The sequence below is a fragment of the Dipodomys merriami genome, unplaced genomic scaffold (genome assembly GCF_024711535.1).
Source record: "Dipodomys merriami isolate MVZ:Mamm:240054 unplaced genomic scaffold, mDipMer1.0.p SCAF_2, whole genome shotgun sequence".
Taxonomy (NCBI): Eukaryota; Metazoa; Chordata; class Mammalia; order Rodentia; family Heteromyidae; genus Dipodomys; species Dipodomys merriami.
Genome location: NW_027203381.1, coordinates 62,870,912 through 63,015,090, shown reverse-complemented (window position 1 = coordinate 63,015,090; position 144,179 = coordinate 62,870,912). Strand labels below are relative to the sequence as shown.

General features: G+C 38.6%; 1 protein-coding gene across 1 annotated transcript; it reads right to left on the bottom strand.

The window, feature by feature from the left end:
- Positions 1-33,243: 33,243 nt before the first annotated feature.
- On the bottom strand, positions 33,244-135,562 carry Tprg1 (tumor protein p63 regulated 1). Its single transcript, XM_070028689.1, has 5 exons — positions 135,338-135,562; positions 122,230-122,321; positions 100,210-100,386; positions 46,233-46,386; positions 33,244-33,637 (listed from the first exon to the last, which is right to left on the bottom strand). The coding sequence occupies exons 1-5, from the start codon at positions 135,560-135,562 to the stop codon at positions 33,443-33,445; spliced, it is 843 nt and encodes a 280-aa protein (XP_069884790.1). The 3' UTR covers positions 33,244-33,442.
- Positions 135,563-144,179: the final 8,617 nt, after the last annotated feature.

The following is a 144,179-nucleotide window of genomic DNA, read 5'->3' as shown; positions in this document are numbered from 1 at the left end:
TTTGCTAAGGGTCTGTCAATTTTGTTAAGTTTTTCGAAGAACCAACTCTTTGTTTTGTTGATTCTTTCTATAGTTTTTTTGGATTCTAATTCATTTAATTCTGATTTAATTTTGATTATTTCTTTCCGTCTACTGGATTGGGGTTTATCTTGCTGCTCTTTTTCAAGGAGGTTTAGATGTGTGATTAAATTGTTAGTTTCCGATCTCTCCAATTTGTTGATGTAGGAGCTCAGAGCTATAAACTTGCCTCTGAGTACTGCCTTTGCTGTGTCCCAGAGGAGCTGGTAATTTGTGTGTTCATTTTTGTTGAATAGCATGAACATTTGAATTTCCTTTCTAATCTCTTCCATGACCCACTCATGATTCAGCAGTGTGTTGTTCAGCCTCCATGTGATACCGGACTTTCTTTGGTGGCTTTTGGTGTTGAGATCTAATTTTATTCCCTTGTGGTCAGAGAGAATGCAAGGTATAACTTCAATGTTTCTGAATTTAGACAAGTTTGCTTTGTGGCCTAAAATGTGGTCTATTTTAGAAAACGTTCCATGTGCTGCTGAGAAGAACGTGTATTCTGTTGCTGCTGGGTGAAATGTTCGGTAAATGTCTGTTAAGTCTAGTTGATCTATGCAGCTGTTTAGATCTGCGGTTTCTCTGTTGAGTTTTTGCCGAGTTGATCTATCTAGTGGGGAGAGTGGTGTGTTAAAATCCCCAACAATTAATGTCTTTGGATCTATATGGGATTTGAGGGAAAGTAGTGTTTCTTTGATAAATTTGGGTGCTCCATTGTTTGGCGAATAGATATTTAGAATTGTAATATCCTCCTGAAGGAGAGATCCTTTAATTAGTATGTAGCGACCTTCTTTATCTCTTCTCACCAATTTTAGTTTGAAGTCTATTTTATCTGATATTAGGATTGCAACTCCCGCCTGTTTATGAGGGCCATTTGCTTGGTAGATTTTGTTCCAGCCTTTAACTTTGAAAATATGTTTGTTTTTACGGGTAAGATGTGACTCCTGCAGGCAGCAGATAGAGGGGTCTTGTTTTTTAATCCAACTAGACAGTCTATGTCGCTTAATTGGAGAGTTCAGTCCGTTAACGTTAAGAGATAGGACTGAGAGATATTTGGGGGTTCCTGCCATGTTATCCACCTTCTTGGGGGCTGTGAAAACTGGGTTCTTCCTAAGGTTCTTGAATTCTCAGTTTGGGTGCAGTTTCTTGGCCTTTGTTGTGTTCTTGTTGGTTTTCTATGTGTAGGACATCTTTAAGAATCTTTTGCAGGGCTGGTTTGGTGGAGATGTATTGTTTCAATTTTTCTTTGCTATGGAAGGTTTTTATTTGGCCTTCAGTTATGAAGGAGAGTTTAGCTGGGTACAGTATTCTTGGTTGATAGTTGTTTGTTTTTAGGGCATGGCATACGTCATTCCAGGCTCTTCTTGCTTTGATTGTCTCTGCTGAGAAATCTGAGGTAATTCTAATTGGTTTCCCTTTATAGGTGATTAACCTTTTCTCCTTGACAGTTTTAAGGATCTTTTCCTTGGTCTGGGTTGATCCTGTGTGGATTATAATGTGACGGTGGGATGTCCTATTCTGGTCTGGTCTATTTGGGGTTCTAAAAGCTTCTTGTATCTGAATAGGCCTATCTTTTTGTATGTTTGGGAAGTTCTCTGCTAGGATCCTGTTAAACAAATTTCCTAGACCATTAACTTCTGTTTCTAGGTGCTCCTCTACACCCATTATCCTTAGATTGGGCCTTCTGATGGTGTCTTCCAGGTGTTGGATAGACCTATCATATTTCTTGGACTTGTCTTGGATGGTTGTATGTTCTTTCTCTATAATATCTAGGCTGTCTTCAATCCCTGAGATTCGATCTTCTGCATGGTCTAACCTGCTGTCAAGACTCTCTACTTTGTTTTTTATCTCTTTTCCTTCTAATTGGTCAGCTTTGATGGCTTCAAGTTCTTTGTTGAAGCTCTGTTTTAGGTCTTGTATGATTTTCTTTACTTCCTTAATTTGGTGTTCAGTGTTTGTTCTCAAATCACTTAGTTGATTGGTTATGGTTTCTTTGGACTCCCATTCCTTCTGTTGGGTTCCATTCAGCATTCCCTTTGTGGTCTCCCTGACTTCCTTCAGCTCTTTGTTAATGGATTCCATGAATGACTTTAGTGATCTTTGTGTATTCTCTACCTGGTCTCTTAATTCGTGAATTACTCTTTGATTAGTTTCCTCCCTTCTGTGGGATTCCTGCAGTTCTCTTTGAGTGTTCTCTGCCTGCTCACGCCATTCCTCCCTTTCTCTTTGAGTATTCTCAAGTTGTTCACGCAAATCCTGTATCAGTTTTTGAGAAGCTTCCTCACGCTTATGATATTCCTGTATAAACTTCTGGGATGCCTCCTCTCTCTCCCTATCACGCTCATACAGAGTCCTTTGTACATTGTCAAACTTCTCATTTATCATGTTTGCTATTAGTGTTTGTAGAGCTATTTGGGAACTCTCCTCTGGATTATTCTTTATCTGTTCTAATCCCTGATTATCAAGGTTGGGAATTGAGATACCCGAATTTGCCATTTTTCTTGTGTTTTTCCGGCTTACTCGGCCCATTTGAGATAAAGATTGCACCAGTTTTGTGCTAGAACACTATCTTAAGGCAACCATCAACCAAAGTTTGCATTTGTACAGTCAATAGTCTACAGATACAATCTAGTTCAACAGATACATCTATTCAACATCAAACGACTATATGTTAAAGGACTTCGAACCGCAGAAAAGAATTTGGAAAACCAGAAATTATTAGGATTAGGGAGAGATGTGGGTAAAAAATAGGAATAGATTGGTGTGGGGAGGCACAGGGAGAGTTAACTATGTCCTAATCACAGTGCAGGAAATGAGTTGGGTAGGATGCAAGTAGAGAGAGAGAGAAAAAGAAGAGACGGAAAGGGGAATAAAGAGAGACCAGAAAAAGAATAGAAACGTAAAAATTAATGTTATTATAGAGGTTAAAAGACCGTCTATTTAGAGAGGAATGTGAATATGTTCAGAGAAGGGGAGGGACATAGAGGAGATGTGAAAAGCTTTAAGGATGGGAACGGGAGAAGAAAAGATCAGAAGTTCAGTAGAGCTAGATAAAAAACAAAAAGATAATTAAGAAAGAAAGAAAAAGAGAAAGAAGACAAGAAAAGAAAGGAAAACTCTTATTCACGTATTCCTAAAATAAAAATTATAAGATGAGAAAAAAAAAAGGTTACTGGAAAACAATTATTTTTTCAGAAGAGGCAAAAATTAAAGATTAATAAAAGTTTTAGAAGGGAAAAAAATTTATATATATATATATGGTAACAAAAAACAAAAAACAAGCAAAAAAAAAGAAAAGAAGAAGAAGAAGAAAAAAAGAAAAAAAAAGAAAAAGAAAAAGAAAAAAAAAAAAGAAAAAAAAGTCTTTTGATTTTTTTTTTTTTTGGGGGGGGAGGAGTGGGAAGAATCCTGTATCTCCCTTTTGTCTGCAACCAGTCTCTTGTTGGAGTCTCTGGTCAGCTTGAGGTCCTGTGGCTTGATTGGTTTCTTAAGTCGGTTGGTTGGAAGAGGCAGAAAAATGCTCTGCTTTACCCAAGATTTTGAGATCCCCCTCCCAGGTTAGTTTTCTGGGAGGGTGGTCTGCTTTGAGAGTCACAAAAGAGGGGGATGTGGTGATGAGGCTAGGTTCTGGGTAGAGTTGAGGCCTTTCAATAAACAGTAGCTTTTCCCTGGGGCTATTTTGTGATAAAGCTCACAGCGCCCAGCCTGGAGCCATTCTCAGGGTTTCTGTTTTTCAATTGATTGTCGAGGCTGCTAGAGGGAGGGGCAGCCTCTGGCTCTGGTTACCCAGTGAAGCAAGGCACTCCGATGGCTGGCGCCTGAGCTGGGTGACTTTTCCCTGGATGGAGCTGAGTCTGGCAGGTCACTTCGCCGTTAAGTTCTTGTGACCTGCTAAATGACTCATTTTATTCCAAGGCCTGAGCTGGAGCTAGCAGCTCCTCCGAACTTTGTCGGTATCCAAGATGGAGATCACCGGTGCTGGGGGGGGAGGGGTGGCCTTCCCTCCTCTGCTCCCTGAGGAGTGAGGATGTCGGGCTTGTACTCACGCCGAGTCTTGGATCCTGGGTCGTCTCTGGTCTGCAAACAGCAGGATGAAGATGTTTGCTCCTTGTCGGTTCTTGTTGGTGTTGAGTAGAATCCGCTCGTCCGCTGCGTCTGGCTCCTTCGTCCCCGACTCTCTGTGTCTCAGGTATGTCTCCGCGGCGGTGGTCGCCGCCGCCGCGGCCCCGCCGCCGGAGCGGCAGCTGCTGCGTTTCCTTGGCTTCCCCTCTCTTGTCTAACTCTCTGTCCTGTGATGACTCACTTGGTGTGATTCTCTGGCTTAGGACTGTTCACTGGAACTCTAAAACTCCTTTCTATGCAAGAGCTTGTTCAGATTCCAGCTTCTCCTCCGCCATCTTCCCGGAACTCTCCTATGTATATTTCTTATTGCCAAAACTTTTTTATTACTTACTTTTCACTTCTTGGGTTTCAAAGATCTGAAATCTGATTTATCATTTGTATGTTTTAAAGCCATAGAATGACTCCTATGACTTTCAGAATAAAATTCTAAATCTTTGGGTCCTTTATGAACCCCCTTCTGAAACCACTTAAAAGACCAAATTACTCAATCTTGACACCATCCACTCATTTAACTGATCCTTCACCCAAGTTAAAATAGTTGGTTCTTCTAGACCTTAATACATGTCTTTCTGCCAGACACAATCATCTATCTTTACCTTCCTTGCTAAACATTTCATTACCTCTACTATCTTGACTTTATCAGCCCTCTGAAATCTACAACTACCACCATCTCCTATTACAATTTTAGTGTAGCATATAACTTAGTTTCCTTCAAACTAGTTTACTGATATGAGAGCTTCTATAGGAGTTCACTAAAGGCAGAACATTGCTCTAATTAATTCCTTAACTCAGGTGACTAACATAGTACCTGATAGTACTTAAAAAGCATTGGCTAAATAAATAGATATACAATGTTAATTCCTGGGAAAAGAACAAATAGGTGATGGCCTAACTTCTAAACTCTAAGTTGCAAACTCAAAGGAGCATGGTGTTCAACCTAGGTATTATTCTGAGACTAAATTTTATATATGCCTTGGGGGGGCATTACTGTGGTCTTATTGTTTGTTTAAAAGTGGCCAACCAAACAATATTGACTTATAATTTTACTGTGTCAATCTCAGCTGAAACCATGGTACATTTGCAAGAGACAGTAGTCACTTAACCACCTTTCTGCTAAGAGAGCTAATATTTCATCCCTTTAAGACAGACTCTACAATGTAATGAAAGGAAAATGATGCAGGGTTCTTCCTGTATAGTTTCCTGGAAAAAGAAATGGCTAGGATTTCCTGTTTTAACATTCCCTGCATGGGGACCTCATTACCCTTCAGGAACAGTGAAGTCTCATTATTGAACAGCACAGTCTAGCTCATCTGAAGAGGCAGCACATTAGTCTGAATCTGAATATCAGGATCACAGAGCAAAAGAAGAATCTCTCCCTCATTGTGGCTCTTCAGATAGAAGAAGATGGTAAGACAGTTCCATTTATTCCCTCATAGGAAGTGATTTGAGTCAAGATCCACTGAAGAAGCTTCTTTCTAATTGTCAGTGTCTCTGAAAAGCCTGGTATCTGGATCCAAGAGTTGCCATCCAGATGTATTCTGAACTAAAAAAAGGAAAGAAAAGAAAAGAAAAGCAGGATCATTGAATATCACCCTCATCCATTGATGAAAGCTCATATCGCTTTCACTTTTCTTCTGTTTTGAACATATTTTTGAGCTTACTGTTCTACTAAGGTCATGCATTGATTGTACTCTCTTTAAAAATTTAGCACATGTGATATTGCTAGTCCACCCAGCACAGACATGCTAAGAAATCTGAACAACATACCATACATCTTTCTTCAAGCCCCTGATCAATCTAGTGACAAAAAAAAATGATATTTGCAATTCTTGCTAGTCTTACTTTAAATTTTAGCTCTACCAGCTAGATGTTAATGGATCAGACCTGTAGTCATAGCTACTTAGGAGATTGTGAATGGAAAGTTCAAGGCCAGTCAAGGCAGAAAAGTTCAAAAGACTTTGTTCTCAATCCTTAGCTTGGCACAATGGTACTTACCTATTATCCTAAGCTAATGGGGAAACTCAAATTGAGAGAACTGCAGTTACTGGCTAGCCCAGGAAGAAATGTCCATAAAACTCCATCTCAACAGGGGGAAGCTGGATGTGGTAATGTACACCTGTCATCCCAGTGACTTCTAGAAAGTGAAAAAAAAATGTGTTTGTAGCCTATAAAGTCCCAGGCAGAAAATAAGAGCCTATTTCAAAAAATAACCAGTAAAATTTAAGGCTCTAAGTGTGGCTCAGCAGTAGAGTACCTTACCAGCATGTATGAGATCCTGGGTTTAATCTTAAGTACCAACAAGTAAGACAAACATTTATTAATTCTGGCCGCCGGGTGCCAGTGGCTTATGTCTATAATTCTAGCTACTCAGGATGTTGAGATCTGAGGATGGCAATTCAAAGCCAGCCCAGGCAGAAAAGTCTGGGAGACTCATCTCCAATTAACCACCAGAAAACTGAAAGTGGTGCTGTGGCTCAAATGATAGGGTACCCACCTTGAGCTGAAGAGTTTAGGGCAACACTTATGCCCACAATTCAAGCCCCACAATCAACAACAATAAAAATTATGTCAATTTATGAATTCCCTTGTGCACTTTTTGCAAGGGTATGTCTAATCTACGAGAGACTTGGGGGGAAACATCTGGCCTTATCTGTATCTGTATCTGCATCTGTATCACCTTATCTGTATATAAGGTGATATTAGCTAAGATGTATACATTTCTATTTACCAACACCTGTGTTCATATTTCCACTTCCTCATCGCTCACCAACCCTGCAACCTCTATTCATATACTTGATGTAACTCCTCATGAAAGAGAAAAAGACATTCCACCTATAACATGTCCCAGATCAATTTCTTCTATTTTATAACCCCAAACCTCTTTCTAAATTAGAAACTCCATCTTGATAGCCATTTGGGGGTAAAACTTTGAAGTTATCTTTTAATTTTTTTCTTTTTCATATAATCTCCATTTATTCTTATAAAATGATATTGTTTCTTATCTCCCCATAATTCCCAGATATTAATCACTTACATGAATCTACAGTATAACTCCCTCATCAAAGCTACATTAGATCTCATCTGGATGATTAGAACATTAGCCTCCTTAGTACTATCTCTGATTCTCTCTTGACCCTTAAAAACTGTTTAAATCAGAGCATCTCAAGAGGTCCTACTAGTGCTCAGACTATGTCATGTAGCCCTAGTGCTCAAAAGAGCAAAAAACTTCCCATCTCAGTATGACAATTCCCATGAGACAATACCTACAAGGGATGACCTACATGGCTGCCCATCATCTGAATGCATATGATTTCTCTGACCTTGATCCCCCATGCTACTTCACTACAATGGCTATATCAGCTTCCCTGGCCCCTCTAATACATTAAACATACTCCTAATTCAGGAACTCATTACTGCAGTAGTACTTATCTGCTTTCCTTGTGAGTGGAGAACACATGTCTAAGTCACAAGAACTGCTTTTTGATTCTAAGATCTCAAATACTATTTACTGCCACTCGGGAACATGAAAAGTCCCAATACTGAGGGTAGGAAGAATGGACAGAGTAAAAAGGAAAGCACAGTGGCTCCAGTGGTTGGGGAGAAGGGAGATGGAATCAAGGGACATCAAGGAGGAAGATTTAACCTGGGGCATCACTTTTATTGCATTTCCAACACATCTGCCCTCTACAGTCCAATTCTTCCATAATCCAGTATGAGCTTAGGTTATGCAAACTCATTTTCATATCAGCAAAAAAAGGATTAGGAAAGTAAATCTTCAGAGGAAGGAAATATGATGCAGTTTGAAGTTGATGTGGTATAAATGATTTTTGTAATACACTCCATTGTATTAGTCATGCACTGGCTGCCTCTCACAGCCATGAATAAGTGAAATTTAGCAAATGTTGCTTGGTCCGTGGTCGCCTAAAAATCACTCAAGAAAGCAGAGATCAGCTATAATACAGTCCTGGGTTTCATAAACAGAGAACATGAAGACCTTCAAGATACTCAAAATAAAAAAAAAAATCCTCAGTCCCTTAACAATTCCCTTTGATAAACAGGATTTCACATACTCACATGTAATTGCATTTGAAATTCAAAGTAAATCAAATATTGTGATGCCAAATCAGATCAATAGGAAAAAGCATATTGCTATATATTTATACTGCCCATGACCTTCTGAAACTTTTGTAAACCCTCCTTTGAGAACACTGTTAAAATGTGTCCTACCACCAAATTTCACATGGCTCTGGCCTGTGAACTAAAAATAGTTTTTACATGTAAAAATCAATGGGGAAAACCTGAGCAAATGATAACTATATGGCTCATAGTATGTAGATGGAATTCCAAATTTGAGTGTCCTGAAAACTTCTCTAAAACAGAGCCATATTCACCCACATTTTCTGTGGCTGCTACAAAGAAAGAATAGGTTCACCAGGCCTACAAAGCCTGAAATATTTATTATTGAGCCTTTTTCAATAAAATTGGCTCATCTCTAGTGAAAGAGTAGTACCATCTTTTACTAATAAGCAAACCCATGGGAATGTAATATCTTAGGGTCCCAAAGCTGGTACATGTCAGAGATTTTAGAATTCAGTCAGCTTAAATCCATCCAGGGTCTTTCTCATTGTACTGCAGAGAGTCCCAGAGAATGTAAGTTAGCACCTATTCTATAAGAATCAGAGCACTCTAAAGTTTTAGGATGACAAGGCACTGGTGGCTCACTCCTGTAATTCTGGAAACTTGGGAGACTAAGACCTGAGGATCATGGTTTGAAGCCAGCTCAGGCAGATAAACCCATGAGACTCTTATTTCCAATTTATTAGTAAAAGGCTGAAAGTAGTGGCATAGTTCAAGTGGTAAAGGGGAAAAGCCAAGTGAGAACAAAGGGCCCTATTTTCAAGCCACAGTATACACACACACAAACACACACACACACACACACTTGCACACACATGCACATATACACATACACACACAAATTGGATCATTAAAACTTAAAAGACATGGGAATAGAAGAAAGACACTGATGCTAATTAGGAAGCTGTGTGGCAAACTTCTTTGCTCTAGCACAGCCCTATTTTGTGATAGGGCATTGTAACCTGTTAGTTTGTGGTGGGCTCTTCTGCTCAGAGAACCCAATGTGCTGTTTGCATTTATTCTCGTCTGGTCACAGGCAATTTGAAAGGTCATAGACTCAGGGATGTGGAGCATTTCCTGTGATAGAAAGCATAACAAAAACCTGGGCGCTGGGCGCTGATGGCTCACACCTGTAATCCTGCTACTCAGGAGGCTGAGATTTTAAGATCATGGTTCAAAGCCAGCCCAGGCAAGAAAGTCCCCTTATCTCTAACCACCAGAAAAGGATAATGCTCAGGCTGTGAGTTCAAGCTCCACAACAAAGGAAGGAAGGAAGGAAGGAAGGAAGGAAGGAAGAAAGAAAGAAAGAAAGGAAGGAAGGAAGGAAGGAAAGAAAGGAAAAAAAGAAAGAAAGAAAGGAAAAAAAGAAAGAAAGGACCATAGAGGAAGAGAGAAGGGAGAGAAGGAGACAGAGAAAGAGAGAGAAAAAGGGAGAGAGAGAAAGAGAGAGGAGAGAGAGAGAGAATCTGGTGTGAGACTTGAGCTCAGCTTTCTGCTGCAGGCCACATTTTTATTTTTATTTTATTTTGAAGGGGCCAGCACACTTCTCCTTTGTTTGGAATAATGGAGGTAATTATGCATTCAAGGGATCATATTCTAAGCCTCTGAACATTTAAGAACCTTATTTCAGGCAATCATGAGAAAATATACAGGAGGATTACCCAGAGAGATGATGAAAATCATACTTCTTCCAGTCCCTTGCTTAGTATGGAGACCTAATCACCATTCTAATCTGTTTCCCATAGCCTAATGGTTGGTATTCCAGGGCTCTCAGGCCAACCAATATTCTCTCCTAAAGCCTGACAGTATATGAACACAGGTCTGGAGGAAATCCTCTTGGGAAATGGCTGTTCCTTTAAGACTTGTCGCCACAGCTTTGGGTAAGACATCTCCATGTGCCAGCGACCCTGAGTCTCATTGAAGCTTTCTTTCTCTTCAAGCTGTGAGCTTCTTTGTGTAGGGAGAAAAGTATCCTGTGGATCATACACTCAATGTGACAAAAGTTTGTTGAGCAGCTACTCCATAGAAGATACTAGTTTAGAAACTAGTTTAGAAACGAGGAATCGATCAGTGGCCAGACCAAGATCCCTAAATCATAAGACCTGTGACTAGTCAAGCCAGGAAGATAAACAAGAAAACTAGAAATTCAAATTTGTGGCTTATTAGATATGAAAGATCTAAGTATGGATTTTCCTCAGGTTACTTAGATTTTTCTAGAGCTAAATGATTCAAAGAATAAATAGAACTGACCAGGATAGGAGGTCACAGAAAACATTCGTGCAATAGAAAGCAAGCTTGAAGGCCTGCTAATGAGGAAGAACATGAGTTCTTCAGAAAGCCAAGGGAAGGTTAATCAAACCCTTGGGGAAAGGAACAAAAGTCAGGCTGATCAGGTGTGAGAATAGATAACTGAGGTGGAGAAGATGATTTGCATCCTCTAGCAAGGCTACTGAACCACGTCCCAAGCATTATGAATACAACCTTGAGGATAATACAGAGCTTCAAAAGAGGTTATTTATTTATTTATTTATTTACTTATTTATTTATTTTTGCCAGTCCTAGGGCCTGGGCACTGTCCCTGAGCCTCTTGTGTTAGTTCTCTACCACCTGATCTATAATGACACTTCTGGTTTTTTTTGTTGATGTGGGATGTGGTACTGAGGAATTGAGCCCAGGGCTTCATGCATGCTAGGCAAGCACACTACCACTAAACCACATTCCTAGACCCCAAAAGGTTCTTGTGTTACGGGGAAAAGACTCAGAGACAGCCTCATGTAAAAAGATGATACCTGACCAGCCAGGGATGCAGCAGAAACTCAGGAGCTGAAGCTGCGACCCGGAGCAGCCCACAAACTAGGGTTTTTAAAGGCAAAATCTATGCAGTCAAGCCTGGCCACACTCAGATTGCCAGTGGGTTTGAAACACACACAAAAGACTGCATAGTCATGTCAGGCCACACGTAGGTGGCCAATGGAGTTACAGTCTACCTTAAAGTAGCTGTTTAAACTAATCTATCATTTTGATTTGAATTGGCAAGTGAATTTGGTGGGCAAAAGGCGGGGTTTACATTTAGGCAGGCAAAAGCATATTTCCTGACCCTGAGATATTTGTGGGAAACCAGTACTGTAAATCTCAGGGTCGAGGGAGCTATTAAAGATGGGGTCAGTTTGACTTCCCCTTAAGACTTGATCAGGGCAGTTCCATACATAATAGGATCCAATTTGCCTCTTTTTCTTTTTTTCATATTTTTTATTGTAAAGATACTGTAGACAGGGATTACAGTTACTTGAGTAAGGTAATGAGTACATTTCCTATGGAGCATTGTTACCCCCTCTTTTGTTTTTCCCCTACCATCCCTTCCCTACCCACCTCCCCAACTCCTCCCTCCCCCACACCTCAAAGTTGTAAAGTTTGTTTTCAACATAGTGTTTTGCACATCTCATTGTTACAATGGGTCAACCTGTATCCTTAGTTCAGGATTTTGTTATTTCCTTCCCCCTCCCCAAATTAGAAAAATATATAAACAAGATGCAGGGTACTGGAATCAAATACAGTGAAAACAGGTTATACCATGGGGGAAGAACATACAAAAGAAACCAAAAAATTACATTGTACATTAAAAACAACAGACACAAAGATAAAAACTCTGTGTCCCTATCTTGTGGTTCATTTCACTTAGCATCATCTTATATTGTCATATGTACATAGCTTTTGATCTTTTCTGCTTGTCCGGTAAGATTATCCTAGATGAATACTAGTTATTGCAAATAAGGGAAGCCTCAAGAAATCTAATAACAACAGATGCTGGAGGGGAGGTGACCAAAAGGGAACCCTATTGCATTGTTGGTGGGAGTGTAAATTTGTTCAACCACTTTGGAAAGCAGTATGGAGGTTCCTGAAAAAACTCCACATAGAGCTCCTCTACAACCCAGCAATCCCACTTCTGGGCATTTACCCAATGATCACAAACAAGACCATACTAAAGCTACCAGCACAACTATGTTTATGGCAGCATTATTCACCATAGCTACGATATGAAACCAACCCAGATGCCCCTCAGTAGATGAATGGATCAAGAAAATGTGATGTGTATGCCGGGTGCCAGTAGCTCATGCCTGTAATCCTAGCTACTCAGGAGGCTGAGATCTGAGGATCATGGTTCAAAGCCAGCCCCGGCAGGAAAGTCTGTGAAACTCTTATCTCCAATAAACCACTAGAAAACTGGAAGTGGCGCTGTGGCTCAAGTGGTAGAGCACTCACCTTGAGCTGAAGAGTACAAGGACAGCGCCCAAGCCCAGAGTTCAAGCCCCATGACCAAAAAAAAGTGATGTGTGTGTGAGTGCGTGTGATTTCTATGCCTCCATCAGAAAGAATGACATTGCCCCATTTGTTAGGAAATGGAAAGACTTGGGAAAATTTATATTAAGTGAAGTAAGCCAGACCCTCTTTCATTTTACCAGGAGATGATACTTTCCTCCCTAGAGACTATACATTTTGACCATGATGTAATTCATTGCAGATATAACAGGTAATACTGCCACTACACTACAATTATAATATTAATAGTATCATTTTAACATGTATACAGCACTATGTTAAGCATATTACTATTTCATTTAATTCTTTTTTGTTGTTGTTTGTTTTGTTTTGTGCTGGTCCTGGGGCTTGAATGCAGGGCCTGAGTGCTATTCATGCTTTTGTTCTCAAGGCTAGTACTCTACCACTTGAGACATAGCTTCACTTCTGTCCGTTTTGGGTAGCTAATTGGAGATAAGAGTCTCATGGACTTTCTGCCTAAACTGGCTTTGAACTGTGATCCTCAGATATCAGCTTCCTTAGTCGTGAACTACCAGTGCCTGGCTATGTCATGTAATTCTTAACACTCTTTTATAAGACAGACATTATTATCTGTAACTACTAGATGAGGAAACTGAAGTATAGAGGTTAAGTACCATGCCAAAAATTGTCCAAGTCTTAAACAGAGGAGTTAGAATGCAGAGCTGAACCTGGGCATAGGTTTAAGAGTGAAAAAAAAAAAAACCAATTTTAACTTCCAGCCAAAATTCTCAGTGAGTGTGATCACAGCCTTGCTTCTGACTTAATGTTTCCTTATATTTATACGAAAGGAAGGGCTACATAAATCCAAAATCAAGACATTTTCTAAACCTAATGTCAAGATATTTTTCATTGTTGTCAGCAGAAAACTAGGAATTCAATGACTTTTGGTCCCTTACCACTTGAAAGGGAAGAAATTTAGTTAATGTATAAAATGAAGTCTCTCTAGAAGACATGATTTCTATCAGGTATAATTCCACTCCCCTTCTTTTCTTCCCTCACCCATCTCAGTCTTCATTCCCGGAGTCTGAGGTGGAAGCAAACTGCAGAGTCCAATTTCCATAAACACGTGTTGACTGTCAGTGGATCAGAAAAGACAAAAGCACTAGAACCTGTCCTTCTCCTTATCACTGTCAGCAGGCTTTGTCTTCTTTATGGTCCATCAGCAGTGACAATAATCCAACCTGTTTTCTCTCTGCCATTTACCCTTGAAGGTGGTCAGGATGAGACAGCTCATTAAGGAAAAATCAACACCAGGGAAAGGGTAGTAGGTGTTAAAAAACTAGCCAAAGAATTCAGTGTGGAAAAAGTATTTTAAAAATGTGTTTTTCTGGGTTGAAGTACATAAGTGTTTTTCCCTGAATCTCACATCTCTCTGTTCATAGCACAGAAGAAAAGCTATGATTGGGGGAAAAAAAATAGCTGAAGAAGAGAAGAGAACCTTCTCACTTCACTGTGCTCAGGTTGCCAGGGTGGTATTAACGTTCGTTGTTGGCTTTAGGTACTGGAGACATAATTCAGTGGTCTCAGCTTCAGAATTCTTAGACTTCCTGGAACCACAGGTTTAAAGTCTTGGCAAGCTTGAGTCATGGCTTTAGTCTATGTCTCTTTAGCAAAAGACATGAAGAGTAAGTGATTTATGGTATGTTCTTCTTGAAATGCTCTCTAACCTCTGGCCACTCAGTGGACTTTGAAATATGCCCCCAGGGATCCTTTATCCAAAGACAATCTCTGGGTACTTATTATTCACTTTACTAGTGTGGAAGCTCTTTAATCATTGTCTCTATATTTGCTTTAATCTAGAAACTGTCAATTTATTAGCTCATAATATGCCTGAAGCTTCTCAGCATCTTACAGCAGGGAAAATCTAGTATAAATTCAGAAGATGATGATTCTAAAAAAACCAAATTGATGTGAGAGGAAGATATGCTGAGACAAAATAAGATAATTATAGTACAGAATTAAAGTTTATTTTAAAAAAGAAGTGCTCCATAGTTTAAGTATAGTAAGATTTTTTAATTGCAGGCTATAATAACAATGAGTGAGTGAGTAAAAGGATTATTATTTATTGTATACCTGAAATGATTCATTCCAAAGGATTTTTTAATGTCAGAGTTTTTGAAGTTACCCTGAAAGATTCCCTAGAGAAGAAAGACAGCTAGACAACAAGAAAGAAAGAAAGAAAGAAAGAAAGAAAGAAAGAAAGAAAGAAAGAAAGAAAGAAAGAAAGAAAGAAAGAAAGAAAGAAAGAAAGAAAGAAAGAAAGGAAAGAAAGCAGGAAGGCAGGAAGAAAGGGATGAAGGCAAGGAGGGAAGGAGGGAGGAAGAGAGGGAGGGAGGGAGAGGGAGGGAGGGAGCCAAGGGAGGGAGAGAAGAAAGGAAGGGAGGGAAGGAAGGAAAGAGGAAATGAGAAAAGTGGAGAAGGAAAAGGAAGGAAGGAAGGCAAGCAGAATGAAAGGAAGGAAGGAGAGAGAGAAGAGGTGGAGAAAGAGAGTAAGGAAGAAAACAAGAGAAGAAAGGGAGGGAGATAGGAAAAAACAAGAAAATAATAATCCATTTAGGGGGTTAGCTCTGGTAACAACACAGACCAGAGTTATAGACTGGACATGATAAATAGAAGATAAAACTGTTATAATAGAAAAGATAGAAAGGATAATTTCACCTTCAAAGTATACTGCTATGTCCTTGTCTACTGGTTATCCTAAAGACTGGCAAACTAGCTGTAATCTAGCTATAGTTTAGTTCCTATAATAAATAAGAAGCCCTACTTGTCATGGTCTTAATCTCTGGATGTTTATCTCAGGCCATCTCCCAGAGTTGTTTTATTGTCAAGTAAAACATTTAGGATTTTGTTGTTGTTTGTTTTGATTTAATTTTAGATTTTTTTTAACTTAGGAGACTGTAAAGTTCACCTAGGTCAAAGAGTTAACACCCTGTAAATGAGGAAATTAATATTTGGATTTCTTACACTTGAACCCCCAGGTGGCATATGACAGACAGGAATAAAATCCTGATCATCTACTTCCCAAAAGACACTTTATTCCCAGAACTTATTTCTCCCAAATAAACATCACTTGCCTCTTAATCAAAGTGAAAGTATCTGTGAAGGCAGAGAAATATTAGACTTTAAAGCCAATTTTGAAAACAATGTATCCGTGTATTGTAAAAGCATTGCAGTGGTTTTTGAGGGTCTTAGCACAACCTTCCAAATAGCTGGTAGAACAATGATAGGTTCTGCCTGGCCTTCCAATTAGCCAACTTCATCACTGTTATCTTACCAAAAATAAGATTGGGGGATCCAACAAAGCTTCAATGTCATGTAAACATTTTCTTATGGACAAAAACACCAGAAGCTTAAAGAAAGTACTTTATATAATCGTCAAGATTTTAGACTTTGAAGAGGCCCTAACATTGTGTCTACCTTATTTCCAAATTTAGATAAATAGAAGTATAAAACATGCTTAATTATTATAAACTGTGTTTCCCATCATTCATAAGTAATAACTGTTCATATCAGTTGTATATATTTCAAACATTTTTATAGGCAACAAAATTAGATAGCTACAGTTGCAATGCTTTTCCCAATATACACTTTGCTCCTATTATTAAACCGGTAACAACTAGTGTTACACATATATTTATGAATGCTTAAAATTGATGTCTAGAACTGTATTATGTTATTGTTTGACAATTGTATTATATCATTAAATATAGTATATTATATGAAGGACTTGCCTCTCCTCTCTTGGCCTGATCATTTTATGTATCTAAAGATGTACTATGAAGGATTGACCCCCTACCCTGTTGTCCCAGACCCACACAGACCCCAGGCAGAATTCAGGTATGTGTGAACTTGTTTGAAGTGCAGGCAGGGGAATCCACCTAAGCCCAGCTGTAAGCATCCCATTGTGGGCCCAACTGAAAGGCCCCCACTAGTGGCTTTTCCATTAACCTCTACCTCCTTGCTCAGACCTCCTATAAAAACCCAGCTCCTGTCCCAACTCTTTGGGACAACCTCCAAGCCACGGGAAGGTCTGTTCCTCAATACACAGTCCTCTCCTGTTGATGATCAAGTCCAGTCTATTCCTTTTCCTTTCTCCTCTATTTTCTTAACATGATATATTATATACTATATACTGTTATATATACTGTATACCACAATAGTAATATGCATAATGATATACATCATTATTAATAGATATTCTCTACTAGTTCTGAGAATTAAAGGACTTTTCATTCAACAGCATTAGTGAAAACAGATGAATGGAAGAGAAAGGGTGGGAGAATACAGTCATAATAATCAATATATATGTGTATATATATATATATATATATATATATATGAAAAGGGATCCAAGTAATTTTAGGGCATGAGTGGGGCTAGAAGAATTGGGGAAGAATGATACAAAGGGTGATATTAATAAGGTACATTGCATTCATGAATTGACAGGGTGACCTGAAACTCCCTTGTACAGCTTCCTAGAAATGATTTTTAAAATAGCCAAATATTCAAACCGTGTTTTTACGGTCTGTGATTGAATATTATATTATCATTCTTAGAGATTGTAGAAGAAGCCCCTGTAGAACAATAAAATTCTAAACAATTTCAGTGGCAGGCAGACATTGAACAGATGAGTCCAAAAGGTTAAGTGGTACATCTCAAGTAATGTACTGTTAATGCCCTCTCTTTTGACAGTTCAGATATTCTTCCCCCAAATCCACATGAGTTTTTTTCTAAAAAAAACCCCACCTGATTATCTTTTCTCCTCCTATTTATAAAGTGCTTCAGATTTCCACCCCATTTCTCCCTGATGACTCCATTCTGGAGCTGAGAAATTTCATACCAGGAACAATATACTCTTTGACTTTACAATTTGCTCTGAACAGCGGGGACAGCAAGGCAGACACCAGGCATCACACACCATTATGAATCTGTCAGCAATTAGAATTCTAAACCCCACTCGGTTTTTACTTGCTTCAATCAACTTGTCACTGCAGCAAGGATTATCTACTTTCTCAACATAAACATCAACAGAGTGAGTGCAATGGCTTGCCTCCTTCAGGGAAGGCATTGCCAGTGAGAATGTTAAATAGCACATTCTGCAGACAAGAGGATCTGGGGCTTTAATGGGCCATAATTAGAGGGAGCACGGCCCAAACTACCCTTTGTGTGAAACTTCAGAATGTTGTGCTTTAGGTTTGGGAGGCAGTTTAGAAGATACAAGAAAGACTGTGTCTCTTTCCCCTCTATATCCTGAGCTAGAGAGAAAGACACAGAAAAGAAGGAAATGCACCCAGTGCAATGTTTCCACCCAGACAGAATCAAAGGCTTTGGAAATCAAGTTACCCACCCCCCCAACCTCATTTAAAGGATTAGGAAACAGAGATCAAGGGAATTAAAGGGGGGGCCAGGGTCAAGCCTGAGACAGCCCAATGCCTCCTATCCAGCCTCCTTCACTCCCAACCTTCCAACCTTCCTTCCTGCAAGAGTAAAGAGGACTGAAATAATGCGTCACATTCTCTCACCTGATTTGATTGCTGATTTATTTACATTACATTCAAAAGCCCAACTAATATAGAACAGCAAGTATAAGTGCAGAGCAAGCCCACTGGGGTACCTGGAAGGGTACCCTTGTGAAGACAGTTTAAGTAGAAATCAATTTCATTGTTTCTCACAAGTCATTAGTTTTTAAAAATTGGTGGAGGAAGACAGAGGTAAAGTACAAAGAGGCTGGTATCTTCTACTATCTCTAATAACTAGAAGTATGTGTATAAACATATTTAATCTTCACAATGATTTCACAAATCACTGTTATTATTACTGTTTTTGATTTACAGCCAACTGAGGTACAGTGTAACTGTGTAAGGTTATGGCAATGACAAAACTAGGGTTCAAACTCAGAAGTTTTGGTTCAGAACTTCCACTTTTAGCACACAAGGAAGGTGGCCAACTGACCTAATTCACCTGGGGTTGTCTCCGTTTAAGAACCATGTCCCAGGGAACTCTACAGTTGTGGACAAAGCTGAACAGCTGATCCCCTATACAGACTCCTAACTGTCAACAATTAAGCCCAAGCCTCAAGATGAATATAGCTAGATACGAAGTTATGCCTGTTTTTGAGCCCTTGAGATGCTAGAGCTGTGGAGGAGGATTTAAATATTATAATGTGACATGGACAATCACCAAGAAAAGTTTAATGTTTATAATATTATAATGTGACATGGACTATCACCAAGAAATGTTTATCTTTATATTATTATAACTTTCATATGTATTTTAAATAAGGTAAGTAGATAAGACAATAGAAACGACCAGAGGGTCAGGTCAGTTCACTAAAGTCCCAGGATCTGAATCTCAGCAGATAGGAAGATAGCAACACTTTCTATATCAAAGTAGCTAAAGTGTAGAAATCTCAGAATCTGAAAAAATCTACCTGCTTAGAGATTTCCCTTGAAATGGAAATCCACACTAAGAAATTCAGGTATAGCTGAGAATTCTTCTCTGACTAGTTTTGCTTTCCTCCTTTATACCCAGCCATGCTTTTTGGCATCCTTGGGCCATAAACTGGAGTCAATATTCACAATACCCTCTTCTCTTTCACTGCTGTATCAATACTGTTCCTTCTATTTTGACGATCAAGGAAGTGGCGTGTGGCTCAAGTGGTAGAGTGCTTGCCTTGAGCTGAAGAGCACAGGGACAGTGCCCAAGACCAGAGTTCAGGCCCCACGACAGACAAAAAAAAAGAAAGAAGGAAAAGAAGTTGCTATTTTGACAATCGTTTATTTTCCTTCCATTCCACTAAGACCAGTTCAATTTCGACCTCCCTCTAAAGTCTTGCATGGACATCTGGTTTGATGCTACCCATCCTCTCCTCTTCCTTCCCTCTACAATCTTAAAACCTTTTAAAATGTGTGACCTAATCTGCTCTACTTTAGAGGCTCAGCAAACTACAATGTGAAGAGGGGTTATTTTGCTCTTTTCCTGTGCTGGAACCACACCTACGTAGAGTTCTTGTTCTGTTTCTCTTCTCAATACCTACTATGCCACAGCATCTGCACATGCGTTCATATATCACTGTAACTAGTTATGAATTGTCATGTTTTGTCAGGGGAAGTTTTTTTTTAGACTTCTGGACCAGCATCTTCTCAAAATGAAAGCAAACAGTAAGACAACTAGCTAGACGATTGCATTAAGTGCCCACTTCTACAATACCTAAATACCTTCACAAAGTTATTTGGTGTGGCAAATAAATGGGTTTTAAAACATTTTAGCAGAAATAAATATAGAGAAAATAGCTTTCTTTATATGGCTATGACTCAGATCATTGTGTGACCTTTGTTCCTACTTTTTTTTTTTACCAAAGTTGAGGATGATGTTCACAGATTTCTATGAATTCTAGATTTCCTCCTTCTTCTCTACAGACCTATAATTCAGTAATTCTAACAATCAGAGAAATCTTCCCTCCATGGAGATATTCTGTTCCTTACTATTGTAACTTTGGTATTCAGAAAATTCTGGATGAAGAGTGAAACATCAATAACAAACTGGTAAAGAACCAATAAAGCCACCATAGAAGAAAATGGCATTCTGTTCAAAGGAAGGAAGCCAGAGAGTCTGGAGGGACGTGATGTGTGAAATGAAGGCTGCGGGTTTAATGAGTTTGAGGCGTGAAAAACCCAAGCTTCAGGGTTACATTCCCTGGCAGTGTTGATCCCGGCAGGTTTCCACGTCCTCTGTGGCCAAGTTCTATTTTAGAATGTACCCTGCACCTCAATCATCTCACACAGCTGTGGCTGTCTATTAATGTTTATGTATGGCCTTCCATTCAAGGAAAGAGATGTTGTTTATACTGATCTGGGGAAAAGGCAGTGAGAGAAAGCAGGTGAAAACAGACAGAGATAGAGCAAACAACCCAGTGGAGCAGGCAAGAGAGCGGATGACTCAATAAAGATTAACAGTAAAAATCATGGGGAGATAACTCTGAACAGTTCACTCTCTGAGAAATATTTTATTCTGTATCCAAGAGCCCCTGAAAATTCATTTGCTATCAACGTTCCTTTCTAGCTCAGGTATATCTCTCTTAAAATCTTAACCCATGGAAGAAAAAAAAGAGTCAGGATGAGTGGTTTCACCATGCTCTCAACCTTTTCCCTTCTGGAATCCCTTCCAAAGTGCAGAGCTGTCAAGTCCTGCCCTGAATGCTTGGGCTAATTGGGCTAAGTCCAGCCCAATTGAGGAAGCTGTGTCAGGGTTGGGTTAGGCTCTCCAGCTGCTAGGCACCACAAGCACAGTCACCATGACAACAAGCTCTGCATCAATCATTTAGTAACGCTCAAGAAGATCACTGGGATGCAAAGGGGACTTATGTCTCTAGGAAAATGATTCCTTTTCTCCTTAAAAAGAGCTTATTATAGCCAGGAGCTGGTGGCTCAAGCCTGTAATCTTAGCTACTCAGCAGGTTGAGATCTGAGGATCACGGTTTGAAGCCAGCCTGGGCAAGAAAGTCCATGAAACTCTTATTTACAATAAACTATTCAGAAAAAGCTGGAAGTCATGCTGTGGCTCAGTTGGTAGAGTGCTAGCCTTGAGCCAAAGAAGCTCGGGGACAATGCCCAGGCCCAGAGTTCAAGCCCCTGCACACACTTTAGTCTGTTACAACTCAATGTCAGAGGTAGAAGACCCCTCCCCCTTCATTTTATTTAATAACTGAAGATCATGGGGTGAATATCTTGCCTGTAGCCTACACAGCAAGTTACTAGTAGAGCAAGTGACTTGGCCCTCAAGTCAGTGTGTTTTGATAAATGTATGTCAGTCCTTCCACTAGTCTGACTGGATTTTAGTATGAAACTAACAAAGCTATCAGAATACTTCTCTTGAATGGTTTCTTCTGAGACCCTAAGACAGGCCTTCACAATGTGCCCCCATGTGTTTGTTCCTTTTCTAATTTTCAAAAGTTAAATATTTTAATAGCAATTGGTTAGGAATGCTGCTCCTTTCCAATATGCTTTCCCCTGCATCATTCTCCTTCTCCTGTCAGGCATTGATGTGGTTGTCAGCATGCGTGAGATCTGGTATAGAGATAGTTGGTACAGAAATGTAGTAGTCCTTCCACAGTTTTCCACAGTGGCTCACTGAGGTTGATTGGATAAAATTACCCGGTTCTAGCCAGGTGCTTATGGCTCACATCGGTAATACTAGTTACTCAGGAAGCTGAGACCTGAGGATCCTGGTTCAAAGCCAACTTAGACCCTCAGTTCAATCCCAAGTACTGGTATACACACAAAAAAGAATACTAAAATTATGATTAAAAAAACATTAAAAAAAGAAGAAGAATGTGGTTCTGAGTCACTTTGGGGAAAGGTTGAGATATTGCTTACCTGATGTAGGACTGGACTCCAGCAATACTTTTACAACCAACTAGTAGAATTCAAAGGAAGGACAGGACCAAATTTCATCCTTGTGGAGAAATGAGCATGCCCTAAGGCATTGCAGCACAGAGAGCCAAAGAATAGTGGAGATAAAGTGGAAATGCATCAAGCCAGGTGGTAGTCTCTTCAAATTCTTTCATAACTCATGTATCTTGTGTCAAAGAAACTTCCTAAATATTTACCCAAAATTTGAAAGTGATGTTAGAAGTTTATAAAAACCATTACCAATAATGAATTATGAGTGGAGTGAAACCTACTTAAACTATGCATCCTTTAATGAAAATTCATTTAATCATCTGAGAAAAGAGTCTTATCATTACAGAAAATGCTAACTTTTAAGTTGTCATAAAAAGGTTATATGTGAGTGTTTACCAATGTGTTCACCAAAATAGGGTATTTGCAGGGAAGAATTCAAACGGTGTGATTCCCTAGAAAAAGTAACTCACAGTCCAACAAAATGAATACCAAGAAACTGCTACTTGAAAGGTGAGGGCTCAAAGAGTGAGAGGCAGATGAATGAAGGGGTGGGGGAGAATGCAGATAAAATTCAATGCATATACTACAAAATTAAGAAAAGTGGGTGGAGGGGTTGGACTGGGAGTGATGAGAGATAATGATGAATGGACTGACATCAATCAAAATTCATTGCATTCATAAACTGATTTGTTGAATGGGAACTTGTAAGCTTAAATAAGATCAATTAGACTTTGCCAGAGAACCATGCAGACATCCAGGTACAGAGAACAAAGAAAGGTTTATTACCGGGAAAGGGGGCCAGCAAGACTCTTTCTCACAGGGAGAAGTGAGAAGAAGGATAGGGTATATAGGATATACAGGTCACCTAGGGGGTTTAAGAGGGGCTAGGAGGGGCTAGGAGGCGAAGACCCTGGTGTGGACGTGTGGGCCAGGGGCTTCATCATGGCAGACTAGGATGTATGGCTGCCATCCAAATAGTAGATAAGGGGTCCTGCAGCTGCCCAGACCTGAGGATCACTCTAAGGAGCTCTTGCTGCCTTATATGGTGGTAGCTTCTCCAGAGAAGTGGCATCCCAAGGTAAAGGGGGTTGGAAGTTGATTATTTACTGCCTTTACTACATGGGCCTAGTACTGCCTAGGAAGGGAGCATGCTAAGCTGTGGAGAAGGAAAGGAGTGGACTAAGCTATGGGAAGGGAGCTCATTTCACTAACAGAACTCCTTGGGGAAACCATTTAAAGACACTAAAAATACAATTAAAAAGAAACTACCAAATCTGATAACAAAAAAAATTGTCATATGAAAAAGTTATCAAATCATATGCAATCAGTAATGAGAACATAAAATGATAATAGTAGTATATTAATACTGGTATTGCTATTTTCTGGACTTTTTTAAAAATCATTTTTGAGTTTTTTGTGTTTTAAAAATATACCTTTTATTTTAAGTGATTGTTTTATAATTAATTTTTGCCAACTAAGGACTATTAATTATGTATTTATAATATTGTACACTTTTTTCTGAAGGAAGCCTTCTCTTAATTCATATTTAGCTTCTAGCTTCATGAAATTTAGATCCAAAATACCTCTATAATGAGTTTACATTAATCACAGGATTACTGAGAATGTCAGGAACCTTCCTGGGTGGGTTTTGTAGACTAGGAACCCAATTTTGTACAATCACTCTAGTGCTATCTTCATTGGAATTTAGTAGTTTGAAGGAGTATTAGAATCATACATGAATTTTATGCATGGGTAGAGATCCACAATGGCATTCGATCTGGGTTAATTCCATTGCTGATTAGAGTAGCAAAGCCTTTTAATATTTCACTATTACTCATCAGTGTCCTGTTTGTATACTGCCTATCTCCAAAGCAACCAAACTATGTACTATCATTTGATTTTTTTACCAAATGTTGTTTATCTTTGTCTGAAACATAGATTAGTCTATCTCACTGTATAGAGAGAGGGAACCCAATCTCAGTGTTAGCATAATTCTATCTCTGATGTATTTTCTGCTTGGGTAGCTGCTGTGAGGATACAATAAAATAGTGAATATGAAATATCTTAGTTCAGATGCCAACATGTAAGTGCTTGGTAAATTCTGTGCCCATAGGTGAGCATTTGTCAACTTGGGTTCACGAAGCACCCTGATGCCTGGAGGCATTTTACAGTTCCTTGAAAGAAACTGTGGTCACAGCACACAAGCTTCAAATTTCTTTGTTCCAACATGCACTATGGATTGTAAATATGAAGCAAGCAACCCAACCCATAGCATTTGTGCAAACATGAGTGGTTAAGAAACCTTACTGAAAACAGATTTTTGAGGCATTTGTCATCAGAACATCTAACCGACTCAACTTTCCAACTCCCAATGATAGGACCTTGGTCAAGTCATTCTATTTCTCTCCATGTTGACTCTCAGATTGCAAAAGAAGGATAATAATAACTTGCAGGCCTATAAAAATCATAATAAAATAAAAACATGATAGATCTTTATCATCTGAAGATAAACAGGCAAGAAGAAAGCATTACTTTTGCACTAGCAAAATAAGGTAAATCATCCAGAATATTAAGTCTCATATGCCTCTCCACATCACTTCTATTGTCTCCTGATACTTTCTCCTTCAGAATCATCAGCAAAAGACAAGCATGAAACACTGTGACAGAGCTGAATATAAATGTTCACAACCCACATAATGTAGAAGTAAGCACATATGTAAGAAAAGGCAAAAAAAAAAGTTGTTGGATAAAATCAGTCAGTCACACTACTATATTTTCACTGAGGAGAAAAAAAAAAGAGACTAAAATGGGTAGAGAAATACCAGTGAGAACATATTATTTAAGTAACCAATATAATGAAAAGATAATTGAAAACAATAATTTTAAAGAAGGAGGTGTGAAAGAGTGTCAGTGAATCTCATTATTTCAGGATGCCAGTCAATATTTATAAACATAATTTAGACTTAATAGCAGAGCCAGAAAAAAATGTTTGTTAAAATGTTACCACTAAGTTGGAAATGGAGGTGGTTAGTTTCAACACAAGCTTTTCTATAATGTTTTATTTTCTTAAATATTTGATAAAATATAAAAGACAGTACAAACAAATCACCAAGATTTGTGTGTATTTACATATGCTTGGGACCACCAAGATATTATTCAGTGTTACTATTCTAAAGATTCCACTCTCAGTCACCCCTTTCTTCATTCTATAGCTATGTTGGCAATAGGCTAGCCCCTGGGTACATGTACTTACACGTTCAAAAGAATCAATAAAAATAAAAATAAAATGGGCACTGATGGCTCATGCCTGCAATCTTCACCAGGATTATGATTCATGAGGCCCTTATTTTTCATTAACAAGTAAAAAAGAAGAAAGAAAGAAAGAAATAGAGAGAGAGAGAAAGAGAGAGAGAGAGAGGGAGAGAAAGGACAGAGAGAAAGAAAGAAAGAAAGAAAGAAAGAAAGAAAGAAAGAAAGAAAGAAAGAAAGAAAGAAAGAAAGAGAGAGAAAGAAAGAAAGAAAGAAAGAGAGAAAGAGAGAGAAAGAAAGAAAGAAAGAAAAAGAAAGAAAGAAAGAAAGAAAGAAAGAAAGAAAGAAAGAAAGAGAGAGAGAGAAAGAAAGAGAGAAAGAAAGGGAGAGAGACAAAGAAAGAAAGAAAGAAAGAAAGAAGAAAGAAAGAAAGAAAGAAAGAAAGAAAGAAAGAGAAAGAAGGAAAGAGAAAGAAAGAAAGGAAGGAAGGAAGGAAGAAGGAAGGAGTCAGAAGTTGATATAGTACAGTGGTTTAGTGCCAGCCAGGGGGCAAAAGCTAAGGGAGAGTAGGAGGTACTGAGTTCAAGCACCAGTACTGGCAATAAATAAATAAATGAATTAATTAATTAATGTCAGCTTATTACTCTTACCCAGTAGCCACTGTGATGGATAGTATCAAATAAAGGTTTACAGAATTTTCAAACCATCAGTACTATTGTATAATACTCATCTATAAGCTTACTCTAAGCAATCTCATCCATTTCTTTTCAAGTCTTAACCAGGACTCATTTAAGTTTTAACTAATATTCATTCATAGATAATTCCATGACCTCTGTTTCTAAGCTAAGACCATGTCTATTGAGCAACGTGCATATACCAATTAGACAGGAACATTTTCACTTGATGACCTACAAATTTAACTTACCTTACAAGATAAACATATTGTATTTCTAGTCATGTATTTTTTTTTTTCTAAATTCCTGCCTCTACTATTGAACCATTGCCTGGAAAACCTGGGAGTTGGATGGCTGGTCACTGCTTGTTGCTCACTCCCGCAAATAGTTGGCTGAAAGCTTATCTTCTTTTCCTGACACACCTCTTCTGACCAGAGCCTCTGTCAGGTCATCATGTTCTACTTACTCTAGGTGTGACCTATGCTTCCGCTAACTGAACTCTATTCTGAAACCGACAAGCTACTACTGGCGCTCTGCATTTCACTCAGATGGCCATCCATGTGATTTCTTTCTTTGTAAAATGCCATTCCTCATTTGTTTTAGCTTAGGAATATTTGGACTGTCTGCTATACATTTTTTGATGTAACCACAATAAAGCATCTGGGAATAGAAAAATCTTTGGTAAAATCAGGCCACTGTTCTTTTTACAGCCAGGGAGACGGCCTACTGAGTGTATTGCTTTCTAAAACTATGCCACAAAAAGGCAATGATTTCACAGAAGCTCAAGCACAGACTATTGCATCAATATCATAAAGCACATTTACTGAATGTCTATTATAAGTAAAAGGCTATCCTAGAGGAGAAATTGAGATGCCACCAATGAGTTCTTAATCAATCAAGGGAGATAGAGTTTAATGTTAACCTTTCACATTGGTCAAGTTGTGGATCTTCTAGAATGATCAGCTCAACATCTATTTTAATGTTTTTCTAGTAAGTCACTAGTATCACAGAGGACACAGAGCTATTACAATTACAGATTTTGTAGCTAGATTTTTGGATCTGATTAAGTAGTAGTTTATCCAACCTCTACTACTAATGAGTACACAAACTTGATTGTGCTTATCAACCTCATTAAACTTTACATTCTCCATCAATGTTAAAAGTAACATCCTATTCTTATTCTATGCCAGTACTGGGCTTGAATTCAGGGACTGGTGTTTTCACTTGGTTTTTTATTTTATTTTATTTTATTTGCTTAAAGCTGGCGCTCTACCACTGGAGCAATAGCTCCACTTCAAACACAGCTCAAGCAGAAAAGTCTGGGAGATTCTAATCTCCAACTAATCAGCAAAAAATACTGGAGTCATGACTCAAGTGTAGACCACCAGTTGTGAGAGGACAAAACCCAGTGAAAGCAAACCCCAGGTGTACACACACACACACACACACACACACACACACACACACACACACACACACACACACACACACAGAATCAGTATAATGACAGGGGCTGGGAAGGTGGCTCAGTGGTAGAGCATTTGCCTTGCATGCCTGAGGCCCTGGGTTAGATTCCTCAGCACCACATAAGCAAAAAGAAAAACACCAGAAGTGGCGCTGTGGCTCAAGTGGTAGAGCGCTAGCCTTGAGCTGAAGAGCTGAGGGACAGTGGCCAGGCCCAGAGTTCAGGCCCCACGACTGGACCCAAAAATAAAAAATAAGAATCAGTATAATGACAAAGAAAACGCTTTATAATTTACATTTGTCAGATTACGATAGTAAACTAGACATTTGAACTCTCATGCCAATGATTGAATCCACTATTTTAAAAAGAACTATTCATAAGGTAGCATAGTCCACAGCAAAGGGAATGTTCGATAAGGTCCCTGGATAGTGTATCACATAAAGAGTGTGTGATAAATGGAAATTTCATGTCAAAATGAAAAAGAAAATTACCATCTTTACTTATTGGATGCCATCAGTTAGCCGCCTTTATTGGAAATATGACCACATGAAACAGGAAAGTAATTTATCTGGGGTAAACACTAAGGAAAAACTAGGACCAAACCAAAGGAGAAGTTTGTTTTGTTTTGTTGTTGTTATTTCTTTTTCTACTCCTGCGGCTTGAACTCAGAGCCTGGGCACTGTCCCTAAGTTTGTTTGCTCAAGGCTAGCACTCGATCACTTGAGCCACAGTGCTACTTCTGGCTTTTTCTGTTTATGTGGTACTGAGGAATCGAACCCAGGGCTTCATGAATGCAAGGCAAGCACTCTACCACTGAGTCACATTCCCAGCCCAGGAGATGTTGTTCTTTTTTTTCTTTTTTGTTTTGTTTTTCCCAAAGGAAAATTTAAATAAAATTTGTAGAACCCTTGATGCAAGTGCTTTAAAGTGGAATTAACAACTTTCTAAAACTAATGACTGTGCACACTGCAGAAGCTGATTCTTCATCTATGCCTTTTTAGCTGAAAGTACCTTTGCAATAAAAGACCCCTCTACTCCCAGATTCAATTCCTCCATAAAGAATGAGCAAGAAATGTAAAAGGAGGAAAATAAATTTCTGACATGCTCGGGATAAGCATTATCTGAAAGACACATGTTGGTGGTTGGGGAACTTCATTCCAAGGCAGTCATTCTGCATCCAAAATATGACCTACATTGAAAATACAAGAATTTGTTAAACTGGCATGCACATTCCACATGGATTTACTAAAAAGGGGCCATCTTATTTGCTTGCTAAGAATTTTTTTAAACAATTTTTTTCGGTTGAAAAGCATCCTCATAGCTTTATTATATTTCACATTGACCCTGAAATAAAAGATGACTCACATTATTTTGTCTTGGATTTTGATGCTTCTAAGAGAGTTTAGCAGAGCCTATCATAATTCCTCTGTATGAGACCAAAACCATCCAGATCAGCTGCCATGATCAGGTGAAATGAGGTTAAGTATTGATCAGTCCTCAATCATTCTGAAGGCCTCAAATGAAGTTAGTTCTTCCTTAGCCTCTGGGGCACGGTATCTGCAAGGAAATCAAGAGGGCCAGTCCCCTAACTGCATTCAGGGCACATTGTGGGAGGTGCAGAGCAAAGGTGAGTTTACACACCAGTGACTAAAATTTCCTGTCACTAAGCATAAGAAGTCACTCATGAGCAGCGTCCCCAAACCACAGTTACAGGATGTGGGCACAAGCCCTTGTATAATTGTTGGCCAAGAGCCAGTAAGCATTCACCTTGTGCAAATACTTTTTTTTTTTTTTTTTGGTTGTTGTTATTAACCTTTGGAAACCACAGGCATTAGCTTCTCTCTTTCTTCCCCTTTGGCACAAATCATCTTCTTTTCTCCAACTTGGTCTTATGTGTATAAAGAATTTTGGAGGAGCTTTTAAGGCTAAATTTAATACTTTTGCCCTCCCTCTCCTGCCTCACTAAATGCCAGGCAGAGGTAAAACTGCCTCACAAAGTATCTGCTGGCTCTTCTGGCTTCCGCAGCTTTGTTTGGGCCTTTTGATCAGATAGGAAATCAGAGAGCTCTATGAGTGACCTTAGACTTTAACAAAATAAAAGTAATTTCTGGAAATTCCCCCTAAACAATTGTAACCTATTGTTTTCCCACTACAGAATTCAACTAGCAGCTAGTACATAGTGACTCAAATGGCATGCTTTTCTTTGGGAATAGAGATCTTGGATTGAAAACAGCATTAGGTTCAAGAAAAGAATGAGGAGATATTGTCTAATCTTATTATTGCCAAGAATGTACTGTCTCCTTTTTGAGCAATGTATCTCTAGTTTCTAGATCATTGCTTCATTGTCTGTGAAATGAAAGCATTGGATTAGAAGGTTTTCATGCTTCCCTGGCCCCAGGGCTCTGTGAATTGGCTCTTAGTAAAGCTTCTACAAAAGGACAATGAAAGTGGGCATCAAGGCAAAAGATCCAAAAGCAGCCAAGGCATAAATTAGCTTCTCTTTCCTACCTTAAGAGATGAAGAAAAGTCGAGATTCCAAAGAGGCCTAACTGACAAGTAGAAGGTTGGACATAGTGGATTTTTATATCTCTACCACCCAGAAATAGGAGAGAAGCCATCAACCTTGTCTCTCCCTGGTACCACCACCCCCTCCCCCCTGGCCTCTCTACAACATCCTACATCTTGGCATCAAAACCCAACCTGACCTTACGCTAGTCATGCATTATTTCTTTTCAATAAAAGCTATGCCATTCAGACTTAACTGCATATAAGATAAGGACAGTTTTGTAACCTTCAAAACTGTAAGATATACCAGAAGACTAAGGAAACGCTCAATGAATATATTCAAGCTGTATAGGAAAGAATGCTTAGTAGAAATATTTTAGTGAAAATACCTGCATAAGGAAATTATCAGATAAAGAAGACCACCAACCAAGACATATTGTGGTGATATGTGTGATGTTTAATGTCTCATGCATCTGTTCCAATTTCCCTAATTCATTCCCTTTTGGGAAACATTCAAAGGGTAATTTAATGGAAAAATCCAGATATTCTATTGGTCTCCTGGTTTGTGGCTACTGGGTAAGCTTAAGGACTAATACTTCAAATGAGAGCACCAAGTGTCCAGTGAAAAAGTCAGTAGGTCCCTGGTGATGGAAAAACAATTCCCGGGAAGAAATGGATGTAGGTACCTTAAATATTGATTGCCCCATGTTTTGCTTCAAAAGTCCCTCTAGGTCTACAGGTAAGTATCCAGTCCTTTACTTGAGCCCTCAGAAGATCTTCATGATAGTGGTAGAATCAGTATCATTATCTCCATTTCGGATGTTAGCAAAATCAATGACAGGAAAGCTAAGTCAATTTTTCAAGATCTCACGTAACATATTCAGCCTTTTCAAAAGGAAACAGACATCTAATTAGCTGAACATTTATCCACAAGTATTGGAGACTTCTAAGGTTACTGGCACTAAAATATTATATCAGCTCTTCTTCTGTTATAGAACAATAGTGACTTTCACAATATCTATTTAGTTCTTCTTGAACATTTCAGTTGAATGAGAGCTCTGTATTTCAAAAAGCAACTCCTTCCATCATTGCATATTTATAAGTATAGACATTCTTATCTTGAACTACTGCCTAAGTTCTAGAATCTTTTGGTCATAATCCTGCTTTCTTGAATCTATTTATCAGTTAATGAGCTATTTTACCCAACAATCAACAATTACTATGAAAAGTAAAGACAGTTTTGTTGTTGTTTTTTTAAGTAAAAAATCTTCTTTCAAGCTGAATATGAAAGCCATTGGAACACTGATATGTGAATCTCTAACACAAATGAAAACTGAATTTTGGAATTTATATTAAGAGATATGAAACATTTTTGGTTCTAGTAAGTATTTCATAGTGCTATCAATATAGATGGGATCTCTAGACTAAGTCATGTGCTCCCCTCTACTGGTCCTTTCCAAGTAGTATCCACTGATGAGATTATACAGTGCCCTTTAGAAGATTGTGAACAATCTGGCCTAGTTTACAAGAGGGACAAATATGTACAGAAATCAATTGTCAGGATGATCCTGACTCAAGAGAATGTGCTGGACACTAAGGGGTGTCTGCCAACAAACGCCACTATTTTGAGGTATATGGGGAATTTTTGGCAACAATGTTATAAAAATTTGCCAATTAAGACTGTGTCAGAACCACTGCCAAAACAATTCAATGACTTTTCATTCCACTACTGTTGACAGGAGAGCTAAAGATTTCAACATTTCCTCTCACAGTCTGAATAGAAATTCCTTGCCTTGGGGACTGTAACAATATTTGCCATCAGGGGAGTGTGGGAGTAGACGCTGTAAAGCGAGAAGACGGGGGGGGGGGAGAAATATTAATGCCAGTAAACAAGGGCAAAATAAAATAAAAATTTAAGTTTTGGTTCTGAATGTGTGAATCGACTTAATCTCTATGAATGAATCAGAGACAAAGCTTTGAAATTGGAGGAAGTATTCTAACAAAAAGACTTTAAGCTTCACACAGCTAAAATGTCCTGGAATATTCCATTTTAATGTCCATCGTGATATCTCAATTTGAAAAGGCAAAAGTGATCACTTCAATAATTACAACAGATGTCATTTAATACTTTATTTTAAAATAAATTGAATTAAAGTAAGATTAAAAATTTTAAAAAAAAACTTGAAGGGATGAATATTCCCCTGGTTGTTCAAAACTTGATCTAAGTTAGGGAAGTACAAAGAAGAAACAAGAAGAAAAAGACAATGGGAACAAAGCAAATTAGGGAAATGGTTTTGAAAATTGGGTTCTCAAGACCTTCTGTGTTCAATGGCTATAATATATAGCGATCCTTGAGAGCCTAAAAGGAGGAACAGGTGTACTCCCATCTCTACTTCACCCACAGTGGTCTTTATTTCTGTTTTATATATTGGCCTTCTGAAAAAAAGATTTAATCAAAAGGAAAGGCTTTGCTATTAAAAAAATATTTTAACAAAACTGAGCCACTGAAAACTCTTGATATGATCAAATTGTGCTTTAAGAAGCTTTTAGGCAAGTACATTACATATTGGAAAAGAAAAAGTAAAAAACCTTGGAAGAGAGATTTCAGTTAAAAGGTCATATGAGTAATCATTGGAGCTAAATTGAAAATTTGATCTAATATTGTCACTATGAGAATAGAAAGGAGAAGGAATATATGAATGTGAGAAAGATGAATGAGTAGGTTTTCTTTTTCAAGTGTTGGGGATCAAAACTAGGGTCTTGACTGTGCTAGATCAGCACAATAACACAGAGTTATACTTCTAGTTCTAAGAGAACATATTTTAATTCAAAATAGCTGGGTGTGTGATAAAATGCTAAGCCACATACATATATGGTACTATTATGTGGGGTGTATTTAACAAAGGATTTAGACAAAAATTGATGGATTTCAGAGATAAATGAATTAGATCATAATATCTCTCAGAGAAATCCAGGAATTTGGAAGAAACTGAATATCATGTCATTGAAACACTGATATGTGAATCTGAAACAGAAATGCAAACTGAATATATATATTAGGAAATATCCATTTGGAAGTCATTTTTATAAAAATCCTAGCTAAAATAATACATGTAACCTAATGATAGAGTAAATCAAAATCAGAAGACTGACCACCAATTCCTACATTAAAAAGGAGAAACAAGAATCCAAAGAATCTACTTGGAGTTCATAATCAGGCACTCATTAGATAGCAGCATTATTTGATGGATGTAATGGATTTTACAGTATTTATTTTCCAGTTTCAAGGAACTCTTACATTAGTTTTCATATGTGAGTACTTAAATAGGCATCTATCATTCCAATCAAGCTTTCAGATTTCCTAAATTACAGAGTATTCAAAGTCATCTAGGAAAGTAATTCATTGTTCTGGTTCAAAAATGTCATGAAATATTCATCAATGGCACATCTAAAGACGATACACAAAACTGAAAAATAAGAAAAATTTAAAAACCAATACTCCCACGGGCAAGGGAGTAGCCAAGTTTGTTACGGTTTCCAATGAATGACATGAGGCCCATATAAGTCTCAATCAGAATGGGTTGAGTTAACACCATCAGTTCCTTTCCTCGTTCAGATCCAGTGGAAGTCTTATAGGCATTCTGAATCGCTGGAATAAGCTTAGATGTGAACCCAGACAACTGAGGAACAAAAGAAGAAGCACAGAGTTAGTAAATTCAGAGTAGCACCTGCAACACCCCCCCATCCCCTCTTCCCTCCCCCAAACTAGTCCTCATGAAGTTGATGGCTCCCCTGGGGCCACACTTCTCCTACCTGCTTAAACACAAATGGTTTCTCAGAGGAGTCAGCATAGCTTCTGTTTGTCTCTTAATAAATGAGTCCGTTAATATATTATGTACATAATAGAATTATCTGTCTTGTCTTGTGTATGTTTCATTATGTACCACTTGTATAGCATTAAGAAGACAATTTTAATAAATATTTGCAAATATTCTGTCATGAGTCAGATACTTGCTGGGTACAGTTGGAAAGTTAAAGACAGGTAAGACACACTCTACCATCAAAGAAGACTGGCTATACTCCAGAATCTAAGAAATGAACTTGTAGCCTGACACCATTAGCTCACGCCTATTATCCTAGCTACTCAGGAGGCTGAGATCTGAGGATCACAGTTCAAAGCCAGCCCAGGCAGGAAAGTCTGTGAGACTCTTATCTCCAATAAGCCACCAGAAAACCAGAAGTGGCTCAAATGGTAGAGCGCTCGCCTTGAGTTGAAGAGTGCAGGGACAGCTCCCAAGCCCAGAGTTCAAGCCCCATGACTGACAAAAAAAAAAAAAAAAAGGAAAAAGCAAGAAAGAAAAGAAAACAAAGAGAAGAAAAGAAAGAAATGAATTTGTAATTACAGCACAAAGAAATAGGAAAACATAAACACTTTATTTATTAAAATAGGAAATATACAAGGTAAACAAGTTACCACAGTCAGTCCACAAAAAAAGAGAAATAAAATGTTAAAGGAATCCAAAAGAGATGTCACATATAGTTAAAGATTGGGAATGACTTCAGGAGGATTAGAATATAGGAATGTAATCTTCCAGTTCTATAATCCTTGTAGGATTATAGTCCTTATAGGACTGGGAGACTCTATCCAATAGAAATAAAGTTCAACAGATTAGGAAGGATATAGGAAATAGATGCTGCCCTTTACAGTTTAGCATTCTTTTCACCATGTCAAATTCTTCTTCTGATAGGTATTTCCATTTTTCTTTGAAGGACCACTATCTTTCCCTTGGTTTATATTATGAGCTAAAGTAGAATTAGCATTAACGTTTGCTTAGGACAAACCAATAAGAGTAACCCATGCTTTTGGTTAGTTCTGGTCCAGTTATGAGCAAAGAAGACCAATATGCTAGTCAAACATGGAAGGCATCCATGGTCAATTGACCACACATAGTGAACCTGACTATGCACAAAAGCTATAGAGATGGGGCTAGGAAGGTGGCTTGGTGGTAGAGTGCTTGCCTTGCATGCAAAAGGCCCTGGTTCGATTCCTCAGCACCACATAAGCAGAAAACGCTGGAAGTGGTGCTGTGGCTCAAGTGGTAGAGCGCTAGTCTTGACCTGAATTGCTCAAGGACAGAGCCCAGGCCCGGAGTTCAGGCTCCACAATGGACAGAAAAAAAAAAGAATCTACAGAGTTATGGATAGAGCTAATGTCTTGACAAAGTCATATGAATGAATAGATCACTTTAACACTGAACAAGTCAAATGAGCCAAGATTTTTTTTCTTTCCTCTAGTTACATCAGGTTGCATTGGATTTTTTAGTAATCAAGAGAAAGATAATTCATTCAGAGAGCATTATAAGCAGAGATATAAATTAGCATGTAAGTGAGGAAAGTTTGTATCTTCACATTTCTAAAACTTTTATATGCAGCATTTCATTCTAAAAAAACCTCTGATAAGGTGAAACACATGTATTAGAAATATAGAAACTACGAGAGTTGCCACAGTCAGTCTACTTTTATTCATCATGGGAAGAAAAGAGCAATTAGTGAAATTTAAACCTATTTCCTAGGTCACTGGTTTACTAATCTAAATCAGGACTCTCAGAGTTCATTCCAAGTTCTACCCAAATTATTAAGCATCTTCTATAAAGGGATTATTGTTTTTGTCTTCTCCATATGGAAGTCAGTTTTTTATTTAAGAGAACAACCCAAGAGTATCCCCTTGTGAAATTTCAATTAATACCAGAAAAAGAAAATGAGGCTTTCATAAGAATTCAAATGTTTTATACTGGTTCTATCTTGAATTGTCTTTGGGAAAGCCACTTTCCCCCAGTTCATCCTTAGTTTCCATTTGTGTAATACATAAATAAAATTTAGAATGTGTCTGTCATTACTAGCTGACTTATACCTCAAGGAAAACCAAAAGTCACATGTGTGAAAATTATGATTTGTGCTAGTTTTCTGTTCACTTCTCCTGATAGTCTCAGTTTGCCTACTAAAGTCAGACATTTCAACGTATGGCTATTTGGATAAGAGTTTAAAAATTAGTTAATGTATATTTTTGTATAAAACTTCTGTAATAAAATTTATTTTTTATTTCAAATTTAGCCATTGCAGACTCTCTTCTAGGACTATTTTTAATCATTTTAATATTATTTTTAATATTTTAATAGTCTCTGGATGGATAGAGAGACCATTATTGAATTAGTACAGCATAGAAAATACAGAGAATGGCCAGGTGCCAGTGGCTCATGCCTGTAATCCTAGCTGAGATCTGAGGATCTTGGTTGGAAGCAGGAAAGTCTTTGAGACTCTTATCTCCAATAAACTAATCAGAGAAAGCGGGAAGTGGCGCTGTGGCTCAAATAGTACAGCATTAGTCTTGGGCACAAATTGGTTCAGGGACAGTGCCCAGACCCTGAATTCAAGCCCCAGGACTGGAAAAAAAAAAAAAAGAAAGAAAAAAAGAAAAGAAAAAAAGAGAAAAGGAAGAAAAGAAAATATAGAGATTAGAAATGGTGAGGTACTGGGATCACAATCCCATTTAGATATATTATTTGAGTTTTCTAACAAGTAAGCATCTTACAGGTTTCCTATAGGCAAACTGTATATGTGAGCTCCGTCATGAAGAACCATGGCAAAGTATTCACAGATCCAAAAGTCGAGGACAGTTTTGGCAAACTGAAGTTAAAAACTTCACAAAAATGGGGCTGGGAAGGTGGCTCAGTGGTAGAGCGCTTGCCTTGCATGCTCGAGGCCCTGGGTTCGATTCCTCAGCACCACATAAGCAAAAAGAAAAAAGCCGGAAGTGGCACTGTGGCTCAAGTGGTAGAGCGCTAGCCTTGAGCTGAAGAGCTGAGGGACAGTGCCCAGGCCCAGAGTTCAGGCCCCACGACCGGACCCAAAAAAAAAAAAAAACTTCACAAACTAAGATATAGGATATAGTGTAGAAATCCACAAATTCAGAAATCTCTTGTTGAATAAGGTGCTACATCCTTGGAGCAGTTTAGAGGGGATTAAATAGGTAAACAGAGGGTCCATTGGTTTCAGACATTGGTCCAATGCCTAAAATATAGCAAATAGCTAAACCATCATGTCTCCTGAATTAACCCCTAAATCCTTTTCTTTCTTCCTTTCTTCCTTTCCTTCCTTCCTTCCTTCCTTTCTTTCTTTCCTTCTTTCTTTCTTTCTTTCTGTTTCTTTCTTTCTTTCTTTCTCTTCCTTCCTTCCTTCCTTCCTTCCTTCCTTCCTTCCTTCCTTCCTTTCTTTCTTTCTTTCTTTCTTTCTTTCTTTCTTTCTTTCTTTCTTTCTTTCTTTCTTTCTTTCTTTCTTTCTTTCTTTCTTTCTTCTTTCTTTTTTGTCAATTGTGAGGCTTGAACTCTGGGCCTGGGCCTGGGCCTGGGCCTGGGCACTGTCCCTCAGCTCTTCAGCTCAAGGCTAACACACTACCACTTGAGGCACAGCACTACTTCTGGTTTTCTGAGTGGTTTATTGGAGTCTCATAGCCTTTTCTGCCTGGGTTGGCTTGAACTGTGATCTGCAGATCTCAGCCTCCTGCGTACCTAGGATTACAGGCATGAGCCACCATGCCCAGCCCATAGATCCTTTTCTTCTATGTAAAAATGCTGATGTAAAAAGTATTTTAAAATTTTAATATATAGAGAAGTTGATGTAGAATTATTTAGAAAAAGATAAATAACTTTTTAAAATTTGCAACACAGATGGGAAGGGGAAACAAAGGAGGAGGCAACAATGCTTGATAAGAAATGTATTCATGGGCTGGGAAGGTGGCTTAGTGGTAGAGCGCTTGCCTTGCATGCCTGAGGCCCTGGGTTCGATTCCTCAGTACCACATAAGCAAAAAGAAAAAAGCCGGAAGTGGCGCTGTGGCTCAAGTGGTAGAGCGCTAGCCTTGAGCTGAAGAGCTGAGGGACAGCGTCCAGGCCCAGAGTTCAGACCAGGCCCACAACCGGACCAAAAAAGAAAAAGAAAAAGAAAAAGAAATTTACTCATTACCTTGCCCATGTAACTGTAACCCCTTTGTATGGTATTTTCACAATAAAAAAATTTTAAAAAATTTGAAACACAAAAGGATAGAGAAAATGTTATATCCTTTAATGTTGAAACCATAGTCCTTTGAACAATATATTTGCCTTACACTGTATGACCACTTACCATCCAAAATGGATTCTTTTGAAAAGAAATAAGGTTACTAACAGTAGAACAATAAGTCAATGAGGAATTAGACAGAGGATGTGGAAGACAGGGCAAAAGCCAATCAAGTAACTTGCTTCCATATCTTCTGTCACACCAATTACAGATGCAGTATTTTATCCATTCTACATATTTAGGTTCTAAGTAACATTTCTGTTTTAAAAGTTTCTATTTAGACAGAAATCACTGCCTGGGAACCTCAAGCATGGACAGACTCAATACACAAAAGACCTACACAGCCTATTCTCCTAATTATCAAGCTCAAAGCCTATGTTTCCAGAATACCTTTCCATATACCCAAACTAAAAATTATTTTTTAGTATGAGGCTGGTGGCATGTAATTCTAGCTAATCAGGAGGGTTGAAATCTGAGGATTGATATTCTAAGCTAGCTGAGAAAGGAAAGCCTCTTAACTCCAATTAATTACCAAAATGCTGGAAATGGAGCTGTGGCTCAAGTGGTAGATTGCTAGCCTTAGGGAAAGAAAAATTCAGAGACAGCACTATGGCCACATTAAATCCCCAGGACCAACACTACAATATTAATATTATCAATATTATTAGTAATAATAACAATAATTACATTTTCTATTGTATTTCACTTGTATCCTCACTCAAATATAGCACCCGGTTGTTTTTTTTTTAAGTAGAGTCACATCATGGCTATCAATCTAATTAAAACAAGGTTTCTCTACTATAGAACTATGCTATTTGAGGCCAAATATCTTTTTGTGATCAGGTAGAAGTTCTTCTGCATTTTAAGGTGTACGATAGCATTTATAGCATCTATCCACTAATACCCATAGCATTTCTTCCCTAGATAAAATAACTGAAATTATATTCTGGCTTTGTCATGTGTCTCCTGAGAACAAAAATCACTTATCTTGAGAGGCACTGAACTTCAGGACATATAGTATGATGAAAGACAAGTACTGGGATCAGACAGTACTAAAGTTTCTCTCACTAGCTGAGTAGTTGTTCTCACTTTGAGCAAATTATCCACCCTTCCTGAATTTGGTGCCTTTCCATAAAATAAAAAATATTAATAGTATCAATTTATAGACTTCTATGCAAAGATTAAATAAAATAAGGTTTATATATGACCCACACATGTATGTTTGTGCATATGTTCATGCATTAAAGGAAGGGTTAAGAAAGAAGAATGAGAAAAGGCTAGAGTTTATGTTCATTGCATAGGCCATAAAGGAATATTGGTGGCCTATAACCAATAAATATTAACTATTTTTTATCAACATTGACATCATCATCAAGTCATTGTCTCTCAAAAGCCAAAGTACAATTAATCTCAACATTTCTCTGGATTATTAAGAATAACAGTATTTGTTAAATGGGTTACTAAATATTTTCCTTAATCCTCTTCATGAGCTTCATTTCTTTTTCTGTTTTTTTGAACTCTGGGCCTGGGCACTGTTCCTCAGCTCCCTCAGCTCTTCAGCTCAAGGCTAGTGCTCTACCACTTGAGCCACAGTGCCACTTCTGATTTTCTAAGTGGTCTATTGGAGTCTCATGGAGTTTCCTGCCTGGGCTGGCTTTGAACCACAATCTTCAGATCTCAGCCTCCTGAGTAACTAGGATTACGAGCATAAGTAACCAATGCCCTGCTATACACTTATTTCTAAGAGTCCTTTGTGGCCTCAAAATCTAAGTGCTAGGGAAAAAAAAAAAAACAAAAATGTGACACTATTTCATACTCAATAAACTTAGCATTTCACTGAAGTCAGATGCACTTCACCAGCCATTTCTGTGGGCCTTCTGAAAGGAGGAAGGCATGCTTGCAGAGAAACAAGCAGTGGAAGGAAAGGCAGACAAAAGGCCATGTACCCAAGCTAGCTCTTAAGCATTTCAAGCACCTGAATTCAATCTGTGTGACAGGAACGCTGTGTCATCTGATATGAATGCCACCACCACATAGTTTTCTCTGAAAGCTTTTATACACCCACCTAGACTGGCTCCCTCCTTTATTCCAATCTTAAAAACAAAGGGTCAAGTTTTAACAACTCCAGTTACACAGGGGCTGGGGGTTGGTTAGGGTGAAGTACAGCAGTATTCATGGGGGTGGGGAAGGAGGAGTAATCTTGACTTTATAGCAATTATTTACCAGCTGAGTGCCTGGGCCCCTGGTTGCTTCAGGAGATGTCTGCCAGCAGTTCCCTGCCTAGAGTCTCAGTTTTCTTTATTACAACCATCACTGGCTTCCTGTTTACACTGGGCAAAGAGACCAGGTTTCATGCCTGCAGGCTCACATTCCTTCACTGAGCAGGTTTTCCAAGCCTTCAGGCCACAGGTTTTAACCTCCCAGTGTAGAAAGGAAGGCAGCCTAGGGTAAGAACCAGTCCACCCAATACTGAATGCTTGAAATCACTCATGGAGTTACATTGCTTGTCAAAATGTACATAGAGTATCCATGCATATTTTACCTGGAATTGTCTCTACAGAGGCACAAAGACTACAGTGTATATCGAAATAATATGGGTCAGTAGTTTATTTTCTATACAGTAGGTTTCTACATTCAATTTCTATTCTCCTACCAGTCCAGTTCCTCAACTTTCCTCTGTACATGCATGAACAGGTGTCCACATGCACACACACACACACACACACACACACACACACACACACACACACACTTTAAACTCCTTAAACTGAGTTTTCTTTATCTAAGAACATTTCATATGACTGTAATTTGCAGCTTTTAACCATGTTTCCTTTACTTAAACATCTTTTCTCACCTCCTTTGATGTTTAAATCACTCATGCCTTGATTTTTCACATCAAATGTCATCACAGCTGTAACTTTTGGACTTATTTGTTCCTCTTCTGGGCTCCCATAATACCTTGTGGACCCCTCTATTAACAGTCTCAGCACATTAAATAATAATTTGTTAATTACCTTTCTGCCTCCTCCATTTACACCACAAGTACCTGGAGGGAAAAATCGACTTACATTTCTTGGTTTCCTAGGTTACTAGCACTGCTTCAGGTAGCACTCAATGCTAGGGAGATATCCAGAGAGTATTTGTTAAATTAATGTGAAGAGAAAAAAAGGGCTAAGAATATAAAATCATAGTTAATTACTAAAACATCTATACACTTTCAGGATGGGAAATAACGTTAGGAAAAAGTATATGTTGTTGTTCTATGGATGACTTTGGTTGGCTGGTATCTTTTCTTTTAATCTTTTCTTTGCTGGGTTTTCAGGAATAGGTGTACTACACTGCTGCAAAGAAGATACAGCCCAAATTCGTGAATAACTGAATGGATACCAGGGGCTGGTGGTATACATCTGTCACACTAGCTACTTAGAAGGCTGAAATTATTAGCTGGACATGGTAGTACACGTCTGTCATACTAACTACAATGGCAAATAGACAGATCATGGTACAGGCCACTCTAGGTATATAGATCAGATCCTATTTATCCTATTTCACAAAGACAGAAATGTCTGGGGGGGGGGGATAGAAGCAGAGCATCTGCATAACAAACAGGCTCTGAGTTCAACCTTGAGAGAGAAAGAAAGATACACAGAGACATAGAGAAAGAGACACAGAGAAACAGAAAGAGACAGAGACAGAGAGGGGAAGGGAGAAAGATGGTGGGAGAGGAAAAAGTAAAGCTAAAAGTTTCAAATTCAAAGTGAATGAATGACTGAAGTAACAAAACCAGATATATATTGTAATATATAGTATCATATCATCATATCAAAGAATACAAATACACATAAGTCTCTATCACTTTCTCTTTCATATATGCATATACACACAGGCTTACACAAACACACAAAATAGAAATGAATTTATACCCGATGTAGAATTATTATTATAGTCAGTTTATTTATTCTGTTTCATTAAGTATATTTATAAAATAGAGATATTTACCTAAATTTGATGTTTTTACTAATTGATTTACATAAATAAGGTATATTATGTAAATAATATTTATATAAATAAGGTATAATTACATAATACTATATAAGACTATTTTTATATATTATCAAGTATTATGTACATTATTGATTGATACAAATAATGTTAAAAATACCTAACGTTTTCCACTTTCATGATGGTTTAATATGAGTAAAGCAAGGCAGGTGTAACTCAGGTTGAAAACTTTTGGTTGAGTGAGGTGATAAGTAAGATTGTATGAACAGAGCCTTTTGACCACTATATTTGATCAGGTTGAAGTCATTTGTAGTTATTCATGTTAATGATTGATAAAAGGAGAAGTGATACTGTTAAATCAACATTAAGAAACTTAATTTTAACATAATGTAATTGGGTCTGTTAATATGTCCTCCTGACAAACCTGTTCTATAACTCAGCTTTGACCAAATGTCATATGCTTGGAACCCCATATCACCACCTCAACATTATCTACTGAGTTTAAGACACAGGTTCTCTCTGCCTGAAAATCAACTCAATCTGAAATTGAGTGATGTTTCAAACCTAACATACATGACTTAAACTAAACTAAGTTAAACCTCCAAGCCTATTCTTACTCCATTTATCTTCATTCAAATTAAGGGAGCCCTTACCTACCCAACCAGAAGCTACATATCATCCTCTCCCGTATCCTGTCAATTATGTATTTTCATTAATTTTTATGCTGAATAATTTAACATGTCCTCATCTTCTTTCCGTCTCTGTAAAAATACACATATTTTCATGTACTTCTCTTACTTTTCACTGGATCCAAACTTCTGTTTTAATCAATTAGTGTGCATTTTCAAACCTAAACCTTCTTATCTACCTTCTACACTAAGCATTGTCTTGCACAAAGACAAGAATTTTGTTTCAATGTTCATAACCGTAGCAACAATCAGTATACCTGCATTTTGTACAGGTGTCATAAAACTTTTTGTTAAATAAGAGATTCTAGGTGCTATGAAGAAGACTGGGCAAGAATAAATCTGCATATTTCTAATATTGTTATTTAATTATATTGTAAATCATTTGAAAATGTTGTGTCTAACTCACCTCACATTATTCCCTATGCTGTGCCACAACAAATTTGTTAAATTACAATTATTGCCAGAATTTGACATCGTTTAAATAAATATATATATATATATATATCCCATAGTATGCTCTTTTATTCTATTCCATTCATAATAGAAATGGGAAAAACAACTTACAACACTTTTTAAATTATGTAAAAAATTAATATTAAAGGGTTTCTAGATATCCTAACATCATTTTTCATATTTATTATTTTATATTAATATAACTAAGTCTTAATCAAAGCCAAATCTTGGTGAAGGTCCTGAACACAAATAACATGGTGACAAAAAAAAACAGGATCAAAGTATTCATCACCTCACACTCCTCATGGAGATCGTTTGTTTATCTACTGAGCTAGGACTTGGGGTGGCCTTTGAATAAGAATTAACTTGGCATATAAAAATGTCAGACTGTTGCCAGAATGGGAAAACAAATACCCTTAGATTAAGAAAAAAATCCTTACAGGAAACATACTTAAGAGATCTATATAGTACTATAATTGACTAAAACCAACCCAACAATCTGTTGTATTTATGTATGTAATATTCATGTGCCTCTATGCATACATATACTCACATATACTCACAAACATATACACACATATTTGCCATTCTACTCTTATTTACATTTCAAAAGAACTACACTGGTTTTCTTTTCAACTTTGCTGATGTGAAATCTAGGAATAAGTACAACACTCTAATCTACCAACTACATTTGTGGATACCTGGGAAGTACTATCCTTATACCCTTTTAACCTCTCATTTTCTTTTGAAATGGATTGTATTTGAATGTGGAGAATTCAACAAAGCACCATTGTATATTACAATGAGACAGTGAGATTTCTTCTCTGCAATTCATAGCATCCATTCTATATTATTTTACCCCGAACTTCCAGGAAAGGACATTCAGAAAAAAGTAACTAATGTACTAGATATGAGGACTAAAAGAAGATTTGGCTAAGGAGGTAAGAAATGTAATACCCAAAGCATTTAGTATGCATTTTTAGCTATAAGAAAGTTCAACTGTTCAAAAATATGTTATTTTTTAATTTATTATTTTAATGGCTAGCGCTAGATTTCTTTTAAAGAGACATTATTAAGCCTTTTACTTGGAGTAATGAATATTCAAAAAGAAATTTAAACTGAGTGTTAATGATCATAATATGAATATTCAAAAAGAAATTTAAACTGTGTTAATAATCATAATAAAAAATAAGTTTAGAAGAGGAAAGCAGTAGAAGAGACACTGGATAATACAACAATGTCTCAGAGACTTATTATTAATAAGGAACTTTAAAACAATGGGGAAGTATGACATTGCATTTAAAATTAGGGGCATAGTGTGATGTATGTTTCTCTCTCTGACAATCTGAGCAAGTTTGTTCTTACACAGTTGTCTTTGTGCAAATGTTGTGTTCTTGGTTTTTATCTTGTCTTGTTTAGTTAGCTTTGGGTGGTAGAGTCAGGCTGCAAGCTGATGTTGATGCTTTGGCTGAGGAATTGTGAAACTTGAAGTTTAGCAACATTGTCCATACACTGGACTAAGTTAAGGCCTACAATAGCTTGGAGCCAGAGGTAAACCATGATGCCACAAGCCCCTGGAGACATCTGAATGTCTTAAGAGGACCATTTCTCTGGAGTAGAATGGATTCAGTCCAACTTTGCCTGTATACTAAAATGGAGTTAAATGACACTTTACCTCTAATTATTCACATAGTTCCCTTCTTATTGAAATAGGAGCTTCCTAACTTTAAATTATTTATGCACAGATGTACAAGTTTGCATAAATAGACATATCTTAAATAATAAGAGAAATGTAACATGTTCTATCCAGTCACCAAATGAATTTAGATGCATTTGGTCAAGTTTTGAATGTATAGCAAATGTGATAACATTCTGAAGTGAATAATAGAATTTCAAGGGAAATATACAAAGGATAGAAAAGATAAGAATTTCTAGGCCTGTAAGCACACATTTAGGTTTTTTTTCCTGAAAAGGAAATTATATCTTTCTCTGAATCTTTAGCTCCAGAGGGTTTTACTTTCTGACTCCTTATGATGTCCCAGCACTTATAAGACATGGAGGAGAGGAAAGAATGGTACAAAGAACTTTCCCCACCACTTACGGAGACAAGATTTGAAGACATACAATCAATCACAATTGCTTTATAGTCTATGAAGCATTTATACACGTATATATTTTTTCATTTGACTTCACAATGGACTAATAAGTTTGGGGGCAAAAGTTGCATTCGCTACATCTATTTTAGAGAAATTATCAAAACTCGGAATAAGAAGAAACATAATCAAAACTCAGAATAAGAAGAAACATAAGCAAACATGGCCACAGAACCATTCCTGACTAAGCATATTTGAGACTATTCCATACTTCTCAGAATAACACAATCATGATTCAATTAGATAGAGAAAAATTGTATTCACCTGTTGGCAACAACTGCAGAGAAACATAACTATTACAAGTTGGTTTTTTTTTTTTTTTTTTTTTTTTTTTGGTCATTCGTGGGGCTTGAACTCTGGGCTTGGGTGCTATCCCTCAGCTCTTCAGCTCAAGGTGAGTGCTCTACCGCTTGAGCCACAGTGCCACATTGGAGATGAGTCTCACAGACTTTCCTTGCCCAGGCTGGCTTCGAACCATGATCCTCAGATCTCAGCCTCTTCCGTAGCTAGGATTACAGGTGTGAGCCACCCGTGCCCGGCAACTATTACAATTTTTAACAACACAATATTACATTAAAAGAAATTAGCAAGGTTATGGTTATATGCTAGATAGATAGATAGATAGATAGATAGATAGATAGATAGATAGATAGATAGATAGATAGATAGATAGATAGATAGATAGATAGATAAAAATGCCTCTACTCTTTACTTACAAAGTTCTATAAACCTATTTCATATCTATAAAGGTTTTCTGGTGTGTCTTACCTCAGTTTTTTTTTTTTTTTTTAACCAATGTATCTTCTAGAAGCAAATAATTTCACAAACACAGCTAATCCAAAGGTGATGCTCAAGCTGCTCACCTACCTTGCAAATTTCAAGGAACTTCTCACTGGTGTACTTCATAGGATGCTCAGTGAAGGTGGCGTAAGGGACCTCAGTGGACCATGGGTTCCAACGGGACAACAGGGACTGCTCATCCGGGCTTCCCCAGGAGATCCTAAGGCCTTCTCCTGGTCTTCTAATGGAAAGAGTTATTCATAAGATTAGCCACTTCCATCAGATCAAGATAAAGGAAAAGTGTGAGAAGGGAATGTAATGCTTCCCATAGCCATTATACTGCATCTGACACAGGTGGCTTGCCTCTCATTGGGTTAAATTATTCTGATAAATTTAGGAAGTGAGAAGAAAAGAATGAACCATTTCAAAGATGTAAGTTCAAAGGGTTTCTGAGAATTCCATATGGAAATGTAAGTCTGGGGTTTAGGCCAGCAGCTGGTGCTCGAAAGTTGGATGCTGACCTCACAGTAACATAATGATGTGGGGAATTAAGAAAGAGAAAGAGAAAGAGAAGGAGATAGGAAAAAGGCGGCCACTGAGGGAAACAGTGTCAGGGGTCTGGAGAAGACAATAGAAACCATTTCCACAGTAAAACACACACAAGTGACTGAGAAAAGACCATGGAACATCTAACATGTCAGGACCTATATGATCTTTAGAAGGATGATGACCAATTCAAGATGCCCAGCTTCTCGATTCAATGACGTAAGCTTCTACCTTTGCTGGTGTCCTGTTCATTTTATACATTTCTCCCAGTACAGCTGAGGCAATGGAGATTTTAATATTTGTGGAGACTGTGCCTGCCTCTTCTGCCTAAATCCCAGTCCTAAACCCCAACATGCAGAAGGAAGACAGTTACGGCAGAGGCCTATGTATCTGATCAATTTAAGTGTAGAACAAGAGAAGGTGAGGTGGGAAAATGGCAAGGGAAATCATGGCAGAGGAGTGTGGCCACCAAAATTAATAAAATTAATAACACTGTCATTTCTGTGGCCTGTTTGTTGAGATGCATCAATCATAATTTAGTGTTTTCAGATACCACTAAATGCCAAGAAATGCCTGGGTGCTTTGATTTCAACAAGCTGTAAAGTGGCTTGTAATTCTAAGCAGCCCATGAAGCATCGCAGAGGTCTCATTTCTTCTAGAAATGAAACCCTAGGATTTCTAGCACAAGGGAGGAAAAAAGGGGAGCTTAATTGTGGTGTTTTTACAATGCTGTCACTTCCTGTATTAAGGAAGGATTCCTTTGGGAGTGCAATTGTGGTTTCTGAGTATTTATCCATGCAGAGATGTGTATAAACACAATCTCACACATATGCATTCACCCCTGCTTTCAACTGGCTGATGGCAGACCTGCATCTTACAAAAAGACAAAAAGAAAAGATCCTAACACAATCTGCTTCCCAGTACTCAAATTCTCAATGATTGTGTTTGAAAGTTGACACTCAGTATTTTTTTGTATTTAGTCTGTTCCTCACCACCACTAACAACCACAATAGGAAAGAAAGAACAGAGAAACAGGGAAGAAAAAGCCAGACTAAAAGAAATGTGCATGTCTCTGAAGTTTGCTTTCTAAGCCCTTAGCTTCTTAGCATCTATACTGACATTGGTCACCCCCACCCTCCTATACTTTCCTGCCCAATAGTTTTTCCTGGCATGTCAATAAATCATAAGCTCTATGAACATTATGTGCATGCTGGTTAATGGACCATTTTTGAGTCCCTTAGAACAACTGGTACAAAAGAACTATTTACTACTTCATATATCATGTGCTTCATATGCTTTATATGGTGGGTACAGTTTTGATTTTAGCAAAAGAAGATGAAAATCTGACAAGATAACTTCCCTAATAAGTATGCATTATATCTTCTACTTAAGGGAACTCCAAATGAAGTTCAATCATAAAATTCAAGTAGAATCTTATTTCTAAAAACCTGATCAATTTGACCATGGAAATGGCCTTTTTTTTAAAGAGATGTAGTCTAATCATAAATATGCAGTTTAATGAACTTTTTTCCATATCTGGGGAAATGCACCTAAAATGAAGTAATTTCTCCAAAAGTAAAACTTAAGATACACCTTACCCAGCCCTGTGGAATTATGTTACCATGACAGTCTACCATCATCTTTACTTTGATAAATAAGCAATTTGTAAAGACTGCCAGTGTCTTTATGACCAGAAATGCTTCATGTGATAGTAAGCTGTGCACATTCATGTGAAATAACAGAATACAATACACCAAGGTACAAAAAACAGGATGGCCAAATTGTTGTTCCCTTCTGAATCTCAATCTAAATTTAATCTAAAACATCTCTCTTTCTAAATCTTCTGAATAGAGTTTCCCATTCTGAAAAGCAACATGACTTCTGCATCTGTTCTAGAGAACCTTTCAAGTATTCTGGTATTTGGTGGCCTCAGTAACTGAGTATGTGGTCACAATAGCACCAGCATTCACTAGGCTAGGACATAGATCATGCAGAACCAGTCTCTGGCTAATGGTTTCTTTAGTGTGGAGGAATAAAATAAGTCTAATACAACATACTTTTATTTTTGGTTGGTTGTGGAGCTTGAACTCAGGGCCTGGGTGTTGTTCCTGAGTCTTATCACTCAAGGCTGGTCTTTTATCACTTTGTAAACACAGCTCTACTTTCAATTTTCTGGTGATTCACTAGAGATAAGTCTCACAGACTTTCCTGCCTAGGCCAGCTTCAAACCACGATCCTTGGACCTCAACCTCCTAAGTAGCTAGGATTACAAGAATGAGCCACCAGCACCGAGCAGAACATATCTGAAAATGACAAAGCCAAACCAAATATTGTCTCTTCTCTTTCAGGAAATTTTAAGACTTAGCAAAATGCTTTACAAACATGTAAAGGAACAAATTACCTATTATTTTGTGGAATAAAAGTTTAAACTTTATAAACTATAAGAGATCTTTTTTTAAGGCTTTTGAATGTATAGCTAATGCCTTCTATAAGGATGGGGAAACTGAGATCTCAGAAGTACCAGGGCTTTCCCACAGCATCTTCATAGTACAGGTAGAGGTCAGAGAGATCCCCAGATACCTCAGACCTCACTCGAGATGGCAGGGTAGGGAGCCAGTATTTTCACCATCTGATCTATACCTACAAAGTAGATTAGAGTTAATTTGATATAATTACATATCACAACCATATTTCCAATGTTAAGATGAATTTTTCTATGAATCATATTACCATATATGGTTAAAAACCTTGCTCAGAGTTTTTAATTCAATTGAGCATAAAAAGAAAGACTATCTCAAAACAAACCACTAAATATTCATAATTGTGAAATTACTAATATTATGACATTATAGAAAATAAGGTAGCACTGGGAGTGAAGGGGAGAATTACAAAGAACCCAGATTATCAGTGTAAGAACCTTGAGTCTGTCTCACTGAGCTTTGTGTAGGTTATTGAAAGCAGGGTACAGTCTCAAATCAAGAATGACAAACCCAAATTTTTAAGCAACGATACTTTAGGAGCTCTCTTCCTAAAATTCTACACTGGATAGCAACCATGGATTTCAATAGTTCTGTTATCTTTAGGCATTAACATGACCTTCCTGATACTTAGAAAACAGTAATTTTGTGAGAAACAAGAAGATGGAAACTATTGCTTTGTATATTTAAGGTACAGTCCAACTAACAAATATTAAATGTTTACCATAAAAAATAGCATATACTGTTAGGAATTTTACTTTTTATGTTTGATCCAACCTAGACAGTAATGTTGATGAGCTAATTTGGTATACATAAATATAGCTACAGGAAATAAGATAGAGACTATTACCATAAATAATCAGATCACCAAATCAAGAACTGCTAGTGAAATGGAATAAAATGCAGGAAGAAAAACAACCATGATCACTGGACATAGATAAGATCAGAGAAGAGAAGAAAATCTCTAGCACAGAGGAAGTATCATAATGTTCTGCCCTGTTCTACACTTTAGATCACTATCTTCCACCTGATTCTGAGTCCAAGATTTATTCTCTCTTTCTCTCTCTCTCTGTCTCTCTCTCTCTCTCTGTCTGTCTCTGTCTCTCTCTCTCTCTGTCTTTCTCACTTTCATTCTTTTCTTTCATTCATTAATAATATTTTTGTAGCATTTTAACTTGGTAAGCGCTCCATCATTAGAGCCATGGCCCTAGCTTTTTATATGTTAGTATTTTTTAGCTAAGTTCTCATATTTTTTTGTTTTGTTTTGTTTTTATTTTTCTGGACTGGCCTTTGACCACAATTCTCTTAACTTTGCCTCCCAAGGAGGAACAATTACAGATGGGGCCCCGGGATACTTCTTCTGTGTTTTAGCTTGTACTTTTCCGAAGTTGAAGGATTTTCTGGTTGAAGGGTTTAAGTAGCCTTCAACCAGACCTCCATTCGGGGAGCTTATTCAATCCTTCAATTCAGACTAAAGAAGCATAGTTCCTGAATTCGCTTTTATAATGAGTTCAGACCATCTTTTAAATCTCCTCAAAAATGGTTCCTGAAAACATTCCCATGCTCTCCGTCTTCAGTGCCATGGGTTATGTAAGAGAATTGACTTTTCATAGAATTGTGGGTAAAGCAATGAAGACACTTGGACCCTGAACTCCTGGAGCCTGCAATCTGATGATTTCTGGGACAGTTTGACTATTATTTTCTTCCTAGTTCTTGGAGTGATATAGGGTGAAACCTGTGAGTCTCATCACAGAAGTAAAAGATTGTCCATTATCACTTATTTTATTCTACTTTCTATCCCAGGTTGTATCTAATTCACAAGTAGTTGATGTAAAAAAGATATTCTCCTCTCCTGGTAAACTTTAAAACCATCCAGAAACAGGAAGAGGTAAGGAACAGCTCTAGACTTTATAGAAAAAGAAGGTTTATAATAGAGTTGTTTAGGGTGCTAGACTATCTGAATAGTCCTTTACCTGCATGTACACACACACACACACACACACACACACACACACACACACACACACTGAGCCCCAGAGTTTTCAAAGATCCCCAGTTCTTCCTTGAGTCATGATAATTACATGTTCTCCTCAGTGACTCAGATTCAGAAATTCTAGAGCACAGTTGTTGGCAGAGTTGAAGGCCTCAGCAATTACAACTTTAAATCACCATGGTACACCAATAAAAAGATTGCTTTCTACAACAAAAAAGCAAAGATGTTGAAAGATTAAGGTTTATACAGAAGTTACTACAGATACGCAGGGGCTGGGAACAACCCAAGCATGAAGTATGTTTTAATACCACAAAAAGTAGGTCCAAGTTGAATGGAGGGAAAACTTTTTTTCAATAGCAGGTTTGGTAAGTCAAGAAATTTGTGGCTCAAGTGGTAGAGTGCGAGCCTTGAACCAAAGAAGCTCAGGGACAGTGCCCAGGCCCTGAGTTCAAGCCCCAGGACTGGCAAAAAAAAAAAAAAAAAAAAAAAAAAAAAAGGCAAGAAATTCTATTGTGTCACAAAGAACTCTTTTTTCTTGAAGTCATTTTTAGCTGAATTAGAAGAGATGCCAGACACTCATCAGCCAGGGTTAATTTGCTCATTCAACACATTCTTCTTTTGTGAAAGAGAGATCATGCACCATTTTATATAGGACTACATCAACTGTCTTTTTTCCCCTCGATTCCCTACTCTGCTTTATCCTGGACTTCAGAGATTCTCTGCAAAGGCACTAAGCGACTTGTTAACAGAACTGAATAAGGATGCCTTGCTCTCCAGAACAGAGAAATGGAAGCTTCCATTATTACCTTAGTCAGCCACCCTTCCTTTCTACTCATCTCAAATCTCAAAGCTCCACCACGGAATTAAAAACATAGCTTGGGGCACCAAACTGAGATTTATGAGGAAGCACAGACATTAGCTCTAAACCCAGGGCGTGTGCTTGTAAGCCTGGGTGAGCAAACAGAGGGAGGCCCTGGGCTGAGGAGGGCTGGTACCCAGAGGAGAGAGCAGTTCAGAACAGTACAATGAATGTTGTTGTCATGTCTCCTTTTTCCTACCTTACAGCTTGTGTTGTTGAAAGGCTGGCCTTCCAGGCCCTTGAAATGTTAGTCCTTTGCTTATTTAATTGGGACAAAAGCAGGGACCAAGTTGGCACCCTGGAGGGTTTTCAATGCTCCTTTGCTCATTGAATGACCTCAGAGGAAATATTTTCCATGACAAGAACCCAAAAGACGCTGGCACAGAGTCAGACAATAAGATTTGCAGAATGTGTTTACATTTGCTCAGTGTCCCCAGGCTGTTCCAAACCCATCAGCAGGTGCTGCCTTTATCTGTTCTCTTTGCTCACCTGGCTCCCTCCCAGAAGTTTCCAGGGCCTTGGGCTCCATGAGATTAACCATTTACTGGCATGGGTTACTAAGAAATTCTATGGGTCCTTTTGCAGGAGGGGAAAGTAAGGGAGAAAGTAGAGAAAGAGGCAATATCATAAGCATAGGTTTTAGAAAGGCCTTGTGGTTGCATGGAAAGATCCTTCAGTGGGAGTTAGATGCCTGGGCTCAAAAGCTGGGTTTGCTGCTAACTTGCTGGGCAACTTGAACCCTTTACTTCGCTCCAAGAGTCCATCTGCAAAACTAGGAAGGGGGAGGTACAGTTAGATCATCTCTCTAAGGTCCTTTTCTGCCCCCAGTAAAACAAGATCTGTGCTGAAACAGAAGACTAATTACTATTTTAAAAGCTAAATGTTCATGAATACGAGAAATCCTGAGAGTTGCTGAGATCTGGGCTCTCTTCTTCTAGAAGTAGAAGCAATGACCTTACAGGCGAAAAATATCTAAGGGTTAAATCAAAAGCAAAAATCATTAAAGAGTGATCACCAATAGGATAACTAAGAAAGAAGCTGTGAATCACCTAGGCTGAAAATCTTCAAGGGAGATGAAACCTGCCTGGGAAACTTCAGAGGTCATCATGAGCACTACTGATAACCAAAGGTGATGCCCAAGATTTTACCACTCCCAGTGTTCAGTTATACACATGCATGTGATTGCCTGTTACTCCATTTTCTGAATGTTTATATGTTGCAATCTTAAGATCTCTAGACAGCAGTCAATAACCTGGATCTAATCCTACCACTTATATTAACATAGTATCTTTCTTTGTAGCTTAAAGCTGGATATAATATTTCTGGATCCCCATTCTCAACCTTAGAATGATGGAAATACTGGATTAGGTAGTATCTTGAGGATATTCTAACTCAACATAAATCAAACACTTAAAACCATCAAGGCAGATGACTACCTAATATTAGGTTTCCTTAAAGTGACACAGGAACACTCCCCTGCCCCCACGACTCGAACTTGTATGGGTAAAGTGGTTGGAAGTCAGCCTAAAACTTACATAATTATTTTCATAAACAGATTATTCTAAAAACAACTTCATTTACATTTATTACTTAATAAAAGTCATCCCAAGTTCCAGAGATTAAATCCTAAAAGGGACATCATTTATGTCTTATGGTTTTGACTCTTCAATGTCATCAAAACCTAGGAAGTTACTTCTATTAATAAGTGCAATTTATTATAAAGCCACATAATATCTTCTTGTATACTCCAGTACTTTCTCTATGAAATCTAGCTGTTAAGCCTGCAGAATAAGATGATTTTCACAGAGCTCTGAAAGATGCTTGAAAGTGAGGTTTCTGAGTTGTATTGTCAGCTGTTTCCTCCATTTTTTTCTGCTACCCACATTCTGGACACTAACTGTTCTAATTTGATTTCTCTAAATACTATTGTCAGAAAACCAAAAAAACTCATTACATTACTCAAAATTCTAGGTGAATGACTAAAAAAAAATACCCTCTTTTTTTCAGGTCATTTGGTATGAGGGCCATATATTCATTTTGTAGAGAAAGCTTTGGTTTCTCTGATTCAATTCATACCAATGCAATGAGTGAAATAATTTTTGGATAAAGGGGGAGAGATTCTGTTATTTTAGTCACAAACATCTAAATGGCCCATTTGGAGTATGTTCCTGTTGGAATGCAAAGAGTGTGGTCCCATTAAATACAATGATAATCTCCTTTTCACTAATGAAGTGGCATGTGATTTTGTCATTCTTAGAATCACAGCCTGGCAGACCTTGGCATTGTCATACTGTACAGAAATGTTCTCCTAATCTGAACCTCCTTCAAATGTTTTAGGGCATAACTCCCACAATATTTAACATTTACTCCAAGTAGCAACAGAGAGAGTCATCTAGATAATGCTGTAATGCAAATTTGGAGAAAGGAACAACTTCTTACAATTGAATACATGAAAGAAGGCTTCATTTACTTAATACGTGTTCACTAATCTCAACTTCGTATGGAGTACTATACAGATATTATGAAAACTAGATCATAACAAGTCTCAAAGAAACTCAGAACAGGCATTATAAAACAGGCAGCCTCTTATCTAGGGGTTGATGGGTAGGAGGACTTGGATAAACCAAGTTTGGCAAAGAATAACATGCAATGTATTACAGAGAAAAGAAATCATAAGGGCAAAGATCCATATAAGAGAAATGTATGTTTAGTGTGTTACAATGTGTACTTTTATGGTGGTCATATTCATTTTCAGTTGGGCCACTGTTGAACAGAAATAGTGGAGGAAGACAGGTAAGAAGCAGACTATAGAAGTTAATAGAGGTTGGGATGGACGGTGGTTGGGCACGACTGTGTATGGCTCAGACAGCAGGCTACTCTTACCATAGAAGCTAGTGTGGAACCACTGGCAAATCCATTGAGAGTAGATTAATTAAATGAGGAAATCTGTTTCTGTCTGCCAGACTCAAAACTACAGAACAAAGAGGCATCGTGGACCAAGAGGTGATCAGGATTGAAAACTAAGCTAGATACCCTCCTTGGTCATGAGCTGGGCTGATCTTTATTATATGTTGGCCTCCTGCTGCATGTCACTGGGAAGATTCCAGGTAAATAAAAAAGACAGGTGGTGGTTGTGGTGCTGCTAGCAGATGCAGAAAACAAAAGGTGAAACACTAAATCAACCTTTATCTTCAATAGGTTCATTTGTCATTGCCACTTTAAGTAAATTAGCAGGTTCCATAATCTGTTAAATGGGAATCATGATATTTTCTCATAAACTTAGTATAATGGGTTAAATATAATGAAAGATATAAATAGTCTAGTGGCAGTTGGTAAGTAGTAAACTCTTAATATTTGCAAGTTGTGCTATGCCCTGTAGCACATAAATCACTTTACATGACTTATCCAATTATTCCTCATGAAATTCTTATTACTTGAAAATTAGTAAGTCTGAAATGCCTAAAGATACAGAATGTCAGATTTATACCCAGATATTTCTGATCCAAAAGGTAGAACACTGACCCAGTCCAGTTTCTTAAGCATGATTTGCAAGATATGGAGATTCAGATCTGAGGTCTGGTTCACAAGGGAGACATTTGGTGGCAGTAATGACAAGGGTAGAAATGTTCAGAATACAGACTTAGACTGGGAATAAGTCTTCAGAAATGGAAGAGGCTGTCCAGACACAGGCGACCTAGAGCTTGTCTGGTTCAGTTTCGGATCTTCGTCTTGCAGATAGCAAAGCAAACCTGACATCAAGAAGACAACACTGAGCTTGCTTGTTTGCAATCGATGACCCAGCTCTGAACCTGAATGGGAACCATATAAAAAGGACTGGAAAAGAATTCACTACAACTTTAGGACTCTTGATATGGGAATAGTTTTCTTCCTTTACAATTTTTTTTTTCTGTAAGGGGCATTTAATGTTTTTTCATGGGAATAATTCTTGCATATTTAAGATAAAAACATCAGTCATAGCTGAGACTAGTAAGTGTCGGGAAATGTGCTAAAACTTCTAAATTTTCACATCTAGATCTTACCATAAGCTCACAAGGTAGGTTTATCATCTCTATTTTACTCATGAGAAAAATGATGCCCAAAGCCATCAGGTAGTAAGTAATGGAACTGGCACTGGAATCCAGGACTCCCTGATGCCAGATATTCTGATAATTCTCATAGCATCCTATAAATATATAAGATAATGGAGAAAAGAAAGATTTTTTAGCAGCCAATTGTTCATTCCTCCATGAGTAGATGCAAATCCCTTGGTTTAGACTTCACATTTTTTTCTGCAATCTCTCTTTACCTGCACCAATCCACTCTCTGCCTTTTTACATGGGGCTAATCCACCCAGCTCAGCAACCAGCCCAAGTTGCCTGTGAAAGTCAGAAATATTTTCTCAGATAGGAAATGTACTCCTTACCTTGCTCATGTAACTGTAACCCCTCTGTATAGTAGTTTTACAATAAAAAAATACCAAAAAACCAAACAAGCAAAAAATAAGAAATATTTTCTTAGCCTGAAAACCTTTTAAGTACAGTTGTATCCCTATCCTACACTCCCAATATCCAAAACCACAACTCCACAGGGCTCCAATCACATGATCCAACTTACTTAGCCTGTCTTACAGTACTTGTGATAATTTCATTAAGCAGAAATTATTCTGTATCCTCATCTTATATCATCAAATAAACTGGCAACTATTCAAGAATAGGTTCTGTGTCTATATCATGTCCCTTTCCTCCATGGTATTCATCCTGTAATAAATGGCTTGACAATTTTGAAATGAGTAGACAGACCTGTGGTCTGGGTAAAACACATATTTCAAAATGAAAGTGTTCTTTCTCAGATCCGAGTGGTCTTGCTTCTGCTGCTTTTGTCTTCCATTTGACTGTATTTCTGAGTAACATTGTTTTAAAAAGAGCTATTAGGATGTTTCCTGTTTGTTTCAGGGAGATGGGAGATCTTCTTCATGATTTTGGAATGAAAGTTTTAGAGAAATGCCCGGGACATAAAGGGTTCTGCTTTGGCCCTGTTTTGAGGACACTTTACTACCATTGTTGCCATGTTATGTCTGTGATGGAGCCTGTTTGTTCCAAGAGTCTGCCAGGGCCAAAAGAGAGGACAGACCTTGCAAAGCTACCAAGAAAATTTATATATTTATAATGATTTTGGACACACCAAATATCAACATGTACAGAACAACTTTTTTTTGAATTTTGTACCAGTGTATTTATTTTAAAGGCCTAATTTAAGATTTTAAAAAAACTCAAATTTATTCTATTCCATTACTATTGTTATTGTTATTGTTGATCTCATTGAGGCTTGAACTTATGGTTTCATATTTCTTCAGCCTTTTTTTAAAAAAATTGTGAAAATACCGTACAGAGGGATTACAATTACAAGGGCAAGGTAATGAATACATTTCTTATCAAGCATTGTTGCCTCCTCCTTTGTTTCCCCTTCCCATCCCTTCCCATTTCCTCCCCCCCACCACATTCCCCCACACACACCAAAGTTGTAAAGTTTGTTTTTCGACATAACGTCTTGTACATCTCATTGTTGCAATGGGTCCACCTGTATCCCTATTTAAACAATTTGTTTTTTCCCTTCCCCTCCACAAAGTATACCAACATCAAATACAGTGAAAACAGGGCTACTGTCGGGGAGGGACATACAAAGCACCAAAGAAATCATCTTATAAATACAGAACAACTTTTTTTGAGGGGGAGGGGTCTGGTCATGGAGCCTGAACTCTGGGCCTGGGCGCTGTCTCTCAGCTCTTCAGCTCAAGGCGAGTGCTCTACCACTTGAGCCACAGCACCACTTCTGGCTTTTTTTTTCCTGCTTATGTGGTCAAACCCGGGGCCTCGTGCATGCAAGGCAAGCGCTCTACCACCGAGTCACCTTCCCAGCCCTGAGAACAATTTTTTTAGAAAAGCTTTTTAGAAAAACATTTTTTTTCTGAATCACATTTATTTCCATTTCCTCTCCAAGGAAACTAAGAAAAGTGAGCCTGGAATTTATGCAGGAGAGATTAGAAAGAACAGGTACCACAGCTTTCAAGCCTTACTTCCAATGATCTGGAAAGACAATGACTTTGGGGAGACAATCAACCTGCCCAGAAAAGTGGAAGATACAGAGGGCTCTAACTGACAAATCAAGAACTCAGACTTGCTCACACTTTCTGTGGATTATGCCCCTAAAAAAAGCCAACATTTTTGCCTCTTCTATTTTGGAAGCATTTGAAATGAAAATAGTTTCAAGAGATTATACATGATTATATGTGATATGCTTACTTATTTTTCCCTTGCTCACTTAACAAGTAATTTAGACAAAGTAAACACTCCCATTTTACTTGCACACACAGAGTCTACATGAATATTTTCCTTTATTATCATAGTCAACAAGAGAGCCATTCTAGTTTTTCAGCAAGAAAGGGGTGTTCAGCAGCCCAATCCATCTTTGACCAAAGTGATTACATTCTACCAACCATGGGCAATTTTCTGACAACAAAATTCTCATGTTTCTTATGGGGTACTTTGATAGTACAAAAGAAGTCATAGAGTTCAGAGGATGCTGACTTTGGGTCAAATGTCAATGCTGACATTATTATATAACCTTGGAGAAAAGAATTTGTCTCTCCTGGTACTCATCTATCAGAACTGTTGCAGGTAAGATGGCTGGTGCCTCTCTGCCTAGATTTAAAGTACCCCTTGAGCAAAACTCTGAAAAGTAAATGAGAAGAAGAGGAATTTATGAATTACCTTGCATTCCTGCTAGCTACTTTTGTCCCAAACCTGTCAATTCAGAAATATTTGGGGTAGAGATGAAGAAAAATGGCATAAAATACTAAGCTATGTAAAAAAAAAATCAGGATATACCAGATATTTTGAAGTAGACACAATTCACCTACATTCCACAGAGAAAATATTCTCTGGGAAAAATTATGAGCTAAATGTTGCTGAAGCTTTTGATTTCTTTTATGTTGCATTAATATTGTGTTGCATACATATGGGTTTGGGGACTTATTATATTGCTTTTAGTCAAGATTTCCCTTGAATGTAAGAACTATGGGCCCATGTTTCCAAACGCCATCTACAGCTCCATTCTTCCTAGTCACTCCTCAGGCCCAAGAATATTGCCTCTGAAGGAGAGAAACATTGAAAAATCTACATAATACATGAACAAACCTGCAAGGCCATTTAAGCAGGGAATTTGACAGACTTGGATTTATACAATCCAAATATGGATGAAATAATACTGGACAAATTTGAATATGCATTTGAAACACCTATGATCTTGTTAAGACATAATTCTGATTCATTTAGCCTGAAGTGGCAGCTGAGATTCTGAACTCATCACTTCTAAGTTCTCAGATGGAACTTCTAAGTTCCCACTGGAACCAAGTCCAAGTAAGAACTGGGGTGAGTGTCACAAACTAGGAATTGAAAAATGTCCTTGGCCTGAGAGCTTTTTGTGCAAAGTGGGTAGGTACAACAGAGCAAAGATCAAAGACATGCTACCTAAAGTGTGGACTCAGGTCATAGGACTTGGTTGAGCAGTGGGATGCACCATGGATTTTATCTGATTACAGAAATAAAGCAGGAGGTTGTAGCATTGAGCATTCATTGAAGGCAAAAAAAATCCCAAGATTGCAAGTCAGATAACTTTCTTATAAAGAAATGGAATTACCAAAAATAGATTTCCACAGAATTTACTTTTTCACTTAAAAAACACTTAAGTTTCCTTTAAAGTGATGCCACTTGTATGACAGACTCTCTGGCTCGCGCTCTCTCTCTCTCTCTCTCTCTCTCTCTCTCTCTCTCTCTCTCTCTCTCTCTCTCTCTCTCTCTCTCTCTCTCTCTCTCTCTCTCTCTCTCTCTCTCTGCCATTTACTTAGTTTAAAAACCAACCACTAAAACTAACACGTAGTTCTTCAACACTTTTTTTCTCATTTGACAAACTGAAATTTCTTTTACCAGCAGATTTCCCTCTTCTGAACATGTTCTATTTCCCGCCCCCCCCCACCCCAATGTTTTTGTAAAGGTATGTAGCGAAGTTAGGGAAACAGTACTCCATCCCTGTATATCACTCCATGACAGCCTCTCCTTTCCTCCTTTGGACAGCTTATCTGTCCATTTAGCCAACAACAACAGTAGTTGTATTGGTGACTTGCCACCCTGCCAGCTTGCCTGGAGTTCATCATCAAATATGGTTTCTAACTTTGGTGTTTTATATTCACAAATAGGATTCATTATAGCAAAGGATACAGTAGAGGGGCAGCTGGAAAAATTTAGAAGTCTTTGTCACACCTGCCACTGTTAAACTTCATTGTGAAGAGCTTATTTTTTTCAAATTGACTTTGGGAGAAATTAGGCATGGAAAATATAACTCATAGTTTAATTCCTCCTTTGGCACCTGATCTTTCATAAAGAAGCTTTTGATCAGAAACTATAAGGCAGAACAAACAAATCTCCTGATGACTTATTTAGGCTAAATGCTCAAGGCAAAAGCAAAGGATTGAATGTGTAATATCTTGGTAAGACTGGCATTGAGTTACCAGAGCTCATCATTGAGTGAACCATTATTTCATAAATACTTCCTAAATTAAGGAAGTAGAATCTCAGAGAAGTTGTAAACCATCTCTCTGGACTACAAAGCTTAAGAAATGACTTTGTTAAAAGGACAAGAAAAGATATCATTTAAAAATGAAAACAAAACTTCTTTCCACAACATAATTAGGATGTGGCAGAGGAATCCTTTGTCTGACAAATTAATTTTATTTGCATTGTAAGCAGTATTCAAAGGGTTATCAGAGCCAAGAATTTTGAGCATAGTCTTTAATTAATCCTGCATCATCCTACTGCATCCATGGATACCCCTGGGAACATTTAATCATTTAAATTAAAATTCACACATATACACAATCCCAATGATACTTAAGTGCAAATGAAGGCTTCTTTTTACTATATCCCTACATCATTTTACAGAGCATAGGAAATAAAAACAAGTCTTAAGAATATCAAAGAAAATTCTTTATAATAATTTAAAGGGTCCAACAAAACAGATTCTCATTTTTTTTCAATCTGAGTAGCACTTAAAAGAGGTTTTGTGAATTTACAAAAAGGAATTTGCATTTAAAACAGCATAGAGACAATGTAGAGTAAATGCTATAAAGTATTATAGCTTACCAACAACATTGTACACTGAGCGAATGTGTGCTGAGTGCAAAATAAACTGCCCTAGGCAGCATGCATCAGAGCTGAGCAAGGAAATTCCCCTGCACCTGGAGGCTTGTAGTCTAATAGGAAGAATGTGAATTGGTTAAGAAAGATCAGAGGAGAAGAACCACGAGAGGAGAAACTAGCGTGGCAGAGAGGATGATTCCACATCTGACTTGATGATCAGTAATTCTGAAAGAAGCAGTAAATTAATTAGAACATTAAAGAATAAAATATGGTGAAAGATTAGGGAAAGTTTATTGAAAATAACACATAAACCTGGTGCCAGTGTCTCACACCTGTAATCCTAGTTACTCAGGAGACTGAGATCTGAGGGAGGTTTGAAGAAAGCCTGGTTAGGTAAATCTTTGAGACTCATATTTCCATTAACCACCAAAAAGCCAAAAAGGGAGCTGTGGTCCATGTGGTAGAACACTAGTCTGGAGTATAATAGTTCAAGGATAGTCCAGGCTCTATGTGTCACAAAAGAAAGAGAGACTGAGGGAAAGGGAAAGAAAGAAAGAAAGAGAGAAAGAAAGAAAGAAAGAAAGAAAGAAAGAAAGAAAGAAAGAAAGAAAGAAAGAAAGAAAGAAAGAAAGAAAGAAAGAAAGAAAGAAAGAAAGAGAGAAAGAGAGAAAGAAAGAAAGAAAGAGAGAAAGAAAGAGAGAAAGAAAGAAAGAAAGAAAGAAAGAGAGAAAGAAAGAGAGAAAGAAAGAGAGAAAGAAAGAAAGAGAGAAAGAAAGAAAGAAAGAGAGAAAGAAAGAAAGAAAGAGAGAAAGAGAGAGAGAAAGAGAGAAAGAGAGAAAGAGAGAAAGAAAGAAAGAAAGAGAGAAAGAGAGAAAGAAAGAAAGAAAGAAAGAGAGAGAGAAAGAGAGAGAGAAAGAGAGAGAGAGAAAGAGAGAAAGAGAGAAAGAGGGAGAGAAAGAGAGAAAGAGAGAAAGAAAGAAAGAAAGAAAGAAAGAGAGAGAGAAAGAGAGAGAGAAAGAGAGAGAGAGAAAGAGAGAAAGAGAGAAAGAGAGAAAGAAAGAAAGAAAGAAAGAAAGAAAGAAAGAAAGAAAGAAAGAAAGAAAGAAAGAAGGAAGGAAGGAAAGAAAGAAAGAAAGAAAGGGGGAGGGAGAGAGGGAGGGAGGGAGGAAGGAAGGAAGGAAGGAAAATGGGAGAAAAAATGGAAAGGAAGAAAATAGTGTGTTCCTCTCTAGAATTTTAAATATCAATCCTTTCAAGCAACTGTCATTCCCTGATGGGCAAACACCTGGCAAGAAAAGTAAGTGAATAAAGAGAATACACCTATCCAGTTACACTTTTTCTTAGGACTTCATAGACTACAACCAGAAGAAACTGTAAATGCTTGTGGTTTTAGTTTAAATTTCATAAATATGAGGAAAAAAGTCAACCAAAAAGGTGGAATAAATAAATAGGGTTTGGAAATAGAAAGTATGGAAAGCTAGTCTAAGGAGTTTGTCCTTGTTCTGTACCATATTATTCTATAAACAATCCATGAGTGAGGAAAGCTTTGAATAGGGGAAGAGGTATGAACTTTCTCAGAGTTTTGATTTAGAATAATCAAATGGACAGAATTGAGAGGCAGGAGAGTTGTGGGGGAGGATAAAGTATGTTGGTGCAGTCAGGAGTCTCTGTGTAGAGACATTGCTCACCAGGAAGGAAATAAAAGGATAGATTGGGAGTATATTTGAAAAATCATAGCATGTTCTCTTCTTTGCTCAGATTCTGAAGTTTTCATCATCAATGAATAAGAAGACTCACTTTCATGAATGATTTTGTCCTTTACAAGAGCAAGTCAATGGGAGTATGGGAGAGGAGGTAGGTTTATTTGTAACTCAATTCTGCTTGAAGGACTTTATGGTTCAGCAAATAAATGTATTCCCTTTCTTTCCACTCCTTTCCCTATCTCTTCCTTGCCAAACCTCTCCTGCGGTAAAAAGAGCTGTCTAGGTCTTCATGATCCAGGTCAGAAAGCCCTCAGCTTCATGTTCATGAGAAAAGAAGAAAGTGGCCAAATTCTCTAGGCATCTTGCCACCAGTGTCTGTTCCCCGTGTGTGGAGGTGGGAAGCGAGGGCCTCCCCGCTAAACAGACCAGGCCTTCAACTCTGCTGAGACTGAGAGCCAAGGGAAGGGCACTGCCCGAGGAGCCTCCACATCACCTCATTTAGAACAACAACACAGATATGGGTGGTACACAAGCTCTGGCAGCAAATCACCGGCTTTAAAGAAAAGAAATTCCTCGTGAATGACACAAACCAATTAGAGAGCTGCCTAAACTAAGTTCAGCTCTGAAACAGAGGCTGCAACTCCTATTAGGCAGAATGATCTGAACAAGAGCCAACACAGGCAGACATGGGACCTGGAGATGCCTGAAGCCTGGCCTGCCCTCAAATGCAGCCTTGTACACACTGTCAAAGTCCCTCTCTTCTTGTCCACTCACCTCCAGGGACACTACTCTGTGTGTGTGTGTGTGTGTGTGTGTGTGTGTGTGTGTGTGTGTGTGTGTGTGTGTGTGTGTACACACGCATGTATGTGACAGTCTCGGACTCAAACTGACTTTTGGTGGTTGATTGGAGATAAGAGGCTCAATAGACAATAGACCTTACTATCTGGGTTGGCTTTGAACCATGATTCTCAAATCTCAGCCACCTGAGTAGCTAGGTGTGAGCCACTGGCTCCCAGCAACACCACTTTTTTTTTTCCTTTTTTTTTTTTTTTTTTAAAATAACACTTCCAGTCTTCCTTCCTAATCTAGACAGGCTTCTCTGCTTACTGCCATGTAGCTTTACATTATAAGATCTTGTAAGAGCCAGCCATTAAAGGACATGTGGGAAAGAACTCAGATTGGGAATAACATGTCAACATCAAAAGCATTGCTTGGCCTTTTGTGTAAATTTGTGTGGTTTATGCCCTAAAGAATTTAGAGCCAATATGGACCTTTTTCTAAGCCCAAACTTTGTAAAGGCAGTGATCGACAAGTTGATTGAGCATCTATTATAGGCCAGAGTCCTTACATTATACTGTTTCTTTCAATTTCCCCATAACCTCAGAAGCCCTGACTATTGTTAATATTTCTGGCTCATAATGAAGAGAGCTGAGAATCAGGGAGGAAAAGGTCATTTTCTAAGGCCACCAATGTAGTAAGTAGAAAGACTAGTTCCAAAGTGTAGGACTGTTGCTAATCAAATATAATTGCTGGTTGTACATAAAATTAAATGGGGGAAGGGCACACATAGAAAGTACAGGTAAGCAAAAAAAAAAAAAAAAGGAAAATTACATCTAATCCTACCACCCAGAGATAATCACTGTTAAGATTCTGTGTAAATCCTTCAATTGCAAAATTTTTAGCTACATTTTTTGAGTTCTTACATTGAGACTGGAGAATGCTTTTTAAGATTACATACATCTTCTTTCTGTACCTGAAGTTATCTTGAATTTAGAAGATGTTGTTTATACATTTAAAATATAAACTCATACCCAAGTGCTGATAGCTCATGCCTGTAATTTCAGCTACTTAGAAGGCTGAGATCTGAGGATCATGGTTCAAACTCAATTCTAGTATGGAAGTCTATAATACTCTTATCATCAATTTAGCAGAAAAAAAGCCAAACATGGAGCTATGGCTCAAAAGGTAGAGCATCATCCCTGGATGAAGAAGTTAAACAGAGCTCGGTACTGATGACTCATGCGTGTAATCCTAACTACTCAAGAGGCTAATATCTCAGGATTGACATTCAAAGGCAGACCAGGTAAAAAAGTCAGTGAAATTCTTAAACCAGAAGTGGTGTTGTGGCTCAAGTGGTGGAGAGCTAACCTGGAACACAAAAGCTCAGGGACAGTGCCCAGGCCCTAAGTTCAAGTCCTAGAGCTAGTACCAAGAAAAAAAAAATGCTAAGGAGAGTGCCCAGGCCCTGAGTTGAAGTCCTAGTACACACACACACACACACACACACACACACACACACACACACACACACACACACACACCTTATGATTATTTCCATCAAGCTCCACTCAATGCTAGAATGCTGTTTGACATCTGAGAGTCAGAAGAAGAGGGCATTTGTGATCCTGTAGGACCTGTCATGCAAGAGCTCAGCGGGCAAAGCTGAGGCCCAATGGGAGTCCTGGAGCTCTGTTAACCATCCTACACTTCCTAGGTGAGTGTGGCCAAAATAAATGCCCCCCCCCCAGCTTCAGTCTGTCCTTCTCCCAGTTAGCAATGATACTCTTGTCTGCTCAATAGTCAGGACTGTTTTCTGGAGTTAATGAGATAAATACTCATAGAAATCTTTTGAAGCAAAGCACCATACAAACAAAAGATAATTATTGAAGTCTATAATAATTAAGGGCTTTCAACAAAAAATAAAATACCTAGGAATTAACTTAACCAAAGAAGTAAAGGACCTCTATGAGGAAAACTTTAAAAACCTGAAAAAGGAAATCAAACAGAACTTAGAAAGTGGAAAAACCTGCTCCTGGATTGGAAGGATCAACATCATGAAAATGGCAAAACTTCTCAAGGCTATCTACAAATTCAATGCGACACCTATCAATATTCCAACCTCATTCTTCAAGGAAATAGAAGAGGCAATCCAAAAATTCATATGGAACAATAAAAGACCCCCAAATAGAAAAAAATGATACTTAACAGAAAAAACAGTGCTGGAGGAATATCAATACCAAATTTCAAACTCTACTAAAAAGCCATAGTAATCAAAACAGCTTGGTACTGGCACAAGAACAGACCTGAGGGCCAATGGAATAGAATTGAAAAACCAGAAATGGACCCACAGACCTATAGCCATCTAATCTTCCATAAGGGAGCTAAAAGAATAGAATGGAAGAAAGACAGCCTCTTCAGTAAATGGTGCTGGCAAAATTAGTTAATCACTTGTAGAAAACTAAAGCTATATCCTTATATATAACCCTGCACCAGAATCAACTCCAAATGGATCAAAGACCTCAGAGTCAAAGCAGACACCCTGAAAACATTACAGGACAGAATAGGAGACACCCTAGGTCTCCTTGGCACAGGCCCAAATTTTCTTAATAGAGACCCAGAAACACAACAAATCAAAGAAAGGTTGGACAGATGGGATTGCATGAAGCTGCAGAACTTCTGCATGGCAAAGGACATAGCTAGCAAGATCAATAGAAAGCCCAAGGATTGGGAGAAGATCTTCACTAGACATACAATGGACAAGGGTCTCATATCTAAAATATACCTGGATCTTAAAATTTTAAATCTCCCAACAACAAATCTTCAAGGAAACAACTGCCCAATAAATAAGTGGGCTAACTTCTCTGAAGAGAAAAGAAGGATGGCCAATAGACACATGAATAAATGCTCAACCTCCCTAGCCATAAAAGAAATGCAAATCAAAACAACATTGAGATACCACCTCACTCCAGTTAGAATGTCCATAATCAAGAACTCTAATAACAACAGATGCTGGAGGGGATGTGGACAGAAGGGAACCTTACTGCATTGTTGGTGAGAATGTAAACTTGTTCAACCACTTTGGAAAGTAGTATGGAGGTTCCTCAAAAGACTCCACATAGAGCTCCCCTATGACCCAGCAATCCCACTTTTGAACCTTTACCCTAATGATCACAAACAAGACCATACTAAAGCTACCAACACAACAATGTTTATTGCAGCATTATTTACCATAGCTAAGATATGGAAGCAACCCATATGACCTTGAGTAGATGAATGGATCAAGAAAATGTGGTATATATACACAATGGAATTCTATGCCTCCATCAGAAAGAATGACATTGCCCCATTTGTTAGGAAATGGAAAGACTTGGAAAAAATTATATTAAGTGAAGTAAGCCAGGCCCAAAATATTTCTAAATACCTGGTAAATGTTTTTCACATATTTCTCATTTAATTATTTCTTAGTAGCCCTATGAAGAGATATATCACCTTCATTGCACAGATAATGAAACTTAAAATTTACAAAGCATTGATACAAATAAGTAGAGGCCTTATTTGATTCTAACATTTTCATTGTGGGAGGATATACCTATATGAGGCAGATTTTCCTTCAGTTCACACATTTGATACAATCCAATTTGGGGTAACAATGGGTGTACTTAAATTTGTGTGTGTGGGAGGGGGAGGGGAGAGAGAGAGGAGAGAGAGAAAAAGAGAGAGAAAGGAGAGAGACAGATAGCGAGAGAGGGAGAGAGAGAGAGAGAGACAGAGACAGAAACAGAGATAAAGATTGTCCCAGGTCTTGAACTCAGGACTGGAGCACTGTCCCTGAGCTTTTTGGCTCAAAGCTAACACTCTTCCACCTAATCCAAAGCTCCACTTTCAGCTTTTTTAGTATTTAATTAGAGATAAAAGTCTCATGGACTTTTCTGCCTGGGTTGGCTTTGAAGTGTAGTCATCAAATCTCAGCCTCCTGAGTAGCTAGGATTACAGGTATGAATCACAAACATCTGGCTTTCTATTTAGACATTTTAACCTAAACGCTTTAGATAGATTGACATAGTATCATAGCATTTCTTCCATTTACTTAATTTCCTAAATACTCAATCATCAGCATCTGTATTCACTATTTTGAGGAGGTTATTTTGCTGCTAGCCTGTATAACAGAAAAGACACTTGCAAAGATTCTTCCAAACATCCTCCAAACTTTCCCTATTCCATAATCATACATGCCACACTTCTCTGCCCTGGAGCCATTCAGAGATATTTTTGCTTCCCCAAATTGTATTCTTTCCAAAGAAAACCAATAGCTATTCAGTAAATAGTCCCTCTTAGTTTAGAGGTATCTTTTTTTCTAAAATAGCAAGCATGTCTATTTGTTCTATTTACTGCTGGTGGGGGTAAGGAAAAGCTTTCTTTGTTAAGGTGCCCTGTGAAAGAAAACTTCAAATTAAAACACTCAACTGGTTTATCACCAAGACTTGGCTTCAAGGCATGGAAGGGTGTAGACATAAACTGTGTGTGAAAGTTAGGCAGAAGGAGTTACATGGTTTCAGACAGACAAGTAAAAGGAAGGGAGCATAGGTGTCCATTCACTGGCAGAGGAAGGAAGAGACATACATGAAAAATACCAACATTTTCAAATGGATGAAGTCAGAAATTAAAATTCAAGAATGGACAGACTGCTAAAGTAGATGGTATTGAGAAGGTCTTTTCCATTCAACTGTAAGGTTGTATATCAATTCATGCCCTTTACTCTTTGTCAGGGAAACATTCCCACTGTCCTAGAACCAACACGACTTGTCATAAACCCAAAGGTTTTTAACAGTCTCTAAGTTTCTCATTAAAATCCCATTCTAGGTTCCATTTCATGGACAAAGAGTGACTTAAAACATAAAAATAAAACTCCAAATTGTTATTTATCATTGCGTACTGAACAAAATAAATGATTCAGGAAGATACAGTATGCATAGTTTATGGCTTTTCATCGGCACTGCCCCACCTCTCTCTTTATTACTTGAGATTTTCTGTAATCCCGTTTTGAGGTCTAAGTAGATAATGAGGCAGCACTAGAATTGTTGAGCACAGAGATAGTTGATGCCAGTGGTATTTTAAGAAGATAATATGATGGTGTTAAATTGAATGGAGTTGAGGACTGGTGGGAGTGGAAAGCAGGATTATCTAAAAGTTTCATGGCAATCAAAGATTTATTTAGTTCGTAGATACGTTCAATCAACAAAAAGTATCAATCTTCACAGTGCTATGAAGTACAATCAACATTTTCAGTCTATAAAGAGAGCAAAGGAAAGAGAATCTAAACAACCTTGCAGAAATTATGTCCTTGTTAATGTCTGAACCTGAACCTCAATCAGTGCTGCAGAACCCCAAAGTCCAAGCACATTCACTCCCCATTTCTATAAAGCTAGGGAAAATCACAGATGTTCTTCCTCTTTATTGGGTTTTGCACTGTGAATGTTTTAGCCAAGTTTGTTGTTGTTGTTTTGCTTAGTATCCATCATGCTGCTGGGCTCTAGTCATGGAAGTGGAATCTCACATGAAGCTGCCCGGGACTCACACCAGCCCTCTGCACAGGGTTCCAAACTGGCTGCTTCCAACAGAGGCATCCCATCTACGACCCTGAACCAGCAGGAATAATGGCAAAGCACTAAATCTCTGGCACCTTGACCTTATAGGGAACAGAAAGGGAACCCAACAATTAGAAAGCCAACTTCAATGATTCCAGCACTCACTAACCCAAGGCCACACTCTGTACGGAAGAAAATGACTGAGATGGCCTGAAATGTTGTCACATCTTCTCTTTGTCTGCCATATTCATTTTCTAATAAACACCCCTTTAAAAAAAGCTGCATAGATAAATAACTAGGAAATTATCATAATCATTGGAATGAGTAATAAAGACATAAAGTAAAACCATGACAGTAGGAATGGAAAGATTTAGGTTTGAGAAATGTGGCAATGACAGACTTGACAGAATTTGACAACCTGATTAGATTGAGGGGAGAGAAAAGGAAAAAGTTAAAGATGACTGATTTTTCTAGTCTGGATAATTGGGAAGATAATGAGGCCATCCTCATAAATAAAGGCCTTCAGCAGAGAGGCAAGTTTGTTGGGGCAGCAAAAGATGGGGGAAGATGCTGTGTTGACTTTGAGATGCCTGTGGGGAATCCAGGTGGAGACAGCCACGGGGAAGAAATGCAGGTGTGATGCTATCACTGAACCTCCCCGCCCCCCACACTTGCTAAAGGTCCAATCAGCTTTTAGCCAGTCAGGGTTTTCAGGGTTTAAAGCTTACACTATAAGACATAACAGGTTGGTGAGTGACACCAAATAAATCTGCAATCTTCTGCAAAACGATGTTAATTTGCATATGTTCCAAACGCATAGTATTAGGCTCAGTGATGTAGTAATCATTTAATAATTCCTTTCTTCCTATACCAAGCTGCCTTATCAAATACATTAATTTACTCCTATATGATAACCAAGTCTTGTCTTTTAGGATTTTGGAAACTACACGTGGGATCAAATGTACAAAAACAGGTACCCTTATACTCTGTACTCCGTTCAAAAGTAGGTCTAAGAGGGTCCCTAGTCCAGCTGAGGTAGGAACAGAAAAGGCAGAAAGGGACATTAGAGCAGACAATGGAGATGAAATACAAACCCCTCAAGCTCTCCTACAAACTTGAGCCTGTTTCAGTCACCAAGGATTTATGATCATGAGATTGATTGGGTTTGCCTCTTTTGAAAAGTAAGTGAAACACCCCCAAATTATATGGTGAGTGGTATACAACTTTTCTCAATCATCTTCTGTGTTGACCTATGCATTCCTGTTCTCCTGGGATGAATGTTGACCTTAGGAGTTATGCCTTTCCTCCCACTACAGTCTAGCTACAAATTCCAGAAATAGCTAACCAGAATATATAGACTTTGCTATCTTCGTTTATCACAAATAGCATCTGCTTCTTACATACAATATGTTACTCATTTTCAAAAAGTGAAGCAACTACATTATTGATCCAAATCTAAACATTGTACAAACTCATTTTATTATTTAGCTGAAATTTGGATATATGCATACACACATATACACACCCCCTTACACACATCTTTCTCTCCTCTCTGAATGTTTCTATCTCCCTCTCATTCTTAGTCTCTTTTTTCCTCTCTCTTTCACTGTTTTCCCTCTCTCCTCTTTTACTGTTTCTGATATTTTAGACTATTTTAAATACTATCTAACGATCAAAATGCTAATATCCAGGATTTAAGTGTTGGGTGACAAAGTCCTATTTTGTCACTGTGGAATCAAATCCCTTTGTTTTTCCCCACATTCTCACCTAAAATTTTTTTGTCTTACAAATCACAAGTAAAAAAACTCAGTATCTTCAACCAAAATAACAAATATCTCTGTCATCTTCCTTGCCATCCTTGTATAGAAACGGAAGAAAAGCCAATTCATGGTTATTCTGCTGAGGGCTGGTCATGTGACATGGTCTGGACGGTAAGAAATGAGTGCTACTCTCTCTGAAAAGGAGAGAGCCTTTAAGAAGGGGAGACCCTCCATGGAGGAAAGGTCTTCGTCTCTTGTTCCTTCTTCCTTTCTTTATCTGAAGTGGAAAGGTGAGTATAGGGAAGTACAGTACCACTCTACACCCACAAAGCACCAACATGAACACTATAGTCTTCCAGGCAAAGCAGAATGGAACAACAAAAGACATTTCTGTCCTTGATTGCCCCATCCTTGAGGTGCATGGGCGCAGTGTCCTTCCAATTAAACCACTCAGTGGGACTGAACAATAGGAGTTCATCATAAGAATATACTAGTCTTTCCCAACATCCTCTAGAGAAATACAGTCTGGCCTCATGACAATCAGATAAAGAACAGAAAGTAGAAAAATGCCCAGACACCAGGCTGTCATTCCATCTCTCTCTCTCTCAGACCCATCGTGTCTCATGACTGAATTCTCTCTGAATGTCTGCAACATTATTCTCTGTTTGACAAGATATCAGACACTCCTCTGCTTCCTCAGGCATATGGCTTGGCTATCAATTTGAGATTTTACCTTTTTCCCTCCTACCCCAGCCTTAGCTCTCAGTTCCAAATCCAAAAACTTAGGACCATATGGTTGGTCCTGTCTCTAGGAGAGGGATATTCTTGCTCTGGAAGTACATCACTAAGAAACATGTTTAGTCAGATTCGGTCTGATATTGATTTATTTGAAAGCCCTTATTCTATTGTGTGAGTTCATGGAACAAATTAGGCCCGAAGACCTCAGAAGGCCCTTCCATGTTTCATTCCCAGGAACCCTGAATGTTGTCTCTAGAGTGGAACCCATCAACCATATGGGTCCATCTACCTTGAGTCTAGTTCTTTATAAGCCCCTGTTAGAAGGATTCACAAGTGCTGCAGATCATACCATACATCTCCTTCAATGCAGCAACTAGTTACATAGAAAATAAAGTGGGCATTCATTGTATGATAAAGTAAGAAATGGGAACAGGAAAAAAACAGACAGTAGAGGGGGACAGGAAGGCAATTTTCTTCCTGCAGTTAATGGAGAAATGTTGATCAAAAGTGAGACTATGTAAGGTATAATCCTTATAGTATCTTTGCATCAGCTTTCCTCACTGAGCCATTGATTGGTGTCTGATTTAAATGCAATCTGTTCTAAAGGAGAATGGGGTTTTCAGACATCTTGTCTGTTGCAAAACCTAAAAATGGCTAAGTAAGACCAGAAGTAGTGTTAATTTCTGTATCCAGTTTTTAATGACTTAAAGATTCAGGTTTGATCCTGTTTCTGCTACATAGTACCTTCAGGCAAGTGGCCACCCCATAGTTTACTTTTCTTATTAACCCCTGTTTTCACTGTATTTGATGTTGGCATAATTTGGGGAGGAGAAGGGAAAAAACAAATTGTTTAAACAGGGATACAGGTTGACCCATTGCAACAAGGAGATGTGCAAGATGCTATGTCGAAAAACGAACTTTACAATTTAAGCAGGGGCGGGCGGGGGGGGGGAGTGTAGTTGAGATGGGAGGGAAGGGATGGGAGGGGGAAAACAAAGGAGGAAACAACAATGCTTGATAAGAAATGTACTCATTACCTTGCTCATGTAACTGTAACCCCTCCTCTGTACAATATTCTCACAATAAAAAACTCATTAAAAAAGAAAAGAAAAAGAAAATAATTTCATCTTAAAGGGCTACTGTAAGAATTAAACAAACCCATGAGGTGGTGATCCTTCTCAGACTCAGTTTTAACTTCAAGCATTGAGTTTCTGACATCAGAAACCTTCTCTCTTGGCATGCATGAGTCTATCCAATAGCATTTTTTGGGGGGGGGAGAGTCTGGTCATGGGGCCTGAACTCTGGGCCTGGGTGCTGTCCCTCAGCTCTTCAGCTCAAGGCTAGCGCTCTACCACTTGAGCCACATCATCACTTCTGGCTTTTTGCTTTTTACTTATGTGGTGCTGAGGAATCGAACCCAGGGCCTCATGTATGCAAGGAAAGCGCTCTACCACTAAGCCACCTTCCCAGCCCTACCCAATAGCATTTGTAAAGGAATTGTTGAAAATGTCAGCTTTATAGCACATAAAAACTAACTGCATTCAGCCCTTCTCTAATAAAACTAATTCATTATATGGCACCAAAGCTTCTAAGAAAATGATATTGTAGGAAAATGTTATTCTGTTTCTTATTTTCTCAGTGATATAAAAGCAATAGTTTCTTAGCCTGAGAGTCTGAGAGTCTCATGGGAGGCATTTCCTCTCCTCAACTCTGGCCAAATTGTAACCATTTTAAGGTAAAATTATTACCAATCAATCCGTTCTGAGATGTCTCCTTGCTTTAAAAAAATGGCATAAGCATGAAGTACAAGTAATTGAGGTTTTATATAAAAATCAAAATGAGGTCAATGAACTCCAACCCTTCAGTAATTAATACATAAACTTTCTGGCAAATTAGATTTTGAGGTCGGTCACTCAGACCTGACATATAAATTCACCTCGAGAGTGGGTTGATTTAAAGTTTCCTTTTTAGATATGCATGGTTTACGCAGTAATCGTAATAAAAGAGAACCACAAATTCCACATACACAGCATCAGTCTCTCTAAACCAGCCCAGGCATGTCAGGTTGCAGAGCATTTAAACCCACACACCAGGAGTTTAACTTGAGCTTGGCTGGGGGACTTGGATGAGACTTTCACTATTCAGAGACAGAAAATATTAATTATCATCCAATCTGTCATTATCTCCCCATCCCCCACTCCACATCCTCACCTTGCCTATCTGATCCTTTCTCCCTCCAGCTAACAAAATGAAAAGCAGTGATTTGCTGAGTAGATTGTGGTTTAACTCAAAAAGAAAAGGGGCCAGCTGTATATGCCTATTTGGAGTAATCAAAACAGGGAGGTGGAAGAGAATTCCTGGAAGTGCCGTGAGGCAATTTTGCAGAAAATCCAGAAAATATCATTTTATTAGAGCAGCTGCAAATGAAGAGGAAGCTGGAAACAAAGTCAGAGTCAGAGACACAGAGATGAGACAGAGCTGAGAGACAGACAGACAAAGACAGAAAGACAGAAAGAGAGAGCAGGGGATACAAAACAAGTGAGAGGAGCAGAAAGAATAGACAATAGAAATGATGAATGACGTAGTATAGGGCTGGCAGAGTGGCTCAAGTGGTAGCGTGCCTGTCTACCAAGCATGAGGTCCTGAGTTCAAACCCCATTACCACCAAATCCCCTAAACTAAAAACAGAAAAAAATAAAGAGACAATAATCTTGTGTCTAATGCCCTCTTCCCTACTCTTTCTGCCTTTTGAACTGCATGTCCAGACAGATACAGGTTTTGAAGAGGGTGTAAAAGAAGCACAGAGAGTTGGCCTGGTTTGTTGGAAGAACACAAACGCCTACAAGGTATGATTTCAGGAGTGCCTGGATAACCCGCTGCCCAAAATAACACCACCTCATCTACTGGCTGATACCTAAAATTCCATTGTTCAGGGTTCATAATTTTTTTGGAAAGACCTGTGGTTCCTATTGTACCGCCCTGGGTTAGAGAACCCTTTCAGCCTGGTGCAACACTTTAAATCATCTTTGGGGTATCTTTCAAGGTCTTTCCTGGGTCATAGTTTGAACCCTGGGATGAGGAAAGGAGGAAATATAAATCTAGCTAAAAGTGCCTTCGCTAGAAAAAGTCACTAACCAGAAGAGAAAGTTATTGAGACAAAATTTTCTACAGGACTCGTGCAGGCCTATGATGGATATGTAGTTTGTAGTTAGAAATATAAAAAGAGGGAAAAACACCAATTTCCTTCCAATTTTACATTTATAAAATTAGATGCCCGGAAGTGGCGCTGTAGCTCAAGTGGTAGAGCGCTCGCCTTGAGCTGAAGAGCTAAGGGACAACGCCCAGGCCCAGAGTTCAAGCCCCAGGACCGACAAAAAAAAAAAAAAAAAAAAAATTAGATGCCTCATAATTAGTTTAACAAAATATTCCAGTCTCTGTGTCTCTCTGTCTCTCAGCTCTCTGTCTCATCTCTGGGTCTCACTCTGTCTCTTTCCACATTCACATGAGAATCCAAGATAATGAAACTCAAGGGTTGGTTGACCAAACAGCTAAAAATCATGATATTCAGGTTCTACATAAGTCTCTCCATGGCTCTTCTTTACATACCTTCTTTATTTTATAATTGTGATCACAACTGTAAGACTGCTAAAGCTACACTATGTTTCTTTCATATGTAAAGCCAACACAATGTAGACTATCTTCCAGTTTTATTAAAAGTCAGTGAAAAAACTATCCCTTAATTACCAACTTTCACTCATGTAAGAAGCGATACTGTTTAGTGGTTAGGCCTAGACTTTGGGACTAGGCTCCTAAGTTTAAACCCACTTCTGTTAATAGTTATATTTCCTTGGATCAATTCCTTGGTTTCCTCTTTTGTAAAATCAGTTAAGTTACAACGTGTACCTCACAACATACTAACAAAGTATATAAAGAGCACATAAGAAAGCAAGCTCTTAGTAAGTTCTATAATATCTCAGGTGTTGGGTCATATACTCATGCCCAAAGCCTGAACTAAAAAGAGTGAGCTTGATATCACTAGTTTCATGGAGCTGGTGACCACTTTTCCGAAATACATGGCTTCTCAGGAAAGTGTAGGTACATTAATAAAGCTGGTCCCAGTTAGAAAGTAAGAATTAGGTAAGTGTTTGTTAGTTAGGCAAATCAACATTGTCTGCTACCTTACTTTATCCCTTAAGCTTTATTAACCACTCTGTGATGCAGATACTATCACCCTATTACAGAATCTGAAACCCAGAAAGTTTAATTAATGTGCCCAAGGTAATAAAAACAGCAATGGTAGTGTTACTGTTTACACCAGCCTGCAAGTTCTGTACTCTTGCCATTATTATCATTAGCTTCACTTGAAAGGAAGACCCAAGATTTCCTGTAGGTCTCCATATGCCATGTGTCCAATGGCCAATGGAAGTGTATGCTACAGGCATTATAGTCTCCTCTCTATTTTTTAGCATAGAAGGAAAAACAGAAGTAAGAGGATATACCAGTAAATACTAAGCTCTTCAATTGCTATTCTTTTTTAACAGAATAAGGCATTTCTATAAGGATTGCCCTCCACTATGTAACTGTCCACACTTATTGAAGCATATAATGACACACCAGAGCCTGCAGATTACATCTAGCTCAAAATGCCTATTAGAATAAATAAAGCTCTATTGGAAAACATGTACATCTACTCATTAACATATTTTTTATAGTTGTTTCTGCTCTATAATATCAGGGTCAAGTAATTGCAACAAATAATTTGTCATTTATAAAATCTGACATATGTACACCCTAAGCCTTTAGAGAAAAGCTTGCTGATCTCCACCCTACATCTCTGGCTCCAGATTTGGTTTCAGAATCTTGCTTTATATAATGTGTAGTCATCCCAACAACGCTGAGCAGAAAGCACTCTAGACCGCAAACAGCATTCTAGCTACCACTGCTAGTCCATCACTCTTATTTTAGGTAGAGGATGCTATAAACAAGCAACAGCAAAATACTGTAGATTTGGAAGATGAAAAGACTTGCTTCAGACTCCATAACAGGGCTACCTAGTGTGGATGACTGTACTCAGGTTACAGTCTTGCCAACATGAGAGACACAGCATACGAAAATATTTTTCAGATGGAAGAAAGTGAGGCTGCATTAGATCCTGATACTTGTAAGGATGAGAATTAAGGTTTCCCTCAGTCTGTGATGCCATATCCAATCTTATGTATTGAGCACATGGACTATAATGAGGTGGTATGGCACATAGTATCACTTATGCCTTCACTGAAACAGAACATGATAAATCTATTTGAGAGGGTAATTTGTTCATCAGCAAAGTAATATGCTTCAGAGTCAGCTTCCAGCAGAGCATAGTGAACTTAGAAGATTCAAGGGAGCCAGGCACTGATGGTTCACACCTGTAATCCTAGCTACTCAGGAGGCTGAGATTTGAGGAATCACAGTTCAAAGCCAGCCTGGGTAGGAAAGGCTGTGAAATTCTTATCTCCAGTTAACCACTAGGAAACCAGAAGTGGCACTGTGGCTTAAAGTGGTAGAGTGCTAACTTTGAGCAAAAGAGCTCAAGGACAGTACCCAGGCCCTGAGTTCAAGCCCCATGCCCCCCCCCCAATCAAGAGAGTGATAGTCCAGACTCCTCTTAAAACCTTGGATTGTGATTTTATCTCTCAACCATTACCCAGATGCTCAGCTTGGGGAGACTCCATGTGATGATTCAAAGAATATACTACTCTCCATACCATTCACTGTTTCAGAATTTTAAGGCCACAGCACAATTTTAACACTACAAACCCTGAATACCATGGGAAGAAAATTCACCAAAAATCAAGCAACCAGGGGTTACTGGATTAAAATTCCTTTGTCTGACAGGATGTTCACACTATGGAGAGGACCAATATGCATGGAGACAGAAAGCCTGTGAAAGAATATGATGTAATGTTCACATTCTGAAACCTGCTTATGGATACAAGGTATTAGGCTTCCATGGGGCTATGGAGACAGTTCTAGAGCACTTCTAGAGCAGTTAGAAAATAGAAGTTTGTACATTTTTAAGTTGGGGCTCATAAGAACTGAAACAGGCTGTCTAAGTAGATAGTGAGGTCCCATTACTGACCAGGTTGAAGCAGACCCTAGGATACCCTTTCTCTGCTAAAATAACAGAAATTCCAGCACACAGGATAGAATTAGAGGAGAGAAACTGTAATCCGTGCATTGATACCACTGAATCCATGATATTTATATTGCTCCTCAATATTGTGGTTATCATTATTGTTGCTCTTGATTTGAACTTGGCTACACATTTGTTTCAGTGAGCCTTATTAATTGATTAATGGCTTTTCAGATCATAGAAACCATATTTCATTGAGTCTTCTCTAGCCCACACTAGCCAAGTATATGCCCCTTGCAAAATCCTAATGAGTGACACATATTAATATGAGGAGTCTTGAATATTTGAAAAAAATATTTAAAACAGCAAAACTTGCTTCTAATAGAATCTTTACATTTGTTTGCATTCTTCTGTCTGGAGGTAACCTTCAACAAACTGTTAAACCACCTAAATCAATTTCTCTTCACTTTTTTTGGATTTACTCTGTACTGAACTAGTTGTTTTGGAAATCCCCTCATATCTCAGAGTATCAGGTGCAGTGTATATGTATGTGCTTAGTTAAGGTGTCTTCTTCATAGCTTGATAATTAGGTCTGAAGTATTTGGACTTACCCCATCTTGCACTCGATGGTTTAAAAGCCCTGAGAAAACTCAAAATGGTAAGGGAAGCTGCCTTTGTTGGGCAAAGAGCCACATGCTACATATTTCACACAGACCTCCTGTTCCATGTTACTTCCTCTCTACCCTTCTGTTGCCAAACCACCAAAGTTCAGCTAATTCCACCTCAAGCAGCATCTCGCAATTACAGTGGAGACAGGACTGGAGTTAGAAATGAAGTAATAAGGAGGCAAAGAGAGGATGCTAGCATGATTCATCTCTAAAACATGAAGGGTCATTAAAAATATATATGTGATCCAGTAAGCACTAATTTTACCCACTAACTAAAAGAAAGGAGGAAGAAATGAAAATTAGGTGTTTTGAGAGAACCCTGCCTCTCTTGGTCTCTTCCCAAGGAAGCAGCTTGCTTAAGGGGGCCATGTATATATTCCAAGCTGAGTGCCAAAACTGTCATCATAAATAATCCCACGATATTATTTAGAGCAGCCATAAGCTAAGGCAAGGAAGAGACTAGGAGTTGTTGGCAATGTCTCCTCTTTGCATTTTAGACTTAATATATAAAATCCACTAAGCTTTTCCAAAATGGAAATCATTTAGACATGTATATGTTAAAGTATTCTTGGGGTGATATTTGGGCACTTGTCTTATAGCCTTAGACTTTTCAGGAGAGGAAAAAAAAAGATGAGAAGCTATGACATCATATACCACTAAATTTTGCTCCTGATTTTATTTAACATTTAACTTACTGAAGTTTCTTCTCTGGTAATTGGTGAGAAATTTTGAAGGACAAGTCCCACGTCCTAAAGGAAAGCTAGGGGAAGGAGAGGGTGGCAACTCTTCTGTATTCCTATGCAAAAATTATACCTTGGATCTGGAATGATCATGCATGCATTAAAGGCTGGGTTACCAGCTCATGATACTATTTCAGAAGTGTTAAAATCTTGAAGAGATAGGACACAGTAGGAAGAAGTTAGGTCATTGGTGACATGATCTTGAAAAGAAGAAGGGACCCTAGTTCTCCAGCTACCATGATGTGAGGAGTCTTATTCCACTATGGAATCCCTCCCCTACCCCCCAATCATTGGCTGATTCACGAGAGGCCTCAAATCAACTAGGTTACGTGAACATGGAATGAAACCTCTGAATCTGTCAAAATAAACTTTTCTTATTTCCTTTGATTCCCCTCCAAAATGATGGACAGCTGACAAGCACAGCTTGTCACTAAATTCTTAGAGAATTCTCAGAACTATTTCTTTGATATCCTGTTGCTACTCTTCCCGCTATACATGTGAGTTGTAGGAAAAAAGAAAATCAAGGTGGTTAATGTCCTTTGAGGCTATGCTTTTATTTAAGTTCTGTGTAATGTAAAAAGTCAGAAAACTTGGCTGTGTCTTTGAAAGTTATCCAAACAGTTTGAATAGATGGCAATTCTGGTTTTCGGACAATTGAAGGAAATGGCATTTTATAGACCTGGACTTGGTGACTATATTTTGTATCCCATCATTAAGGGATTTCACTACAGTAATTGTGAGATATCCCACTCATCCATATTTTTATCTCATGTTGTTTACAAGAAAATTGGCAGAGCTCGACCGAAATAAGTGGTGCTTATCCTATTTTCTATCAGGTTTTTCAGATCTCTGAATCAGAACCATTAACTTCCAGAAAAAAATCCTCACAAGGGTAGGTGAAAAAAATAGTAGTGAAAGAGTTTTAAAAAATGAAGCACCTTGAAGCATCAAGGCACTTGTGGTACAAAATAAGTTGTCATCAGGCCATTTTCAACATACATTTTTCCCCTTTGGCTTCCAGACAAATACAACATTATTTCCACATAGGAGTGGGTAGAAACCTCCTTAGTCATCCTTTTGGTACTGGTCAATGGAAAGCTCCTGGGGGCGACTTTCAATGTGCCTGGGCACATTCACACTTTCTGTGGGTTTCTTAAAGAGTGCTTTCTGTTTCATAGTTGTTGAGAATATTTCAGACACGAGCAAAGGGGTGCTTTTTCATTGCAAGGATAGAGCATGGAACAGAGGGTACGTGGAGTCAAATAAACCCAGATGGCAGAAGGACAATGTACTAATAATGAAAGAAGATGTGAAAACTTTAGCACTTTGAGGGCTATCATGTTTAACACCCCACTTAAACAAGATACATCTCTCCTAGTTCCTACATAACCCTGTGTTTACATGAAGCGACATTTGTTACATTGTCCTACAATCAGCCCACTTTTCCACCTCTCTGATCAAATCAGAATCCTCAAAAGATGTCACGATTTACCTCTACAGAGCTTAGTTCTGGACTGCTTCACATATAATAGGAACTGAGTAGCTACTGAATTAATGAATTAATAAGATCAAAGGGTGACATCTTCAAGGGAAGTGAATTTTCCACTCAATTGCAAGAAAGATTATTCTAACCAAAGTTTTCCAGAATCAAGTAGGCAAAGCAAGAAGTAGTGAATTCTACCTTACTAAAAGCTTTCAGAGGCTGGATAGCCACCTGTCAAGATTACCAGAGGAAAAAAAGAAGGTGGCTGCTTTGGTGGTCTCCAATTCACTGATTTCTGTGACTATTCCATTCCAGATCCCAGGCCTCAACAGTAATCTTAGAGAAGAGTCTCTAGCACCACCTTTCTGTAATACAGGGTACTATAAACAGGTCTGTCCTTGCCTCAGCTGGCTAATGGACTTCCTGATCTTGATTAATATTAAGACTCTGCAGCAAATTGTAAATGAATAATAGAGAGCTTGTCTAACATATACAAGATCCTGGGCTTCATTCTTAGTATCACACAGAAGAGGAGGGAAGGAAGGAAGGAAGGAAGGAAGGAAGGAAGGAAGGAAGGAAGGAAGGAAGGAAGGAAGGAAGGAAGGAAGGAAGGAAGGAAGGGAGGAAGGGAGGGAGGGAGGGAGGGAGGGAGGGAGGGAGGGAAGCTAAGGATGAAAAAACAAAGGAAAAGAAAAGAAGAGGAAAAAAGGAAAACAAATTATCTGCAGAGATTGAAAAATGAGCTTAGTATACAATTAAGTTGATTTGGATTGCAAGCATGGCCTCACAATGCTGTAAGAACAATCATAAGAATCACTACGTGTATTAGTTGAAGAAAATACAGACAAATCAAACCTGAAATCCGACCACATCCTTTTAGTTTACCCAAACTATCTTACTGGGGCCTCAAAAGGAGGCTCACCTAGATTCACACAGCAAGGGCCTGGTAGAGTTGGCACAAAATTCCGCTGATTACAAGGCCAGAATTCTTTTCATTTCCTAATGCTGTGAAGCCCACTATAATATAACACTTAATTATACAGGTTCAGAAATACAAGTCAAAGCAGATCCCAAACGTAATAACAGATGCTTAGACTACATATGGGAAAAGCATGCTATAACATGGTTAGCCTATGACGTGAGTAAGTTATAAAGGGATTGATTGCACTGTCTTTTTCCCATCAAGGACTAAGTTGTACTACCGTACTGTGTGGATCATCCGCAATCTAAACTATAAAACATAGGCGCTCACTAGAATCCAAACCAAAAGATTGTGGTACCCAAGTTTACAGAAAACACAAAGTTCACAAGCACCCTTTTAGGCATTTTCAAAGAATAGCACATTGAAATGGACCAACTAACCTGAACAGGAGTTATTATCATCTCTGTTTTCACAAATAAGAAAGGGCTAGGAGCCCTAGTTAACCTCTTCCCATATCACCAGTAAACAAGATCGAGCATGCAAATCCGTATTGGTGTGGTTCAGAAGCTCATGAATTTTCCTGAGGAATCAGAACACCGCAGTTGTTCAAGTCTGTGTAAATATATTTAACTTTACATCAGATATTTTCTCTCCTTGGGTTTCATATAATCTCTAAGGTCCTTCTGGCTCTGGAGAAGTTTTCTGATGTAAGCATTAGTAGTGGAAAAGAAATCCTCATTTACCTTTCTCCAAAAAATAGTGTATAATATAAGCAAGGTACAATGTCTAGGATAGGTAGGTGATTTCCTTTTGTTTCCTGCTAGGCTACGTGTAACGCCACTCCCCCCGCCCCCACCCATGTTGACACTAACTGGAGTACTTCAGTAAAGAAAGAACACATTGACAGTTCCGTCATGTGCCTGTGGAGAAGCTTAAGTCAGACACATTCACAATGTGCAGCACTAAAAACAGGTGCAGCTTAGAAAGAAATCATCCTAAATGTAGCTAGCAGTCAGCTATCATTGCAAGATGTAGGCCATTAAACAGATCAAAAGTCTCTCAACTCTGCACTAGGATCTGAGATGGTCCTTTACCTTTGAACCAACTGATCTTGGAGGATTCCTTGCATAAAGAAGTCAGCCCGTCTTTTCAATGTACTATTGTATGGTGGGAAATGTTCCACATAACGTAAGGATTAAGAGACAGCCTCCATTCATTGCCATTGGTATGGTGGCTTCACACCCAACAGATATTCACTTTCTTTACAAAATAACCACCATCCTGTCTTCAATATAGAGGTGTTTGTGCGCCCAATAAAACAACGTGTGTACAAGGGCCTTCCAGATTCCAGGACCTGAAAATATTGACAGCTGAGATGATTATTATCCCTAGCCCAAATTTTACCTGACACTTCCATTCTCTTTGATTAATTCACCTCAAGGATGAGAATTTTCCTGCAGGCTTTTTTAGTTGCCTCTTAGTATGAAAAGCATGTGTTTTGTGTCATGCAGTCATATGGGTTATCCCAATAAACCAGACTGGCTTTGGGGCCTTGAATATGTACGTTATTCTTGGCTTCGGGGTTCTTCATCTGTAAAATAAAGACAATAACACCTGGAGAGTGATGACATTTGAATGCACCATGGTATATCTAAAGAACCTAAAAAAGCATCTGTGTCCAGTAGCTGTTTGGTAAAATGTAGAAGCTATTGTAGTTATTTACAACTCTATTTAAATGATCTATGACCAATGATAGGTAGGAAGAATCTTCTGTGACTCTGACCACCAACCCCAGCTTTCCCAGCATCTCAGCTGTGCATCCATTTGTGGTGGGGTTTGACAGGAGGGGGGAATTTTTGTGCCACTCCTACACTTTCCTCTGGCTACCACTGGAGCACTTTTGCTGCCACCCAGCAACTGCCCAGGGGAACTGCATGGATTTCAAACCATAAAGAAGGTTATGTGAAAATCCTAAGAAGCTATGAGGGCAAGAAAATGGACTCTACTTGCCCTTTGTACACAAAGGAGAAGGGTTAAATGATGAGAGGAAGTCAAAATTGAAGCTTCTGCCCAGGTCCATTCATATTCATGGGCACCATTTCAGTAAAATTATCTGGACTTCCTGTTCCTTTTTGTCACCATCAAATTACTTATTTTCCTAAGGATACCTAGAAAATAAGTATAAATTGTAGAATTCTAGTTCTGAAGGATATTTGGAAGGTCATAGCTTGACTATGTTCTCATTGTTTTACAGATTTGTTGTTTAACTTTCAGAGAAGAGAGATAACTGAAATCAGGGAATTCATTAAGGGCCAAAACTCAAACTCTACATCTGTTCCCTATCAATTTACCCAACCAATGTTCTATTCTTTAAATGTTTCTGAAGAACAGATTCCTGTTTTTCTGAAGACAGAAGAATGCCAAAGTCTGCTGTAACTGTGGATTGGGGTCATTGAATTATCTCCTTAATTCTTTACCAATTTCAAGTTTTACTCTCAGTTTTGCCATTAAAGCTCTTGACCACGGTGCCACAAGACTTTGAATTAAGAAGTTTGAACCCAGTCCTTTGACAATATACTCTAGTTTCAAAACTTTGCACTAACTGAATTATAAAACTCACAATTTGGAGTTTTAAAAAATGTATCATAATGAGTATGTTTTCCTGCAATAAATCAATAGAAACAAATCCTGCCAAACATCCCGCAGTCCCTGTTTTATTGCTTAGGGTAGATTCTCATGGGAACATATCCTACGCAGTCCCTCAGCTCATCCAGATCTCTTCAATCTACCTCTTCCCACTTACAGTTTTAGCTGGTCTTCCCTTCCTAAGGCAATTTACGTCAGTTAATATTATCACAATCTCTAATGAAAAATGATTCAGAATTGGAACCAAAAGCAAAATAATTTATGACTGGTTAGTTGGAAATATTTCAGAAAATTATAGGAGGAAAGTCACACCATTGTGTCCTTAGATTCCACACGTTGTTATGAAGAATATGCTTAGAATGGATTTTAGTGGGAAGAGAAAAAACAATCATTCAGAAAATTAGAGTAAATAATCTTTTTATTTAGTTTTTTCTTTTAGTAAGATGTTGATCTTTTTATCTGTGTCTTTTTATTCTTGTATTCTAGGAAGGAAGGGAGAAAGGAAGGAAGGAAAGAAGGAAGGAAGGAAGGAAGGAAGGAAGGAAGGAAGGAAGGAAGGAGTGAGTAAGGGAGGGAGGGAGGAAGGGAAGGAAGGAAAGGAAGGACAGAGGGAGTGAGGGAGGAAGGAAGGAAGGTAGGGAGGGATGGAGGGAAGAAAGGAAGGAAGGAAGGAAGGAAAGAGGGAAGGAAGGAAGGAGGGAAGGAAGGGGAAGAGAGGGAGAGAAGGAAGGAGGAAAGGTAGGAAGGAAGGAGGGAAGGAAGGAAGGAAAGAAGGAAGGAAGGAAGGAAGGAAGGAAAGAAGGAAGGAAGGAAGGAAGGAAGGAAAGGAAAGGAAAGGAAAGAAAAGGAAAGGAAAAAGAATGTTAGAATGCTGACTGGTTCCGACAATCCAGAAATAGTTATAAGATTTAATTGCTAACTCTCAAAAGTCCCATTGAGTAAAGAAAATACATAAAACAAGAGGTCTTTTCCCATAAAGAGAATAGAAAAACTAAATTCATAATGCTTGTAAAACCAACCTTTAAAGATTACAAGCAGCAAGAGCAAGCCTGAGAATACTCTGTCGTAAGCATTCAAATTCTCTAGCTCTCTAGATTTTAGTATTTAGATTTCAGAAAAGATCTAGTTTCTTTTTAGAAAACTACCGCTCCTCTTCAAAGCCAAATCCTTGACTTAGATTGCATTTATATTGTAGAATTCTGCCATTATGACACGAAAGCCAGAAGCCCTTTCCTGGAGAAATGCTCTATCTCTGACATACATAGGCTTTCTTGTTATTCAGAGAAAGAGACTCTTAAAGAACCTTGAAGTAGGTTCCCTCACAGTAAGTACAGTATATACTTAGGGGTAGTTCTAGGACATTCCTTTAGGAAGGGTGGCATTCTGCCCTCTGCAGGAATTCCTAGGCAACAACTTCCTAAGGAGATATTTCTCATTTAAATATAACTTCTTGGCAACCAAATATTTATCTGGAAGAAATTGGGAGTGGCCCCGTCCAATCAGGCACCTGGGCTCACTCCATTACTCCAAAATAACAGGATTGTGGCATTTGGGGAACTCCTCCCCACAGAAGTTTGCCAAGAAATAGCTCAGCAATCCCCCATCAACCACCCATCCTTGTCAACACCCCTCCCTAGGCATTATGAGTGAGTGGACTGCACCACACCCAAGATCAAATCCAGGGCATTCTTGGCACAGATCCCCAGGGCAAAGTCAGGGTGTGCATAACAAAATTCTCGCCTGTTACCCTATTCATCACAGCATGTAAAAGAACTTGACCTTTGCTATGGACGGTAGTAGATCCAAAGCTCCAAAGTTGTCACACTCTTCCTCCATGCAAGTAAGTCTCAAGTGACTTTGCTCTATTAGATTGAGAGGCAATAGACTCAAGTCAATTTGCCTTTAAGAGAGTGATATTCAATGTCTCACCTCTCTTTTCCACAGCAAGATTAAGTCTCCTACCAGGACTGGAACACATGATCACACATTTTTCTGTGGTCCAATCTGTCCTACACAACCATCTCTGTTCTAATCATTTACTCAGCATTCATTGACCACACAGCAATGGTGACTGTCACATACTGATGCTATACTATAAGTTGTAGGAACACAAATACATAAAGTCTTCAAAATCTTTATGACTACCATTGGCTAACCAATACAAAGAAAAACCGTTCTACCTTTCAGCAGAACATGTTTTACCCTCCTCATGTTCCAATTTCCAGGAAACAAATGATCGTTTCCTGAATGACTTTTCACACTTTCGTATCTTCATATCTCTTTAGCTTATGCCCCCTCCATGTCCGTAAACCAAAGTGCGTTATCCTGACAAAAATTCCTACCCCCAAAATGAAATTCCCACAATATATTGCTTCTACTTTTCACTTACGTCTTGTCATCCTTTTCTACATCTTTAGTTTCTTAGTACTCAATTAGACTTCAAGTTACTTTAAGACAGGATTATATATATTCCATCCTGCTTTGTCTTACAGAGATTAATAGACCATTTTCTTATTTGCATTTTATAAAACCTTAAGTGACACACATAGAGTAACTGCCATCTTCCAACACAAAGCAAATTATGTTGGATGGAAAGCAAATGAAAGCTAATGTTGAGGGAGCACCAATGGCGCTTGTCAGCTTAGCACTGCTTGTGTGTGATTTAATCCTTTCGGTTCCACAAAGTGGATGCCATTCATTCCATTTTACATGCAAGGACACAGTTTTACACAATTGGTATAGCAAAGTCCATAGTGTCAGATCTGTGACTGGAATCATGTTCATGTTCTCAACTATATGAACAATTTATCACAGAAAACTATAAGCCTTGCCATCCCCTAATTTTCAGGAGCTGGAAAAAAAAAATCCCCTTCTCTTACTTTGAATTTGCTAGATAGGATTAAACTGGGCTGCAACGAATAGAAAGAAAATACCATATAATGATCAGTTGCATTTCTCTTGGTAAAGGAAGAAGAAGATTAAAGCATAGGAATAGAAGTTCAGCTCCACAGAGCCATCAGGAAACCCGGATCCTCTTAGGGAGCCCTTGATGCCATCCCTAGGTCTGAACCTTGATCCCAGTAATAGTCATGTTTTAGAACATCCACATTACTGCAATGGAATATAGAATGAAGCTTCTTCAGATTACAGATATGTTATCTCAAAGCTAAATAATAAAAAGAAACTTGAACATATTTTAACCAACTTCATATTTGCTATTTTTTGTTTTTTTGTTTTGTTCTTTATGTTTGTGTGTTTGTTTGTTGAGATAGAATCTCACTATACAGCCCTGTCGCCTCTACCTATCAAGTTCAGGTTTTATAGATGTGCATCACCACCACAGGCAGCTAACTGCTGTATATTTTTAGTAGACTGAAAATAGAAGTTTTTTTAAAAATAAATATGGACTCTATTAGTGGTTGTAGGCTTTAGGACTAAGGGAAGCATGGGAGGATGTAAAAGAAGAACAAAGAAGACCTGTATGTATTTAGAAGAATAATTGTTCCTAGAAAGTTAGATCAACAGCCTAGATTGCTTCCTTGCATTCTACTCATATTTTCTACTCCTGGGGCTGCAAAATGAATGCACAGATGCTCAATTTCTGCTTCAAGTATTAAAGTCACAAGATATAAACTCGTGGGTCACTCTCCTCCTCACCTATTGACACAAAGTTATTATCTTTCTCATTTATGAAAGCAAAATTAGACAAAATTTATAAAATCTGAATTATTGACTCAAGTAATAGCAGAGCCTTTGTCATTTAATTTACCCACTTTCATGTTACACGGGAGTAAATGAGGACTCTGCCAAAGGAAGAAACAGTACATTAGAAAATTAGGGTAATGGGCTGGGAAGGTGGCTCAGTGGTAGAGCGCTTGCCTTGCACGCTTGAGGCCCTGGGTTCGATTCCTCAGCATCACATAAGCAAAAAGAAAAAAGCCGGAAGTGGCACTGTGGCTCAAGTGGTAGAGCGCTAGCCTTGAGCTGAAGAGCTGAGGGACAGCGCCCAGGCCCAGAGTTCAGGCCCCACGACAGGACAAAAAACAAAACAAAACAAAACAAAAAAAAAACAGAAAATTAGGGTAGACAAGCATTCAGCTATATTTACAAGTCAGAGTTGAACTTTCTTTTTGTATTTCTCAGTAGTAGTCCTCAGTTAACTAGGATTAATGAGGACATTTGCTCTTTATGAGTGAACAGGCGAAAATGGAGTCACTTTCTAAATGCTACCCACCTCTCCAGTCCAATAGATTTTAAACCATAGGCTATTGCTACCTCTACTCCTTGACCTCAGACTCCTTAGGAATTCAAGTAAACTTCACATATCTCTTAGTCTAAAGTAAAATGCCATAGTAACAAGATATATTTTAAACATTTTTAATTCTTCCAATCTCTCCATCATCACAGATAATGCCCTATATTTATATAATACCTTTCCCCCAAGAGAAAGTATAATAAATCACCAGAGGTGATTTATGAACATTATCTCATTACATAATAAGTACTTATGCCAAGAGATTAAGTGGGCAATTTGATCCATTTTATAAACTGAATCAGGAGTCCCATAGTTTCTCAGCAGTCCCATAGTTTGTGGCTAAGGCTTTCCAACTCATTTTAACCTGGAACTTCTTTACTTTGTCTTGAAAAGCAGTGTAAGCAACACAAAGAACTGATCTTACTCCTACACAATGAGGAGAGCTTATCAACACCTGAACACAAACCTCATCTCATCTTCAGTGGCCTTTAGGCCATTCATATTCAGCATACGTAAATCACACTGCCATTTCCGTGTTCCCAAATGTTCAAAGTCCCTCCTTCCTTCCCACATCTTCTTCCCTATCCCTAGAACACACTCTAATACCCTTCACTTCAACTCTTGATCCTCCTTCTAATCCTGACTCCAGGATTCCCTCGTAAAGAAAGCTTTCCTTACCTTCCTCCTCAAATTTAGGTCAACATTCTGAAATAAAAGCTATGGCCTCCTAGCTAAGTTAAAGAAACAGCTTATATACCCTACAGTAGACAAGTGGAGCAAGAACATTTGAGACACACACACACACACACACACACACACACACACACACACACACACACACACAGATATGTTTACTCATCTATGAGAAGAACATTATTTCATTTTCAGGAAAACAAATGCCCTGATAAAAATTAATTTTTTAAGTGAAGTAAGTAAGTAAAAGTAAGCCTGGCTCAAGAGAGACAAACAGGTTAGATTTAAATTATTAACATAAATGGAAACATGTATAGGGTCATATACAAATATATACAAACAAATGATTCAAGTATGGTATACTCTGAGGAGGATTCTCATGGTGTAACTCCTTTAATTAAATTGTTATTATAAAGGTGATGTACAGAAGGGTTATAGTTACATAGGTCAGGTAATGAGTACATTTCTTTCTTTTGTTTTTTCTAGTCCTGGGGCTTGAACTCAGGGTCTGAGCACTGTCCCTGACTTCTATTTGCGCAAGGCTAGTAATCTACCACTTGCAGCTTTTTCTGTGTATGTGGTACTGAGGAATTGAACCTGGGACTTCATGCATGCTAGGCAAGCACTCTACCACTAAGCCACATACCCAGCCTGAATACATTTCTTTTTGAACAGTGTCACCTCTTCCCTTGTTTTCTCCCATTTTTCCCCTCCTGACCCCCACCTCCCACACAAGGTATATAGTTCATTTTCACCATAGTGTCTACTGAGTATCACTGCTGCATTTGTTCACCCTTTGTCTCATCATTTCTGTGCAGCCCTTACGCTTCCTAAGTCAGATAACTCACATACAAAACAAAAGGTACAGAAATTAAAAAGAGACAAAGGGGAAAAAAAAACAAAATAATTTTTTAATTATTCTTAGAGGTCATTTTGATACACATCATTTTATATGGTCATATGCACATAGTTGTGGAGCCTTTGTGATCCTCTCTTAATTCATGGTGTAACTTCTCATCACAATGAACATCCAGTTTAACAAGATGAATATCAGGAAATGGAAATAGGTTTTGTCCTGGGTAGGGGAGGAAGGTGTGGACTCAACCAGGGGCAGATGAAAGGAGCAAGGAATGGTAGGCAAATAGAGTCACTACACTCAATGTACCAGGGAACTGGGAACAGGGGTGAGGATACATAGGAATAGACAGTGAAGAATGATAGAAGGGATAATATGAATCAACATGCATTGTACTAATAAACGGATACATTAATTTGGAAATCCTTTGTACAACTACTTTACAAGTACATTATTTCCCTCACATGGAAGGTTTACCCCTAATGATGGCTACTTCATGATCTCCATGTCCTTGTGTAATGGTATGTCCTTGAGTGAATGCTGACCTCAGTGACCTATCACTAGAACACAGAATGAGATGTCCCTTCTAGTATTCGGTTCTTCTCTTGTCCAACCTCTTTATTCTCATTCTCCTTGGTTCCTTCTGAGGGGCAGCCATTTGCCAGTGGCATTATGGAAAGGCCCACTTGGCAAGTCACTGTTATCTCTGGTAAATGCCATGGAGAACTCAGACATACCAACTACCACACCAGCGAATCTGAAAGAGACCTTTCTTGGTTAAACCGTAAGATGCCACAGAACCATTGGTAATTTAACAGAAACATTGAGAGAGGATCCAGCTAAGCATTCATATCCTAGACCCCCCAAACAGGGGGATTTTATATCGGTTGTTTTATAAGGCTAAGTTTTGAGGTAACTTGTAGCACAGCAATAGGGAAATTCATGTTGCTTCTCTTTCAGAGCCCTGTCCACTGATGTAACTTTATACCAGTTACTTAAGGATTACTTGGTTGTGAGGTCAATGAGGTCAAAGTCCTTGGTTCTTTTATAATAACTGTATGACAGTACCCAACACAGCCACCTGGCATATGACAAGTGCCCAGTAAATGTCAGCTGAATGGAACCAGTTCTCTCAACCATCATCTTTTCTCTCACCCCTGATAATAAACATAAAGTACATCTTCTACTTTTAGGCTCATAGTCTGACCTTTTTTCCATCTGCACCTACACCATGAAAATCCAAGCCAGTCATTTCATGCCAGGGAATTTTTTTCTTCCAAGTTTCCCACCCAAGCCCCACCTTCTCTAATCCATTGTCCCATTTCAGTTTTGTTTTTTTAAATGTATGCGTGTGCTGGTCCTGGGGCTTGAACTCAAGGCTTGGGTATTGTCCCTGAGCTTTTATTTCCCCTCAAGGTTAACACTCTACCACTTGAGCCACAGATACACTCTGACTTATTGGCATTTAATTGTAGATAAGAGTCTCATGGATTTTTTTTTTCCTGGACTGGCATTGAACTGCAATGCTCAGATCTCAGCCACCTTTATTAGCTAGGACTGCAGGCATGAGCCTCCAGTGTCTGGCCAATTTCAAATCTTTTTGAAAAAAAATAATTACCCAATTCTAGAATCATAAAATCCCTTTCCCTGTGTCCCCTTTCTCCAGTTTTCTCTTTTTCCCCAAACCATTCCTTACATCACTAACATCCTTTTCTTCCTGAAGGCGAATGTCAATTGTATCAGGCCCCTCCCCCTGCAACCTTCAGCATCTTACATTCGACCATGACTAACCCTCAGACTCCGTACACTATCATTTGAGGACATTCAGGAACTTCCACCACATTTTCCCAGCAGTGGGGCTTCAGACACATGGAGACTTGGCATGATCACAAGCTGGGTGTGTATCTGCTTATGCTTGTACTCAGTCTGCTCAAGTTCTACTCCTCCCAAAACAACTTGCTGAGTCTCCACCTCCTGCTTGGGACTCTCTCACCCTTCCCTGGGAATTCTCTTTTTCTTCTCCTGCATTCATGACACTTGGGCTTTCCGGTGGAGCCCTAAGGAAAACCAACGTGGGACTAACATGTGCCTCCCTTTGAGGCTGTGACCATCCTGGTGGCCTGCCCGTGTGATCATGTGACCAGGGCTCAGGATGGAGACCCACTGAATATAGCGGAAACATTGGTTGGAGTGGACATTAATTTAGGGAGCTACTTTTCATTTGCAAAATGCTTCTGGGAGGGAAGGTGGTTCATCAGTGGCTTGGGGTGGGGAGGGGAGGAATAACAGCACACATACCTCCAAAACTAAGAAAAAGAGGGAAATACATTGGTGCCTTTTACCCTCAGAGTTTGCAAAAACAAGAACACGCAGCTCCCACCATGCAGCTCCCACCAGACCACTTCTTCTTAATTAAAAGTTTTTTCAGATTCTTTTGGTGCACTGGATTTTCTGGTCAGGTCAACAAAAAAGTAACCAGCATCACTCCAATCTCCCTTCTGTCTTCTTAGCCCCACTTCTGGAGTTATGCAAGCCTTGGGGGTGGCACACACTCCAGCTATTTGCTCTGTGCTCATAATTAGGTTGTCTAGACAGGAGATGTTGCTAGAGCAATAGGAAAATATTTTACAAGGTGTTCCGCAGAACCACACTTATAACAGTGATTAGAATGCACTGACAGACGCGAAGCCAGCAGAATCAGCCTGGACCCACAGGCTGATTTCATCCAGAGCAAAGGCCCTTTGAAGCTCTAATCTGAAGAACAGGTGCCAAGTTGGAATTCTGAGGGCATACAGAAGACCCCTGGACTTTGGGTTCATGGGCGTATGGCTGAAATGGTAGGCTAATGTCTACAGATGTCCTCTGCCCTGCTTCCACATGCTACCAAAAGGGACAAATTGTCTTCTCAACTCCCATCGCCTATCTCTACAAACAGGAGGGATGAAAACCAGACCAGGCAGGTTGCAGGACCTTCATTCTCCTATCTACTGTATCCCTTCTATTTGCAGAATGCAAATATAAATAGCATAGAGAGATAGATGCACAATGCCTTTCCTTGCAGGAAGATATTCCATGTCCTGGTGTCCTTTCTCAGCTTTGGTTGACATATCAGTATGACAGCAACAATATTTTTCAGCAAATATCTTTGGAGATACTTTTCACAGGAGGAGTAGATTAGATAAAATAATTTTGTTCTGTAAGATGAGTGGACGTTTGGAAAATTGCTATACTGATAGAGTACAGCCTAAGTCTATAGTTTTTGTACAAAAAAAGAAAAATTCCAGGTGGTTGCTGGTGGTTCATGCCTATAAATCATACCTACTCAGGAAGCTGAGATCTGAGGTTCCTAATTGGAAGTCAGCCCAGGCAGTGAAGTCCATGAGATTCTTATTTCCAATTAGCCACAGAAAAGCTTAAAACAAAGATATGCCTCAATCTGTAGAGTGCTAGTTCAAAGCAAAAACAAAAGGAAAAAAAAAGCTAAGGGGCAGCAAGCACCAAGACCAGGGTTCAAAGCCCAGTACTGGCTTACATGTGCACACACACACACACGTGCACACATACACATCCTAGAAACTCCCAGAAAAATAAAATGAGATTCAGCAAAGGGAAGAAAGTTATATTAGAAATATGGATCAGGATGTAGGTCCTTGGTTCCAAACCAGTGTCTTTCTACCAAACCAATTTATATATATATATGTCTCACCCGTAGGTGAGACAAAGTTATTTAACCACTCAGAATTTTAACTCCTCTTATTATCATGCCTTGGGAGCACATTTTGTGAAAAGTAAGACTGGTAAAGGAGTAAGAGATTTTTTTTCATCTTTCATTTTGCTACTTTACAATTTATAAAACATCTTCACATCCATGATTTGAATCTACAATCACCCTATGAGTTAGTTGGTGGTATATATATATATATATATATATATATATATATATATATATATATATATATATATATATATATACATGTAGCACACAAAGCTCTATTAAAAACCAGATATTCCACTAAGCCATTGACTTATATTTTCCATTAAATTCTCAGCACAGACCCTAGAGACATACCATCACACAAGCTGCATCCCTAGTTTACAAATGAAGAGACTACAGGATGAAGGGTTAAACAACTTGCTCCAGGTCACTCAGAGGAAGGTCTTGGCCTGGTTCTCTGACAACCTGACTTCAGAGGTTGCTCTCCCCATTCTACCACCCTGTTACCAACTTCAGAGGGGGAACAGAGGTAAGGAAAGGGTCTTACAGTGCAATGGAGGAAAAGTAAGAATTGAGTGCCACCTGGAGTTGGTGGCTCACATCTGTAATCTTAGCTACTCAGGATTCTGAGATCTGTGGATGGCAGGTAGAAACCAGCTGAGGCAGATATATCAGAGACTCTTGTTTCCCATCAACCAGGAAAAATAGGAAGTAGACGTATTGCTCAAGTGACAGAGCACCAGCCATGTGCAGAAAATGCCAAGCAAGTTCTCAGGGCCCTGAGTTCAAGCCCAAGTCTTGGCACAAAATGGGGGTAGAGGAGTGGCTACACAGGCTACACAGGAGAGGCTACCCTTTCAGATCCTTATATTTGTTTTCACCCGTAGGTGAGACAAAGTTATTTAACCACTCAGAATTTTAACTCCTCTTATTATCATGCCTTGGGAGCACATTTTGTGAAAAGTAAGACTGGTAAAGGAGTAAGAGATTTTTTTTTCATCTTTCATTTTGGTACTTTACAATTTATAAAACATCTTCACATCCATGATTTGAATCTACAATCACCCTATGAGTTAGTTGGTGGAGGGGTGGGGGAGGACTCTGTGCTGTCCCTGAGTTGGAAATTGAGACCCATTAAAGGGATTTTGGTAGCGTACACACCTGTAATCTCGGCATTCAGGATGAGATAGGAGAATTATGAGTTCAAAGCTAGCCTGGGATATATATAGTATGACCCTGTCTCAAAAATAAAACCAGAACCAACAAAAAAGAAGAGTTAAAGTTATTTGTCCAAATTCTAGCAACAAGAAAACTGTGTGGTTATGATTAGTCATGATTAATTCAGCTAGAAACCCAGCTTTTGCTTCTTCTACTTCTATGGGAGGTTAGTCACAATTGGACTGTAAAAATTAGTTTTTAAGTAAAATCTGTTGATTTATCAAATTGTGATAGAAATGAGATTTAGAACTCTCTTCAGAAAAGAAATGCTTCTTAAAAATGTGACAGCAACTACTTATCCTGGAGAATAAAGCAGGTCTTTTGCTCCTTCCTGGTTTTGTCTCTAACGAACATTCTCATCTGAAAAGAATCCATCTGCCTTCATGTTACAAAAGAATGATCCTGAGCTCTTACTTTTCTTACCTTGGCCCTTCCCTGTACCTCTAAGCCAAAGACAAACTAGACAAAACCAAACAACAGTTTTAAAGTAGAATAGATGGGATATGTTGGCTCATGTTCTGCTAAGTTTTGCCAGTCTTTCCCATGGATTAGGAGAGGTTGTAACTCCATTCATAGGAGAGGTATCTTCACCCACAGAGGGAGAAGAAATGAGAGGAAAAAGAAGAAAATCACAGAGGCAAAGGAGGGGAAGGCTCTGAATTCAAGTCCCAGTGTGTGAAAATAAAGGATAGGTTCTGAGACTCCAATATTCAATAGCTGATGGTGCCAGAATCTCTTAGCCTTTTTAATTTCCTATAAAATGCAGTGAATCAGTCATGCATCTTCCTGTATTGAAGATCACAAGACACAGGGGGAGAAAAGTACTTGGTATCAGCATTGTCTCCTACACTAGTGCTAGGCTATTTCCCTTCCTTTATCAAGGGAGCTTGCTTAGACTCAGCCGAAGCTTTTCTCTTGAGACAGTTTGTCATTATTTAGCAGCTGATTTTCCGTTGCCCCCTACTTTTATTTTTTTCCTACCTGCTACTGCCTCACCTCTGACCTTCTAATGTTGACTTCATGCTTAAGAAGGGCCAATTTAGTTGGGAGCAAAGATAACAATCAAATTAATCTACTTACTTGCATGTTAACAAAAGCTTTAATCTGGGAAAGAAATCAGAACTTGTTAATACCTGGTGTCTATGAAGCATATTACAAAGTGCTTTCATGCAATGTCAATATAACCTAACACTAAGACTGCTAATGAGGCAGAATGACTACATTAATCTTGCCTTTTAATAGATGGGGAAATGAAGTTAAGAACTTTGCCCTCACTCCTATACTAGAAGATAGTAGCTTAGTAAATGCTTCTGCACAGTATTTAAACAACCAGCCCTCAATCATACTACATTTCTCTCCAACCCCAATATACAGAGAAAAACCTTTATTGTTCACCAGCCTACTAGCTGCTGGCACTGGCTTTCGTAGCCTAACCACAGGATGCAAATATGGAAAAGCCTCACAGATTAATTAGGAGGGTTGCAATTACATCAACTCCCAGTGGTAATAATTGGATGCCTTATGGGAAATTAAATCAAATATTCCATAAAAATGAAGCTTGTCTGGAAAAATAAATGAAAGAAGGCAAAAGATGGGAGAATTTGAGAATAGTAGAAATATCCAGATTTCTCTATTTACAAATGGAAGTTTAGGGGCAGGTGCTTGTGGCTCATTTCTGTAATCCTAGATACTCAGGAGACTGAGCATGGTTCAAAGCCAGCCTGAGCAAAAAGTTTCATGAGACCGTTATCTCCAATTAACCACACACACACACACACACACACACACACACACACACGGAGCTGTAGCTCAAGTGGTAGAATGCCAACCTCGAGTGAAAATTCTAAAGGACAGGGTCCAGGATCTAATTTCAAACACCAGTGCTGGCACCAAACAAAGAAAAGAAGAGAAGGCATTTTTTTCACAGGTGAAATACAACCAACCTCTAAGTAACAGATAAAGCTATTTGTTTACCTGACAATGTCAAGAGAGGAAAAAAGAAAATACTTTTTCAGAAAATTTGCTGTTATTGAGACAAAAATCTTCAAATACAGACCAATAAAAGAAAACTATGTCAATTGAACTACAGAATATTAATACACTGTACTTAATACCCAATAATATATTAATAATGACATACTAATTGCAAGTGGAATTTGGGTATTAAATATGCAAAAGTATATAGCAAGCACATGACAGTTCATGCTTTTTAGATCTAAGAGAAAAATAGATATGATCATCTTCATAGTAAGCCATGAAAAGATATGGAATAAACTCAAAAATAAATCAGTAAAAGAAATCAATCTGAAAATCCTGTGTAGTGTGTGATTCCAACTATATGACATTCTGGAAAAGATAAAACTGTGAACACAGCAAAAAAAAAGGGATTTGGACCTAAGAATTCCATTCTGGAAATCTATATTACATATACATTGCCCATTGAACAAAATTCCATATACAAGAATATTTATAGCAGCTTTGTTGCTCATAGCAAAAGTGAAAATCAATATATATCCACAAGAGACTTAGATTAGACTAAGATGTATTACTCTGAAATACTGAAAACAGAGAATGATCTTTACACGATTATATAATACATCTTTACTGTATGCCATCATTAAATATAAAACATGACACATTTATAACATGTGCTTCTATTAGATAAAATGGTAGATAATAAAGATATATAGATGCATGCTTCTACATATGTATAAACATTTGCATATGCACATAGATAACTTTATTCTTTTATGTTTCTAACATTTCTATAAAATTAGACAAGAATGGTTGGGTGCTGGTGGCTCATGTCTGTAATCCTAGCTATTCAGGAGCCTGAGATCTGAGGATCACCATTTAAAGCCAGCTGTGGCTAAAGCAGTAGATCATTAGCCTTGAGCAAAAAAGCTCAGGGACAGCTACCAGAGGCCTTGTGTTCAAGTTCCAAGACTGGCGTGCACATGCGCGTGTGCGTGCACACACACACACACACACACACACACAAGTAGACAAGAAATTGGCATTCCCTATGGAGAGAATGCTGGACTGAGAGTCTGAAATAGAAAAACAAAAGCAGTATTTTGTGACATTGAAGTGTATTGTTATGATGTGTCTATAGTATTACAAAATTTAATGTTTTAAAAGTAAATATAATTAAATGAATTTGTGAAGTAATAACTTCTTGCATTAATGAAGAGTAATGTAAAAATAATTATTTAGTATGGTAGATTATTAGCTTTGTGTTAGTGTGTGTGTGTGTGTGTGTGTGTGTGTGTGTGTGTGTGTCTATCTGTCTGTCTGTCTGTCTGTCTGTCTGCCAGCCTATATTGGGGCTTGAACTCATAGCCTAGTCAATGTTCCTTAGCTTATTTCCTTAAGGCTGGTGTTCTACCACATAAGCCACAGCTCCAATACCAGCTTTATTTTGGTAGTTAATCATTGATAAGAGTCCTAGGAGACTTTCCTCCCAGCACTAGCTTGGAACCAGGATTCTCACAAGTCAGCCTGGAGTACCTAGAATTAAAGGCCTGAACCATCAGCACCTAGCTAACATAAGCTTTGCAAAAGGAAACCAATTATCTATTCAGGTTGTGCCTTGTTGTGTGCCTTAAAATGAGCTCTCTCTTCTCACTAGGTTCCAGTCCCAATGCCCAGATCTTAATAAACGCACATAAAATGGAATCTGCCTTCAAGAATCTCACAGTTCAATGGGAAACCTTCACAGTCAGTATTAGAGGAAGATGGCTGTGCTGATTTAGACCCAAAATGTTTAGCAAATTCATTTCTTTTCAAGATCATAACAAGAACTTACTCACTTCAACCATCCATCCTCCTCTGCAGACTTCACCCAGTCCCTTGTTAACTGTCAACACTTCTGAGACAGTTGATTTCACCCCCCCTCAGAGCTTTGGGAAGATTCCAGAGACTTACAGAGTTGTTAGTCACCTTGAGTTCTAACCTCTGATCTTTATAGAACAATTCCAGTTCTGAAAGTTGTCAAGTAAGTTCCCATCTCTACTCTTTTTTAAAAAAATTATGCTTTATTTGGAATATTGTTCAACTTAGTGTTTTGTTCCCTGGATAATGCCTATCCAACCATGATTATTAGCTTTAAGTCTTCTCCAGGAAAACTCTGCCTAGCTGTCACATATATTATGTCAAAAACCTTTCCTCAGGTTGCAGCTTCCTGGTGTTCATTTTGTTAGGCTATAAGTTAGTTGTTCAAAGGAGTTATACCACTGGAATTCTCCCCTGCATATACTGTACTTTGATTAATACAGGTATGTATATAGGCGCATATGACTCCATGTATATTTCTTATTGTTATTTGTTTATAATTATAAATCAGGTCTTGAAGTATAAGTCAAATGAGGTCAAGGAGGGGCAGAAAAATCAAGACTGGAGGAGTGAGAGAATGTAGACATCAGATTTGATGTATATATGTGAAAATGGAGCTTGAATTGAGAGGAGAGGTGGGATGAAGAGAGATGGGGGTGGGGAATAATGGAAGGGGCAACATTGAGCAAGAGACATGTTTACCCATACACCAACACGTTGAACGGAAACCACTTTTTAAAAAAATCTAAAAGAGAAAAGCAAGAACTCTGTTCATCAGCTTTTGCCTTGGCCCAACTGAACCTCCTTACGGTAGACAGGGAGAGGGTCACCTAGGGAAGGTAAATGGAATGTGAGGACAGAGACAATGGTGCCAGGGATGAGCCAGTCCAGTCTCAGAGCCACCCTGCCCTGAGTCTGAGGCCAAATAAACATGATTTGGTGTTAAGATAGCTGAGCTGATGACCAATTTAAGTATATAGTTACATCATGACAATTTGGTATTCATTTGGCCCTTGACCAACCTCATAGATATCTCAATATTAAATAAAGAACATTCCCTCCTTGTTCACAATGTTCTACTACCCTTCCCTCCACTAACTCTCCTGGTGAGTTGGTTAGTACCTGAAATAGAGTAGAACTCAGTGATGGATCTAATGGGTTCCCCTGTACAACTTGAATGTTCCCCCGAGTTCTCTAGCATACCGTACTGATGGACTGCATTGGTGACTTCCCAGCATGCCTTCACCCTTCTTCATTGCATTCCTGAGTCTAAAGCATGGTACTCACTTGTCCAGTGATATCCCTGGGAACACAAACTTGCCCAGACAGATGCGACATATAGCATGGAGGGGGATTTTCTGCATCTGCACACAGCTGAGCATGATGAAGTCATATTTGCAGATGAAGAGAGTCTGATCAGTGAGCATCAAAATCTTCTCCTTTTCATTGTTCCAATGGTCAATCCTATGGGAGAAGTAAAGCTGGTGACATTGCCTCTCCAAGGTAATGATGAACAGCATTCATTATCACAGGCAGAAAACAGTGAGGAGAATCACCTCAGAACAAATAAGACTAAGGAATGCCTAACTCCACTCCTTTTCTTGGTCTGACCCTATGGCTAAAAGAGGAAGGAATCTGAAAGCTAATCCCAAAAGGTTTTTTCAACCAAGAGCTCAGAAAGTATTACCCCTGACAGAACTGACCAAAGGAATATCAACTTTGCACCATGTTGGTCTTCAACTGATTTCTACTTCTCCCTGACTTTCCTACTCTCTAGAAAACTTGATAGAGCACACCTTCCTTCAAGTACACAAAAAACATCTCATTCTACTAAATCTATATCGCAAGAGTCATTCACTATAAACATATTAATGCTAATCACCAAAAGTGGTATTACTAGCTGAAGATAAAGCAAAGACTTAATGGCTAGCACTATTTAGAGCCCATCCTGCCATACCCTCTTGGTGAATGAATGGAGTCAAATGAATGCAGTTGGATTTTGAAGAACTAGACACAAAATAGACACTAGGTAAGTTTTTATTGGTTTGCTTTACCTCAGAAGTGAGAGCCTTTCAGGACTCACTTAGAAAAACCTGACAGTGTAAAGAATTCCTCTGAGAGAGAACAAGAAACAAGGAGAACAAGGTTTTCTGATTAAATGAGAGTGATCGTACTCTGTAATTCCTGTGCCACACAGCACCACTGCTGTCTCTTTAAACACTATAGTCTTTAGGATTTAGAATTTTATGATGAATGCTTCAGTGCATATTTTGTACTAAACAATAGAAAAGGTTGATTTGCATTTGAGTTTTCACCACAATCAATCTAACCTGTAATTTTTATGGACACTCTGCTTCCAAACATTCCCTTCACAGATACCACAGTATAGTTAAAAACAAAAAGAAGGAGGAGGAGGAGGAGGAGGAGGAGGAGGAGGAGGAGGAGGAGGAGGAGGAGGAGGAGGAGGAGGAGGAGGAGGAGGAGAAGAAGAAGAAGAAGAAGAAGAAGAAGAAGAAGAAGAAGAAGAAGAAGAAGAAGAAGAAGAAGAAGAAGAAGAAGAAGAAGAAGAGGAGGAGGAGGAGGAGGAGGAGGAGGAGGAGGAGGAGGAGGAGGAGGAAATGGAGGAGGAGGAGGAAATGGAGGAGGAGGAGGAGGAAAAGGAACAAATTAAAAATCTTGAGTGACATCATTTCTATGTTCACTTCATTAAATAGCATCTTCTGCCTAAGGATCAAATTCATGTTTCCTAATAGAAAACCCCAGGTTTCCTATCTTGTCTAACTTCTGCCCAGGATCATCATCTCAATGTTCAAGTCATGACTCAACTATCTCATTCAAAATTGTTTTTATTTTTATTCCCATACTGACGCTTGATTTCAGGACCTCACAATCTCACTTGGCTTGTTCACTCAAGGCTGTAACATTACCACTTTAGCCACATTTCCATTGCTAGATTTTTGATGGCAAATTCAAGATAAGGTTTTCACAGACTTTCCAGTTTTCAGCATCCTGAGTAGCTAGCACTAGCAGCATGAGCCACCGGGGCCTAGATTTGGAATTTATAAATGTGGCTTCTTATAATACGCTCTGATAGTATCATGACCCCTTTTCCTTTGTGGAATGCATTATATGTTTAGCAATGGATGTTGTGTGGTTACTGACGAAAGAGAATGTGCCCTATGAAATGGAATAAAGTATGGTAGCAGTAAATATGAGCTGAATATCAACCTTATGTGTAAGACAGTGTGTGTGTGTGTGTGTGTGTGTGTGTGTGTGGGTGGGTGGGTGGGTGGGTGGGTGGGTGGGTGTTTGATGGTGTCACAACACAGGTATAAACGTCTAGCTCTATCACTTACTAACTCTGAAAGATTGGATTTTTAAACTTTCTATGGCTAAGATTACTTACCTGTGAAATGGAGACAATTCTGGTATTCACTGTCTAAATTTGGGGAAATGATTAAGGGAAGTGATTCCCACTTAGGGTTCTAGAATTAGCTGTATTATTATTAGTAGGGACTTCGGTTACTAAGTAACTTTGATTTACCAAATATATGCCACCTCCAATGTAGTCAAAAGACAGACAAGAAAAAAATTAAGAGTTGAATTAATCAGAGAGGGAACAGGAGAAAATGTGAGCAAGAAGAAAATAAAGATCAAAAATAAAGAGAGAAAGCCAGGTTCCAGTAATTCTATAATCCTAGCTACTCAGGAAACTGAGATCTGAGGATCATGGTTCAAAGCCAGCCCAGGCAGAAAAGTCCATGAAACTTTTTTTTTTTTTTTTTTTTTTGCCGGTCATGGGGCCTGAACTCTGGGTCTGGGCGCTGTTCCTTAGCTCTTCAGCTCAAGACTAGAGCTCTACCACTGGAGCCACAGCACCACTTCCGGCTTTTTCTGTTTATGTGGTGCTAAGGAATCGAACCCAGAGCCTCATGCTTGCAAGGCATGCACTCTACCGCTGAGCTACCTTCCCAGCCTGAAACCTCTATTTCCAATTAACCACCAAAAAACTACAAGTGGAGGGGTGACACAAGCGGTAGACGTTTAGCTTTTAGGAAAAAAAAAAGCCCAGAGACAGTTCCCAGGCACTGAGTTTAAACCCCAGTACTAGCACAAGAGAAGAGAAGAGAGGAGGAAAAGGGAAAGGAGAAGGAAGGAGAGAGAAGGGGAGGGGAGGGGAGGGGAAAAGGAAGGGAAAGGAAAAAGGAAGGGAAGAGGGAAGGGAAGGGAAGGGAAGGAAAGGGTAAGATCAATCACTAGGCCCAGTGCAAGGCAGTCATTGCATAGTGAGGAGTATTAGCTCAACATCCATCCACCCACAATCTTGCTAGAAGGTGACATATGAGAGTTAATGTACTGCCGAAAGAAATAGCATAGAATCTAAGCACTCTGATTTAAATCTCGGCTCTATGGTTTCCACCCACTTTCACACACAGCACTATTCAGCTCCTCCTCCATTTCCTTCTTGCTGTTGGCTTCACACCCTGAGTCTTAGTCAGGAAGAGCTGGGGACTCTGAAATGTCTTATCAGATATCTACATAAACTTCTCTAAATAGACTGCATGTACTTAGCAGTATGGTATAAGCTGCTGCCTAATAAACCAGACTTGTTTTTAGTCTGGGAAAAAAAAACACTGGTTAAATGGTTTTACTGAAAATGTCAGCACTCCATAATGAGATTTATTTTAAAAGGTAAAGGATTCCGGGGAGGGGAAAAAAAGAGAATTCTTTTTAGGAACGCAGAGTGCTCTACTGTGACACAGACTCTGCATAATTTCCACGCTGGGAATGACTGAGTTCAAGTAAACACACAAGTTCATAAATAGTGGGGCCACCATCTTTAGCTCCTGGATGCTATATTTATTTATTTAGACTGTTCTTGAGAACTCATGGATGAAAATTTACAGTCATTTCTGTGATTCTATCTCTTAAAGTCTGTTTTGCTCTCCTGTAATGTATGTTTTACAGAGAACCAGTAAGATCTAACTTTTGTGGCTCCAAGACTGCAGGCATCCACCAAAGATTCCTGGGGTATATCAGTGAAGAATGAACACCCCTTGGTCTGTACTGCCTAGACACCTTCACTCATGCTAGTTGAAGAATCGGACCCTCAGTTTTACATGTTAGAGTATTCCTCCATTAAGATAGTACATTTTAAAAAGTTGCAAACATTTGAGACATATTTATGTCACCATAGTGAGAAAGAGTAGGCCATGCATGCAGTCTACACTGTAATCCCAATTTTATAACCATAGCAAAGTAACGCACAGTTTCTGAGTGGCAAGATTTGAAGTGATTTGTCTTGCTTTTATGTGTTCTTATTTGCTAGAGTTTTATTTTGTAATGAATGTATTCCACCTTTACGTTAAAAAGGAAAACCTCGGCTCATCCTTGAAGTTTCCAGCTTAGATGTTTTCTATTTCATAGAACCTTACTCTTCAAGTACATGTCTTCTTTCTTCCTTTAAACACACACTCACACACACACACACACACACACACACATCTTTTTCAGGGTCTCCATCATGGCCCTACTCACAATTTCTCCTATGTTAACGTGATTTCTGTACCTGCCTTACCCTTCCCACCACATAGATAAAATAAAACCCCTGGCCTAATTCATATCTGCCATGATTCCCTGTGCCTAGCACAGAGCCCACATGAGAGCAGGGTTTCACCAAAGGATAGCAGTATGGAATGAAAAAAAAATGGGAACAACAGCACAGCATCAAAAAAATGTCCCATTAGGCATCAGAGCAATATTCCCTGGTGTCACTTCTTGTCACTGCTCTTCCCCAGCACCTCCTGACTGCCACTCCTGAGAGAATGGAACCCAGTTCCTCCCTGACCCTCTTCCACAATCCCACTACCAACCAGCTGTGGGTTATTCCTGAGATGACAACAGATTCGCCAGCAGAGGGCAACAGTGAACTAGCAATGACAGGCCAGAGGATCCTGCACATTTCCAGGGACCACCCAGTAACCCAGTTAGTCAAATCATCCCCGTTCTTTCCCAGCAGCCTCAGCCTCAGATCCAGCAATACTTTTACTTGCTCTTTTAAGACTGTCAAATCAATTTGTGGTTTGGAAATGATTTACAAGAACAAATTTCTTCTAATATTGTCTCTCTGTCTCTGTCTGTCTGGCTGTCTGACTGTCTCTCTCTCACACACACACACATAGACACACACATTCACATGCACCACTCAGCAAAAGTATCTTCCCTTATGTTGAATGGAGTGCCTATTTGTGATTGGCAAACCAGTGCACCCCTACTCCTCTCTTAGTTTGCCCAACCCTTAGAGAGGATGAGAATATCACGGGTAGCCCAGAGTCAGCAACCCAGGAGGAAAACACTGAATCATTCATTTCACACTCATTCCCTGAGCACCCACTGGGTTCCAAGCCATGAAGAAAATCCAACTGGGGTTGACCATTGAAACACAAACAGATGAAAAACACATGGCATTAGAGCAAAGCAATTTTCCCTCTCCCTGGGTTAAGTGGAGTCTTGTAAAAACCCTTTTCTAAATAATCCACATATTTTTTTCAATTATTTGGTTACTCTTTCGCTAGGCCTCACCAATTTGTTTAAAATAGAGACCCTCAAAGAAAACACAGCATTCTAATAAAAACCCAATGCCACAAACCTTCCCTGTTCCCAGTTCTCCAAACTTGGCTTCCTATAACTCTTTTTTTTTCTCTCCCAACTACCCTATACTGCCAGTCATGTTTCAGGCTCTATCCTAGCCACTGGGAATAACTGAGAAAATATTACTGATTTTAAGGAATATATACCCCTGAAACGCAAGGATAATATGTAGGGAGGAATACCATGGGTCCCTACGGTGTGCTGTGACTTGACAAGTGTTACTTAGTCCACAGGGGCATCCTCAAGGCTCAGGATTCCCTGCCCACTGCCCACAGGACTAAGGAAAAGGAGCTCAGGACGGATATTATATGATGGCTCTGTCATTCATGTTCATGCTTGGTGAATAACTTCATATCAGTAAAACAGAAATTACAAAGTACAGATAATTCTATAGATGTAAGAGAAGGAAAATAACCCAGAAGAAATGATTCATTTCTTCAACACTTCTTTAACATGTCTCTCATAGGGCAGATGGAGTATCTGCATAAAAAACAGATAAGACCTAGAAATATCCATTTATGAATTCTCCAAAAGTCATACTTTTTTTCCTAGTAAGAGAAATCATCCCATGGACCTGATTACATTGTTCTAGTTGGCTATATGGGGGGGGGGGGGGGAGGGGGAGGAGAGGGATGGGGGGAATGTTACTTGGCCATCAAATGATAAAAAAGATTTATGAGTTCTAAAAATACAAGAAGGACAGGAAAGTCTGTGAGAGGCTTCACTCTAAGAAAACAGCAAAAACTGATAGTAGAAGTGTAGCTTAAGTGGTAGAACACCAGCGTTGAGCAAAAATAAATAAATAACTAAGGAAAAAAAAACAATCAAATCTAGAATGTGAAACTCTGGGTTCAAGGACTAGTACTGGGGGGAAAAAAAGTGCCATGGATCTAGCACTGAGTGACTGAGCCAACTCTAGCTTCCAGAGCTGCGGGACCCCATCCCAGCTTTCCATCCAGCAGCTTTCCTTTGGCTCCCAGGCAATTCTGCTCCCCTTATCACACCACCATCCACAAGAGAGTATTTTTAAAGCTACACACAAGAATCTGCATACAGCCCATCCTTCACTTCCTCCTTAGAACTTCTGAGAGCTCTCTGCCCGGAATAGTTCAATTCTTTGTCAGCACACCGGGAGCTCTCCAAAGCACCAGCCTCTGGGAGGGAAGGGGGAACTCTCTCCTCCCCTGAATTCTTTTCAAGAGATTCACTTGATAAGAAGCCAGAGAGGTTGGCAGGGGAAATGAGGCCCCATGTTGAGGAGACAGCAGAGGAAGAAAGGAGGTACAAAAATGAATAAAGGCACACATCTCATCACCTCCATTGTCTTAATTCTTTAAAATGGAAGAGGGTTCTGCTTACTGTACTGTGTGACATAGGACTCTGGATATAGGAGACAAAAACTCCAACCTGACAAACCCTAAGGCAGAGTGGAGTGGGGGTTGGTGGGAATATGCTATGAAAATACTTGGAAGAATACCACAGAAAACTAAGAACAGAAACCATAACAAATTGGTAGTGCTAGAGACTTTTGTTTCATTATTACTATTTTTTTTTTTTTTGCCTGTCCTGGGTTTGAACTCAGGGCCTGGGCCCTGTCCCTGAGCTGCTTTTGCTCAAGGCTAGCTACTCTCTACCACTTGAGCCACAGCACCACTTCTGGCTTCTTCTGTGTATATGATACTGAGGAATTGAACCTGGGGCTTCACGCATGCTAGGCAAGCACTCTATCACTAAGCCACATTCCCAGCCCAGTTTCCTTATTTTTGAATTCATGTGAATTTTCATATTCACTTTCATAGAGCTCGCATAGCTCTGTATCATCCAGTTCAGATTCTCAAGGGAGAGAATTCTGTTCTGTCTGATTTAGTTGGAATGATACATGTCAGCTGTGCCTTTGATTCACAAGCAGGCTAATAGGTTAGTTTCTCTGCCCAATCAGCTGTGGCCAAGAGCCTAAAATTCCACAGCAGAAAGTAAGATTTCCTAGTGAGAAACACTTTGGGATTGTCTTTTTTGTTTGTTTGTAGAATTATTTCTAACTATTCTCCTTCCTTTGTATTCCTTAAAACATTGTTAGGGAAGTGGGGTTATATTGATCAAGATGCATTGGACTTATAACATGACTTATGGAATTTTAATCTCTTTGCACAGCTACTTTAAAATACTTTTTTTTTAATCAAAACTAATTGTTAGAAAAAAAATCTTGTTTATACCCACAGAAGAATCTTGCTGGGATTTTGATAGAAATTATGCTAAACCTGTATATTAAATTTGAAGAGAGTTGACATCTTTACCTTTTCAGTCTTCCAATCCACAAACACAGTGGTGAGTCCATTCATTCAGATCTCCTATGATTTCTTTCATCAATGCTTTATACCTTCAACATGCGAGATTGTATGCGTTTTGTCACATTAATACATACATATAAGTATATCTTCTTTTTGCATGATTATAAATGCTGTGGTAATTTTAATTTTGGTTTTTATTTCTTTATTGCTATTACATAAAAATATTATATACTCATTGTTGCAATGGATTCACCTGTAACCTTATTTAAACGATTTGTTTTTTCCCTTACCCTCCACAAATTATACCAACATCAAATACAGTGAAAGCAGGGGCTATACTGTGGGGGAGGGACATACAAAGCAACAAAGAAATCATCTTATAAATATGTTAGAAACAATTGCATGAAAGAAAAAAAACATTTGAATACTACAAACTTTGCAACTTTGGTGGAGGGGAGGATCGGGTGAGGGGGGCGGGTATGAGAAGAGATGGGAAGGGGAAACAAAGGAGGAGGCAACAATGCTTGATAAGAAATGTACTCATTATCTTGCCTGTGTAATTGTAACCCCTCTTTACAGTATTTTCACAATAAAAAATATTATATACTATTGTAGTACTATTTACTGACATAATACCATATACTGATTTATAGATAGATAGATAGATAGATAGATACAGATCTTTCATCTTATAACTTTGCTAAATTCTTACTAGTTCTCAAGGTTTTCTGTATTTCTTGGAGTTCTCTATATAGACTCATTTCTTATGCAAATAGGATAGTTTTTATGTTTTTCTTTCTATTTCCTTTTCTGCCTAATTGGGCTAGATAAAACTTCCAACAGTGTAGTAAATGTGAGTCCTCTTCCTTGTTCCAACTCTTGGGCAAAACCACAGACTTTCCCATAATACAACAGGACCTATAAGTTTTATGCAGGTGTTCTTTCTCACACAGAACAGTTTAATATCAGAAATGCATGAAAAACTGTTTTCAAATGATTTCTCTGCCTCAAATCACGTGTTTATATGAATTTTGATTCTTAGATTGTTTATATGTTAGATTGTATCAATTGGATTTTCAATAATTCAGCCTTTCATCTCTGAAATAAACAATTTGGTCAAGGAATTTATCTCTTTTATATATTGGTACATCTCATTTGCTATTTTTTTTTTAGTTTCTGAATCAATATCCATGGTAAATTTTGATCTATAGTACTATTTTTGTACTATTTTTGTCTGGTGTTAGGATAAGATTATACTAGCCTCTCAGAATGGATTGGGAACTACTTCCTTCTCTTCTATTTTCTAGAAATATTATGTAAATTGGTGTTCATATATAGTAAATTTGTGTTCACATATAATAGAATTCTCCAATGAAACCATCTGGGCCTGGAAACTTCTTTGAGGAGAGGTTTTAAATAAAAAAATAAACTTCCAAGTTGTTGTAAAGCTATACAAATTCTCTATTTCATGTCGAGTGTGTTGTTTTACTGGATGTATTTTGAAAAATTGGTCCATTTAATATGTTGTTAGATGTATGTGTATAAAGTGGTTAGCTGCAATCCTATATTATTTCTTTGATGTTTGCAAAATCTGGAGTGATAGCTTTATTTCACTCCCAGTATTGGCAATTTCTGCTTCCTCTTTTTTAAAATTATCTTTGCTAGAGGTTTCTCAGGTAGATAGCTCCTTTTTGAGAACTAGCATTTGGTTTTATTAATTTTAGCTGTTGGTGTGTGTGTGTGTGTGTGTGTGTGTGTGTGTGTGTGTGTGTGTGTGTGTGTGTGTGTGTGTGTGTGTGTGTGTGTGTGTGTGTGTGTGTGTGTGTGTATGCTGATCCTAGAGCTTGAACTAAGGGTCTGGGCACTGTCCCTGAGCTTTTCTTGTTCAAAGACTAGTGCTCTACCACTTGCACCACAGCTCCATTTCCAGCTTTTTAATACTTAACTGAAGATAAAAGTCAAGCAGATTTTCTTTTTTAAATTATATACATCTTTATCGTAAAAATATTGTACATAGGGGTTACAGTTACATGAGTAGGGTAATGTAGCAGACTTTCTTGCCATGTCTGGCTTTAACTATGATCTGCAGATCTCAGCCTCCTGTATAGCTAGGATTATAGGAATGAGCCAGTAATGCTCAGGTAATTTAGACATGTTTTAATAAACGTTAACTGTTATGTTTATTATTTCCTATTGCTTGCTGACTTGGTGATTTCTTTTCCTAGCTTTTTTTTAAAAGCAAAGTTTAGATTATTGATTTTAATTTTTCTTTAATTGGAAAGAACACTCTTCCTACATCACACACATTTGGATATACTACATTTTTATTCTCCTTGAGTTCAATGTACTGTTCTTTTTTTCTGAGATTCTTTGATCTCTACATTATTTAGAAGTATATTATTTGCTTTCTAAAAAAAGTTTCCTTTAATCTTTTTGTTATTGATTTCCACTTTGATTCCATTATTGTCAGAGAATATACTCCATTCCATGTTTCATTTCTTCTAAATCTGACAAGGACTGTTTGTGGCTCAGAGTATGACAGATCATAATGTTCTTGAAAAGAATGAGTGTTTTGTATATTATAGGATGCAATATTTGATGAACACTGATTAAGTCCTGTTTATTGATAGTGGTGTTGAGTGTTTCTAAATCTTTACTGATTTTTCTATAGAGATGTTATATAAATTATTGAGAGAATGGTATTGAAGTCTGCATTGATTCTTGTGTACTTGTCTGTTTCTGCTTTTAGTTGTTAGCTTTATTTTAGGAATTTTATAACTCTGTTGTTTGGTGCATAGATTTTTAGATAGGTTGTATCCTCTTAACAGACTGACTTTTTATCATTACCCAATAGTCCTCTCTTTCGTTGGTAATATCATCTACTGAGATTCTGTATTTTTTAAATCAGTTTACATAGTTCAGCATTTGTGGAGGACCAGTAACTTGGTTTCTGCAGTTATATTTACTGAATAGACTATTGGGAACAGAGACTTCCTTCGCTTTACATTGCTTACTCTTCCTACTCCTATCTTTACCAAAACAGAGCAGTTGGGACAAATTTATGAGCCCAATAACATGTTCAACTTCTTGTGAATCAGGTAGTGTTTTCACAAGTAAGAAACATAATACTTGTCTGTATAATAGTTGTGATCCCTTATAAGTATTGATTAATTCCATATTATGATTGAAGTCTTATTTGTTTTCTATTATGAAATAACAGTACATTAATTCACCAGGAAATTATTTCCAGAGTCTAATGCCTTTCTAATAATGTCAACATCTCATCTGATACCCTTCACTTAATCAAGAGAGAAAGATGACTGTAGCAGAAACACAAATGCAACAGTATTCCATAAACATTAAATAAGTTTCAAATAATACTAACATTCTGCTTTTGTTTTCTTGGTATAAGTAATTACCATAAATGGTGTCAGGATACCAAGGTGAGATCATTGAACTGGCTTATGGAAGGGGTGCTGGCCCTCTTGAGTGGTTAAGAGGTAGTTCCCACACACCAGTGCATCCAGGGAATGGAAGGCAAAGGGCCTGAGAGGAATGACAAGACATTAGCAAACTTAGAGCACACTTTGTCTAGTGTGCTTAGTAGGGTAGAAATTGCCCATGAAGCTCTAATGTGTGCTTCTATAAGAAACTGCTTCAAACTCCTAACCTAGAAGTATTCTCCATTTCTGGTTCCTTCCTATCTTTCTATCTTGTTTCTAGCTCTCTTACACTGAGCTATTAGATTTCTAAAACCTATCACACACATTATCCCTTCCTTCTATAGTCTTCCCTCTCTCTATTATATATATCTTTTTTTTTTGCCAGTCCTGGTGCTTGACTCAGGGCTTGGGCACTGTCTCTGAGCTTCTTTTGCTTAAGGCTGGCACTCTACCACTTGAGCTACAGTGACACTTCCAGCTTTTTCTGTTTATGTGGTACTGAGGAATCAAACCCAGGGCTTCATGCATGCTAAGCAAGCACTCTACCACTAAGCCACATTCCCATCCTCCCACATATATTCTTGTAAACTCTTTTTCCTTCTTTTATCTAGTTCATCCCATTATCTTTTTCACAATACCAGTGATGTCTGGGTTCCCATACAATCATTTGTAGGACTGCATATCAGCATGTGTCATAAACTCCTTTTTTTTGTTCCTCTTCATAAGATTTTCTAGACCCTAACATGGACATCTTTTCTTATTTGTCTCTGAATTTTCCTCACTTAGTGAATACCCCAACTTAGAAAAAGAGCTCAGTAAATATAAAAATGAATGAATGAATATAACTATACAATTATAATAAGAAATCCAACTTTTATGTAGTATAAAACATGTAGTAAAAATCACTGCAAACATTATACATTTATTCAAAATATAATCCTTCAACTCACTATCTTGCTAGGCACCAGTGGCTCAGACCTGAAATCCTAGCTACTCAAGAGGCTAAGATCAGAGTTTCAAACCAACATGGGCAGGAAACTTTGTGAAACTCTTACCTCCAGTTAACAACCAAAAAGCCAGAAACAGAGCTGTGGCTTAAGTGATAGAGTGATAGCTTTGAGCAAAAAAACAGCTCAAGGCCCTGAGTTCAAGCCTGGCTCACGCACGCATGAACATGCATGTGCGCACGCAAGTGTATGTGCACACGCACGCACACACACATTACAGTTTTAACATCCACATTTATTAGATGATAAAAATGACACCTAGAAGATATGAGATTTGTACAATCAAGGTCAATTAACTAGCAAGTGATGAAACCAGGCATTTGCATGCACCAGAGTTCTTTCACCTCTTGGTTCTTTCTGAGTCTGCCCTAATCAGTTACAGCCATGGGAAAACAAACACATCCAAGTACATCATGACTGCAGTAACTAAATGCCCTCACTGTCCTATAATGCAGGTCACTCAGGGACCATTAGCAATCTGGATGAGGTTGCTGCCATAGAGAATTTATAGAAAAAAGCAATGTGCTTAATTAAATGATTGCTGAAAACACCCAGCCAGTATAAATGGATTCTGGCAACAGAGCTACTTTTGTTGCTCCCAGAGTCCTGCCACAGGTCATTAACATCTTGATAGATTTGAAGCACTTTTCAGCTCAAAGGCTTTCACCCAAGGACAGAAGTGAGTTTTATTCAGCTTTGAGGTACTTGGAGGCCCAGAGACATGGAGGCAGGAATTAAAGGATGGATCCTACTAGTGCCAATGGAAGTCTCCATTAGAATTAAATTTGACTCAAGTTCGTGGTAGGGTCTAAGTACTAGGTACTGGGAGACGGGGTGAAACAAGATTGAACAAAAGTGAATCACAATCCCTTCACAATTTCCACAAGGAACTATTCTCTGTAGTGTAATGTGAGCACAAGTAAGGGAGTGAATGATTCTGGTTGCGTTAGTGGCTCTATGGCTCTATGGATTTGATATGCCTGAAGGATATGTAGGCCAGTAGCAAAGAGGGAAAAGTCATTCAAAATAAGAGAAAAATGAAGTTGTCCAGCCATTCCCAAATCAGGAATTTGGGGCAAGAGCGGACGATTCAATTCAACTGAACCAGTTTCTAAAGGGGCCCCATGTTTAACAGATCTGGAGTGGGCATGTCATACAGGATTTTAGGTCTTAGGACTGTAACAGAATTGTCAAGAGGTAGTAAGGAGGGAGCCATGTTAGCACATGGACGATGACCATGAGCACAATCTGAACAAGTGCTTCTCAGACTTAGTGTGCACAGGAATCCCACAAAAATGAGAGCTCAGACGCAGTGTAGGTCTGGGGTGAGTTGTGTAGGGTTAGCATGGCTAATACACTCCTAGCTCCCAGGTAATGCTAATAATGCTGATTCTTGGATCACAGACTTGGTAATAGAGACCTAGAATACACAGAAGAAGAAGAAATGAGGTTGAGTAAAAGAATTCCAAATGTTCACATAATTTGCATAGTACTTTCCTCCTTCGATGCCTCATGACTCTAGATGATTAGAAATCTCTTATTTCTAGTGCTTTGCTCTATTTGCCTTTTAATTATTGTTAGTAGTGTTTTTTCATTACAGGATTAATGAAAGCTTTATCTCAATTAGACTAGATAAAAGAGTGATTGGCTTTAGTCCATAAGCATCAATTACCATCCCCTACAGGTATTTGACTTTTTTTTTTTTAGTTGTTTCTGGTCAGAGACTAAATAAAGTCAAATGAACAAACACAAGCCGGAGAAAGCTCTGGAGAGGAAAAGAGGGAAAGGTCTTTGAACTTGCACAATGAACCCCTGACCCTCCTCTGAGCAAACAAAAGACAATCAACAAAGAAACTAGACACAGGCACAAAGATCATTTAACCAATTTAAGCTTCAGGTGATCACTGTGTCAAGAGATGAAAAATCACAAATGTAGCAGGAACAATCAAGGAGAAGACAACTAGGCTGGGAGAGAGGTGTCACCAAGCCAAGCTCTCCTGTGACCCTTAATAAGTGTTTGCCCTTAGGCAGGTCATTTAATATCAGAATTTCTTCATCCATAAAATAAAGCCAACAGTTCCTCCCAGCCTGTCTCCCGGGTCATTTGAGAACAGGTGTAAAAGTGCCATGCTGCTCTGGGGATCAGTGTAGTCCAGAGAGGCAAAATTCAGCCTGAAAGTGAGTTTCTAGATGCCTGATCTTCAGTGTCCCTTTGTCTCCTAGGCCAAGGTTGATTTTTTTTTTCTTTCTTCACCCTTAGGTTTAAATATCCAGAAGAGATTTTTCTTCGGAGAAATCTTCCTAAATTAAGCGGAGATGCACTGCACGCTTCCAATTAGTTCATCAAGTCTAAGAGACATAATTCTGTTTCATCAAACATGTTTCTGATAGAGGAACCACAGTGGACTATGCAGGTCATGAAAAATATAAAAGGGAAGGCCTTAGGTCAGGGAGTGGTTGAAAATATTTGTAAGACCAACACTCAAGAGTCTGAGATAGGAGAATCGTGAACTCAATGCCTGCTAGGTAGGGAGGTAGGAAGAAGGGAAAAAGGAAAGGAAGGAAGGAGAAGAAATGAAGAGAGAGGGGGGATGGAAGGGAAACCCTTATCCATTGAGAGGCTGCAATAAAATACCAAGTACACATTTGATCTTTGCACAGTAGTGAAAAGATTCTAGTAAATGTCAAAAACATAATTGGCAGAACCTCATTTTTGCTACTTTAGGGCTGTAATAATCTTCCTCACCTTGATTTCTCATTGAAAACTGGAAGTAATGCTTCCTAATTGGTACCACTGCTGTGAAGTTTAAATAAGGAGGAGCATTTGTAACCAATGTTTCTTACTAATTTTTATCAGAACAATAAGCGTGGATGCTTCACGTATTTTTCCTGTTTTAAAGTATATCCCAAATATTTTTTGAGGGTTGTTTTTTATCTTTAAGATACTTTACATATTTCATTTTTCCCAACCATACAATCTCATTCTGTGGTAGTGACAGACACTTCTTACTCGGTAAACTCAAATTTAAAAGAATAATAATAAGCCCTTGAAAATACGTGTAACCAATCACTCTGAAAAGCAATATGTAGGTTCTTCAAAAGACTAAACATAGAGGTCCTCTGTGATCCAACAATCCCACTCCTGGGCATTTACCCAAAGGATCACCAACAAGGCCACACTAAAACTATCAGCACAACTGTGTTCATTGCAGTATTGTTTACCATAGCTAAGATATGCAACCACCCACAATGGAATTCTATGTTTGTTTCCATTGCAAAAATGGTATCTCCCATTCTTAAGGAAATTCTTTTTTTTTCTTTATTTTTTATTTTTAATTTAATTTAATTTTATTTGTGAACATACTGTACAGAGGAGTTACAATTACATGGGCAGGATAATGCGTACATTTCTTACCAAGCATTGCAGCCTCCTCCTTTGTTTACCCTTCACATCCCTTCCCAGCCTCCCCCCTCCCCCCCAATCCCAATCCTTCTCCTTCCCCCCCTTCCCCCCCCCACCGACGTTGTAAAGCTCGTTTTGGACATGACAACTTGTACTTCTCATTGTTGCAACAGGTCCACCTGTATCCTTAAACAACTGGTTTTTCCCCATCTCCTCCACAAGTTATACTGACATCAAATATAGTGAAAGCAGGGGTTATACTGTGGGGGAGGGTCTTAAGGAAATTCTTAAAGACTTAGAAAAAATCATATTAAGTAAGCTAGACTCAAAGAAACACAGGCTCCAAGATTTCTCTCATTTATAATAGTATATGTCTAGGATAATCCTGGCAGAGGATCACAATAGCTCAATAGTTATATACATATGACCATATAAAATGATGCTAATCAAAATGAACTCCAAGATTTGGGAACAAAAGGGGTTTTTGTGTGTGTGTGTGTGTGTGTGTGTGTGTGTGTGTGTGTGTGTGTGTGTGTGTGTGTGTGTGTGTGTGTGTGTGTGTGTGTGTGTTTGTTTTAATGTACTATATGAAGTTATTTCTTTTCTTCTTTCTTTCTTTTCCTTTGGTTTATCCCCCGTTGTCACTGTTTTTGATTTTGGTACCCTGTGTCTTGTATATATGTTTTCTGATTTGAGGAATGGAAGAGGAATAACAAAATGGTGAGACAAAGGAAAAAGGGTCAACCAATACAACACTGATACTCACAAGACACTATGTTGGAAATAAACTTTACAGCTTGAAGGGAGGTGAATCAGAAGGAGGGAAAGTGGGAGAAAAACTAGGGAGGGGTTAACAATGACAAGAAATGTATTCATTATCTTACTTATGTAACTGTAACCCCTCTGCACATGACCTTTACAATAAAATTAAATTAAATTAAAAAAAGAAAATGTGTGTAACCACTGGCAGTTTGAAAAGTAATTGTTAAATAATAAGGAAACAAATAACTCTGCAAAACCCCACTATAACTAAGAAAAGCACCAGGAAATAGAGTAGTACCACTTGAAGATCATCAAAATTATATGCCTTACAATCATCTGTCTAGTGGCAATACACAAACAGCACTTATATGATACATGTTTTGTATAAGTCAAATTATTAATATGTAATGCCAGACTTGTGATATATGTTATATACTTAATAAATTGTATTATTATATGTAATGAACCTTAGTAAAAATGCTTGAAAAGGAACTAGAAAGATATATACTAAAACTTCATAGTAGATTTCTTTTTTCTTTCATGAGCAGTGGATTTCTAATGAAATAAAGAAAATTCCTGGATTAAAACTTAAAAAAACAAACCAGGATACCTCCCACAGGTTTGCAGCTAGAGTGATAGGATCTACTGGATCCAGGATTCAAAGCCAGGTCTTCAAGGACTACTTCTATGATACCACACTGTTTCTTCAGTCCTCCTTTTATTCTACAGTCTGCATATTTGACACATCATTAATTCGATTTCATATATTTGTAACAATAAAGTGCTTGAATCAATACTGGATGGCATGGTAGAAATAATAATGAAACATATTCTAAGTGTTTTTCACAAAGATGATGACAAGCAAGAACTATTTGATTCTCACTGACAGAGGCACAGATTCTCACTTAGGAGCAAGAGGCATAAGAACAACAATACCTCCCCCGTACACCACTTCACCCAAATGGGTGTACAGGGAAGATCCCATCTCCTGTTCCTACGCTATTACTGACAAAGACATCTGGAATCCATTGTACTGAAGAGCCACTTTGTGGTCATCACATCTTCCTTTTGGAGGCTCCACAAAGTGTCAAGATGTTCTCCTTGGTACAAGCTTAATGAATCTCTTCTAAAAGCACACACATGATCTCTTTAAAGTATCCTTTTTCAGAAGGACTAAGAAAGGGAGGAAGGAAAGGAGGTAAGGTTGAAATAGACACCATCTTTTCTTTATAGCTGTGCAGGTATATAAATCATTGTGATAGGTCAGGCTAAAGCCCTAGATCCAGACAGATACTTTTTGAGATACCCATAATTTAGCTCAGTGGGCTCTAGCTAGAGTTTATGGCTACACTTTTCCAGTTCCCCTTCTGGCCTCTCTGTCTGTTCTTTGTGTCCTCTTCCTGAATACCTTCAAACTCACTTTCCTAATTTTACCAATTAATAGATCCATATCAATTGACAACATTACATGAACAGAATATTAATTGGCTTCCCTGACTTAATTTTTAAGCCCTTTGCCTCTATGACGGCACTACTAGAATAAACAAGTGTGCCAAACTCATTTGTCCCTTTCAATTCACACTTAAAAGATACTATCTGGTCCCATCTGTCACACTGGATACTCAGCCTCTTCAGGAGGGTTCCCTGTGGACATGTGAGACTGAGTTTTACAAATTTCACTCACTAAGTTCTTGAGAAGTTGGAAGACAAGGTTGTTGAGAGACCTAAGTGAGACTGTGTGCACAAAGTACCTTCTAAAATGATTATCTAGGAAGTGGTGCTGTGGCTCAAGTGGTAGAGCGCTAGCCTTGAGCCAAAGAGCTGAGGGACAGTGCCTAGGTTGTTCAAAAAATAAAATAAAATAAGCTGACTGCCTATGCTGTAGTTTCTCAATGAAGTATTATTATACTTCCTTGTAAACCTGAAATCATGCCGCAGTCAACCTATCAGTTCCCAGACCCCAAACCCAAGTGTTAACGTGATTTTTTCCTAATAATCGAGCATCAACAAAATCCAGCTCTGTCGGATATTAATATATAACTTCTCTACTCCAAATGCAACATTCAAGAAATGTTCTGAGATAAATAATGGAGTTCCTTTTTAGTATTTCTCTTTTAAAGTAAATGCCATGTGACTCTTGCGATTGTGGGCACCAAAGGAATGTTGCATGCACAAGCGGTTTAAGGGCTTTTCTTGTTTGTTTATTTTTGTTATTTCTGGCATGCATTCGGGATCCACAACATAATGAGAAAAGCTGGTGGAGAATGCATTGGACACAGACCCAGAACATGATCTTCTGCTACCTTGCAGCTTTCTGCCTGGTTGTAATAGCCTTTCCAGAATTACCCAGGAAGATTTTATTCATTTATCATTTATCATTGGATAAAGATATGTTTAACCTTTGATGTGGTTTTTTTTAATGATGGAAAGTTGCAACCCACTGGGTGCTGCATGCTCCTTAATCCACCATGCCCAGGAGCAATGCAATTATGAAGACTGGACCATGGAGCTGAGGTTTAGGCCACTAGGGGACCCATAGCCATCCTCCAACAACAGATCCAAAAGTTCCATGAACCAAGGTTTTTATTGGTGGGAAATAAGGTAAAAATTCAACATGTGACAATATTTTGTATACAAGTTGTAGTTGACCTTATTCTGGGAAGGAGAGCTAAACAGTAACCAGCCTACAATTTGCATAGACCCTTAGATTCCCACACAGTTTAGGGTGGAAGCAATAAACACAGACTGATTGACCTTTCTAGGAAAACTCTCAGCATTCAGAGAGTGTATTGGGAGAAGGCATTCCAACTCCCAATCCTTTTTTTCTTTTTTTTTGGGGGGGGGGTGTCTCACAGTTAGGATTTTCCAGCTCTGCCAATGGAATTGTAATTCCTAAACTTTTTTCTTAGAGAGGGATTACAGTTACATGAGCAAGGTAATGAATCCACTTCCTATCGAGCATTGTTACCTCCTCCTTTGTTTTCCCTCTCCCATTTCTTCCCTCCCCATCTCCCCGACTGCTCCCTCCTGTCCCCTCCTCCCCCGCAAAGTTGTAAAGTTCTTTTTCAACATAATGTCTTATACAACTGTTGTTACAATGGGTCATCCTGTATCCTTATTTCAGCATCTTGTTATTTCCGTTCTCCTCCCCAAATTCCCCTCCCCAAACTCTATATATAAGATGCAGGACACTAGAATCAAATACAATGACAACAGAGGTTATACCATGGGGGACAAACATACAAATTCCTAAACCTTTAATGCTATTATAATGGAAAAGCTACAGGCAAGACCCACTTTTTGAATTTTATCTACATTGTTAACATATTTCCAGGAAACTCTAAAGCTAAATAATTAACAAAGCAATAAATCAAGAAAGTAAGCTTTCTTTTGTTGTCTTTACCAATTGCTGTGGTGTGAATATTTCCAAGCTGGCTGAACAAAAGCTGAAAACAGTATTATCGCTGAAGGAGGAATTAGGAATACAAGCTCAGTTCCCCAATATTATATGGTATTTCCATTATAACAATATAATAGACTAAGGAGCCCCCAAAACATGCTCAACATCAAAATAAAATAATCAGAATGTAATGCATTTATTTATTATGCTTTATATATTTGGTGAAACTATTATATTAATTATTCTTAATGTTTAACAGCTTGTTCTTAAGATTCTGAAATTTTACCAAATACCTCTTATGAATTAGAGCAAACCAGGGGATTTACAGCAGTGGATAGGACCCTCACTGCTACTGTATAAGTACCTAACCTGTCTTTTGCTCTGCTACTCATCCATTTGGCCCTATATTTCAAACATACAAGTCAAAAACTGTCAACCACATTTCCATTTGAATACAGCTCTGAAAATGGCAGGTGTGGCACAAACGTATTTTATGGTGAAACCATATCTGAATAAAACTTATGGTTTTATTTATTCCATTTTGAATTGCCCTCCAGAAACTTTTTTTTCTTTTTTCTTTTTTCTTTTTTTTGTCAGTTGTGGGGCTTGAAAGAAACTTTTTTATGGAGTGGGCTTTCCTAGATCTCTTCTTGGTGCATAAAACAAATACCCTATGCATTATCTCACCATTTTAAAGTATGAAAAATATCTCACTTTCAATTCATGTCGCTCTATAAGATTTTAGATAAGAGATTACGACTATGCAGTGATCCTCATAAAATATAAGTATATTTTCACTTTTCCAATCCTTCAGTGGCTTCCTAACACCTAAGGGATAGCATTTAAGTTGCTTAACCCAACACATGAGGCCCACAAACATTTCCCCAGACTCTTCTCCCTCCAATTCCCATCTGGCTCTCCTCTTTCAAACTATTGCTAGAAGTCTGACCAATCATGGCTAAAGATTTAGCTGAGCTCATCTATCACCCAGCAACTGTACCTTACACCCTTTTGGAATAATCAGAACCCAGTCAGCCTCAAGGTGAGTACAGGTGCTGCTCACCTACCTTGCTCTCTCACAGACATTCTCCATCTACCATTCATGGTCCCAGCCTTCATTTCTGATTTGTAAAATAACAATCATGAGCAAGGATGCCAGGAAGTTAAAGAAAATTTGTGAATTTAAACATACTTTTTAATAAGCTATACATAAGAAAAGGTTTTTTACTCTCATCATTATGAAACCAGAATCCCAGAATCATTATTTGAGAATTAAACATGCCTCAAATTTCTGATGAGCAACCAGAGATGTCTCATCTACACAGAAGGAGGTAAAATCAACGAATTTGGGAGCTGGGTCATTCCCTTCATACACAGAGGTATATGGAGCGTCTTGTATACTTGGTGTGGTTAGAGAAGGGTATATATTAAAGCTCTTTATTCTTGAGATCCATGTGTATGGAACTCAGTTCATTATAAAAACAATCAAGAGGGCAAGAGGAGCCCTAGGCTCTTTCCTTTCTAGCTTGAATGTTTGCTTTTTGTTTTGTTGTTGTTAAGGCATTGGGATTTTATTTTCTTATTTTTGTTATTAGTGTTTCATTTGCCTTTCCCCACTGTTGACATACTCTAATCTCTCATCAAACAAAGAAAAAGACTGAGCTGCAAACAATCATGCAAAGACTCCGAAAGTGATCTTTCTTCTGACAATGGGCCTCTTTCTTGTGTTTGAACAATTACAGTGACTCAGAACCCATTTATTAAGTCCAGCCGCCTGAATCATCTTCTTTACAACTTGCAGCTTTTTCTGTTACATAAGAAATCACTAGACCAGCTAATAAATTCAGCAACCAGAGCAGAGTGAGCAAATTCTCATTTTGTGGACATGACTGAAATCAGAAGGAAGAAGAAGGTTCTAATACAGAGGAATACCAAAATAGACCCTAAAGAACCACCATTTAAAGAAGATAGATGGCTTCAAAGTCTAGAAAACGAACTGTTGAAATCAAAGAAGAAAACATGAGTGCATGAAATTCCATGTGTACAGGATACCTTAATATTAATAGGTGTCAAAAAAAAACAGGAAAAAAAAGAAAGCAAGTTTTCAGGTATACCTTACTTCACAACTCATTAAGTTCAGAGCTGAGGTTAAAGCATGCATTCTTATGACACAGCTATTCATATTTATCTGAAAACAAATGGCTTGACTAATCATTCTCTTGATATTAAATCATGCTCAAAGAATTGTGATGCTAGCCCTAACATATCCCCATGTTTGTGTAGCACTCTGTAAAGGTGATATAGAACAAAATGCCATGTTTTAATTTCCTGACATTTGGCTGTAACTACTCACTCTGTCAAGAGCCAGAAACCTTGAATGTTCTCTCCAGATGCCTCAGCGATATGACCCTTCAGGTCTTCCATGGCAGTTTCAATGGTGCCTGGCTGGAAGAAGAAAATATTTAGTTTAGAGAAGATAGCACCCCCTTGTGTTTATGATTACTTAGAATATTCAGTAGCAACTCCTCCAGCTAGATAACTAAGCAGGAAAGATACAAGTTTTCTGCTGGAGCTCTGGTTTTTTCCTAAGTGCTTTCCTTAGGTAGAACACACAAATACATATTGTGTATTCTGAAGTCTTACTCCTATTTTCTCTTAGAAACGAAGGCAGCCATTTTTGGAATTTGAAACAGGAAGTTCAAAGCATTTAGCAGCATTTTGTATTTTTCTTGTAAGGGTGAAGCACAGAGGAGTTACAGTTACATAGGTGAGGTAATGAGTACATTTCTTGTTGAACATTGTTGTCCCTTCCTTCATTTTCTTCCACATTCCTTCTCCCCTGATTCCCCTTCCCCCAAGTTGTAAAGTTCATTTCCAACACGGCGTCTTGTATCACTCTGTTGCATTGGTTCACCCTTTGCCCTTTGTGTCATCATTTTGTTATTCCCCTTCCCTTCCCCAAGCCAGATAAGCATATATATAAGACACAGGGCACCAAATTTAAGACAGTGACAACAGGGGATAAACCAAAAGGGGAGGGGGAATGAAGGGGAATAAAATGAAATAACTTCACACAGAACTTTTAAAACAAAAACAAAAAGCAAGCAAACAAACAAAAAACGCATGATGCTAACAGAAATAAACTCCAAGATATGGAAGCAGGAGGTTTTGCAATCCTGTCCCTCTCCCTCACTCTCTCTTATTGCTTTCTCACTCTCACTTACTGTTACCCTCTCCCTCTCTCTCCCCTTCTCGCTCTCCTTCTCCCTCTCCTACCCCTTTCCATCTCTCAACAATACTGAGGATTGAACTCAGGTCCTCCTCCTACTTGCTTTTTACCAGGTTAACCTGGGTATAAGTGTTCAAACCTATCTGAAAAAAGAAACTACAAGGAAAAGAACCAGGGGCATAACTCAAGTGGTGGAATGCTTGCAAAGCAAGTGGAAGGAGGATCTGAGTTCAATACTCAGTACTGCAGAGAGAAAGATGGAAAGTGGTGTGGGGGAGGGGGGTAGAGAGAGAGAGGAAGAGGAAGAGGGAGAGGAAGAGGGAGAGAGATAAGAAGAGAGCGAAGAGGGGAGGGATAGGGTAACAGTAAGCAAATGAGAGGGAAAGAGAGAAAGAGAAAGGATGAAGGAGAGGGAAAAAGACTGCTATACCTCTTGTTTCCAAATCTTGGAGTTCATTTCAACTAGCATCATGGTTGTATGGAAGGCAAACTGCCCATCAAACAAGCAATGTCTTCCTCTTATCATCTTAAAGCAAGAAGCCAAAGAAAAACCAGAAGACCACTTTTTTTCCTGTTTTGTTACAGTAATAAAGTATTAACAACCTCTCCAGAATTCCTCCTGAGGCAAAAACTAAGCTAATGGTCAACCAGGCCATACCTTTAACTTGGGACTCTTAACTATGCATACTTTTTCTACTCCCTTCCCCCATCTCTCTGTACTTAACCTGAATCTAATGTCTATATCCCTTAAGATAGAAATAGCTGAAGATGTACTGAAGTGCTGCCTTGTCTTGTCTTGTATTATAACTGCCTATAATAACTTCCCTCTGCCCTTCACAATCTCTCTCTCTCTCTCTCTCTCTCTCTCTCTCTCTCTCTCTCTCTCTCTCTCTCTCTCTCTCTCTCTCTTTCTCTCTCTCTCGTTTTCAGAAAATGTTTGGGTTTATTTATTTTTTGGTGTACCAAGCATTTTTTATTTACATATATTAATTTGGAGGGATTTTTTTTCTTTTTATTGTTATTGTATGGCGATACACAGAGGGATTACAGTCACATAAGTCAGATAATGAGTACATTTTTTTAACTTGTGAAAGTACCATACAGAGGGGTTACAATTACATCAGCAAGGTAATGAGTACATTTCGTCTTGAACAGTATTACCCCTTCCCTGTTTTCTCCTAGCTTTTTACTCCCTTCCCAAATTGCACAGTTCATTTTCAACATAGTGTCTAAGTGAGTGTCACTGCTGCAGTTGTTCCCCATTTGTCCCACCATTTCCATTCTTCCCCCTTGGCCTCCATCAAGCAGACTTACAAACAAGACAAAAACACAGAAAACCAGAAACAAAGGGAAAAACAACCCCTTGTTTCTATTTCTTGGAGTTCAGTTCAATAAATATAATTATATATGATAATATGCACATAGCAATTGTGCCTTTGTGATTCTCTCCTAAGAATATCCTTCTTTGGTCCCTCTGTGGGAATATCTAGAGTCCTGTATAATTTATCTTGTGCAATTGTATTTTTTTTGTCCTTTACCATCAAGTGTGTTTACTTGTAGATTTATAGGCGCATTCTAGTTATGACAAGTGAGGGAAGCAATGCAACTTACATTTTTTGGGTCTGGCTTGCTTTGCTTAATATCATTTTTTCTAAGACTTTTCATTTCCTTATGAATGTTACAATATCATTCTTTCTGATGGAAGAGTAGAATTCCATTGTGTGTGTGTGTATGTGTGTGTGTGTGTGTGTGTGTGTGTGTGTGTGTATCACAAGGGAACACTATTACATTGTTGTTAGAAATGTAAACTTGTTTAACCATTCTGAAAAGCAGTATGGGGGTTCCTCAAAAGCCTAAACATAGAGCTTTCCTATGACCCAGCAATTCCGTTCCTAAGCATTTCTCCAATGGAACACAAACAAGGCCATACTAAAGCAACCATGTTCCCTGCAGTGTTGTTGACCATAGCCAAGATATAAAATCAACACAGATGCCCCTCAATGCACAATGTCTCTTCATTTGGCATATGGGCTGATTGGCCAGACCTAACTTAGGACTCTGGACAAGGGTCTAAAACTCAATTTCAGCTTTGGTGAGCCAGCTAGGGAAACACACACACACACACACACACACACACACACACACACACATACACACACACACACACACACACACACACACACACACACACACACACACAAAACATCCTTTAGGTCCTAGCCAGAGTTAGCCTGAGTGGATCTTGGATGGAGAGTAAAGATGGAATCCTTTCCTATTTCCCATAGCTACTAGAATCACTTTTATCCTGGCAAACATTCCCTATCTTTCTACTTTGGCCATTATAACCTGTTTGCCATTGCCAGCTTTCTACCTTTATACAGTGAATCAGAGAAGCAAGTCAACTTGCCCCAGCATGCCCAACTACACATTTTAAAATCACAGTTTTTCTCTCCTCTAAGAATACACGTTAATAAGACACAAAAAGCCTTCTTCCTGGGATCACGAAGTTTAGCTGATTCTTGGTGACAAACACTTCCAATCGTCTAGCATCACTTTATTCTTCCCCAAGTGTTTACAACCCTAGTTCTAGCTTAAACACGGACTGACACTTGTTCAAATAAGTTTGTACACTCACTAGCTTAGAGATTCTTACAGTTCTGTTCACATCAGAATTACCTAGATATATGTTCAACACAGATTTACAGAACCATAATGAGAGTTTCTTATTATTCAATCAGTATGGTTTGAGACCTGCATTTCTTTTTCTTTTCTTTTTTCTTTCTTTGTGCCAGTCCTGGGCTTGAGCTCAGGAGTTTGGGTGCAGTCCCTGAGCTTTTTTTGCTCAAAGTTAGTGCTCTACCACTTGAACCACAGCTCCATTTTCAGCTTTTTTGTGGAAAATTAGAGATAAGAGTCTCACAGATGTTCCTGTCCAGGCTGGCGTTGATGCTCAGCCTCCTGATGAGTAGCTAAGATTGATCTCAGCCTGCTGGTGAATAGCTAGGATTACTGGTGTGAGCCACTAGATATAATTTGCATTTCTAAGAAGTTCCCAGGTGATGTTGTTTGTTGGTTTGAAGTCTATGCTTCACAGCACTGCTCTATGGGACATTATTTTCTTGGCTGTACAGAAGCATCACCAGGGAGCATATAAAAATTTGAACATCAGCATACTAGATAAATTGTTTTGGAAACTCAGTAAGACAGGCCCTTTCATAAGTATATTAAAAATATTTAAAGTATGCTAGGTTATCTTTATGTCCAGCCAAGCTTGACAACCATGAAAGACCAGGATTTACCAAGTCTTGACCATTTTAGAAACACTATAACAATGACGTCATTTCCCAGTATTGGGAGTAATTTACAGTTTGCTTAGTTAACAAGTGACAGAAATAAGAAACCCAGACTTTTCAATTTTAGATACCTAACACACCACTTCTGCCTTTACTCCAACACTAGGTTTCGTGAATGACACAAAAGATGCAGTATATTATGTGAATTCTTTTAATAATAGGACTTTAATTTCTATAAAAGCTACCATTCCTATTCCTTCCTGAGTGATGATTCTCTTACAAAAGGATTAATCTAACTAGTGACTACCCTTTGCTAACAAAAGAGAACTTGGGCATTATAATGTCTGCTAGGGCCTAATTAAATATCTCTTCCTTCTAGAGAAAGAAGGTTATATGAATTTCCTTTTTTTTTTCAACCTATAATAAAAGGCTTGAAGAAGTGGAGCTATGATTCAAATGGTAAAGAGCTAGCCTTGAGCACAAAAGCTCTGGGACAGCACCTAAGACTTGAGTTCAAGCCCTAGGACCAGCATGCGCGCACGCACGCACTCGCGCGCGCGCGCGCACACACACACACACACACACACACACAATGCATTTTGCCAGGCACTGGAGGCTCACACCTTCTAACTACTCAGGGTTCTTAGATCTGAGAATCCGTTCGAAAGCCAGCCAGGTAAGAAAGTCTGTGACACTCTTATCTCCAATTAAATCACAGAAAAAGCCAAAAGGGGCAGTGTGGCTCAAGTGATGGAATGCTAGCCTTGAGCAAAAGGGGCTCAGAGCCAGCACCCAGGCCTAGAGTTCAAGCCTCAGGACCAGCATAAAATAAATACATTAAAGGCTTTGAAACATTATTGAAACAATGTCCATTTATTAATAAGTCTGGCATGGGCATTTAATCATGAAAAAATGAAGTTAGACACCACTGGCTTACACATGTGGAGACTGAGAACTGAGGATTGAGATTCAAAGCCAGCCCGGGACAGGAAGTCTGTGAGATTCTTATCTGCAACTGATCACCAAAAAACTGCAAGTGGAGTTGTGGTTCAAGTGGTAGAGCACCAGCCTTGACCAAAAAACTAAGGGATGGTGCTCAGACTCAGAGTTCAAGCACCAGTATTGGCACATAGGTAAAAGAAAACAAGAGGAGTATAACTGGTTCAAATGAAGTACTGGTAAATGGTACAATACTTCCCTTACTGTACCTGCCCACACCAGCTGTCTATTCACTCCACAGAGCCCAAGCCCTTAGGCATGGATGAGACAATGCCTAAGCAGAAGCGATTGGCCAGGATTTGTATCCAGGTCTGTCATTTGTTAATTCTGTGACGATATCCAGTGATTTGAATTTTGTGGCCCTCTGTTGTCTTAACTGTGAGATTGCAGACTAGATGCAGCCAAATTTGTCAATCAAGCAGATGATCCAAACTTTCTTTAAGAAAATAGAAGCATAGAGCTTACAATCCCCAAATTGTGATTCTGTCATTTTAACATATTTTTTGTTGAGTTGAATAGTTACGAGTAGGCTAAATGATTCTAGCTTCCTAACATGGTCTGATTCTGGCTAAAAAATTGTCAGAAAGCATGTGGGCACCTCCAGGCTAGCTGAAACATTATGTGTCATGAAATCAGCGACTTCTAGACCACCATCAAGTTTATGCCTTGAACTGCTGCTGACATAGAAGGTTATGTCCACATTATTCATTTCCAGTGACCTTGGAGGCAATGTTGGACTGTCCTGGAAGGAAAATCTTATGATCCCTGGGCAATTCTCCCATCCCCCAACCTCAGCTCTCCTTGCAGTCTAATTCTACCAGACCCAATGTTCAAACTCTGCTAAAAAAATAATACTTTTGTTGATGACTCAACATGGATATTTCCCCCTCTTTCTCTTCTCACATAATTTGGGCTTCATAAATATAACTCAGTGGTGAAACTAATACTTTTCAGAAAAAAAATAGAGAGTTGGAGAATAATGAAACAATACTAAAATAAGCATTTTGTTGAATCCTTTTATGCCAGGCACCTTGCCAAAATTATGTAAAGATGAATATAATAATGTAATTTTTTTAAATCCTGCAATCTTCCCTATAGAAAGTAATTTCCAAAATTTATCAGAATGAAAAATGATCTATGTTTTGATCCAGATATCCCATCTCTGTGATGTTATAGCTGAGTAATTCTTCCATATATGCAAAATAACCTACGTATGAAGGATTCTTTATACCCTTTGTTTGTGAGTAAGGAAAGTTGTAGGAAAATTACCTAACTTTTCTTGTAGAGTACAAGTTAGATATATTATAAAGGACATTCATACAATATAGTAAGATGAATGTATAAAAAGGTATCAGGTGTTAGTGGCTCATGCCTATAATCCTAGCTACTCTTGAGGCTGAGAGCTAAAGATAATTCATAGCTAACCTGGGCAGGAAAGTCTGTGAGACTCCACCAAAAAATAAAAGAAAGAAAGCAGGAAGTAGAGTTGTGGCTTAAGTGGTAGAGAGCAGGCCACAAGCAAAGCAGTTGAGTTCAAACCCCAGTACCAGCACACACACACACACACACACACACACACACACACACACACACACACACACACACACAGAGAAAAAAACAAAAAAAGAAAAATGACTATTGAAACATTTAAAAATATATTATCAAGGGAAAAGCAAAAAAATAGCAGGAAGGGGAGTGAAAATAGACCATTTTCTGCATACAAATGAGAATAGAAAATATATTCCTGCCTCAAGTAACTTTAGAAGGATCTGTAGAAACTACTAATAGTGAGTAGATTCCTATGAGCAGGAAAGCAATAGATGTAGAAGGGGAAGGTGATTTGGTGGCTTCTGGAGATCTGTCAATGTTCTTACTATTTTTGCCACCCTCAGTGAAAACATCAGTCAGGCCCTTACAAAACACAGAAGGGAAATCTACTCTGAAAGATAATTTCCCTCTCTTCCATTTTATTACTGGTGATTATTAGAGTAAGGTAACTTCAACCATTTGATGTATAACACTAAACACAGCAAAATTTTAAAAAAAGTATACAAACACTTTGATTTGTGGCTTCAATGTCATACTTTAAATCTCAGACTTCTTTGTGACTTTCGGATCCATGGTAATCATATCAGCAGTCTGTGCATTTGTTTGTTCATCTTTGTTACGTGGATAAGATAAAAATAACTGCAAAAGAGTTTTTTTGGGAGATGTCATGAAACACGGTACAATTGTTAGAGCAGAATATGGGGTCAAATGCTTAGTGTAATTGAACAAATGAATCTAAAACTCCAGCCTAAAACAAATAGGAAAACATTAACTAACAGGCATGCATCATGTTACATAACATAACGAACAGAATTGGCTTATAAACTAGCCTATAACAGTGTTGGTAAAAGCAAACCTAGTCCAGCTTGGCTAGCCCAGACCAGTTATCACTCAAATAATGCCCAGGTCCTTGCTTATGTCTTCCACACAGTAAGCTCTTTAGCTACACAGGAAGAGGGGAAGACATGGAACAAGAAAGAAATAATGTGTCCAGAAAAATGCACACATGCAGGTTTCCCTGGAGGGGTGCCATCATGGCTAAAGATCATTTTGTAATGAACACATTGGTAAGAAAATCAGCTCTAAGTCAGATTGATTTATAAAGACAAAGCAAGTGTGTCTTTCCCAGAAAATGAAGAGAATGCATCTTAATACATTATTATGATAGATTTGCTCCCCTCCCAAATCATTTTTATTATAATATTACAATCTTCAGGGGATTTCAATATGAGGAGCATCGAGAAACCTCTTCCCAGTTAGATGTCTAATTTCTAGACGCGTACAGACAATAACAATAAAATGATTAGGTATATTTGTTCTCAATGTGAGAGCAAGTCACAGGGATCCCTATAACAAGAGAGAGGGAAAGGGAGAGACGATGAAAGCCAAATTAGTGTCATGGAAGCAATGACATCTCACTACACAATGGGAAGTCCTGAACCTGCTTATTAAAGTCTCGTTGCTCACAATAGAACACATGCTATAAAAAGGCCATGGGGAACCATTAATTAAATATTAAAAGATCAAATAGTTTTAGTCCCATTAGTTTGTATGTAATTTATATTCTCAAGTATAAATTTAGAGATAATTCCCTATCCTGAATTGCTTTCAACTTTCTGATAAGGTATCTGCAAATATAGAGTCCTACAGGGAGTTTAAAAATATCTTTCTCCATGTGGATTAAGTATTGTTCCTTTCATAAGAAGTTGCTTTTGAAGATCAGTCTCCACAACTAAGATGATTACCATAATATACCTCAAGTTATTAGCCTTGAGGGATACTTTTGTTCAGAGAAGGCACTAGGCCTTTTTATAGCTATATCTAAGCAGTAAGAGCAGATACATGAAACCAAAAGAAAAGGTTATCCAAGCATACTGATGGGAGTTGGTTTAAACTTCAATTTGTGTGTCTTCTAATTTATTTTCCAAGGTCAGAGATAGAATAGAGGTGAAAAGCGTCCGGAGTCCTGGCTTATCTTCCCAGGCTTATCTTCCGATTCTGGCACTGTCCTAAAGCCAATTGACCTTGTGTGTTTCAGTAACGAACAGAATATTCCTTAAGATCCTCTATCTCTGAGCAGAATTTGCCAAACTGATTTGGAGGAGCACAGTCATAGTTAATAAATAACAGGTTGGAAGATGGAAGAAGTAACCTCCCAGATTGACAAGAAAAGAGCACAAGTCTTGTCAGGGCCCAAACTAGCTTATGTTATGACCTAATAGTACCTGAGATTCTGATGCTAAAAATGCCTTTTTGTCAAAAATGAATTTGCATTTCCATATTGGTAACATGTTTGCAAATCCAGCTCAAAATACATATAATTGGTCTATTTTCTTATTATAACATTCTTAGCACCTGAGAAACTTGAGCGACATCCCACCACCGAAGACAAGGAAGAGCTTTCTTTCCAACTTTAAGTTATGCAAACAGGAAACCGTCTAAATATCTGAGTAAGGTTAAATAAACTGTAGCCTATCCCTCTAGTGGGATATTATGGAGTTGTTAAAATGGTGTTATTAAAGCATATTGTTGATATGGGTAAGAACAGTTTACACATTCCCCCTTGTACAACATGGGGATAGTCAAGGGGTTTTTATTAACTTTGAGCAATGAGATTATGGGATTATTTATTTTGCTTAATCACATTTTTCAATTTTACATCAATAAACCACTTCCTGCCTGATGATCTTAAAATCTTTTAGTGAAATGTTTGGCCAAGAAATTTTTTCACTCACTGTTTCTCAAATTGCAACCTGGATCCTTTACATGTTTAGTGTGGGGTACATTTTTTTCCTAACTATGGCACGAAATCTTGGAACTATGGATTGAGAGCTGGTGAACTTTTTAGTTCTAGTTCTAGGTTTGTCATTGACCGCATTCTTCAGTCAAAGCTCATTAATGTGATATTAAGCCCTTCTCCGAGCTCAAATCCCCTCTGTATATGTATAACATACTCTCTTTCCAAATACCACTACACCAACAGATCTGATTTCATAAAATTGGATCATTCCATTATTTATTTTAAAAAATATATATCATTGCAAATTCCAACTGCTGTATTTTATTAAAGTCGTATTTTCATTACTCTTCCATGTGTTAATGAGCATTCATTATACTCATATGCCAAAAAGAATTCTTCATATTATGTTTCTTGGTCTAGAGAGTTTTTAATAGGCCTATAAAAGAGGTTCTTCACATTGAGTAAAGCTATTTACTGATAATTCTCATAAAAGTCCATAAACTCTCATTTACATGCTAGCAAAAGCACTGGACTCACAGTCAGAAGTTTCCAGAATCTATATGAAGCTGATCTAGTAATAGAATGTGACCTGTAGAGCTGACTTTGCCTTTTTGAAACTTCAATATGTTCACTTTAAGACAAAGATGATACATTGTCCCCTGCCTACCTCACAGTAGTACATTAGAGGACCAAATAAAAAAGGGATGTGAGTTATATAAGCTACAGACCACAAAAATTTAAAGAAATACCATGTAAATATATATTAACATCTGTAGTGGCTCTGGAAAGTGTCAGTTCAGCTGTGTTAGAGCTACAGTTTCTAGAATTGTTTTTCCTGTATATTTGTAAGTTAGAGTTGTCCACAAGAGACATGTGTAAAAGATTCAAAAGGCAGAAGTGAAACACCAGTTCTTTTCCATGCTGAAAATCAATGCAGGCTATTATGCACTGTAGCAGCTCTTATTTGTGGCAGCTACAACCTGAGTTTACTTAATCGCAAGAGGCAGTACTTGAACCTGTGTCTTCTTTCATTAAAGTCTGAGTACACAATGTGCAAAGTATTTTCTAGAGTTTCGTTTTCTCTAATGTAGACACAATTCTGTTACCCCTGGACCAAGAGTAAAGGTACCACTTCTAAAACTGACTCATGTCAGTATTGGTAGAGTTGGTGGGAAATAGACATGGCCCCCAATTTCTCCTTAGGAATTACCCTTTTTCATGAAGAATTTCAATTTTGTCATGCAGGGTTTTTTCTTACTCACAATTCCCTATTCTCGCTACACAGCCTTTTAGGACCAACCTCTGGGTCATCACCACATGTAAGGACAGCAATTTCACAAGACTTTTTAGCCAGCTCTCATGACTTTACTTGCTCTCAAGGGTAAGTCCCTTATTCTCTATCACTGTATTATTCTTTCTCATCACATCCTGGCATCATCCATATCAAAGATAATAAAATTCTGCAGGATGCTTTGATTTCCTTTACACCTCTCTCATACAACTCAACTTTGCATACCCGATGAAGTTTATATAGTTTGGAATGCAAACCATAGCTTGACATATGCAAAAAACACTCATGCAAATACAGTTTTAGCACCTACCAAAGCACCTTGCAAATGGGAGGCTATGTAACACTTACACACACACACACACACACACACACACACACACACACACACACATATACACACACATACACATGCATGCATGTACACATAGAGTTGGTTTAGCTAAAACTTTATCTTAAATATGTTTTTAAGGCTACCAAATCAGGATTCATTGAAGTTGTAAATAGTCACAGATTCTTCACTCTCATTTATATATTTAGTTGATATAATTTTTAACAAAGATATGACCCAGGTACATATTAAAATTGGATGTCACTTGTCACAGCACACACTCCTCAAATTTGTCTCCTTGATTGCAATATTCTTGTTGACAAGAACATTGAATAATTGGGAAAGAAAACCATTAAGTTTGGCTGGGAAGGTGGCTCAGTGGTAGAACACTTGCCTTGCATGCATGAGGCCCTGGGTTCGATTCCTCAGCACCACATAAGCAAAAAGAAAAAAGCTGGAAGTGGCGCTGTGGTTCAAGTGGTAGAGTGCTAGCCTTGAGCTGAAGAGCTGAGGGACAGTGCTCAGGCCCAGAGTTCAAGCCCCATGACCAGAACCAAAAAAAAAAAAAAAAAAGAAAACCATTAAGTCGAAAGAAACTTCAACAGAGAAAGACATAAGAAACTTATGCAGCACTCTTTTTTCTTTTTTCTTTTTTTTTGTCGGTTGTGAGGCTTGAACACTGGGCCTGGGTGCTGTCCCTCAGCTCTTCAGCTCAAGGCTAGCACTCTACCTCTCTACCTCTTGAGTCACAGTGCCACTTCTGGTTTTCTGGTGGTTTATTGGAAATTTCTGGTGGTTCATTGGAGAGTCTCATGGAGTTTATTGGAGAGTCTCATGGACTGTCCTGCCTGGGCTGGCTTTGAACCTTTACCCTCAGATCTCAGCCTCCTGAGTAGCTAGGATTACAGGCGTGAGCCACCAGCACCCCACATGCAGCATTCTTTCATCAACTAAAATACTAGAAAGATATGATAGCATTTAGTTGTGTGTGTGTGTGTGTGTGTGTGTGTGTGTGTGCATGCACTCACACACACCAGTACTGAGGCATGAACTCAGGGCCTGGGTACTGTCTCTAAGTTTTTGTGTCAAGGTTAGCACTTTTCCACTTAAGCCACAACTCAGCTTTCAGCTTCTTGGTAAGTAATTGGGGATAAGAATCTCATGGACTTTTCTACCTTGGCTGGCTGAGAGCCGCAATCCTCAGATCTCAGCCTCCTGAGTAGCTAGGGTTACAAGTATGAGCCACTTGCATCTGGCTTTAAGATAGCATTTTTTACATATTCTGCACAGATGTGAACATTCAGCTACATACTGTAGCTACAGACTCAGCTCTTGAAGTGCATGTTCCCACACTGAAATACAGAATCCCAACATCAATCTTTAAATTCAGCCCATTCTTAGCAACCCTTTCCTACAGTTATTTTTCCAAATAACACTTTCACAGCTTTATATTCTAGCCGCTGCTATGTTACAGATTCTCTATCCATAAAGCAAAAAAAAAAAAAAAGTTATTTTCCAAAGTAAGTTCTCTTTGGGGCAATATGAGAGTTTGAATCTAGAGCCTTCTATTTGCTAGACAGTCTCTTCTTATCAAACCATGACCCTATCAAATGTTTTTATTTTCCAGATAAGAACTCATGCTTTTTATTAGGGGACAGCCTGGACCATGATCCTACTATTTGTGCCTTCTGTGTGGCTGGGATTAGAGTCAGACACCACCACTGATGGCTTAAAACATTTATTCTTTGAGGCTGCATTTAGCATCAACACAGAAAAGAGACCAAAATCCAGGGAGACTGGAATGACTATGTCTCTTATTACTGTCTGAGCCATCACAAGCAGAGTCTTTGCTTCTTCGAAGTTCAAGACGGCCATCAGTCCATTGCACATAAGAATACTTAGATCACAACTATTTTGTCTATTAAATGAAATTAGTAACAAGTCTAACAACTTGCCAAACATGTATTATATTAAAGGATAATAAGGTTTTTTTTTAAGTTTTACAAAGTATTTAGGAGCATCATCAATTTTACCCGTGTAACGAAGTACTTCCGTGAGAGATAGGGCTGGTGGTAAGGATTGGGGTAGAGTGTTGATTTAGTCACACTTGACTGCCTTGAGATCTGCTTGGGCCTGGGATCTTCCTTGCCCACATGCTTCTCCTTCACTGACAGGTGATCAACTTCAGAAGGTTGATCATCATCGTCTTGTTTCAGAGACACAGGCTGAAATCCCTCGAAATTCCCAATTGTTGACATTTTTCAGCCTATAGAAGGATAAGAAACAATCCTTTCATTAGAAAAGGAAAAACAAGGCATCTGTACCTTGGTTATGCCAAAATGGGATATGATGAACAAACCATATTTCCAAGCTGTCACACATTATCCAAAGAGAGTTACTGACACCGACGCCCACCTACTACCCATGACCATTTGCCAGATGAGAAGCAAAGACTCTGCAAACAGAGAAAATGAACCATTGTCTCATTGTTAATTCCTGGAGAACAGCAGAAGAATGAAGGGAAGAACAGCATGAAACAATTACCACGATTTCTCTTCTAGATTTGCTTAAAAACTTACAAGACTAGAAGCTTATAGCAATAATACCATACCTTCAGGTCTGTTTTGTGGGCAACTAAAGGACACAAGACCACTTATAACTCAGCACATTTGTGTGTGTGTGTGTGTGTGTGTGTGTGTGTGTGTGTGCGTGTGTACACACGTGTGTGCACACACACATACAGGATTTGAACTCAGAAATTCATGCTGTTTAGTTTTTCTACTCAATCCTGGCACTCTATCATTTGAACCATGCAATCACTTCTGGTTTTCTGCTGGTTAATTAGAGATGAGAATCTCTCAGACTTCCCTGCTCTCCTGAGAAGCTAGGATTATGGGTGTGAGCCACTAACACTCAAACCTGTTAATTTTTAGCTGTAAAATAAAGCAAAGCAAAAGAAAATGGAAGGCACTTGCCAGTCTTGAGGAAGGCATGTCTAAGCCAAGCCTGCACACTCAAACACATATAGGCCATTCCTACAGAAAATCTGCTCCCAATGCTAAATGGAAGGTTCTAGGCCCGGTGTTGACATGGCATGTGACATTAATTCCACCTGTTCTTAAACAAATAAAGGTGATTTTAATTCAACTTCCCAATTCTTGTGAAACACCAGAAGTGAAGAAAAAGTTTCTTTCTCAAACAAGTTTTCTCTCTTGAAATTGGGCTTGAAGATTCAAGAGGTAACAATAGCATACTCGTACAGTGCATTACGCACGCCTGAGTACTGACATAGAAAGGATGCAATCTGAAGTTATTCCAGGATGATGCCTGTACATAGAACTATCTTGGGCAAATGCAGACACAGGCATTATCACCTTGAAGGGGAGGAAGGTAGGAGAAAGCACAGTTTAGGGGAACTCAGATACAAGTAGAGTCTTGCATAGTAGACATTTTATTTTGTCAGATCTGGTCTTCTCAGCAACCCTGGACAGCTTGTTTATGTATCCCCATGTTTCTGAGAATAGAAATCAGAGGAGCCCCAACCAGGGCACACTAGGAGAGTTGTAGAAACACCTGGAATGTTGACTCTGCTCTAAGTCCAGCTTGGCCACCATAATGCCATACTGCCTCATAATAGGAAGTGCTTCCTTGAATCTGCAGGTAATTTTTACATAGTAGGTATACAAATGGCAGAGGTTGGCCTATAAAAATACAAAGAAAGGAGAAGCAGCAGAATAGTGTGTGTGTGAGACAGAGAGGGAGAGAGAGAAAAAAGGGAGGAGGAAGATAGGGAGGGAGGGAGAGAGAAGGAGAGAAAGAAGGAAAGAAAAGAAAGAAAGAAAGAGGAAGACAGAGAACAGAGAGAGACAACAGGAAGAGAGAGACAGGAGGAAAGGCAGAGTAGAGAGGGAGATCAGAGATAGAAATCAGAGAGAGAAAGGGAGAGAGAGAAAAAAGAAAGAAAGAAAGAAAGAAAGAAAGAAAGAAAGAAAGAAAGAAAGAAAGAAAGAAAGAAAGAAAGAAAGAAAGAAAGAAGAAAGAAATGAGGGAAAGAAAGGGAAAAGAAAGAAAGAAAGAAAGAGAAAGAAAGGAAAGAAAGAAAAAGAAAGGAATGAAAGAAAAGGAAAAGAAAGAAAGAAAGAAAAAGCAAGCAAGCAGGAAAGAAAGAAGGAAAGAAGGAAAGAAAGGAGGAAGACAGAGATCAGAGAGAGGGAGAGAGATCAGAGAGAGATTGGTGAGGCACGTTGGCCTTGCTGGCAGCTTCATGCTTTATTTATACAGCCTTGCCACCCTTTTAACAGCACACTGTAAGGAATCACATTTCTGAAGTTTTCTCTAACCCATGAAGGAAGGTTTGTGTCACTGGGAAGGAAAGCCTGCTTCTGTATTTGCGCACTCAGTGAACACACGCCTAACAACAGACATCTGCGAAAGGCTCCTGTGCCTGGAAAACAGAGGGAGGATTTAATTAGCACCACTTCCTCTCCCTCAGGCTGTCTTCTCTGGAAACACTTGGGGAAGATCTGCACTCTGAGATCAAGCTGTTTGAGATCCAGGAAAGAAGGAAACTCTCAGTTCCATTTACATTTTGACAGCCATAAATAGTGGGAAAGTGGAGCCCAGCCACCCCATGCAGGATGATTCTAGCTCTGTAATTTTCATGGGGACAGACATCTTGGAAGTATGAGGACTACAACTTCAAGGACTTTCCTGATAGGAGAGGAGGCCTGAGCAGCAGAACATCCCTAACCTTCCACTGTCCTTTGCCCCAACAATTGGTTTATTCCTAATCCAATGAAAAATATCCTCTCCCTATGTAATACACACTGAAATACTAAGAGCACATTAACTCCAGTAAAAAATTCAAACTAAGCCAAAGATGCCATCATTTTGAGATGGCTTATTTGTGCCTTGAAGGAGATCCAGAGGGCCACTTAGAATTGGAAAAGACCAATGGTCTACAAGACTTTAGTAAATTTGTCTTAAAATTTACCATACAAGATAGTAAAGTCAAAAGTTTCATAGCAAAGTAAAGAGTCAGGCTTAGAAAAACAAATGATAGCTGGGGGCCGGTGGCTCACACCTATAATTCTAGCTACTCAGAGGCTGAGATCTGAGGATCATGGTTCAAAGCCAGCCTGGGCACGAAAGTCTGTGAGACTCTTATCTCCAATAAACCACTAGAAAACCGGAAGTGGCACTGTGGCTCAAGCAGTAGAGTGGTCGCCTTGAGCTGAAGAGTGCAGAGACAGTGCCCAAACCCAGAGTTCAAGCCCCACCACTGACCAAAAAAAAAAAAAAAACAAACAAAAACAAAAAAAACAAATGATGTTTATACTGTTAGCCCAATCTCATGCCTAGAAACTCATTTACTGAAAAGTATTCTAAAAAGGAAAAAGACTAAAATACTGATTGTTTATTTTTCATGATGAGGGGGAAAAAGGGGGGAACCATTAAACACCTAGCCATAGCAAAAGTAGAAATTGATACTGATCTTTCTGAGTTAAAACAAACAAACAAAAAAAACAGAAAAAACCCACAAAGACAGTGTGAACAAAGCACAAGGAAATATTTAGCTTTATTGCAGCTGTAGGATGGCAAGTGAATTTTTTTCTTTTATATAAATAATGAACTCACATTAACACTACTTTTATAATAAAAATATACATTGTATGAATATAAGCCAAATAGATTCCAAAAGAAGTTTTATCTTTCTTTTAGTCAGAAACTAAGAATGCTGTATTTCTCAGTTGCCAGAAAATTACAGAGCTAAGTTTAATATAGTATAGCTGTAAATAACTTATTTCTAGATCTTGATCTTAGTATAACTCTGTCTTTTCAAATAAGACCTCAATCGTCTCTGTGGCTTTTTTTCCTAATTTTCTTTTTTTGGGGGGTCCAGTCTTGGGGCCTGAACTCTGGACCTGGGCGCTGTCCCTCAGCTCTTCAGCTCAAGGCTAGTGCTCTACCACTTGAGCCACAGCGCCACTTCCAGCTTTTTTCTTTTTGCTTATGTGGTGCTAAGGAATCATACCCAGGGCTTCATGCATGCAAGGCAAGCGCTCTACCACTGAGCCACCTTCCCAGCCCTTTTTCTAATATTTTAACAGCATGCTGGGTACAAATTATAGCTATAAGTCTCTTGTCTGGCCCAACTTCTTTAAAAAGGATCCTTTGAAACAAAGGACTTGCTTTGGGTCACACAAAAGTACACAGAATAAATGAAATCACATTACTATTAGTAGTCACAACTCTACTTCACTGTTCTTTCTTCGTGTTCAAGAACAAAAAAGATTCAATTTTCTGTTCAACAAAAAGGAAAAGCAAAAGAGAGGAAGAGAGGGACAGATAGAGGAGGGGGAAGGAGAAAGGAGGTTAAAGAGGGGAAAGAAAGAAAGAAAAAAAGAAAGAAAGAAAGATAGAAAGAAAGAAAGAAAGGAAGGAAGGAAGGAAGGAAGGAAGGAAGGGAGAGAGAAAGGAAGAAAGGAAGAAAGAGAGAAAGGAAGAAAGGAAGAGAGAAAGAAAGAAAGAAAGAAAGAAAGAAAGAAAGAAAGAAAGAAAGAAGAAAGAAAGAGAACGAAAGAGGGAGAGAGGGGGAGGGAAGGGGAGGGAGGGAATGGAGGGAGAGAGGGCGGGAAGGAGGGAGGGAAAGAAAACAAAGGTAGAAAGGAATGGAAAGGAAAGGAAGGGAAGGGAAAAGATAGAGAAGAACAAAAGTAGGCTTTTATTTTGCAAACTGGGGGCACTTTAATAGCAAGTCTGGGCCAATCAGTTCTGGAATCACAGAGACAGCACCCATAAAGCTTCTCCCATAGCACCACCTACCCACCCCAGTCAACACTGCAGGTGAAGTCCTCCTCCCTGTCTAGAATCAGACTTTCTAGTACAGTGCCTGGAGACCACAAGGCTTTAGGAGTCTGTACAATACTTTATGGTTTTTAAATTACAAGATAAAGGAAAGAAAATGCCCCCCCACATGTCAATTAACACCTATTACATTTTGCTAAAAAAGAGGAAAAGATGCAAACTCTTGAACAATTTAAAAGTCATATCTCCATAATTTTTAAATTGTTATTACTGCACAAAAGGGAAGCTGTGGCATCTACATGTACGATGATGGTGTGGACCTGCCTCTTATCACATTTCATTTCTCTCATTTGGGTTTTCCCATCCCAGAACATCTGAACTAGATTCACCCCCAGTCCAGGAGCAGTCCATATGTGAGCCCTGATGGCGCTTCCTGTCCCCACAACACCTTGGGCTCCATCTTAAATGCTTCATCTTCCCATAGTGCCCTGGGTGCCTGATCATCAATTAAAAAAGAAATTAAAAAGCCAGGGCAACTCATGCACAAGCCACCAAGCCATCAGTGTAGACCCCAGAAGAAGAAATACAGCAGGAGCCCCATACTAAAACAACCACCCTCCTAGGACTCTGTCCGACTCTTCTTCAGGGTTCCTCTCCAGATGGAGAGTCTCACTACTTTCCTTTCACAGCTTTGCTTTTCACTTTCAAAGAAAATTACTCTGTTTACTTTTAAAAAGAAAAAAGCCAGAGACAGCATTGTTGGGCCCCTGTAAATATCTGTTTCTCAAGAAAGTAGCTGAAATAACTACTCTGGAAATTTCTCAGTGAGTAGCCTAGTGAGCTTGAGTCAGAGGCAAAGACTGAGGAGCTAGGGAATCTTGTTATCTCAGGAGAGTTCAATAAAGAAATAGTTCTACCCAAGGAAACAAGACTGCCATTAAACAGAGATGTAAGTGAAACTTGGGGCTATGTCATAGACAATCTCTTCTCAAGGCCCAAGCCATCATTGATCTGTGCTACCATTCCTCTTTTCTCATCTTCTCAGGAAGTCTCCCCGGCCTCCCTCTTCTCTACCTCTGTATGGAGCCAGAATGTACAATTGCTTCCTTGCTTTCTGCATAACTATTGTCAATATCTTGATATCTCAAAAGGTCATGTAAGAATCTTGAAACCATAATGCAGGTATCTATGATATTCACAAATCTCTGCAATATTAGATCAGAAATGATTCTCTTTACTACCTCTCTAGATCCTTGGGAAGACAAGCTGCCTAGTCAGCAAGCACTTATTTATTCGTACTGCCACCATGTTGGTCTATTCAGGTGGCTGTAACAAAGCACGTTACACTGAGTAATTTATGGACAACAGAATTTATTCTCACAATCTGAGAGAATGGGAAGTTCAACATAAAATCATGATGGTTGTCTCCTATAGAGAAGACAAACACTGTCTTAACAGAGCAGAAGGGATGGAAAGCATAAAACAGGCCTAGATAGTTCTCTCTACTTCTTTTATAAGGCAACAATAACATCTATGAGGGCCCCACCTCTTAATACCGGTGCATAGAGGATTTAAGTTTCAACATGAATGCTGGAAGGGATATAAACATGGAAACCAGAGAATCCTACTTTTACTAACATGGAAAATGAAATCCAGAAGGCTATGTGTCTCCCCTGAGCAAACTATTAATTAATTAAAAAGAAGTTAAACAAGAACAGCAAAATGGAAATTATGGGCTGCACAGGACTAAGTATCCAGAGAAATATTTGTGGCTAGACCAGGAACTTAGAAAAAGTCCATGGCAATAGAATTGAAAACCCAGAAATGAACCTACAGACCTATAGCCATCTAATCTTCGATAAGGGAGCTAAAACAATAGAATGGAAGAAAGACAGCCTCTTCAGTAAATGGTGCTGGCAAAATTGGTTAACTACATGTAGAAAACCAAAGCTAGATCCTTATATATCACCCTGCACCAGAATCAACTCCAAATGGATCAAAGACCTTGAACTCAAAGCAGACACTCTGAAAACATTACAGGACGGAATAGGAGAAACCCTAGGTCTCCTTGGCTCAGGCCGAAATTTTCTGAATAGAGACCCGGAAACACAACAAATCAAAGAAAGGTTGGACAAATGGGATTGCATAAAGTTGCAGAGCTTCTGCAGGGCAAATGACATAGCTAGCAAGATCAATAGAAAGCCCACGGATTGCGAGAAGATCTTTACTAGCCATACAACAGACAAGGGTCTCATATCTAAAATATACTTGGAACTCAAAAAATTAAACCCCCCAACAACAAATCCTCAAAGAAACAACTGCCCAATAAATAAGTGGGCGAAAGACTTAAAGAGAAACTTCTCTGAAGAAGAAAGAAGGATGGCCAATAGACACATGAAGAAATGCTCAACCTCCCTAGCCATAAAAGAAATGCAAATCAAAACAACATTGAGATATCACCTCACTCCAGTTAGAACGGCAAAGATCAAGAACTCGAACAACAACAGATGCTGGAGGGGATGTGGACAGAAAGGAACTTTACTTCATTGTTGGTGGGAATGTAAACTTGTTCAACCACTTTGGAAAGCAGTATGGAGGTTCCTCAAAAGACTTCACATAGAACTCCCCTATGACCCAGCAATCCCACTTTTGGGCATTTACCCAAATGTTTACAAACAAGACCACACTAAAGCTACTAGCACAACTGTTTATTGCAGCATTATTTACCATGGATAGCTAAGATATGGAACCAACCCAGATGCCCCTCAGTAGATGAATGGATCAAGAAAATGTGGTATATATACACAATGGAATTCTATGCCTCCATCAGAAAGAATGACATTGCCCCATTTGTGAGGAAATGGAAAAACTTGGAAAAAATTATATTAAGTGAAGTAAGCCAGGCCCAAAGAAACATAGGTCCCATGGTTTCCCTTATTTGTAATATCTAGTATATGTATGAGTCAAGCGGAAAAGGTCAGATAATGTGATGTCAGGAAAATGAACCCTTAGATGTGTATTTTAAGGTTTTTTTCTTTCATGCATGGGTTTCTAAAGCATTTATAAGATTATCTCTTTGTTGCTTTGTATGTCCCTCCCCCACAGTATAACCCCTGCTTTCACTATATTTGACGTCAGTATAACTTGTGGAGGAGATGGGGAAAAAACAGTTGTTTAAGGATACAGGTGGACCTGTTGCAACAATGAGAAGTACAAGTTGTCATGTCCAAAACGAGCTTTACAACGTCGGTGCAGGGGGGGGAGGAAGGGGGGGAAGGGGGGGAAGGAGAAGGATTGGGATTGGGGGGGAGGGGGGAGGCTGGGAAGGGATGTGAAGGGTAAACACAGGAGGAGGCTGCAATGCTTGGTAAGAAATGTACGCATTATCCTGCCCATGTAATTGTAACTCCTCTGTACAGTATGTTCACAAATAAAATAAAATTAAATTAAAAAAAAAAGAAAAAGTCCATGGCTTATTAATAAAGACAATTCTTTTTCTTCTTCTTCTTCTTCTTCTTCTTCTTCTTCTTCTTCTTCTTCTTCTTCTTCTTCTTCTTCTTCTTCTTCTTCTTCTTCTCCTCTTTTCGTGTTCTTTTTATAAGGATGGAGATAAGGAAGAAGCATGAGAGTTACTTTGGGTTAATATTTTCAAGACATATTCCCCAGAATTAAAAAAATCTACTTTTAATTTTGACATTTTGTAAAGGTAATTTATGTGAATTTATGTGTGTAGCCTTTCCTGTGTCTCTGTGAGAACGCCAAGGGATGTGCAGTGGATAAACAACAATACTCTAACACCTTGCAGCTCTCCAACAAACCTGTTTTGGTGCCAGTTGAGATAAGAAAATTGGCAAGCTGTTTTCCACAATTTTGCATTTTGTGATAGCATGCCAACAAGGATGCTTTATGTGCTGAGGGAAAGGGTGAAACTCACTTGGGAGAAGGTCTTTTCTCTCCTTGCTCCGCCTGGGCCAGGCAGGGCTTTCTACCATGCCAACCAGTGCTTTGACTTAGAAACAGCTGCAGAGAGAAGGAAATACAGGGCCAGGCAAGAGAAACATAAGTTCC

What these genes read in the sequence shown, in the direction of transcription:
- Tprg1 (XM_070028689.1), bottom strand. Translation starts at nt 135,562, where the DNA reads ATGTCAACAATTGGGAATTTCGAGGGATTTCAGCCTGTGTCTCTGAAA. An exon ending in GGTTTCTGGCTCTTGACAGA is followed by an intron (nt 100,387 to 122,229) that starts GTGAGTAGTTAC and finishes CTTCTCCCATAG; the next exon opens with GATTGACCATTGGAACAATG. An exon ending in CCAGGGATATCACTGGACAA is followed by an intron (nt 46,387 to 100,209) that starts GTGAGTACCATG and finishes TCTTTCCATTAG; the next exon opens with AAGACCAGGAGAAGGCCTTA.